Source organism: Talpa europaea, assembly GCF_964194135.1.
Source record: "Talpa europaea genome assembly, chromosome: 4".
Classification (NCBI taxonomy): domain Eukaryota; kingdom Metazoa; phylum Chordata; class Mammalia; order Eulipotyphla; family Talpidae; genus Talpa; species Talpa europaea.
The window spans coordinates 2,166,195-2,304,117 of record NC_140070.1 but is presented as its reverse complement, the minus strand read 5'-3'; the positions used below and the strand labels follow the sequence as shown (position 1 = coordinate 2,304,117).

Sequence of the window (137,923 nt, the reverse complement as noted above, 5' to 3'; positions counted from 1 at the left end):
CGCCACAGCCGGCAATGGCAGACCCGGGACTCCCGGGTCCTCTGAGGCCAGCGTGACTCAGGGACTCAGGCGCCTGGGATACCACCTCCGTCTCGAAACGTCCACCCTCTTCTCGCCCCCTCTCCTTCCTCCATGTCAGTGAGCCCTGATGCCCCCAGTTTCTCCACAGCTGGCCCCACGAGCATTTTCCTTAACAAACTCTTTGCAGCTTGAATCCCTGTTTGCGTCCACTCGCCCGGGGGAGGCAACCCAGGCTGTGCCGGCTGGTCCCTCCCCTCACGGCTTCACAAGGACCTCCCCGTGTCCCCAACACGCATCTCTGAGATGCCCACACCCCCAGGTATGGGAGGAGGGGTGGGGTGGGTGCCATAAGGCTCGGAGGAAGATATTTGAACACCAGAGAATAAAGGGTAGAAATCCGGGGATACAGTCGGGACTGGGGCGTGAGGGGAAGCATGCACCCCAGGAGCGTGCCAGGCCGCTGACTGGCAGTCCAGTAGTTCCTACCCACTGAGATGGCGATCATTTTTGTCCTATTGAGTGACTATGTCTTTAAATGTTTTGTTAGATAATTTCTGAAGACAATTCATAAGGCAAAGCATCATCCTTCCCTCCCTGTCCTCAAAAGAAAAGGAGAAACTTCCAGATGAATAAACCTCGGATCTAGGACTTGCCCCGCGCAGTGCTCACACGGCTGGAACTGACTGACGAGGACGTCACTCACCCACCCTCACCCTGAAACCCCTCAGAAACCCAGCGGGACAACACCACTCCCGCGTGGAACAGGTGAGAAGAGGAAAGATCAGCCCACCCGGGTGACTTGCCCACGGTCACCCGTGGCCAGAACTGAGACCCGGTCTTCTGAGGCCCCTTCCATCCCGCTTCTCCCACCCTGCACCGGGGTGCTGGTGACGAGACGGGGGAAGCCTCCGTGTCTGGGGACTCCCAGCCCCCTCTGTCCCTCCGATGTGGAGTCGCCCCTGGTTCCCCTCTCTGACTGCGCCGGGAGTGTCCTGCAGTGGGAGATGCTCTAGGAGCCGTCGGGCCACCAGCTCACCTGCAGGGCTCCGGCAACATCACCCTCAGAGGCGCGGCGGCAGCAGGAAACAGACGGGAAAGCTCCAGCGCGCGCAAGCCAGCCCGGGCGCTCTCACGCCACTGAGGCCCGAGTGCTCTGCAGAGCCCTCCAAGAAGCTTGACCGAAAGGCCTCATGTGCTGGGGTTACTGTTTTTATTAATTGATTGCGTTTTCCGCTTCTTGAGAATGCTGTATACCACTGGCCTGCGCCCCGTCCCCTCGGAACACCCCCCAGCCGGCGCCATCCATCAAGGCGGCCTCATCGGGGCTGCCTCCCGGCCATCCATCAAGCAGGCCGCTGTCTGCAGGCGCTCCGGGATTTGTTGTATTTGGGATTAAACCCAGGGTGGGGGGTAAAATTAACGGGGGTTCTAAAAATATAACTTTTCTGGCTCTCGTTAAAGCTCTGGGGGTCACGGGAAATCTCTGGTTTCAAACAACTCTATGTGGAGTGATCCTGTTTACTTGAACTGTCTCGCCGAGATCTAACGTTGCCCCATTAATCCTAAATAAATAATTTCCCCAGAAGCTATTTTTTTGGTCATCTTTGCCAAAATTTTTGAGAAAAGGGGCCAGCACAGAAGCCCGACACGCACGGATCATGTAAAAGCCACGGCATCGATGGGAACTCGGGTTTTTTTAAGCTGTCTCGTGACAGATAAGACAGCTGGAGAACCGACCCACCCGGCATGCCCCATCGGGGAGAGGGCATGGCGTCAGGGGAAAACCTCAGGCCGCTGGTGACAGCCGGCCCGGCAGACTCCATCCAAGGCCAGCAGGGTGGTGTCGAGATGGGGTTTGACTGCCGGGGAGCAGCGGGGCTGCACTCTGATCACAGCCAGGCGAGAGCGACGCACACAAGGAGCAGGGAGCCACAGATGCCACAGGAGCAGACCCAGGGGCGAGGGGCACCAAGCTGAACCCACCTAACGGGATACTCTGAAGACCGGCCAGGGTGAAGGGACTTCCCTGGGGGTGGGGAACAAAGGGTGAGGTTGATGTTCAAGGGTTATCAGACGTGAGGGCGGGGGCTCTGGGTACAGCAGCTTCGTGGGGTTCTTGCTAAAGGTTTGTTTGACCAGGAGGTCACAGGCAGCCGAGGCACAGGCCCAGCCGTCTGATGGAAAGCTGGCCCAGCACAGCGTCTGCTTCCCTGGCTGCCACCCCAGGGGAGGACGCGCAAGCTCCTGCTCGCCTCTCCAGACCGGATCCTCAGAAAGGCCCAACAGCCCATGTGCCCGAGGTGGCGGTAGCAGCCGAGCAGGCTGCCCATGAGCATGGGAAGAGGCGGACTCCAGTTAGATTTTAACCTCAGCTGGATGGAGAATTAATTTAGCACAGCCATGTCCTTGCGGTGCTGGGAACGTGCTTGCATAAAAGCCTTCTGCTGCGTCGCTGACGTTCCAGTTTCCTTTCAGAGTTGCAAGATGATATCCAGGTGAGGCCTAGGGTGCACCCTCTCTGGGGAACCTGATATGTAATGGGGAGTGAGGGCAGACAGGACGTGAGTAGATGGGGGGTTCGTGGACTGGTGTTAGTTTGTCTGGTGAGGGACTTTCCTCACCCACGAATTCGCTTCCCGTGGAGAAAGGGCAGCTGATCTGGCTAGCTCCTTCCTCGTCACCAGACAGGAAAGCTCTGTCTATAAGATTCTTAGAGCTGGTGCTAGTTAGTGTTTACCTCTTCACACTCAAGATAATATGTAGAGGGCCTCCCAGGTGGCGCAGCGGTTGAGAGCTGGGTTGCGAAGCTGCCCGCAGCCTCTGCAGCGCCAGTTCGATCCCCGGCGGCTCCCCGGCCACCGGAGGAGGGTCCCACATGGCGCACAGACCTCTCCTGCCGCCCGCTGCTCCCCTCAGCAGTGTCCTTCGGTCCTTCTGCCTGCTCTGCTCCCCGCTCTGGCTCTGGTGAGTTCTCTCACCCTCCCACACTTCTCACTGTACCCAGTGCTTGTATAAATAAATAAATCTTTAAAAAAAAAAAGATAATACGTAGATTTGGGGTACCTATTGTGACCCCATTTTTGCAAAAGAGGAAACAGAGTGTAGGGAGATTAGACAATGTGTCCCAGTTCAGCCCCAAAGAAAGAGGCTACCAGAGCAGGTGGGCCCAGCTCGGGTGGAGGGGGCGGCTCTTCCTCACCTCTGGGCCAGGAGAGGTGGAGACGGACGCCAAGCAGGGGAGAGGCCCCAGGGGCTCTGTGGATAAAGCCGGGATGAGGCGGGGTGCACCGAGCGGCTCCGAGGGCACAGGGCTTGCTGAGGGAGAGTCAGGCCCAGAGTGATTTGGGAGAAAATTGGGCAGGACAAGAGGGGTTGAATTTGGATGGAGGCCCGCGTACCTGGCCGCTTTCTAGACACTAACCTCGACGTCATCGCCCCTCAGCCCGGTGAGCAGAGAGCAGCCTCCCCGTTGTCACAGGAGACGGAGGCTACGCTTCCGAGCCTCGTGACCCGGGCAGGGCCCTGCCTATGGCTCAGCTCAGGATGAGGCCTCCCAAGTGGCTGTGTAGCTCCAGTTCGCGCTGAGTCAGCATGGGCATCCTTTCCGCGGCCTCATGGCGGGCCTCGCCTGGGGCGGTTTTGCCCCCCACCCCAGCAGGGTGGAGAGATCTCGGGGGTTATTACCCCTTGGCGATGGGGGTGCTCCTGCCTCCTGGGGGTGAGGCAGGGGGGCATCTCCTTCCAAGTAGGTGCAGCGCCAGCTTCCTGCATCACCCGCCCAGTCGCCTCACTTTAACCCAATCGCCTCTTTACAGACCCCTCTCCACGGCAGTCACAAGCGCAGGTACTGGAGGGCTACGAGCCCCACACAGGAGTTGCGGGTGCAAATCCACCCAGAACAGCAAGGGTCCCAGCTGTTTTCCAGCCACCCCTGAGGACCACCAGGTTATCCTTGCTCCGTGCACACCGCCTGGACAGCAGGAGAAAGGGCCACCCCATAGGCCAGCAGCCTGCGGGTCCTCCAGATGCAGAGACAAGGGAGACACCATCGGCTAAGTAAGGACGAGGGGTCGGGCACGGGAGGTGCTGGTGTGTTTCAGCCCCAGCGCCCTGCGGGCAGCTGCTGCCACCCTTCTCATCCCGGTTCGAACGAGACTGAGGTTCAGAGAGCTTAAAGCAAATCCTCCCAGCTCCGCTGAGCCTCCCGTGCCTGCCACAGGCCCTGGTCCCCGTGAACCTGCTCCTGGGTCTCTCGGGGCGCCTCGCCCCAGGGCTGCCCGTCTCCCGGCTGGCAGAGCCCACGCCAGACAGAGGCGCCCCCGCCGGACCTGAGAGCACCCGTGGAAATAACAGGTAGCTCCAGGGCCACTAGGGCCGCGGGTCAATATTTACCCAGTAATTCAAGCAGGCCATAAACAGCTTACAGACAGCTCCCCGCGCAGCAACGGCTCCCCAGCCCTTGGACCGGGCCCAGGCCCGGCGGGTCCAAGCTGGCGCCTCCTCCCGGGCCCCGCAGCACAGCTCCTGACCCGGCGGCTCCAACAGCCCCCGACTGCGCCACTGCCAGGCCCATGAACTCAGAGCTTCAGGGGGCAGAGAAGGGGATCCAGTTTCAGGGTTTGCATGGGGCTCGCCAGTACGAGCCACACCGAGAAGCGCTGTGTCCGTGTCCCTGATTCTCTCAGCACAGCACCCCTCCCCGTCCCCACCTACAGGGCCCCCCCCCACATATCACAGATGGATGTGCACAGACCACTGGCACACGCGTGTGCACGTGCACACAGGACACTGACCTATGCCGTAGGGAAAAGTCCATCACGCGCCAGCTCCAGGCTCGCCGGGCGGGCCACGGCTCACCCCGGTTTACCCCACATGGCCCGGCCTCGTTCACCTCAGCCCTGCTGCCCCCAGAACAAGGCGCTTGGTCCTCCCGGAATCCAGGGGCGATTCCGATGTGCCCCTGCACGGGAAGCGCTGTCAGGGAGCAAAGGGCCCCTCCCTCTGGGTGTGGAGCCCGAAGCCCCCCAGGGAAGGACAGCCCCTCCCCGACTGCAGGGACAGGCCCTCGCAGCACCCGCCGCAGCTCGGCCATCGCCACCCGGGGTCCGGGTGCTGCCCACGGCTGGGGTCCTGAGGCCTCTTCCCCGTTTTGTACGCACGGAAACTGACGTCTAGGACACCCCGCGCTCTCTTCAAAATTGTGGTGAAAGACACAGAACGTCCAATGCATGTTTTCAGCCCTTTTCAGGGTAAGTTCAGCAGCGCCGAGCCCGTTCACAAGGCTGCGCAGCTCCCCACCTCCAGAACCTTCCCTCTTCCCGGGAACCCCGGAGCCAGGAGCGCTGCCCCCCGCCCCTCCGTCTCCAGGGCAGGCCCCAGCCGTCTGAAGGGGCTCCTCCAGCGGACCCCGGAGACGGGGCCCTGCAGGGGTGAGCGCGTCCTTCCGTCCCAAGCGACCCTCGCCCGCCCCGTGGGGCCGCAGGCGCCCGCCTCTCGCGGGGGGTGGACGCTGGGCGGCCGGCGCCTGGGCGGGCGAGGGACCCGCCGCCGCTAGAGGCGCGGGGGCCACGGGGGCCGCGGCGGCTGCACCCCACGCGGCGCAGGGGCCCGACCCGCCTCGCCGCCCAGCGCCGGGCTCCGGCTCCAGCGGGGTCTCCCTGCGGCCGGGCCGGGCGGGCCCCGGGGAGAGGCGGGCAGCGTCTCTCGCGGTCACTGGCGCTCGCAGGTCCACCCTTCGGCCGCTCCCCGAGACTGAGCAGCCCGCGCCCCGGAGCGGCGTCGCACCCCCAGCCAGCGCAGGGCCCCGCGCAGCCCCGGGCGCTCCCCAACAGGGCCGGAGGCTCGCGGCCGTGCTCGGTGCTGCCCACGCCGGCCCGGCTGCCGTCCTTGCTGCGCCCAGCCCCGCCGCGCTGCCCTGCCGCCCCGCTCCTCTGCCAGCGGCGGCTGCCGTCACCACCGCGGCCGTGAGCGCATCGCCGCCGTGAGCGCATGGCTATGACCGCATCCCTGCTGTGACCGCATCCCTATGACCGCATCCCTGCTGTGACCGCATCCCTGCTGTGACCGCATCCCTGCTGTGACCGCATCCCTGCTGTGACCGCATCACTGCTGTGACCAAATCGCTGCTGTGACCACATCACTGCTGTGACCACATCACTGCTGTGACCACATCACTGCTATGACCATATCAGTATCGCCACATCACTATGACCGCATCGCCACTATGACTGCATCACTGCTATGACCACATCCCTGCTATGATCACATCTCTATGACCACATCGCTGCTTTAACTGCATCACTGCTGTGATCACATCACCACTATGACCGCATCACTGCTATGACCACATCGCTGCTATGACCGCATCGCTGCTGTGACAACATCACTGCTATCACTGCCATCACTGCTATCACTGCTATCACTGCCATTTCTGCTGCTGCTACTACCATTACTGCCACTATCACGACCATTATCACGGCTTTACCACCATTACTGCTACTTCTACTACTACTGCTGCTATTACTCCCATTACTGCAGCTGATGCTACCATTATCATTACTACTACTATCACTACCATTATTGTTACGACTGTGGCTGCTGCCATTGCTGTTGCAGATCACTCCAAAATTAGAACTGGCCATTCTTTTTTTTTTTAAATTTATTTATGCATACAAGAGCTGGGGGGCAGGCCAGAGGTACGGGTTGTGAGAAGATTCACCAGAGACAGAGCAGGGAACAGAACAGGCAGATCTATTGACATCCACTGCTGAGGGGAGCAGTGGGGAGACGGGAGAGGTCTGCTGCGTCATGTGGGTAGCTCCCTGGCCAGGGATGGAACTCGTGCTGCAGCGGCCGCAGATCACTGCATAGTGCTGACGTTTAACCCCTTGCACCACCAGGGCAGCCCTGGGGCTGGCCAGTCTGTCTCAGCGCACAGCCACGACCCCAGTGGCGTACCCAGGAATCAGCAGGTTGGGTCAAAGGAGACCAGGCCAAGGGCCACCGGGGCTTTGTGATTCGTCCTGTCTCACATTCCCCAAAAGTGGCCCGTAGTCCGCCTGGGCGGGGGCGAGGTGGGAAGCTGGCTTCACATCCAGATGTCGGGCTCCTCTGCACGCACCCGACTGTACTCTGGGGTTGACGCGCAGAAGAGGAATTGCTGGATCCAGTGAAGATTCTTGAACGTTTTGAGGCGCTCAGACTCTCCCGTTTCCCTTCCCGCCAGCACCACACAGAGGGTTCCGGTTCCTCCACCCTTCCCCAACTCGCTGTTTTCTGTTTCTTTGGCTCTTTTTACCTCATGCTGCTCCCAACCTCGCTCTACTTACACAGTGAAAGTGGAAGAGGGAAAAGGTCCACTTTGCTGTGGATTTTTTTCAAAATGCCCCATTCCCGTCTGGCTCCCGGCGCTTCCACCATGTGGTGTGAAGCCCAGATGACTTAACACTGCCTTACCTCGCTTGGCGTCTGGTCCAGAGCAGGTTGGAGGCGCCCCACGTGCTGGGGGCCAGGGTGCCCGTCCAGACGCCACCGATGCAGCCCCTGCTGCAGGGGAGGCGGGGCCTGCGGGGCAGGTCAGGTCTCCCCCCACAGCCGGCTGCTAGAAAGCTGGTGGTACACAGCGGTGTGCACGCACTGAGAGGAAGACAATCCCAAGAAGCTCCACAGGACAAGGCCGGCCCTGGTGGGGGGGCTAAAGGGCCTTCAGGATATGCCCAGGCATGTCCAAACTGCCCTCCACAGAGGACAGAAGGACGTCTGCCCTCTTCTTAGACATCTCTGGGGGAAGGAAAGGAGCTTTCTGTGTATTTCTTAAAATTATACCGCTATGGTCTGAATGCTTGCCGTCCCCCCAATTTATATGTGGCACTCCTACCCCCCGAAGTGGTGGTGTTTGGAGTGGAGCCTCTGAGGTGAAGAATGAGATTGGCCCTCTATGAAGGACACCCCCAGAGTTCCTAAGCCCCACCACCGTGCAAGGACACAGAGGACTCTGGTCACCCCCGGGGGTCGGATCTGCTGGCCCCCAGTTGTTTAAGTCCCTGGCCTGTGTCATTTTGTTACAGGACAAAGACATATGGGGGGGCAGGGACAGATGGGAGGGGAGCTAGAGACAAAGATGGTGGAGAAACAGCTCCATGCCTTGCTCCATGCACGTTATTGTCTAGAACTCGCAATCTTGACGAGCGAGTGATTTGAGCTCATTTTACAGAGAAGGGAGCTAAGTCTCACAGGGGTTTGCAGCTTGCCCGGATGATGGGGATGCACCAGGAGGGGGCCAGCACCCCCAAACCTGCTTCCTCCAGAACTGCGGGCCCTGTCTCTGCACCGCAGGGCTGCTGAGGGCAGGGGAAGGGCCACGTTCGGGGGCTTCAATGCGCCTCTGCTTTGCAGGCTCCCAGCTGGGCCTTCCCTCCCTGCCTCAGAGGAGCCGCGCTTGGAATCGGGGTGTCGTTTCTCCATCCATCACGACCACACAGGGCCAGGACACCTGGTCCCCCCTCGGCTACCACCTCAGGAAGCCGCACCAAGGGGAGCATCACTTTGCACCACAGGGAGTCCAGCCAAGTTGTTAGGATTTTTTCCTGCATTTTTTATGTTTATTTCACTTTTTATTTAAGTGACATTGCGTCCCAGCATCACACCCGCTTCAGGTGCTCGCCGCCGAGATCCATGCGTGCCTTCGCTACTCTGAGTTCACCTCTGAAAATCCCAAAAGGTCACCATATGTCGATGCGCTTGTTTGGTGCTAAAATACTCGTGAGGTAAGACACGCAACCCGGCGCTGAGCGGGAGCCGGCGCCCTCGGGTGGTGGCGCACCCGCCCGGGTGCCTTGGGCTCGGCTCCGCAGGTGGACACCCTGCCCTGGTGGCCCTGCCCCTCCTTCCGCCCCGGCTCCCTGCTGGGGCGCCTGGGGAGAGCCCCGAGGTCCTCCTGTGCCTGCCTCCTCGCCCAGGGCCGCGGCTGCGGGCTGCATTAGGGGCTTCCAGAATCTGCACCCACGGCGCGCCTGGCCTGCAGAGTCACCCTCTGGGCTGAGGGCCCTGACCCCGCGGTGCAGGCGGCCTCCTCTGCACTCCAGGACCCCCGGCGCGGGCAGCGGCGGCCAGTCACCCCCGGCTGGCACCCGCCACCCCGGCGGCCCCGCTGCGCCCCGCCCTCCCGGGAGCGCAGGCCGGTTGCGTCATGCACACCTTTAGACCGCGGGTGCCACATGGGCAAGGACTCTGCTGTTTGCCTTGGCTGCGCCTCCCCATTAACTCCCTGTGCCCTTGTTTACGGTCCCATAAAACTACAGGATTAGAAAGAAACAACCCACTGGCCGTTGGCGCTCCCTTTTCAGCACAGAAGATGGGAGGAGTCCGGCTCCCCAAGTTCAGAAGTGAGAATATCACCTTTCACCTAATTGAGGAGCCAGCCGGGGAGGCCTCTGGGGCTCGACAGGGCCCCCTCCCAAGACCCCACTGGTCTGTTTCCAGAAGGATGTCCCGGAGCAAGCATAGTGGACACCTCCCCATCTGCCTTGCCCTGTCTCCACCCTCACCCCTCATCCCACCAGTCCCAACCCCGACCTCTGACTTCAGCTGCCGGAGCCACACCCCCTTCGCTTTCCAGAATCCTAGCTGGAGACGTCCTCCTGCATTAACACCCTGTTCCGATGGTCCCAAGAAAAGCCATGTGCCAGGCCTCTCACACCAAGGACACTACCACAGGGCCTTCCAGAACCCTCCCCCTCTCCTCCTGAGCACATCCCTGGGGGCCCATCCCACCACCCTGGTCCACCTCTGAAGAAAGCATCCGGCCCTGCTCCAGTCTCCCCAGCCAGAGGGAGCTTCCCAGCCAGCAGCTTGGTGTCCACCCACCTTTTCATCTTCCTGCTGTTGAAAGTAAGAGAAAACCCCATTTTCACAGGCGTTTGCTGCTCCACTGCTGGATGCCTGCCCACTCCCTCCCTTGACCCCTATTTCCAGCTTATCCCCATGACTTAACACTTCATGCCACCCCAGATCTCCTGCAGTGCGTTTCCTGCCCATCCCGCAGCCACCTCCCTGGCTGGGGACGGTCCCCTCCTGCCGGGCTGGACATCCCCGCTCTTCAGCTGCTCTCAGAGTGATGGGGCAAGGCAGCAACACACTCTCCAAATCCCCTCCGCTCAGAGGCCCTGAATGAGAATAAGGCATGCAAGCCCTGTGCTCACAGACCCCAACCTCTCCTTCCAAAACCTTCTCCCGCAGCCCCGACCAAGCACCTGCTCTGCAGCCCCCGGCACTGCTCACCTTTCCTGGGTGAGCACAGCTCTCTTCCTTCCTTGGGGGAAATGTGGAAACAAGTCACAGAGAATTTCATTTTTAAAGGTAAGAGTTCTGCTGTGTCTGGTGGTGGTGGGAATGATCCCGAAGGGGAGAAGGGGAGAAAGATTGGGTGAGCCAAAGGAGAGAGGCAGGAAGGGGAGCCCAGCCACCAGGAGGCGGCGGGTGGCTTTGCCCAGAAGCAGGGACGTGCAGGGGTGCACAGTGAGACGAAGGGACAGTGGGACAGGAGGGAGGGCGGAGGTCGGAGCAGGGTGGAGTAGGAGGGGGCTTCTGCGTTCTCAGGGCACTGAGGGGCTGAGAGCAAAGAGGAAGGGGCAGTGGGAATCAGGGGCGAGAGGACGGAGCCCGGGATGATATCAACTATGCAAAGCCACAGCATCCCGCGGGAGAGCTGACCTCGTCCGTCTTGTCCACACACCAAAACCCAGGAAGAGGCACCTCAGCTGCTGAGGGGCGGCCACACCTCAGCAAAGCGTTTGCAGGTGGCAGCGGTCTTTGTGTGCATTTTGTTTACAAATTGCAAAATGTGTTTGGTAAATGTGGATTAATTTCATGGTTAAAATAGAATGTTTTTGAAATGAAGCAAAATGGTCACTTTAGGAGAAAGGTTGGGAGAGTCTCAAACCGGAGTCAGCCTCGGAAGGGACAGGCTAGTTCTGACCCAAATGTGAGTAGAAGCTTCTGCCTCCCGCCTGGAGAAGGCACTGAACAGCGACAGCTCCCGTTCCCGCCCCCAACACACACACACACACACACACACACACAGAGGCAATGTTGGGCCAGGCGTTACTGCTCTGCCCTTCCCACCATCTGGGGTCCTGTGTTCATGGAAATCCACATCCCTGGCTATCGAAGACCAGCCCAGCTATCACCACGAGGACCCCGAAGTTAGCCTTTGTCTCAGGAAGACAAGTGGTCACACCACCCAGAAAACCATGGCCTTGGGGAGAAGGACACAGCACATGGACGAGGTGAGCAGGGGAGTGGCCATGGGCTGTGTGGGGCTGGCTGTGCCAGGGCCGCTGGGGGAGGGCAGTGGGACATCAGCTCGTCACCACCTGCCCCCTCAAGTTCACAGCAGTAAAAGTCACCTAAGGGAGGGCCTCTCCGTGGAGCCCTGGCTGCCGCCAGTCCAAAAGAATGATCAAAGGGGGCCTCCCTGATGGTGCAAGGGATTAAGATGCAACCTATGAAGCTGTCCAGCCACTGCAGCACGAGTTCCATCCCCAGCCTGGTTGCTACCACATGGCGCAGCAGACCTCTCCTGTCCCCCGCTGCTCCCCTCAGCAGTGTACTTTGGTCAATCTGCCTGATCTGCTCCCCACTCTGTCGCTGGGGAATCCTCTCACCCTCCCCCCACCTCTGGCCTGTACCCCAGCTCTTGTATGCATGAATAAATACATCTTTAAAAAAAAAAAAAAGAATGATCAAAGGAAGACAAGATGGCGCCCAAGGCACAGGCCGCAGCAGGGCAAATAGGCACGATGGGCTGAGCAGACGCAGAAGCACGTTTGCGCCCAACGAGAAAGAGAGGAAGAGGCGCCCTGCGGACTGGGGGCAAAGTCCACAAGCCCTGCATCTGGTCAGGGTGAGTAGCCAAACCCCGTCAGGAGCTCCTCCCGCTCAGCCAATGGGCATCCCATGGAAACCCGGCCAGGGACCTGACTGGACGTCTGTGAAGGGAGGCGTGCGGAGGACCACGGCGTGCGTGAGAACACACTCGGGCGGCCCAGGTGAGGCGAGTCACACACCAGAGGGAAACACGTTGGGAAGAGATGGCGGGAGGCAGACGTGGCCGGGGGGCAATTCTGAGCTGGTTTTACCCAGGCGGAGTGAGGCGTCTGCTTCACTGGGGGTTTACGGCTCCGGATGGGACGCTCTAGGGGCGGTTGGGGACGATCCGCTGTTGGGCGTGAGGACGCTGAACCTGGGGCTCCGAGCTTCCTCCAGGATTTGTGCTCTGACCAGCTGGTGACTTAGAAACACACGCAAACCTGGAGCAAGAGACGAGGCGGCGCAAGCGCGATGGACACACCGTCACCATCACCGCCTGCTCTCCCTGAGGCCCCAACACGCCCCCGGTGGGCACCCGCCACCCTCCTGCCCTCTGGGCACCGGGCATCTGGAGCCGCTTGAAAAATTAAGGCCAGCTCTGGAACCCTGAGAGGGAGAGGGTCATGCCCGAGGTCCCTAGCAGGCTGCGGGCAGGGCCAGCCCCAGGACGTGAAGCCCCGGGCCCAGCGTCCACTCACCCCCGGGCGCACTCGCTGCAGAGGCTGCCCTCCACCTGACCCCGGCTATTCCCACTTGTCCATCCAAACAGCGACCTCACCAGCGTCCCCAAAGGCACCCTCCCTCCTGGGCCTCCTCCCTTCTCTGTGTCAGCCCCTTCACCACAACCTTCTGGCAGCCGCGCCCCCTCATCCCTGGCTGTGGCGTCCCCCACGCCCTTGAACCTCACGGGGCAGGCAGATCCGAGCTCTTAAATCTCCAAATCTTAAAGACTTCCCCCATCAAGCGACCCAGTACCTGTTCTCCCTCCAGCCCCGGGTAGTCTAAACACGCATCTTAAGAAAAAGACATTTATTGCAAGACGATGGGAGATAAGGAGAGGTCATCCGTCTGCCCAGGGCCGGGCTGGGCGAGGTGCAGCGTCGTCAGAGTGATTCTCGCGCAGCCCCCAGAGACATTAGACTCTCACACACTCGAGATAAGGCCGCGTTTTTATAGGGCTTGGAGGAGTGGAGGGGAGACGGGCCCGCAGGCTCGCTGCTGCTCTAGATAAGGAGAATATATATTTTGTTTAACCAAACCTGTCCTCTGGCTAGAAGCTCCCCTGAAGTAGCATCCATCAAATCCTTTTCTGATTTACACGAATACCTGATTCCCCGATAAGGAAAAGTGTAAGTCAACACTGGGCTGTTGTAATTGGGTGTTACCTGCCCAGATACTGGACTGTTATCTGGAGATCCTTTTGCAGGCTCCCTTCAGCTTTATCTGCCCCGTAGGTGTGACCAAATTGTCGTGTGTGTGCGTGTGTGTGTGTGTGCGTGTACGTGTGTGTGTTCCAAGGGTCCATGCATGAATAGGTCCCAAAGAAATGCAGAGAAGTAGTGGCTTGGAATCCAGAAAGGGGGAAAGGGAGGTGGCAGGAAGATGATGGATCTGTGGAATAATCACCCCGCCCTGCCCCACGCTGTCTACTCTGCGGAGACCTCGCTGCCATCCATCACCCAGAGCCCGGGGAAGCTGAAACCCAGGCACCCTGATAAGAGCCAACGCTGCGGTAAATCACCCCACACCTCGGGACTCAGTTTCTCCATCTGGGAAGGGGAACAGCCTAGCTGCCCCCCTCCGTATCCACCCTGAGGATAAATGAGCCGTGGGCCCCGAGTGACCCGAGAACGGGAAGGCTGTGGATTAAATAAAGATTTACAAAGAATTATGTCCAAATGCTCGTTATTGATGATGTGCTTCATGAAGTAACAGACGGCCCTGGAAGGGACCCCGAGAGAAACTACTTGCAGTGCCTCATTTTCCAGATGACAGAAATGAGGAGCCCCCCGCCCCGCGCCCCGCCACCAGCTCCTCGGCTGCGCCGCGGGGCGCGGGGGAGACAAGGCCCCGGAGAGTCCCAGGGACCGTCACGGGCCCCTGTGCTCCGAGGGCGACGCTCCGCATTCGGGGCGCTGCTGGGGCCACGGCGCCCCTCGGCGGGCGGCACCCCTGGAGGTCCGCCGGGGGCGCCCAGCGCTGCGCCTGGGCTGGGCTTCCGCTCAGCACCCGGCCCGGCGCCACCGACTCCTCCCTAGTCCACCGCCAAGCGAGGCAGCGCGCCCGGGGCGGAAGAAGTAAGGGTGCAGCCCCCGCCCCGGCCCGGCCCCCGGGTCGAGCCGGACGTCCCGCGCCCCGGCTCTTCACGGCGGGAGGCCGGGGGCCCCGAGGCGCCTCCACAGCCGGGAACAAGCTGCTCCGCGACACAGCCGGGCCACTTGGCCCGGGAAACCCCTCATTTCTCCTGCGACGCGCCGGAGCCCCAGGCCGAAGGCCCTTGACCCTCCGTCCCTCCGTGCCCAGCACGGCCCCCCGCCGGCCCCTCGGCCCCCCACCCCCCAGCTCCGCGCCCCACCCCACCCCGCCAGGCGACTATTCTCGCGAGACAGGGCGGGCGGCGGTCTCGCGAGATCTGCGAGGCCCGCACCTCGTGAGCTCGCTCTCCCCGACGCGTGTGGGCCGCGGCGCGCGGGGCCGACGTCACCTCCCGTGGCCCGCGGCGCCGTCCCTCGCCGCCGACCTGGCCGCCGCCACGTGGGTCCTGCGAGGCCCCAGCCGCTGGCCTCCTGCCCCCTGGTGTCCCCGGCCCCAGGCCGCCGCCGCTGCGTAAGTGTAGCCGGGCCACGCGGCGGAGGGGCGAGGCGGGGGGGGGGGGGGGCTCCATCCCCCACCCCCCTCCACCCCCCCTTCCACACACCCCCCTCGGGCCCCGAGGAGTCACCAACTGGGGCGTCGCGCCCTCGGGTAGGGCCCCCGCCGCGCCCTCCTTGTGGAAGCACATGGAGTCCCTCATGGGCCCGCGGCTCCCGTCCAGCCCCTTCCGGCGCAGCAGAGGCGAACCCCGAGATGCCGCGTCTGTGACGTCGTGCACCCCTCCGCGGGCGCCTACCCCCCCCACCCCCCCCCCGCCGCTCCGGGCCAGCGCCGCTCATTTGACAGGCGATGGGCCTGGCGGTGGGAGGCGCTGCGCCCACCGCCGTCCAGGCACCTGCCATGGCGCCTCCGCACTTCGCGCACGTGTTCCACAGAGATTTGAGGGTAAATTTGTGGAATTATAAGAAGTGTCAGTGTCTCTCCACCGCTGACTCTCCCCATGGAAGCGAACAGCAGTTCTTGGTGGCTCCTCCTTTTTCCTCCCTCAATGGAATTACCCCTTCCCCGCACTCAGACGCTGTCATTCTTGCAGGGTGTGCACTTTTAGCTGCAGATAAGGGTTTCTTCCTAAAGAATCTTTTTCCCCTCATGCTTCTTAACTAGTTGTTGGTGTAAGTGCTGCTTTGTTAAAGGTACATACTTATTTTGTAACCAGCTACCATCGAGTTTGTGTTCCCATCAAGGACCAGCGAGAGGGCAGAGGTAATTAAATAAAAGGAACTGTTAACCTGGTGCTGGACAAGAACAACTCTTCTTTGTCATGAGGTATGAGGATAGAAACTGAAGAAAGGAAAAAGCAGGTACTGTGCCTAGAATTCGGGACTCAAAAGGAAAAGGCTGAAAGAATTAACATTTAGATGCTGGGAGAGATGGTGGGGCTGGACCCATGGGGCTGGGCAAGTGGCAACGGACAGCTGACACAAGTGCCTCTGACAGGGGGTGTTGAGGGCCTTTCTGCAGGAACAAGCAAAACTGAAAACTGGATTCAGCTACTATGAGAAGAAACTTCCAGGAAGAGGATTAGAGTGAGACAGCAACAACCAGGAAGAAGCAAGGAGCACGCCCTGCCCCTCACACCTGCAGGTCTCTCCTGTACCCCTGGCAGGAAGGCTGACCAGTGCACGGAGCGGCAAGGCAGAATTTATCCAGGTGTGGTAAAATCTGAGCATGACCTAATAATTGTGGTTTCGCAGGTAAAAATAATTTTGCTTCTTCCCTTCCAATTTTCCCCTCATATTTTCTTGTGTTATTATGTGGCTAGCATTTTCAGAATAGTGATAATGGGCATCTTTTTTTTACAACAAGCATTTTAACTGCATCTGGGTTTTCACCATTAAATAATGCCCTCAATGATAGTTTTCTTGAGTCAGATGTTCTTTTTTTTTTTTTAAAGATTTATTTTTATTTATTTATACAAGCACTGGGTACAGTCAGAAGCGCCGGAGAGTGAGAGAATTCACCAGAGCCAGAGCGGGGAGCAGAGCAGGCAGAAGGACCGGAAGTGCACTGCTGAGGGGAGCAGCGGGCGGCAGGAGAGGTCTGCGCGCCATGTGGGACCCTCCTCCGGTGGCCGGGGAGCAGCCGGGGATCAAACCGGCGCTGCAGAGGCTGCGGGCGGCTTCGCAACCCAGCGCTCAACCGCTGCTCCACTGGGGAGGCCCCTGAGTCAGATGTTCTTATGTTTAAAAAGTATTTGCCTGTTTCTAATTAAGATTGTTTTCTAAATCCAGAAAGGATCCTGAATGTTAAGTACCTTTGAGCTTCAGTTGGTATAATTGCATGGTTTTTCCTCCTTTGAGTACTGTAATACAGTTTTTAAATTTATTAATATTGAATCATCTGATTTTCTCTGAGTAAATTTTATTTGGCATTAAGAGCTTATTCTTTTAATATACTGCCGGATTCTTTGTAATATATTTACTTAGGATTGTTGCATTTATATTTCTTATGATTGCTTTATAAATTGTTCCTAGCTCTTCCTTCCCTATTAGCTATCAATTCTAGATAACAGTCCAGTCACCTGCCTGTGCAGGAACCATCGTCACCCCCAGCCCTAAGAACAACAAAAGCTTGTTCTCTTTAGCTGAAGGACCAGGAAAGGAGCAAGTTTGCAAGATAGAAAGCTCTTAGATGAGAGTTGCTTTAGCCTAGTCAAATAGCACAGAGAAAAATGCGGCCTTACCCCCACCTACCAGCAAAGGCTGATTGAGAACCTTAGACTTCACCCTCACAAGGCAGCAGTGGGGGCCCACCTACCTAGGTAGGGTAGTATCAGAAAACTTTTTTTTAAAGATTTATTTATTTATGCATACAAGAGCTGGGGTACAGGCCAGAGGTGTGAGGGGTGAGAGGATTCACCAGAGACAGAGTGGGGAACAGAACAGGCAGGCTGAAATACAGTGCTGAGGGGAGCAGCGGGCGAGTCTGGAGAGGTCTGCTGCGCCATGTGGGTAGCTCCCTGACCGGCTGGGGAATTGAACTTGTGCTGCAGAGGCTGCGGACAGCTTCATAGGTTGCGTCTTAACCCACTGCACCACCAGGGAGGCCCCTGGTGTCAGAAAATATTAATGAAGGAAATGGAACTTTTATCTCACCGGCTTGTAATAACTCCTCCCTGCCCCCCCTCCCAGCATCATCAATGAAAAACACATAGCAAGCCTGGACTCACAACCTTACCTGTAATAAGGCAACCACACTCTGCAGGAGTCGTGTCAGAGGAAGCCTAATGAAGAGTCAAGACCACATTGGCAACAAGGCCCCGCTTTTTGTGTTGATAGTGGAAGACAGCAATTTAAAAAAAAAAAGTGTTGATGATCCCAGACAGACAGTGGAATCAGTAGAGGTTTAATAGGCAACCTGAACAGCCAGTCCTGCCCAGCGGTAAGAAAGCACTTTCCACTCTGCCTTCCCTTCCAGGTATCAACAGAGACCAAGTGTAGAATCTGGACTGGCACCCGAACCTGGAATAATGAGACAGAGCATCTTCCATACTGGAGTAGTGCCAGAGACCTACTATAGCAGAAGAGTTAAATAAAACCCAGTTATGTGCAAAATGTCCAAGTTTTGATTGAAAAATCACTTATCCTAAGAACCAGAAAAGAGTCAATAAGAGGAGACAATCATAGGAGATGTCACAGATGTACGCGTTAGTTGACAATGATTTTACACAGCTGTTAGAAATGTTTGAAAAGTAATGGTAAACACACTTGAAACAAATGAAAATGTAGAAGCTCTCAACATGAAATAGAAGATATAAAGAGTCAAATGGAAATTTTAGAACAAAAATACAGTAGCCAGAATTTAAAAAATTCAGTAGATAGTCATGGTATGGAGGATCAGGGAAAGAACGAGTGTACTTGACTATAAAATAGAAATTACCCAATGTGAGCAACAGAGAAAATAGCCTTTTATTTAAAAAAACCTCAGGGATGATGGAACTGTAACAAAATATTTAACATTCATTAGAGTCTCAGAAAAGGGCAAGGCTAAAAGACAAAAGTATTTTTTAAGTGACTGAAAATTTCTAAACTTGGCAAAAGATACAAACTTATAGACTCAAAAGCTGGATGATTCAAACAGGATAGATCCAAAGACATTCCTTCCCAGCTCATCATAGTCAACCTTTGGAAAAAGAAAAAGAAAATTTTGAAAGCAGTGAGAAAAATGACACCTAATTCAATGGGGAAACCCTTGAGTGACAGCAGATTTCTCAGCAGAAACCATGGGAGCCAAAAAGAAGTGGCAGAATATTTTCTAAGTGCTCAACAAAAGGAACTTTAGTCAGAATTCTATATCCAGCGGAAATATCCATCAGGAATAGGGTAAGTCAAGACATCGTCAAATGTAGGAAAAGGTTAAGACTTTATTGCCAAAGACCTACATTTAAAAAAAAAAATGGCTAAAGGAAATGATAAAAGAAGGAATCTTGGGACATAAGGAGGAAGAAAGAAGAACAACATCAATGGGAAAATATGAGTAAATACAATAGATTTTCCTTCTCGAGTTTTTTAAATTTGTATTTGGCAGTTAAAGTGACCAAACACCGATGAATTCCTCAGTGTGGTAGAGGAAATATTTAAGATATTATAAATGGAAGAGAGGAAAGGAGGCAGAGGAAAGTAAGGCTTCTACTACAGCAGAAGCCTTACTTCACTTACACTGGTTACATGTTGACAACAGTGACTAGTAATGAGTTCTATACATAGAATGTAATACCAATGAGTTCACTAAAAAAGCTGTAGACACTCAAGATCATTATAAGAATACCACCAACTGGTGAAATAGCAACATTTATGTAATACTCCACCCAATAGCGAAATACACAATTTTTCAAATGTCCATGAAATCAATATATACCACAGTCTGGGTCATAAGACAAACTTCAACACATTTCACAGAATTGAAATAGAGAGTGTTCTTTGACTATAATTAAGTTAAATAAGAAATCAACAGCAAAAGTAAAACCTGGAAAATCTCTGTACACTTGGAAACTAAACAATATCTCTCTAATCCATGGTTCAAAAAGGAAGTCTCAAGTAAAATCACAAAATACATTAAACTGAATGAAAATGAAAATGCAGGGCCTCCCTGGTGGCGCACGGGGTTAACATGCAACCTATGAAGCTATTCACAGCTACTGCAGCATGAGTTAGATCCCCGAGCCAGGGAGCTACCCACATGGCACAGCAGACCTCTCCTGACTCACCGCCGCTCCCCTCAGCAGTGTACTTTGGTCAGTCTGCCTGTCTCTGGGGAATCCTCTCATGCCCTGCACCTCTGGCCTGTACTCCAGCTCTTGTGTGCATAAAAAATGTACTCCAAATTATATAAATATGTAAAAACCTGACAAAAATTTAGTGGGCAGAAGACATGAAAAGACATTTGTCCAAAGAGGATGTCCATGTGACAGATACAAATGCCAAACAATTTTCAACATCACCAGCCATCGGGAAAATGCAATTTAAAACTGTGCACCTACCAAAACAGCTCACATGACATATGACAATACCAAATGCTGGTGACGCTGCAGAAACTCTGGATCTCTTCCACATTGCTAGTGGACTAGAAAATGGCATCACCACAATGGAAGACACTTTGGCAGTTTATTAACAAATTAAACGTGCTCACCAGGGGAGTCGGCCCTCAGACTGCTCGTCATTTGTCCCAGAGAAATGAAAACACAACCGCACCAAAGCCTGCACACGTGTACTCCTAGGAGATGTGTTTGTACTAGCCAAGCACCGGAGTCAACAAAAATGTCCCTCGATGCTGAGCGGCTGCATAAGCTGGTGCACCCATCCCAGGGGCTTCCACACAACCGCGACAAGGAATAAGCTCCTGATCCCCACGGCAGCCTGCGTGGGTCTCAAGGACCTTGGGCTGAGGTGAAAAGGTCGGACTAGCAAAGTCACATACTGTATGTCTCTATTTATATTCCATTCTCAAAATAACCACATTACAGAGGTGGAGGAAACTGGTGGCTGCCAGGGCTGAGGAATGTTGGGGAGGAGGGGCACGGGCATGGCGCCCTTGTGTGGACTCGCGCCATACCTTGGTGGTGGTGGCTGCACGAAGGTGTAGGTAATAAAATGACAGAACTCACACACGCGCTGCCCCGTCAGTGTCCTGCTGTGCATGTTGGACAGTCATCAGGTAAGAGGCAGTCGTTGGGGGAAGCCGGGGAGGAGTCCATGGACTGGCTCTGTCTATACTCGCGCACCTTCCTGCATATACACACTAGCCCCGGCCAGTCGTCAGCCCCAGAACGCCCCTGTGAGTAAAAGCCGCAGAAGGAGGGGTATTGGGGCTGTAGCGAGAGTCTTTTCCTCACGTCTTTTCATGACTGTGGATGAGCACGGATGGGAAGAATGATTGCACCTTCTTCCTTTCGAACAATGTCTAAGGAGGTCCTGGTCACTTAGAATTTGACTTAAATTCTTTGTCAAACAGGAAAAAAGATGCAAATGTTTCAGCTGCACAGTCTCCTTTGCGAGAGCCATCCCGCGCCAGCATCGGGGTGACTGGGGTGAGCGCTCTTCCACTCTTTGCTGCAAGTGTTGTTTTGCAGATTTTACCATAATACATTTTTAAATTCCATGAGGAGAAGCGTGAGAAGGGGGGGGGGTGGTCTGGCGAGAGCGACACACCCCTCCCCAAGCGTCTGCCTCTGCATTTCGGCCTGACGGGGCTGGCCCGGGGTTTTACACTAAGATCTTGAGGCGGCTGTTGCTGCACGCCCTGGGCAGGGAAGTGTCCTAGGTCAATAGCAGGCGCCTCGTTTGTTCATCAGTTACAAAAATACTCCTAACTCAAAATTCTTGGCGGAAAAATTTCTCCCTTATATTTTCCCTTTCCCCCAAGTCTTCAGAGTTCCTTTTCCACCATACATTTGCTCTCTAATTTCCGGTAATGCACTGACCTCTCCAATTTCAGGCTCCTGGGCCCCATGGGGAAATAAATAAATGTAGTAGTTCCCTCCTTACCTTCAGAGATTGTTGTAAGGGGGGTGGGGGTGGGGGGTGGGGAGTGGGAGCTGGGGGAGAAGGCGAAGGCGTTGTGCTGATTATTAAGAGCTGTCCCTGGGGACTGACGCCACAGGGGAGAGCAGGAGTTGGGCAGCAGACCTGTCAAGAGTGCGTTTTGCTTGGTTTCGCAAATCATACCACAGCTGCCATTTCCTGCTTCTGTGTACCTGGTGCCACCCCCTCAGTCCTGGGCCCATCGGGGGGCAGCAAAGCATGTAGAGTAGGAGAGCTGCACACCCATGCAATGTAGAGTAGTGAGCTCCCCATCGCCAAGGGTGTGCAAGTAGAGTTCCATACTTACCTTGCAGGGGGTTCCTGCTTTGGACAGGAGATTGGAATTCCCCGGTCTATGCCAATTCTAAGGATCTAATTTACAATTCCAAGGATCTCTTTTCCTGGATTAAAAATCATTTGATCTGGAATCCAGCATGGGCTCCAGTTCTTGCTGGCTGTGTGATCTTCCTCACCACTCTGAGCTAGTTCTCCCGTTACCTCCGCATTTGCCTGCCTATTCCTGTCACGGGGAGCCTAGGAAATAAAATACCAGCGAGCGACTTGAGATCAGACTTTTTGTTTTCTTGTTTGCAATGGACGAAGAGCAGTACTTCTGCCTCTATGTCTGCTCTGGGGAGGACACGACTGCTCCTTTGCTGTAAAGCAGATACCCTTCATCTGAAAGGATTGTGGGAGACTTGGGAGAAGAAGCCACCGGCTGTGGCGTCAGGAATGGTGCCTCCTCGGCGGCTTCCTGTGTACCTCTGGGGTCCTCCTGAGCAGTGACCCTTCGGAAGCATCTCTGGAAGCTTGTGAACATGGCTTTTTAAGAATGTCCAGCCAGAGCTTCATTCCTGAGCAGGCTTTCCTTCCACTTGTACACATACCAAAAAAAGGGGGGGGGGGAGCCTTGCTGAATTAATGAACCACTTATCTATTTCCCTGTTATCTAATTCCGAGGGGAAAGCTGGGAGCTCGGAGGGAGCTGGGAGACGACGACGCAGCTGGCAACTCCTCCTTCCCACCCGCCCAGAACAGTCTGGAATCCCAGCAGCGCTGAGGGACTGAGGCTGTCCCCAGGATTCTGCCTCCGCCAGCCCGGAGAGTGGCAGGACACCTACGCTACCCCCCCAGGTGAGTCCCCGCCAGACCTCCTGGTGGGCCTCTGGGGGGAGTGGGCCTGAGGGGAGATGCCCTGAAGGAGAGCAGGAGAGCGCGGGGAGGTCCAGGAAGGAAGCCAGAGCATCGGGGCTGGCGGAGAGAAGACTGGGGTGCTGGGCTGAAGGTCAGGCTCCGGAGAGGGGAGGAGGAGCAGAGGGAGGGAGACCCTGGGGAGGGAGACCCCGGGGAGCTGCCCGAGGGGAGAGCACTTGGGCCAGGGGGCTGAAGAACGTGGGATTGTGCCCTGGCCTAGCACAGAGTCAGGCCTGCTTTCCCCCGTTTTCTCTCCGCTTCATTTTCTCTTTCTCTTCTGATATTTGGGTGGCATTTTAGTTTGTCTGTTTCCGGGTTCGGCTTCCCACCCCAAAAGTCAGAAATGGGCAGGACCTGGTCTCTCCAGAAAAATAAATGTGAGCACAGGACAAGGGGACTGTCTGGCCTGCTTGCCTGCGCCCCTCCAGCACGCCCTGACCGCTGGGGATTTCCCTGGGGCCCCTGCCGCCTGCGCTTGGTCCCCAAAACCCTCTTGCAAAGCTCAGGGCCCCTTCCCGCCCCGCGTCTCCCCCAGGCAGGAGGGGACTCGGCCTGCCTCCGGCTGGCTTCCCCGCGAGCAGGCCGCACGGCCTTCAGGAGCTGAGATTTGCTCTGCGTGTCCACAGGCCAAGGGTCAGCCAGGCTGGGTGCCGGCTCTCCAGGAGGGGCGGGGGGGGGGGGGGGGGGCACGGGGCCGGGGCCGTGTTTCTCCGGAGCCCACCGTGCCCCGCGCTGCTGTCTGCGGACCCCAGGACCGCTGCACCCATGGAGCCCAGGGTCTGGGCAAACGGGCAGCTTGAGGGGGGGAGAGGGGGGGCGGCGGGTGGCCCCCAGGTGAGGAGGGAAGCTCCGCTTGCCCTCCCGGGCTGGGGAGCCGGGCGCCCCCTGCCCTGGGGCTGGAGAGCCGACCCCGCAGGCTTCACTCCGCGGCCCCTGCAGCTCGGCCAGCCTCGAGGCTCCTGCGCCTTCGGACCGGCCCGCGGAGCCGGGGACCAGGCTGTCCTCTGCTGGCGGCCCCAGGCCCCCTCCCCGGGGCGGTCCCGCCCGCGCCTCTCCCGCCCCGGTGCCCCCCGCCCGCGCCTCTCCCGCCGCGTCTCCTCGGCGCGTCCCGGGGACCGGAAAGCGCTGGCTGGGAAGATGGGGCGCGCAGGCCTGCGCGGAGGGAGAGCGGGGGGGGGGGGGGGGGCAGCCGGGGTCCGCAGGGGCGCTGGGCGCGTCCCCTCTGCGGCGGCCCGTCGGCGGGCCCGGCTGGGGCGCCTGGAGGCGCGGCGGTGCGAGCCCGCTGGGGGCGCCTGCGGGGTCCCCGAGCGCGTCTCGGCCCCCGCGGGCCCCCGACCACGTCTCGGCGGGGCCCCCGAGAGCGGGGCCGCGGGCGGCGTCCCGGCGAGTTGCGGGGCTGCGCGAGAAGCTCCGAGCTGCCCGGCCCGCGCCCCGCCAGACCCGCGGGCACCGGCCCCGGGGCTCCGCCGCGCCGTGTGCGCCAGCGGCTCGTGGCGCGAAGGCTCCGTGGGCGTCGGGCGGGTCGGCGAAGAGGAGGGATGGGGGCGCCGCGGGGAGCGGCCGGGGGAGCCCCGCGATCCATCTCCGTTGCCTAACACTGCGCCACGCGGAGATTCGAGGCCACGATCCGGATGGTGGGGGGAGCCCCTTCCCGGGTCCTGCAGACACGGGGGCGACTAGGGGACCCGGGGCCTCGGCGCTCTCCGCGGCCGCGGGGGTCCAGGCGATTTCCCCGCATTTCCGCGGGCTCGGCGCACGGGGAGGGAGCAGGGGGGGGGGCGCCTAAAAAGCTTAAACGCGGCTCGGTGGCGCCACCGGGGTAGGAGGGTGCGCCCCACCGACGCCCCGCGCGCCCATAAACCCCGAGCAGGTCTAAGGTCAACGAACCCGCGGCGTCAGGCCGGGGAGGGCGAAGGGACGCGGCCGGGAGGCCAGGGGAGCCCAGCCGGGCGGGCGGGGCGGCGCCCCGGGGCCGCGGTGCCCGGCTGAGGGGCTGGGAGGCCGGGGTCCCTAGTGCGAGGCCCCCCGGGAGCATCTTTACCTCCGGGAGTCGGGAGGTCCCGGGTCACTTCCTAACCCTGCGGGGAGTTGGGGGAAGCAAATGAAAAGTAACATTCTTTAAACTTCAGTGGAAGACTCCTAAATAATGGGGACACTCAGCGCGCCCAGGGGCCCTTCAAACAAGCGAATAATGGCCCCAAAGTGAGGGAAATTGGGGGTTGGATTCGTAATCCGTTTGAGTCTTTTGGTTTTTCTAGTTTTAAAGATTTATTTATTTTTGCATGCAAGAGCTGGGGGCGGGGGAGGACTCACCAGAGACAGACTGGGGAACAGAACAGGCGGATCCCCTGAAATCCACTGCTGGGGGAGCAGCGGGAGACAGGAGAGGTCTGCTGCACCCCGTGGGTAGCTCCCTGCGCCCCGTGGGTAGCTCCCTGACTCGTGCTGCAGATGGCTTCACAGTGTAGCGCTGCATCTACCCCTTGTGCCACCAGGGAGACCCCCACTCCCATTTGAGTCTTTTGTAGGAGCCTCTTATGTAAAGGTTTTGCTTCTGCTACTTCTCGAGTGTCAGCCCCAAGTGACATTGTGGGCGCTCTGGAATCCTTGCTAAGGGACTCCAGGGCAGAAATCACCCCAGGAGGGAGCCCCCGGAGTACCAACCTGCCCTTGCCAACAACTGGCAAGCGAAGCCAGAAAAGAACGCTGCCCTGGCGAGGGCTGCTTCAGGGTCCTGTAGGGTAGGGGCCCGGGGAGCCATCAGGGCACAGCGGAGCGGCCATGTGGGGGACCAGTGGTGGCGACGGCGCCCTTGGCAACCAGTCTCAAGCCAAGGCAGGCGACTCCTCCCTAGAGTCAGGCATCTTTGCTAATAATAAAGGGTCCCTTGCCACCTTCCTGCCCTCTGACCGTGAGGCTCCTGGCTCCCTCTAGGCCCCTCTGCTCGCAGGCGCAGGCTCAGTTGACTTGAAGGTTTTCCTCGTTATGGTGCCTGGTGGGCCAGGTCACCTTGGGAAGGCGGGCCGGCCTTCTTCAGAGCCGCATCCCCAGCCTCCGGATCCCGACAGGACACAGGCTCAGGGCTGGGGTGACGGGGGTGGAGGGGGGGGACCTCGGGCTACTGGCATTGAGGCTGAGGCCTGGGTCAGTTGTCTGACCTGGAGCCAGAGCCGGATGTTGCTCTGACTCTATTTGGGTGCCCTTCGGAGAACTCAGAGGCGCGGGCTGCTGCGGGCCCCACCGTCCTCACAGTCCTCATGGCCGAGCAGTCTGCACGGGGGAGCAGAAGGCATGCTCCAGGCATCCTGCGAGTCTCTCAGTGGCTAGCTGTACCTTCAACCTGCTTGCCCCGAACTGAAGGCCCCCATAACTAGGACAGCGGAAGCAAAGCAGTGTGCCAGGGTCTCTTCTTCCTGGTCACAGCCACCCACGTAGGGTCCCTGAACAGGCGAGGATTGGGTGTCACTGGGGGATTGTTCTTACTCCCCCCCACCACCAGGTTAGGCTGTTCTGTACCTCCATATCCTCCTGCACCCCAGAGTCAAGAAAGGGTCGTGTGAACCCCGGACTCCAGCGAGCAAGGCACCTTTCGGAGGCTGCATTTGGAAGGTTCCGGAGGGGCATGGATGGCACCAGGGCTCCTGGGCTTAGTGGCCACAGACATAGGACCCAGGAGTCTTCGCATTTCTGGAGCGTCCCCCATGGTGCGGGCTGGAAATAGGGGTTTGTTTGGCACAGCTGCAGCTACTTCCGGAGGAGCCGAGTCCCAGACTGTAGACGGAGTATGAGAAGGACACTGGCTTTAAGTCCTCTCCCAGGCCCCCGAGCTCATTCCCAGCACCCCACTCCACCTTAGAAAAACTCCTGGCAGACTCCCCCCCTCCCCATGCCACTTGTCGCAGCTGCAGTCCCAGGGCTGATGCCCACGCCTGGGGGCCGCTGTCCCCGAGGCCACGCCACGCTGGCAATGGCGGCTGCTTTTTCTTTCGATACTAAGGTGCTTCTTGCCCGCTCACCCCCATTGCTGAGCTCGGGGCTTTGCTTTATTCGTTCGGGATCGTCCTTGCCACTTCCCTCGCTCCCCCCTTTCCTCTGCGCCTCCTTCTCTCTTTTTCTCCACGTTTCTCGTTTCCCTCCCTCTGTGTCAGGTCGGGGGATCCTTCCCTGGCGTCACGAAAACCCCTCGCCGCTTACTTTGTTCCTATCTCTACGCCATGTCCCTGCCCGCCGTGCAGCTCTGGGCTGCGGCGCCGGTTGGCAGAGCTGCGGCTGGGCGCTCCTGGCAGTGTCCGCACTTCGCTTCTTCTGCGCCACCCCCTCCTCTGCCCTCCCCAGCCCGAGGCCGGTGCCGCGCAGAGTCGTAGTCCATTCCCATATGCTGCCAGCGCGCCGACGTGCCCGCCTGGAGATGTCTTGTTGGATGAGCCAGAAACCTCCCTGTGGGCACCTTTATTTCAAACGTTGAATGTTAAGCTACAGTGGTTGTTTGATGACCCTTAAGGTATTTCTTAAATTTCTATCTAAGCAAATAGCGCGCAACAGAGATTCCAACGGCTACAGGGATGTATAGGGAGACAGAGTCACACAGAAATAGGGCGCAGAGTTTTTGATGCTGTGAAAATGTTTAATACTAGTTGGATGGTTTGGCTTTCCAGTTAGCAAAGATTAAAACAGGAAATGAACTTGGTAGAAACAGATAGCTTTTTCGTTGTTCACCGCTACGATTGTGTTTGCTCTGCGGGATGGCAGGAGCTGTGTCATCGGGGTTCAAGAACACGTAGTCTGTCCTTGGAGAGAAGTCGTTGTTTTGGGCATCTGCTACTTGTTTTACTAGAATGTGGTGGTGGAGCTACAGGAGTGCTTCATTTTCTGTCATGGTGCTGGCAGATCTAGAGCCCTTTTGCTTCCAGAAAATGACTGGAGACAAAAAATAACTCCTAAGGGGGGCGGGGAACCCACGTTTCTTAAGAAACTTAAGGAAAACTTTAAAGAAAACTTTGAGAAACAAGGTCATTTGCAGGTAAAAACCTGACCGCGGGGCATTCAGGGCGTTCAGACAGGCAAGGACACTCCTCTGCGGTGACGTAAGAACAACAAAATTAGGAACGTCTCTAGCCTGGGGGGGACGTGGCAGTCCTCTCTCGGGTACGGGGGCGGAGTCCCTCGCTTCCCCAAGGCCGCGGCGGAGTCTGGGAGCGACTGTCCCTGAACCCCGCCCGGAGCTCGCCGCCGCAGCCCACTCCCCACCTGGCGGGCAGTGCCAGGGGTCGAGGCCGCGGGGCCGGGGCTCGCGCTGCCAGGGCCCGGGTGGAGCGGGCTGCGGCGCCCGGGTCTCCAGATTCCGCAGGCCTCGCCCGGGCGCCCTCGGGCGTGCTCCAGGCGCGACAGCGAGGGGCCGGCTATCTAATCTGGACAGCAGCTAGAACAATCCCTTAGACCTCGGCATTTCTCGGGGCGGGGAGCGGGAGGGAGCGGGAGGGAGGGCCCGGCGTGCCCCGCCCGCCCTCGCCCTCGCCCTCGCGCCCGGGGCTGCCCCTGGGCGGCAGGGGGTTGACGGGCGGGTTCGGGGTGCGCGAGCCCCGCCGCTGCTGGCCGGCCCCCCAAGCCTCCCTGGCCCTCCGCCCGGCCCGCGGACAGACAGACAGCGCGAAGCCTCTGGGCTGGGGGAGGGGAGGGGAGGGGAGGGGAGGGAGGGGCGCCAAGTTTTCTCTTAAGTTCAACCTAGTTTTCCATTGTCTCCCGCAAACCCCGGTGACAAAGGCGCTGTAAGATTCCCGTTTTCTCCCGTATTCCCTGGTACGTGGGAGACTTAAATCCACCCGTCCATGCCCGTCATTCATTCCTTCACTCCGCAAACATTTACAGAGCTTTACTCCGCACCAAGCATTGTGCCTTGCACTGACAGGTTAAATTATTTGCCCAAGATGAGGACTACGCTGGCGACTGGGGCGGGACCCTAAACCAATATCCCAGTCCCGTGACTACTCCCTCCTTTCTCCCAAGACATACAAATCTGGGAGTTGGAAGGGCCCAGAGGTTATCTGGTCCAGCCTTCCATTCAGTGCAGGGATCCCTCCCCAGAAGGTCGGCGCCCGAGCCCTTTCTCTCCAGCCCACTCGCCCCAGCAACCAGAGCTGCCTGTGGGTTCCCATGCTTAAGTGGCTCCTGGAACTGGAGGTCTGTCAGTGCTTCCCCGTGTGCTGCTGTGGCACTGCCACCCTCCACTGCCCCGCCGGCTCCCCACCTCTTCACCGGCTGGGCCGCCTCCCCTCAGCCTTCCCTTTGGCCCCAGGGGCGTTTGCCGCCAGATGGGAGCCAAAGAGCTGCCAGAGCCTGGATGCTAGCCCCACCACAGCCACTTACCAGCTGGGCGACCTCCAGCGAGTTACTCCACTTCTATTTCTGGCATGTTCTAGAAATAAAATGTGTAAGTGTGCTTCCCGAGAGTTGAGGCGGCCACCTTTTTCAAAGATGCATTTTCCCCTCGTAAATAATCTGAGACTATTCTCATTCGTCAATTAAAAACTTAAAAGTTACAGAAGTCAATTTCTGGAAGGAACATTCCGGGAACTTGAGGTTTGAAGTTATACTGAGTGTCGTGGTCCCTGGGTCAGTGTAAGAGTTCAGACTCCACTGTTAGGATAACGTGATCTCACTCCCATCTTCACTGCTTGCGAGCTGTGTTATCTCCGGCACATTGCTTAACATTTCCGTGCTTTCCTATCCTCTATATGGAAATCCTCACACACCCTAGAGGACAGCCCGGCCCCTCCCCAGTCCCGGGAGTGACTCCAGGGGGGTGATTCTTCAACTGGGCACCAACACCCCCTTTGGTTGCCTTTGTTCTGTTTCCTAACCTGTGACTTCAAAACAATTCAGACATTAATTTGTCTAATAAGACGTGGAAATTTACCCAATGGATACATGTGGCTTGTAATTATCTTACCAAAAACTGAGTGGGAATTTCAGAAGCAACTTTTCCTGAAGGCGGTTCAGCAACGTGTATCCAAAACCTTCCAAGTGTCCATATTCTTTGACCTACTTTTTTCCAGTAATAGACATTTATCCTAAGTTTATGTGGATTTGCCAAGGCTCTGACATTTATGTATAAATACGTGAAAAGTAGAAAATAACCTAAACTCTGAACAGCAAGGGCTTCCGTGCATAAACTGTGCGACATCCACAGCGTAGCTTGCTGTTGGGCTGTTTTTCTTACAATATTTAATGGCATGGAAGTGCCTCATAAGATTTTTTTTTAATAAAAGTAGGTTGCAAAACACGATAGAGTGAGAGAGAGAGAAGCAGTCAGTCCTCGGTGGTTCTTTTGGGTTTTGATTAAGGATGGATTTTGTTTTACTTTCCCATATTTTTCAAATGAACGAAAATGAGTTCCTGTTTCTTTGCAAAAAAAAAAAAAAAAAAAAAGAGGAAACAAAAACCAAAAATTCTTAGGAGAGGGAGGATTGCCAGACCAGGACTTGTCTCGATTCCTGAGATTTTACAACTGTTGAGTTTATGACCAGGCAGCTTGTCCACTCAGAGAATTCAGCTTTGGAACCCCCCAAAACAGACTCCAGGAGCAGGCCAAGGGCTCTTGACTCCTGGCTCCAGAGGATCCAGCTAGGGAGAGCTGGCAGGAGTGATTTTTCCACATGAGACCCCCCCCCCCCGCCCCCGCACATGCTCTAGGAACCCTCCACCCAGATTGTCTCAGAATCTTACTGGCAACCTTGAGTGTTTCTGAGACTGAAAACAATAGTCTATGTTCTTGTAACTTTTTCTTCTCAAAACTCCCTTTGCTGGCAGAAGGATGCGATGGACTGGAAGGCCAGGTGCTGGTCCAGCTGCAAAAAAAAAAAAAAAAATTCTGATGATTCAGACCCAGGAGAAGAGCAGGGGAACTTGGGGGTGGCGTGGGAGACATCCCTTTAGCCGGGGTCAGAAAGCTGCGGAGAAGATTCAGAAGACAAGACCTTTGTGAACGCAAGAAAGTCAACTCCTAGGAAACAGCTGAAGAGTCACTCACAAGCACAGATGGAAGTCACGTGCTTTTTTGGAACCTGAAATGGTTTTCACTGGTAGAGAAACAAGTAGCACTTTCCGAAGACCAAGGCTGCGTGCCTCCCGCCTCACAGCCAGTGTGGGATGGAGTTGGCAGGCGAGTAACAAAAGAAATAGACACAAAATCCCAGTAAATTTAGGGAACCTGTGAAAGGTCTATACTGAGACTTTTTATTTAATGCCACACATTCCGGTCAGTAGGTCAGTAGAAGTTAAAAGGAACCTGCAGCTAAGGCGGCTTGCGTTGTTGTTCATTAGCAGATAGGAAGCTGTCTCCTGTGCCTAGGCTCCGTGGACTTGGAGGGCCGCCCTGCCCGGTTTTCTGGGCTCTTGTACTCTCTTTTTTGTAACTCTGAGGTTGACTTTTATTTCTCTTTAGTTGGTGGGTTGTGGGTAAAAGACTATGAGTTGAATTTCAGCAGAATTGCAGCACTTTGGTTCATATGGCCTGCACTCACTTCTTCTCTGCCAGCCCCCTTCAGCGCCTCCCTGCTGCGTGCTGCAACCACTCAGCTCTGGAGGGAATGACACCACAGCCTTGGGCAGATCATGTGTACCCCTGAAACGGGGCACACCCCGAAGCAAAGGGTACAGGAGGACAGGAACCCGAGCTGGGGAGGACGCATATGTGCAGTGCCCCAGACTCCTGTCTGCTGGTCACCAGGAGCTCCCCGGGCCTGACTGTCCTATCACTGCACCACTAGCAGGCCCAGAGCCAGCGCATGCATTCCACACAGGTTCTTCTCCAGCACCCAGAGTCCCCAGAGAAGCACCCTGACGACTTTGATCTGACTTTGATCTTTATGTCCTGCTGCCCTCCAGAGAAGTCACACAGCCCTTCCCTGGCCCTGCTGCAAACTGATCAGCCCAACATTGAGGCTCCCCCACCCATGAAGGGGGGGTAGTGAGTAACAGGACACCCATTGAGTTCTCACACTTGATTACCCCTTCGGGTAAACTGGGAAATATTTTAGAATATTACACCTGTTTTATAGATGAGGAAACTGAGACTTCCAGGTGTTGCCAAAGGTCACCCCACTAATAATTAAACTCAAAAGTCCTGTCTCACTGCCCCCCCCATGCTGCCCCCCACCCTGGGGCTGCCCCAAGGACTCAGGACATAGTCTCTCCAGCACGACTGTCTGCTCCCGTGGGAATTGTTGGGCAACCCTAATGACTCCTCTGAAGAGTCAGGCAAGACAGAGCCCCAAGGCTGCGCAGCCCGCTCCCCTGCATTTTGCAAGTGAGGCCCAGGAAGGTTAAGTGGTCTGCCAAAGGTCACCCCATGAGTGAGTGGAAATGACCAATGCCATTTTTTAAAATTAGTTAAAAGAACTGCCTACCAAGCCCATTTTTATGGCTTATTTTAAGCAGGTTAATAAGTATACCAGGCGCAGCTTTAACCCCACTGAGTAAATGCTGACACTAGTTTATAGATTTTCCAGATAAGTAGCAATAAGGAATTATTCATCTCTCATTTATCATCCAGCCTCGGCAAGGTGCAAGTTATAAAGGGAAGCAAATAGCAGCTTAAGAGCCCACACGTGTGAGAAAAGACAGGGAAAATAAAGTGGTTTACAAAGCGCCACACTTTCCCAGGCAGCCGTGCGGGGCACCGGAAACTCGAGAAAAGGAAGGTATTTGGGGAAATCGTTGGCATCGCGCCAATAGGCACACTTCTTTTTTTAATAGATATTTTTTATCTCGGAGGTGACATCGGCTGCAGTGCTGTGGATGAAGTTGGGGGATGGCCCCCAGATACGCAGGCACGCCTCCTACATGGAGCTCGGGTGCCTGACTCCAGACACGCAGTCCTTACAGGTGCGCACCTACTAAGCCGGCGTGAAGGACACGGTGACAAAGTGGAGTCTGCAGCCCAGCCCAGGCAGGGAGAGCTCAGGGCGGCTCACCTCAGCCCATCCCCACACAGCTGCGTTCTCCAAGATGGAAAGGGCCAATATCTGGGGGGAGGGGGCGGGGGGACTGCCTTGGTGGCTCCAATTAAGAACAAAATCCCCAAGTCCCTTTTCCTCAGAGACCAACAGCAGAGCCCCTGTTCGGGACGTACGGGGAACATACATGACATGCCCACAGGGTTTGCTTGTCTGGGAGGCAAATGCTGATGGAGTCACGTGTGTTGTTCAGGGGGCTGTTCTACTTCATTATTTTTTAAAGATTTATTTTATTTATTTATGTGTACAAGCATATGTCTAGGGGGCCTCCCCGGTGGCGCAGCGGTTGAACGCTGGGCTGCAAAGCTGCCTGCAGCATTTGCAGCGCCTGTTGGATCTCTGGCCCCAGGCTAGGGTCCCACATGGCGCGCAGACCTCTCCTGCCGCCCGCTGCTCCCCTCAGCAGTGTCCTTCGGTCCTTCTGCCTGCTCTGCTCCCCGCTCTGGCTCTGGTGGATACTCTCACCCTCCCGCGCTTCTGACTGTACCCAGTGCTTGTATAAATAAATAAATAAATCTTTAAAAAAAAAAAAAAAGAATGGGTCTAGGCCAGGGGTGAGAGGCTGGGGTGGGGGGAGGGAGATGGTGAGAGGCGCCACCAGAGACAGGGTGGTGTCTGGAAGGCTGGAATATTGTACATGCACAATATTATGGCTTAGAAGCTGGTGTAGAAATGGCCCTTTGTCTTGGTTTAGCCTCAGCTTCTGAGGGGCCTGGGCCGGCCCTGGTTCGCTGTCTGTGGTGCCCGAGACCCGTGCTGTCCACCTTGTGTTCCCACTGCCCAGCCCCCACCTTGGGCTCAGTCAGGGTCCCTCGTCCACCTCTAGCAAAAGGAGGTGGGGGGGGCAGCTGCCAACATGTTCCCAGGCTCCTCCTGGCTCCTCCTGGCCTTATCCCTTATCTCTCATCCTCTCCCCACAACGACTGCATCAGCTGAGGAAAGCTTGGCCTTGGGGTTCAGATTTATGGCGGGAACTAGAAGTCTGAGGCAGCCTAGTGAAATGGCAGAGCGGGAATGACCAGGGCTTAGGAGCCTGCCCAGGTCCTGCCACTAAAGAGCCGCAGGAGTGGCTCTAGGCAAGTGTGTAGCCCTCCCAGCCCTGCCTGCCTCTTCCTGGGTTCCCTTGAGGGGGACCTCCGGCACTCCACACATGTCAGCGTCACAGAGAGGGTGCCCTGTGAGCGCTAAGTGGGCCAGAGTCACCAGGGCATTAAGGTGCTAGTAAGACAACATGCGGCGCCCGGTGCGCCGGAGTCTCTCCATGTCTGCACCCATGGAAGGGCCATGACAGTGGGTCTGGGCCACATCCCAGACGGTACCCCTTGGGTCACAGAGGACAGGGACTTACACTGTGTAAGGACAAGTTGGAAATGCCAATTTTCTGAATTCGAGTCACCAAACTTTTAAAAACATCTGCTACATGTTATAAGCTACTAGGAAATACAAAGATGTTAAATATAGAACTTCTGTCCTCAAGAACACTGAAATGGGGGTGCGTAGATAGATGTGTGGAAGATTAAATGAAATACAACACGTTAAAGCTGGTAGACCCCAGGGGAGCGGGGTTTGACTCTGGAACATGAGTGGAAGTTTAGAAAGCTGTTTTAATTTTTTTTTGTTTTAGATTGATTTATTTATGCACACAAGAACTGGGGTACAGGCCAGAGGTGTGGGGGGGTGAGAACATCCACCAGAGACACAGTGGGGAACAGAACAGGCAGATTGACCAAAGCACACTGCTGAGGGGAGCAGCAGGGAGACAGGAGGGGTCTGCCGCGCCATGTGGGTAGCTCCCTGGCCGGCTGGGGGACCCAACTCGTGCTGCAGAGGCTGCAGACATCCTCATAGGTTGCGTCGTAACCCCTTGTGCCACAAGGAGGCCCCTGTTTTAATTTTTTTTAAAGGTTTATTTATGCATACAAGAACTGGGGTACAGGCCAGAGATGTGGGGGGTGAGAGGACTCACCAGAGACAGAGTGGGGAGCAGAACAGGCAGACTGACTGAAATCCACTGCTGAGGGGAGCAGCGGGGAGACAGGAGAGGTCTGCCGCGCCATGCGGGTAGCTCCCTGGCTGGGGATGGAACTCGTGCGCCAGTAGCTGCGGACAGCTTCATAGGTTGCATCTAAACCCCTTGCGCCACCAGGGAGGCCCTGTTTTAAAATTTTTAAAAGAGGACATGTCTGAAGAAAGCCTTGTCACCCCCCCCCATCTCCAGGGTCCCCCTCAGAGTGCAGTGTTTGCAGTTGGGGTTCTGGAGTCCTATGGCTTTATGTAGAGCTCGGCTCTGCCACCTGGGAACCTGGGCAAGCTATTTGAAAGCTCAGTGCCTTAGTTTCTTCGTCTGTAAAATGGGCACGTTGTGTGCCCGCGAGGACGAGGTAACCCCACAGCATTCTTGGCACGAGGCCTGGCAAATACAGGCGCCCAGGATAATCTGTTGCCCAATAAACGCTCCTGCCCGGTGCGTGGCTGCACGTTCGCCCTGCAGCCCAGCCTTCCTCACGCCGCCAGGAGCCTGGCTCTGGGGGCCCCGCGGGCGCTCGGGGCTGTCTGCGCTCGCAGGGCCTCGGGCTGAGAGGCCGGGCATCGCCCTTCCCCTGTGCCCCCCCAGGGAGCCCTGGAAGAAAACTGTTGAGAGGTGCGGGATGACCAGCTGGCCACGCGCGCTGGGGCCCCTTCACGTCACAAAAATGTCGACGTAGAAGGGGTCGTCCTGTCCCGGGCCGAGGCGGCTGTGGGGAGCCCGGGGGCCGCCTCTGGTCGACCCGCGGCTGGGGCTCCGGGTCCACGCAGCGAGGCCGCGCGCCCCGCTCCGCCCCGCCCCGGCGCGCCCCGAGGGGTGTCGCCGCGAGAACGGACGCCCGGGTTCCCCCGCGTGGGGCCGAGGGCCTCTCCCCGGCTCCCCCCGGCGCTGGGCCCCCCCACCCCGCTCCTCCCGCGCCGGCCCCCCGCCCCGGCTGCGCGCCCCGCGCTGCCGGCGCCGCAGAGGCCTCGGGCCGCGAGGAAGGGGGGGCGCCCTGCGGGCTGCCCGGCCGGGCCCCTCCTGCCCGCCCGAAGGCCGGCGCGGGACGGCGCGACCCCGACTCTCCGGCCCGGGTGCGCCCCGCGGGCGTGAGCGCTTCTCCGCCACCGGCGGACGCGGGGCCGCGGGAGGGCCGCGCCGAGGCCCCGGGCTCCGTGCCCAGCCGCTTCTCTCCCGCCGGCCGGCGCCCTCGCCCGGCCCACGCCCGCCTCCTGCCGTCGGGCGCGCGCCGGCGGGCGGGCGGGCGACGAGGCCCGAGGGCCCGGGGACCGGAGCCCCCTCGCCCCCTCGCCCCCGCGCCCCCGGCCCCAGACGCCCCCGCGCGGCCAGCGCCGCCTCCAGGGCGGGGCACCCCCGCCCCCGCGGGCTCGCCGGGGGCGCGCAGGGGCCGGGGGCCGGGGGGCCGGGGGCCGGGGAGCCGGCCACGCGGGAAGCCGGGCGGCCGCCGAGGAAGCCGGGCCGGCGCGCGGGGCGCCAGGCGGGGGAGGCGCTTCCGCGGCCGCCGCCCCCTCGGGGCGCCGGGCGGGGGCGGCCGGGCGGGGGCTGACCCCCAGCGCCGCGGAGTCTGCGCCCGCCCGCCGCCCCGCGCCCGCCTCCCGCGGCCCGCCCCGGGCGGCCGTCAGCGCGCACCTCATCAATAAGCCTGACAGCGGCCGCGCCCATCCATCACCCCGCGGGCGCGGGCACCCCGCCGGGGCGGGCGCGCCGGGGGAGCCGCCGCGGCGGGGAGGCGGCCCGAGGGCGGCAGCCCCGAGTGCCGGGCGACGCTCGACGGGAGGTTTGCAGGGGATCGACGCCTCCTCGACTGGACCGCGCCGCTTCGAGGACGGCCCGGTTCCGAGAGCTGTCGGGGAGCACATGCCGCGGGCGGGGAAGCTGGGGGCAGAGTGGGCCCCGGGCGCGTGACCCGCATCGCCACCCACGTTGCCACCACGTTGCCACCCACGTTGCCACCCACCTCCCGGCCCCTGCTGCCAGCTGGGCGCCCGCCGCCCGCGAGCGCTGTGCCCGGGCGCACGTCGCAGGAGGGTGAAATGGCATCGAATGTGTGAAGCGGGGAAGTCGCGCGTGTGGTAGGTTGGGGTGTGCCTGGCAGTGCCTGCCGGGGCCAGGCCCGCCCCGCCCCAGGGGGGTGTGGGGGGGGGTGGAGGTCAGGAAAGAACAGTATAGGAGGCCGGAGTATGTGGGGAAACACCTATACATAAAATCAACCCCCTTCCTTGGATTCCCGCTTCCAAACCCGTCTCCCCAGGAGCTAACAGGTGCGGTCCCCGAGCGCCATGCACTTGCCTGTTCCCGCTCTGCTGCTGCCGGCTGGCCGCGGCTCTTCCTCGCGCGTCCTTTCTGTGGCCGGTGTCTGCGTCGCGCCTGCATGCAGCGGGCATCCAATCGGTGTTCACCGTGTGCTTTGCAGCCTTGTGAGGGAAGCAAAGAACCCGGTTCAGAGCACAGGGAGGCTGACAATCCTCCACGACCATGGTGTCACACCTCACAGGAGGCTCTGTGCCCACAGATTTACCCAGGGTCCCCAAGGGGGCAGGACCCCCAAGCCCCCCAGGGCTCCTGTCCAGTGCCACGGAGCTGTCCTAGCTGTAGGTTCCTGCGCCCCTTTTACTTCTTCCCGCCCCTGCCTCCCCCCCTTGGGCTCTTCCGTGCCACAGGGACATCAGCAGAGCTGCCCTCGCTCTGTGTCCAATAGGAAAGTGTCCGGTGGGTTTTGTCCTGGTTGTGCTGACAGTGGTGTTTCCTAGCGTAGGGTTTTTCATCAAGTGAAAAGGATGAGATGAAACCCACGACCGATGGTGTCTCAACCTCAGCGTTCGTCTTTCCCCATCATCACCGCGGGGGTTTGGCTGGAATTAGAGACCAGAGCGTGGTCATCCGCTTAGGTAAGGGAGCGAATGCACACGCGCACACGCGCACACGCGCACACTCCTTTCATGGAGGGGGCGGATGGCAAAGCCCTGTAGGGCCCAAGTAGTCCGTGGCTCTGGGATACCCCATGGCGCCCGCCAGACTCTGGTTGCGGTAAGGCTGGTGCAGGGTGGGCTTCTAGCTAGGAGCGGGCACTCGCTGCCACCCAGACCCGCGGTAGCCTCTCCCAAGCCCAGTTCCGCGAAGGCTGTTGTTAGGATCAGGGTCAGACGCTCCCCCTGCAGAACTGTCACGAGGGTGGGCTCCTGAACAAATGTGAGGTTTCCGAGGTCACGGGGAGCGAGGGGAAAGGGGCTTGCCAGGATGGGCGGGGGGAGGGGCAGGGAGTAGCCTGAGGGCTGCCTGCTCACGGCCAAGGCACACCCGGCTTCACCCAAGCATCCCCTGAGTCCAGTGCGCAGGGGCCGAGTCACCCTCCTACAGGGCCAGACGTGGCACGGGCTGGCCTCCTGGGGCCAACTGGGCACAACCAGCCTCCCTCTGCCACCCCTGCGGCAGTGGCTCGCTGCAAGTGGCTTGGCGAGTCCGGGTTCCTGCTGCCTGGGCGGGACAGAGCAGCCCGCCTGGCTCCCTGCAGAGGCACCAGAGCTTCGGCCATTTTTGCGGCCACAGGGGTGGGGGGATGCGGGCGTGGGGGGAGCCTGTAGGGAGGACCAACCTTGGAAACTGGATCCTTTCCCAAGAGAGGCAAAGCTTCCTTGTGTCGATAAATCACTCCCTGACGTCTCCTAGGTGGGAGTCAAACATGTACCAGGGATGGGAGTCTCGCTCAGGCCGGCATGGGGGGGCGTGTGAGAGGGAAAGAGGGAACAGGAGACTCTTCTACCCCCAGAATACTCTCACCCCTACTGTTCAAAAAGTCTGAATTTTTGAGGTTACCTTTACATAGTGTGCAGAAAGGTCACCCTCTCGTGCACTTCTGTGAGTTTGGATTCCTACCAGCCCAGGAGGATTCCAACATGCCCCAAAAGTCCTGCTCCGCTCTGGGGTTACCCCTCCCCCCACCCCTGGCACCCCGGGCTGGGCTGCTCGCTGTCCCCTCTGCCATCAGGACGCCCGCTCGCTCTCCTGCTCCCCACGCACTCCCCACTCCCTGCTGTTGGGGTGTTTGTAGAGGGCGCCTTCTTGTTGCTCAGCAGCACCCCCCTGTACGGCTGTACCTCGCTTAGCCTTGCCCAGATGAGGTGCTACGGCGGCGCCGGTGCCCTCTTCAGTTGGGGCAAGGATGAGTAGGCCTGCGGGGTGTCCCAGCAACCCCGGCGCTGAGTGAGGCTCGGCTCACGGCAGCTGTTCCCTCCTGGTGCGGACAGCAGAGACCCATCTGCTGAGGAGCCGTGGCCAAAGAGTTTGGGGTGAAGATGTCCTGTACCCACGGAACTACGGGCCTGGGGGGGGGGAGTAGGACAGAGGGAGGGAGGGAATGAATCAGGGCCTTTGAAGTGGAGCAGAGACTGATTCCCGCCCAGCGAGGAGACTTGAGTCTCCGCCTCCCCCGCCCACCCCGGCAGGCAGCGTGTGGGCCTCGACACCAGACTCCCCCTGGCAGGGGGTCCTGCCCTTTCCAGGGGAAAGGCCCCTCCCTGTGGAGGTGGGCGAGGTCGGCAGGCTGCTGGGGTTCGCCCTGCACCCCTGTGAGCGCCTTCCTGCTCCCCTGACCTGGTGCTGGTGGTTCTTTTTCATTCAGCCCCTGGTTTCCCTCAGCCCCGAGCCCCCCCCACCCCCAGGGCCTGCAAGGAGGCAGACTTTAAAGGCCCTTCTGATCAAACAGACAGAGGTGACCGGTGACCGTGAGGGCCGGCGCTGAATGCTGGGAACTGGCAGTCTTTGCTCCCTGGGGTCGGGGCGCAGTGAACGCCCTGGGACAGAAATCGGTGGGCTTGACCCCTGGATGCTCGGCCCCCCTTTTCCTCTGACTGCCGTTTCGAGAACCAGTGATCCCCAACATTAACACTGTCTCCCACTAACAAGGGGTGAGAGGAGCGCCCCTCGCTGCCGGGCGGCTGCTGGGAGGTGCCCCGGCTCTCCGAGGACAAGGAGGAAGGGCCTTGGCAGGAGAAGGACCGCAGGGGCCACCCGGCGCTTCCCCTTTCGCTCCTGGCTTCTGGCTTCCTCCACACTTTCCTGTCTCCGGCTGGGCCACACCGGGGCTCGGCGCCTGCCTGGGCGTCTTCTCCAGCTTGAGGTCACCTCGGGCTCACTCTTGTTGGGGGGGCCTGGCCGCTGCCAGCACTGCAGCCCTGGGGCGCCTCATCACCTCAGCCCTCCCGGGCGGGCCCGGCGGCCTCCCCGCCACGTTGACCTTGTCCCCGTCCTCGGGCTGGCCCAGCCCTGCCCTCCAGATCTCCTGTCCGCTTTCTCCTCCCCTCGTCCTGGCCACCTGACTTCGCACTCCCCTTCCGGCTCTGGGCCTGCATCCCTCTGCTGCCCGGCTCCCTCTCCGCCCTCCGCCCTCCGCCCTCCTGCCTCTCCCTTCCCCACGCCCTGGAGAGCTACAGATCTGCCCCCTCCCTGCCCGCACCCCTTTTGGACGGCGTGAGCTTCCCCGCCATGTTCTCTCCTCGTCCCACGCTGACCCCCAGAGGCCCGGCTGTTGCTGGGCACTCCAGGGGAGCAAGGGAGCAAGGGAGGACCCCCTTCACCCCCTTCTCAGCCTGCTCTCACCCCCCTTCCTCTCCAGTCTGCTCTCCGGCCTGTCTGCCGGCCTGTTTCCCGCCGTTCCCCTCCCTTCTCTGGTTTCTGTCTCTTCCCCTGGGCCCCCACCCAACTTTTTCCTCTCTCTGGGCTCCGACAGGGTCCTTCTGTCCTTCCTGGATGGATGGGTCTGGGCTCTCCCTGCTGGGGAGACCAGGAAGCCCCAGGCCTTGCCCACTGAGCGTTACTGCCTCAGCGCCTGGCTGAGTTCAGCTTCCAAAGTCCTGACTTTGCGCCTGGAAATCCTTCTTCCTGCGGCCTCCAGGGCCAGCGGCTCGCGCTTTCCTCTGGCCGCCTGGATTTGCAGTTGGTGCGGGTGGGACTGAGCGTGCAGATAAACGCTCCATTTGACCCAGACTGGGCCCCTTTCTTGACTTCTGGCCTGGGCATCAGTGTCTGAGAAGCGGTGGGACTCTGGGCACCTACTGCATGCCCCGGGGACATGTTCCCCTTCGAGTGTCCCAGGCTCTGTCTCCCAGCTGCCCTGCTATCAACAGCCCTTTTTGTAATTTTAATCATTCACCGTTTATTGAGCATCTGCTGGGAGCCAGCCTTGCTCACGGCCCTCCTTAGTCATCCTCTGCCCGGTGTGTGCAGGGAGGGTGTGGAGAGCCAGTCACAGGTAAAGGGATTTCAAACTCCAGGGAGCATAGGCAGCGCCAGTGAATTAGCAAGTGGACCTTGTCTCTGTTCCTAGACTCCCTGCTTGGGGAGGGAGAGGACCTGGGGCAGCTTCCGGAGGAGAAGGGCAGGGAGTGGTGGTGGGGGACGCTCAGAGTCTGCCAGCCTCCAGGGCGGGCGCCTGGGCAGAGGGCACCCCAAGGCCCAGAAGTCCTGCTGGTTGTCATTTTCAGGACCCAGGATGAGGCGCAGGCAGGGGGCCGGGCTGGAGGGGAGAGGGCACAGCGGGGTGGAGCTGGCAGGGGTGGTGGCTGCCGCATGGCCCTGCCGGCACCGGCTTCAGTCCTGGCCTGGCGGCTGGGCCGGGGAGCACCTCTCCACGCAGACAGCCTGGGCATCGCTGCTGGCCCCAGGAGAGTCTCGGGTCCTCTTTGCTGTCCTTCCCCTTCACACCGGCTCTTAGATGATAAGATTCAAGTTGTTTAATTTTAAATTGGTTTCATTTTTCAATGTCAGATGTGCACATTAGAGGAAATGCAGAAATATTTGGAATATCTGAAAAGCAGAACGGCGGTTTTCAAGGGTTTGGTTGTAGACACTTGACACTGCGGGGGGGGGGGGCACAGCGATCTGCAGTCGGGGCTGGGTCCTCGGCCTGGTGTCTGCGAGGAGCGGGCGTCAGACGCCCCTCGGCTCTCGCGTCCCCGTTGGCGCCCCTCGCGCCTGCCGCCCGCTTGGCGACGCGGTCCTTTCCTCGAGAGAAAACTGGACCTTGCGCGTAGGGCGATCCCGAAGTAACTGGATGGGCGGGCGGGCGCCGCATCCCCGCCCCGGGGAGAGCCGGGCCGCGCGGAGGTCTGGGCGGCGGGGGGCCTGGGGCGACACCCGCGTATTTGTAAAAAGCAGGCCCGAGGCGGCGCGCCCGGCCCCGCGGTCGGCCGGGGAGGCTGGGGGAGGCTGGGGGCGCTCTCCCGGGCGAGCTCGGTTCCTGGCGGAGGGGCGGTCGGCGGGGAGACCCCCCACCCCAGGAGTGCCCGGCGTTGCAGCCCTCGGGCCCGGCGCGGGCGTCCTCGGGTCTGCGCGGTCTGCAGCCGGATTCGTTCCCGGCGCCCCGAGCCGGCGCCCTCGCAGCGGCGGGGCCCTGCGCGCTGCGGCCGGGGGGTGGAGGGGGGTCCCGGCGCTGCCTGGCGTCGCCGAGGGGGAGACGCGGTGCGGGGCCGGCCCGCGCGGGGGGGGGGACGTCGGGGCTGCGGGGAGGCGGCCGGGGTTCGCTGCGCGCGGGCCGGGGAAGCCGTCCCCAGCGCGGGCCGCGAGCCGGCCGGGCAGCCTCCGCCGCAGCAAGCGGTGCGCGGGGCCGGCGGGGCTCCTGCGGGCCCTCTGGCGCGCGGGGGCGCCGGGGGGCCTTGCTGCCGATTAGACGTTGGGGATCCAGGTTTTTCTTTCAGATGCCATTCTTTCCCGGGCACCCCGCAATGCCCAAGGGTCTCCGCAGCCCCAACTGGAGACGGTGGCTTTCGAGGTTGCACCTGGTTTAAAGGAAGCGGCGCCGGGGTACACGCGGAAATCCTGGGGAGCCAGTGGCGAGACTGAATTTCATCGTTTATTATCCACCCCCCAATTGTGCAGCTTACAGTTGTGTCTCGTGTCTGGACCGCGCGGGCCCTGGTCCCTAAAGAGGCGAGGAAACGCAGTGTGTCTGGGCCCCGGGGAGCGCTTTCCCGAGGACAGGGGCCCCTCCAGTGATTCTCACTCGTCTAGAATCTCCGCCCGATTCGCCACTAGATCCGGGCCTCAGGAAAACGAGGCTCGCGCAGCGGTAAAACGCCCGGTGACTCCGGGAGAGAAAAGCCAAGAGGCTGCGCAGGGCGGGCCCACCCCCAGGCCGGCGGGGGACAGCTCCTTAAGGAGCGGGGAGCCCAGACCTCGAGACCCCCGCCCCCCACCTTCCCTGCGCCTCGGGGCGAGGGAGAGGCCTGGGAACCCGGCGGCCCGATAAACCTCCATCGGCTGCCCAGCGAGGCCTTGAAATGCTCCGGGTTCCTGGCAACCGCGATTGCCCCGGCAGGGAGGGGGCGAGCTATGGAGGGGAAAAGGGGCACCCCCCAAAGAGGCAGACCGCTTGCCAATCGCCCTCCGCGCCGAGAGCCCACGGGGAGAAGGTTGGGGCGCTGAGTCCTGAAAAAAAGCCACAGGAAACAGACACAAAAGTCTCGGCCCTCAGAGCCTTTCTAGAAGTAAGGAGCTTCCACCGGCTCCCAGGCCTGAGCCCCCCAGGAGAGTCAGCGCCCCAGGAAGTCAGCCCCCCAAGAGAGTCAGCGCCCCAGGAGGGTCAGCGCCCCAGGAGAGTCAGCGCCCCAGGAAGTCAGCCCCCCAAGAGAGTCAGCGCCCCAGGAGAGTCAGCACCCCAGGAAGTCAGCCCCCCAAGAGAGTCAGCCCCCCAGGAGAGTCAGCGCCCCAGGAGAGTCAGCGCCCCAGGAGAGTCACCGCCCCAGGAGGGTCAGCGCCCCAGGAGAGTGCCGGCAGAGCCGCGGGGAGAGGAGCTGGGTTGCTGGCCTGGCTAGGAATAGCCTCCCCCGCAAGGCCCGGGCTTCCTCGCCGCCCGGGCAGAAGCAGGCCCCGCGCGCCCCCGAACGCCCAGAGCCGACCTGTTGCTGCCTCACCTCGGGGCAGAGGAGGAGACGGAAGTTCCCCGAGGCCCGGGGTGGGGAGGGGGAGGGAGTGCGGGGTGCGGGGGGTGGGGTGCGGGGGGCGGGCGGGCACCTCCAAGGCCCGGCTACTGGGAACCCAGCACGCGCTCTGACGCTGCCGCCCACCCGCGCTGCTGGAAGAACCGGGGGCGGGGGTGGGGTGGGGTGGGGGGAAGCGGCCTGTGTCCTTGGCCTTCGAGGACGCTCCGAGAGCCGCCCCTCCAAGCGCTGAGCCTCAGGCCTCGGGCTTCTTTCTAAAATAACCCACTGCCCGGCCCTCCGGCTCAGCCCCTGGACTCCCCGAGGGGCGCGCGCCGGGGGGCGCAGCTCTGAGGCTTCGGGCGTGGCTGGAGCCACGACCGTCCGCGCGCGAGCGGCAGCTCCTGCTCGTCCCGGCCCGGGTCGCCAGCCCTGCAGGAGGCCGAGGCGGGCCCTCGCTCACCCTAACGGGACTCAGGACGCTTCAGGCCGCAGGGAGGTCGCGCCTTCGCCGCGCGTTACGGAGCGCGCAGGCCCGCGTGGCCACCCGACCCGGCCGGCGCCCAGGCCCAGTCCCCGGCACCCCAGGACCCCTCGCTCTTAAATTCCCACGACTCAGATTTGCGGTGCCAAATTCCACACTGGCCCGGCGCGAGCTGGGGGAGCCTCGCCGCGCAGCCTCCCCGGGGCGCGTCCCGGAGTCGGGGCGGCCTCGGGCCCCGCGCCCCGCACCTCCAGCTCGGGGGCGAGGATCCCCGCGCAGCCGCGCTCGGCCCTTCCTCCGGGATTTTCCTGAGAATCCCCACGAGTTGGCCGCGATCCCTTTGGGGGTTTCCTTTCGCTCAGCGCCCGCGTCGCCCTCGCTGTAACCGGGAACCCGCGACCCATTTCCAGCGGCGGAAGCGGGTGTCGGCGCGGCCCCTTCTCCGGAGCCGCACGGGTTTCGTGCAGGGAGGCATCTCCCCCCCCCACCCGCACCCCGCTAATCTGGAGTGACCAGCCTGAGCGAGCGAGCGAGCGAGCGAGCGAGAGAGAGAGAGAGAGAGAGAGAGACTCTGAGACTTAAAAAAAACCGTCTCCACGAGAGCCGAGCGCGGCCGCCGGCTGTTATCTGCGCCGAGGCTGCAGGAATCGATGGGCTATTTTTGCGCGGTAATCGGGCCCTGCGATTGCTCTATTAACCTTTAGACCTGTCTGGGGGACTCGGGCTGGGCTCGCAGCCCGCTGCCTTGGGGCCCGGGCCCCGACGCCTTCTCCGAGCGGGGCCGCCGCCCCTGCACCCCCAGGCCGGAGGGGGCCGAGGCCTGGGGAAAGCCCCCCCTGCGGGGAGCCCCGCCGGCCGCGCGGCCGGGGCCGCAGCTCCGCGGGCTGCAGGGCGAGGTGGTGGCGGAGCGGGCGGGGCGCGGCAGGTGGGGGGTCTGCTGGGGGGCACGTTTTGTATAAACATGAAAAACTGGGGGCCGGAGCCGCCGCGTGGCCTTCTTCCCCGGCGGCTTGGAGGGAGGGGTCGGTCTCCGAGCGCAGATTTGAGGGGTCCAGTCCGGGGCTTCCTTCGGCCGCACCGTCGCGGGGTCCGAGGCCAGGAGGATCCCCACGATTACCGGCCGGGCACCCCGGGGACCCAGCGCCCCACACGCGATCGGGGGTCGCGCCCGAGGTCCCTTCCTTCCTGTCAGCCCCGCCCCTCGCCCCCCGGCGGGGCCGGACCGGGACCGGAGTTGGGGGCGGGGAATCGGGGGGCGGGGGGCGGCCCTCCGCCGGGGGGCGGGGGGGCGGGGGGCCTGGGCAGCGCCGCGGCCCGCCGCGCGCCGGGCGGTGGCCGAGCCCGCGGCCGGCGGAGCAGCCCGGCTTTTTCCGCGGAGATCCCGGCGCCTGGACTTTGGCTGCTGGGAGGTTCTGAACAGCCCCGCAGCCGGCGCCCCGCGGAGGTGCAGCCCCGGCGGCGCACCCCCGCCCCCCGCCGGCACGTGACTCCCGCAGCCAGTCAGCGCGGCCGGGGCGCGGGGCGAGGGGCCGGCGCCGCGGCCAGGCTGGACGCGGCGGGCGCGGAGGCTGGAGAGGCGCCGCCGCAGCTGGGGGCGGCCGGGAGGCTCGAGGCCGGGAGGTCCGGTTCGGTTCCTCCTTCCCGCGCGGCCCCGCGGCCCCGCTCTGCGCCTGCGGCGAGGAGACGCAGCCGGTGAGTGGGGAGCGGACGCGGTCACCCCACGTCCCCAGATGGGCAGAGCCCGCTCCGCTCGCGGCTCAGCCCCGGCAGCGCCTTCCCACCCGCGGGGAGCGGCGCGGAGCAGGGTTCCCGGCGCGCGGGGCGGCTTTTGTGCGAGCCCGGCCGATCCCGCCCTCTCCCCGGTGCGCTCTCCGCCCCGGGTTTGCGCCTCGCAGGCCTGGCCTGCCGGGGCGTGTGGCCGGGTGGAATCGCCCCAGCCGGCTGCCCGGGACAGGCCCCAGGGCCGCTCGCACTCGGAGGGACGCGGCCGGAGCAGAGACCCCTTTGGCGGCTCCCGGGGCGCCGAGTGCCCGCGGGGGGCAGCGCGGCAGGGCTGGGCCCCGGGGAGGCTCGGAAGTCGGGACAGTGGCCGAGCGGCCCGATTTCCCAGCCAGCCCCTCGCCCTGTGAACAGGGGTTCGGGCAGCGACAGCCCCTGGCGAAGCTAGCGAAGCCACCCGCCCACCCTGCTTCGGGGTCCAGCGGGCTGACCCCGGAACGCAGGCGGAGGGCAGCGGCCACCGCGGTCGGGTCGGCCTGCGGGCGCGATACTTTGTCTCGGCTTTGCACCCGGGGTCCCCCAGGGGAGAGCGAGGTGCCGGGCTGGGGAACTGCTACCCCGCCGGGGAGTGGGGATCCTTCGGGTGGGAAGGGGTGGCCTTTGGGCGACCCGGGCCGGCGCCCCAGCCCGGCCGCCGCAGGGTCGGGAGGGCCTCGGTCGGGAGAGCATTTCCTGTGCCGCGGGAAAGAGCCGGCGGCCTAGCGCGGGTTTCGGCTCTTCAGGGGAGAAAGGCTGCCCTGAGGGGCCGGGGGTGCGCCCACCGGTGGTGCTCCCACTCTTGTGGGCCTCCGTGTCCCCGACAGCGGCCGGCTGCTTTTTTGCCACCCGTGTGAGCGGCGCGTGCGCCCCTTTTTTGCGCTGCAGGCGGAGATCGCAGGCCGCGGCCCGGCGCGCAGCCAGAGCAAGGATCGGTGCATGGACGGGAGCTGCGGGGCTCTGGGCTTCCCTGCCCGCAGAGGGTTTCGCAAAGGGCCGTAGGCTTAGTCCTGAAGAAAGAAAACACCTCCTGTCCTGAATTTGGGGTGAACTGGGGTGAGCGAGCGGGAGGAAAGGGAAGACCGTGTCTCAGACCTGGGCCCCGAGGCCTGCCCCAGCCTCAGTCACAGAAATAACACGACTCGTTTTAAGGGTCTTCCCAGAAAGGTGTAGCGGGAAAGCATCTCTTTGTTCAGTAATCCAGCTCCCAGATAATGTATCAGCCACTGGAAAAGGCAGAGCACGTAAGAAAGACGAATGTCAGCTTTACAGGATTTTTAGCGTTCATTTTAAAGCTTGTGAGTTAGCGTCTGTATCTATACTGGACGTTGAATTACAGAATTGTAAGTTCTCGTTATAATTACAGTTACATTTTTAGAATGGTAGGTGCTGAGTATTACCAAAAAATACAATAAAATCGGTCAACTATACATTTCATGTAAAAATTAAATACTGCACATCTTAGCAAAGTAATACCCATGGAATTACTTATTGAAGCCCAGAGAGTCCTATGTGTTAATTTTTGGTCTTGATTTTCAAAGAGGAAAGCTGGTGATAACAGATCTTTTTTTTTTTGGGGGGGGGGTTGGCTAAGAGAGACGGAATCCAACCTCTCACCAAACTTCCTACTGGAAGTGTCCACAAAACCAGTAATATACTGTATATTTTTTTAAAGCAAATAATAAACCACTTAGAAGTTACCGTGTGACTATCACAGGGCTATGAATCCCATTTTATTAGTGATGTTGCAAAAATAGTTGAAAGCATTAGTGTGTATTAGAGATTTCATTTCTAGAATTTTTTTACAATAATAAAGATGACCATTTATTATAGTACATGTTACATCGGAGGAACTTTCTTATGGCACATTAGAAATCTGTAGTAATGACAATAATAATAGCAAACAGTCTTGTGGAACCTTTTTTGTGCCCATTCTGAGTTGTTGGGGTTTTTTTAATGCATACAAGAACAGGGGTGTAGGCCAGAGGTGTGGAGTGGGAAAAGATTCACCAGAGACAGTGGGGAGCAGAACAGACGGATCTACTGAAATACGCTGCTGAGGGGAGCAGCGGGTGAGACTGGGGAGTTCTGCTGCGCCATGTGGGTCACCTCCCTGGCCAGGAATCTAACTCTTGCTTGCTTCGGTGGCTGTGGATAGCTTCCTAGTACTGAGACTTAACCCCTTGTGCCACCAGGGGGGCCCCCCCTTCTTAGTTTTTGAAGACCCCGTTATAAGTGCTTTCCATACATTAATTTAGAATCCTCACAATGACTACAAGGTAAATATCTTGAAAATTTGCATTATTGCAAACAAGGAAACTGAGGCACAGAAGTTAAGTGATTTATCTGAAGTCATTAGTCAGGAAGTGGCCAAGCCTGGATTTGGTGCATAGTTCAGTTAACATTTGTGTAACCGTAGGATTGCAGTGAAGCCACTGTTAGGTATAGGTGCCTCCTTTTAAGGAGAAAAGGGGGGGGGGGCCTCCAGACCCCATCCCCCATGCCCTCTCACTGTACTTTGATCTGAGACAAGTTTCAAAACAGTCTAGTGCTTCAGTCCCCTCTTTTGTGAAACCAGGAGAGACACTTGTACTTAGCGGAGCTGTGGGGAAGGATCTGGAACAGAGCAGGTGCTTCAGAACAGCAGCTCTTGTTTCAGCAGAAATATTGAGCCTGAAAATCAAAACACAGGCTACAAGTTTGAAGTCAAGTCCTACCAACGACCCTCCCCCCCCAAGTGGTCTGGCTCCTGTTCTCATTCCCAAACTGGGAGGACTAATAATGGTTCCGTGAATTAGACTCAGAATCGGTAATTTTGTCAAGTGACCTTTGTACATTCCCCGCACTTTCCTGGTCTCGCTATCCAATCTGCAAAATCTCTAAAATATATTTGCTTGCAAGAAACAAGATTTGATTTGATGACCATCCAGTGCTGTGGTTAAGGAATTTCATAGCTCTTTTTGGGAGACTTAGCAGACACTGTTGCTCATTTATAAACATTTGGATTCTGCCCCTGGTCAAAAAAAATTTTTTTTTTTCAAACAAAAGTCTCTGAGGTTGCTGGTTTTTATGAAGTCTGCCCTTGCCATCCACGGGCCATCTGAAGTTCCTCCTTGGGCAGGAACTGGGCATAGCTGTGGGAACGGAGGAGACGGAGGGAGAGTTCTTAGACCCCAGGCGTTCTGCAGCAACCCTTGAACTTCATAAAATCCTGTGACAAGAGGGTGCTTTAAAAATAAGGTAAAATTAAAGTCCTATACGGATTAGAAATACCAAAATAATTGACCCGGATCACAACCAAGAATTCCAGCCCGGGAACCGGAAAGCCATTTCTCCAAGCGCCCCCGGGGGCGACTCCCTTGGGCGCGCAACCGCCTGGCCCGAGGCTAGGCCGTCGCGGCGCTTTCGCTTGCGGCTCGGAAGCCGCAGCCGAGTCGAGGAAAAGCGGGTTCTGCACCCCCGGGCTCAGCTTCTCTCCCCTTTTGTCCTTCCTGCAGGGCTCCGGCTGCAGCGAGGAGGGCGCGAGCCTGCCTACGCCCTGCGCTCCCGGCCTCGGGGGCCCCACACCCCGCCGACGCCTCGCCCGTCTCCACCGGCGCCGGCCGCGAGCGCTGACCTCCGGGTTTCGGTGGACACGGCCCCTGCTCCAGCAGCTCCGGCGGCGGCCGGAGTCCCGGCCGGGGAGTCTCCTGGGAGCCGGCCCCGAGGCTCGCCGCGTCCGGACCGCGCACGCACACAGCTCGGCGGGACCTGCCGTCCGTGACCCCTGGATTTGGGTGTCCGCTGCCGCGACAGCCCTTCGCCCGCGCGCGCTGCTGTCGCCGCCAGGGCCGCCCCCGGCGTCGCCGCTGCGCCTCGCGGGAGCGCCCGGCCCGCGCGCGCGGCGATGTACCAGAGCCTGGCCATGGCCGCCAGCCACGGCCCGCCGCCCGGGGCCTACGAGGCGGGCGGCGCGGGCGCCTTCATGCCCGGCGCGGGCGCCGCGTCCCCGCCGGTCTACGTGCCCACCCCGCGCGTGCCGCCCGCCGTGCTCGGCCTGCCCTACCTGCCCGGCGGCGCGGGCGCGGCGGCGGGCGCGGGGGCCGGCGCGGGGGCCGCCCCGTCGGGCGCGGGGCCGGGGCCGCAGCAGGGCAGCCCGGGCTGGAGCCAGGCGGGGGCCGAGGGCGCCGCCTACACGCCGCCGCCCGTGTCGCCCCGCTTCTCCTTCCCGGGGCCCGGCGGCTCCCTGGCCGCGGCCGCAGCTGCTGCCGCCCGGGAGGCCGCGGCCTACGGCGGGGGCGGCGCGGCGGCGGGCGCGGGCCTGGGCGGCCGCGAGCAGTACGGCCGCGCCGGCTTCGCGGGCTCCTACTCCGGCCCCTACCCCGCCTACATGGCCGACGTGGGCGCCACCTGGGCCGCGGCCGCCGCGTCCGCGGGCCCCTTCGACGGCCCCGTGCTGCACAGCCTGCCCGGCCGCGCCAACCCCGCCGCGCGGCACCCCAACCTCGGTGAGTCCTGCGGGGCGGGCGTGGGGCGCGGCCGTGGGGCGCGGGGCGGGCTGTGGGGCGGGCGGTGAGGCGCGGGGCGGTCGTGGGGCGCGGGGGCGGCGTTGGAGACGCCCGGGAGGGAGCCCGAGGGGCGGGGCCGCGCTGCGGGCCTCCCGGGCAGGACAAGAGCCGCCGGGCCTGGCCCGGGGCGGCTGTTGCCGCGGCCGCCCGCAGGGGCCCCGCAGGGCGCCGATTACTTGGAGCTCGGCCGTTTGGCCGCCCAGTTGGGGGCCTCCCCCGGGCGTGGATGAAGCCCTTCGGGGGTGCCGTCGGGCCCAGAGAAGGGCCGAAGCCCAGAGACGGTCGAACCGCGGCTGGGCCGGGCCGCGGGGTCGCTTCGTGCGGGTCGGCGGGAAGCCGGGGTGTCCAGGGGCGCTGCCGAGCCCAGGCCTGTCGGTGTCGGGGCCCCGCGCCCCGAGGGTGCCGCCTGCCCGGCCCTCGGGTGCTGAGCTCCAGTCTGAGCCCGGCCCGGCCCCGGCCGGGAAAGGAAAGTGCGGATCAATAGTCCAAAATGTGGGGAGCCTGGGCGGGGGCGAGAAGAAGGGCCGCTTGGCTGGGAGGGAGCAGGCCCTGGGGGGGAGGGGAGCAGGCTGGAGAAGCAAAGTTAACATTTACTGACCACCTACTAAGTGCTAAATCCTTTCGTTTGTTCTCGCTTTGAAGAGTAAAGCCCAGCCCCCAGGTGTCCAGTCGGGGGCTGGCCTCTAGGAGGGACCCGCCTTTGAAGAGCTTTAAATTATCCTCAGGCCCTGGGTGGCCGAGGTGCCGGGGTCCAGCCAAATACACATCCCAGGTAAACTGATTAACCGTGGAAGTGGCGCCGGGCTGGGTCTGCGGCCCCTGGGCCCCCCTCCTCCTCGCGGGGGAGCCAGACGGCACCCCCCGGGACGGGGCGGGTCGCTGGCTCCGGAGGCTCTGGGGCCGGCCGGGGCGAGATAGCGCTGCGCCCCACACAATGGCGGCTCCAGGTGGGTGTGCTGGGGGAGGGGCGCTTGGCTCTGCCTGCTCAGAACTGTCTTGAGTTCTCTCTGGACCTCCCTAGAACGTGTGATTTGAAACCGTGAAGCATGGTGCCCAGGGTTCCACTTTAGCGGGGCGATAGGGTGAGAGGCTGCTTCCCCAGCCCCCATAAGCCCGCAGTGAGAATTTGGTGCTGGGGGATGGGTAGTTCAGAACCCCAAGATGGAGAGGGTCGGGTCATCAGCGTCAGGAACACAACCGTGTTTTTAGAAATGCTGTGTGCGACCGCCCAGCAGGTGGTTAGGTCTAAAGTGTCACCCGCATCCAGAGGGAGGGTGCTGAAGTAAGCAGTGCGCCCAGATTCCAGAGTCGAGAGGGCAAGTGCAGCCTGTCTTGGGGCGCCCAGTTGAAGACAGCCTGGCACCAGGTCAGGTGGGTCAGGTGGCTGCATGGCGGTGTCAGGGAAAAGGCTGTGACCTCTCTGCAGGGTGTGAACTCAGGCCCGTGGGACTTGTTGGCAGCCCCATTCTCAGCCCGGTCTGCAGTGGTGCTCACGTGAGCGTGAGGAGAGTGAGTTCACAGTGCACACAAACGCGCCCCCCACGTGCCCCCGGCCCTGGGCCCTTGGGTCCCTGCGGAGGACCAGCGCCCGCCTGTCTGCTCACTCGGGCGGTAGAAACGTGATGATGCAGTTGCTGATCCCCGGTCTGTGAGAGCGTGTTGCGTGAAGTTGCCCCCGGCCAGAGAGGACGGTGTGGGCAAACCTGGCTTCGGTTCCAGGTGCCCTGTGACCCTGGGCAATCATTACCACTCTCGGTCTCCCCCCGTTTTGTGTAAATGGGATAATCATAACCACTTTCAACGTTGCCTTAAGTTAGAAGAGTTTGTGAAGACTTGATCTTTGGTCCCTCATCAGTGGGGGCTATTTTATTAGTCACTCACCATCTGTAACAGAGGGACAAGTTCTTCTGGCCTGCTCCAGGCAGGGCGGTTTCCCAGGACTCGAGCATTTTGGTGCTAAGCCTGAAACAATTCTCAGCAGACCAGCTGTTAGGCTGGTCACCCTAAGAGGCTTGAAGGGGTGCGCAAGCCACTCGGTGTGGCAAGACAGTGAGCACAAAGAAGAGTGACAGGTGGGCTTCCTCCCTCTCTGAAAATCTGGAAGTCTCGCTGTGAGGGGGCCACCTGCGTTTGGCCTTGAAGGGTGGGTAGGAGTTTGCCAGAACATGCACCTGCAGTTTAAAAAAAGAAAGGAACAGAGAAAACATGCCTCATTTATGGGCTTGCTCTGCAGTCCCGTGAAGCATATGATACAGCCTGGCCTGTGTAAATGACAGATCCATCGCCCCGGGCAAGAGCAGTCCCCATTCACTCAGAAACTTTTTAAGCCCAAACAGAATCTTTTTTTTTTTTAAACAGAGGCATGTTTTATTTATTTATTTATTTATTTATTTATTTTTTGCTTGTTTGTTTATACAAGCACTGGGTACAGTCAGAAGCGCGGGAGGGTGAGAATTCACCAGAGCCAGAGCGGGGAGCAGAGCAGGCAGAAGGACCGAAGTACACTGCTGAGGGGAGCAGCGGGCGGCAGGAGAGGTCTGCGCGCCATGTGGGACCCTCCTCCGGTGGCCGGGGAGCAGGCAGGGATCGAACCAGCAGAGGCCGCGGGCAGCTTCGCAACCCAGTGCTCAACAGCTGTGCCACCGGGGAGGCCCCCAAATAGAATCTTAATTACTAGAAAACCTGAGGGAGAAGAAAAGAGATTTTAACAATAGCATGTTGAGCCACCATTTACATGGAGTGAAAATGTATAAACCTCGTGTGTAATGCTTGAGAACTAACATTTATATCTACCGACATATGATCACTGCGAGGTAAAGATAAAACGGCAATCTCACCACCCCACAAAGCTCCCCTTGTGCCAGCTGTCACAGTCCCAGGGCAAGAGGCTTGAAGACTGAATCCTGGGTTTCCAGTCTCAATCCAGACAGCCCAGAGTCATAAAGGAAGAGACCCTGACACCAGAGTTTCATTTGTTCATTCATTCATTTGCATATAGAAACCCAGATGAAGGGTCCCCAGTGGCGGTGGCGCAGGGGTTAAAGACAGCACTGTCAAGCTGTCTCCAGCCACTGCAGCGCAAGTTCTATCCCCGGCCAGAGAGCTACCCATAGGGCGCAGCAGACCTCTCTTGTCTCCCCGCTGCTCCCCTCAGCAGTGGATCTCAGCCAGTTTGCCTGTTCTGCTCCCCGCTCTGTCTCTGGTGAATCCTCTCACTCTCAGCCTCTCTGGCCTACACCCCAGTTCTTGTGTGCATAAGTAAGTGACTCTTAAAAAAAAAAAAAAAACACTCAGATGACGCCTACCTCGAGAACTGGAAATCTTCCATTTCAGCGAGAAGGAAGCGCACACCTTGTGTTTCTATGGGCTATTACCAGTGGTTAGTGTCCTGCCAGAGTTCTTAATACTGCTTGTTGGAATAAAGCAGGAATCAAAGAAACCGAGTGAATAGGGGCCGCTGCACGACGCACGCCGAGGTGAAAGGACTGATTCTTGCGTGACTGCGTGGACGTGAACTTTAAGTCATTCCAAGTTCAATATGTGCCATGACCCTGGAACCGCTGTTGAAATCGTCAATTAGGCACATTAATGGAATTCTGTGACCTTACTGAGGGTAGCATGGCGTCTTACTCATATTTAAGTGCCTGGCACATGCCAGGCACTTAGCAAATATTTGAGTAGAGATCGAGGAGGCAATTGCCACAGTACTCCGCCCGGCCACACCAGAGGCCAGCGGAAGAGCCCAGGCAAGAGAGTGCACTCTGGGAGAGGGTTCTGAAACCTTGGGGAGCTCTGGGGATATTCTGGCTGGAGGTGTCTCAGGACAGGGCAGACGAAAGGGAGAGGGTGAGACGGTGTGCCAATAGCTGAGGCAAAGTCTGGCCCTTTCGCTTTGCGTTGCTGGGGCGAGCAGTGCCGGGCTGGGGGAGAAAACTTCCTGCCTGGGGTGGAGGCTGTGGAGTGGGCTGTGGCGCGTCTTGTCTTCCCAGAGCCCTGGGCGCCGGGACATCTCCCGGGCAGTCGAGTCAGAGGGAGAGCTGCCGGCCTCTGCGGCTGTCAGTGCTTGGATGCGTCCTCTTAAAATGGCAGCCTCCCTCCACCTGTACATGATACCACAGTAAAGTTGCTTCTTGCATCGATTAATGCGCGTCATTACGTGAGGCCAAAAGGGAGACTGAAGGGGAGATGCCGTGTACGTGGGCCGGGAAGGAACTAGCGTGGGGGACGGAGCAATGGAAACACGTTTTGTCAAGGAATAGCAGGGCTTTAATGGAGAGAAGTAAGTGATTATGCTATTTATAAAGGACGGATTAAAAAATAACAGCGCAGTGGCATATGTCTCAGTCCCTCAGTGTCACCCAGATGGCGCCCAGAGCGCGTGTAGGTCAGGGAAAGCACTGAGGTGTTCTCTGGGCCTTGGGGGACTGCTTATCAATTAAGTCAGTGGCTTTCAGCGCCAGTCCATTTGTACAGGGGACTCTGGGAGGTCAGCTCTTAAGAAGCTTGTTTGGCCAGAGAACAATTTGTCGGTCATTGAGAAAAGCAGAGTTGTTTAACTTTCCGGTTACACCCTGAGCGGGGCGGTCAGAGCCAGGGCTGGTCTTGGGTGCTGGCTTAAGAACCAATTAAATGGGGATGTTGGGGGTTAGCCAGGGCGTGTCACCATTTCTGGTGGGGGCTGTGTCACCTGCAACCGTGGGCCACCAGCCGCTCGGGGCACGTTTGCCAGTGTCATATGAGCTCCCAGGTAGAGACGAGCCTCAGGAGAGAGATGTGGAGATACTGTCTTCTGTCTCCCCCCCCCCCTTTTTTTTTTTTTACTCAAATGAGCTAAGAAAACAAACATACTCAGAGGTGTGGGGAAACAGGAACTCTGATACCTGTGGGTGGGAGTGTAAATTGGGACAGGCTTCAGAGGGGGCCCTTGATGCTGATACCTGTCAAGTTGCAAAGTTAGAAACCTTTGACCCAGAAATCCAGTTTCTAGGAATTTATTTTACAAATACACTGGCACAGGTTCCTTGCAGCCCTGTTTGTAATAACGAAAACTAGAAACAACCTAAAGGCACATCCTTAAGGACATTGGAACTTGGACAGACCACGACCCGTGGGTCTAAATGGGAGCATGTAGGGCAGGCGGAGGGAGTCAGGACTCGCCCCCCAGCACACCTTGTGTGCAGGTGTATGTCTGTGTCAGAAAGAGGGAGCAGAGGAGAGGTTGTGCGCGCTGGGAGATGCGCGATTCATCTCTGGAAATCGTCAGGGAGGAGGCTTGGCTGGGAGGATGCCTGCGCCGCGGGGTCGGAGGTTGGGGAAAGGACTGTCACCGTCTATGCCTTGGACCATTTTGAACTTTTTAACCACTTAACCACCTTATAATCGTTTCTGTGCTTTTTAAATTAATCCATTAAATAATAAGAAAATGTCTTTACAATAGGAGGATAAATTTTTAAAAGCAATCTTAACCTTTGTAAGTGTCATGGAGAATCCACACTGTTGTGAAACAGTTTCAGAACCTTCTCAGTCTGCAAAACTCAACCTGTAAAACCTTTAAAAACTCCTGATTTCCCCCCACGGTTCTACTTCCGGTGGCAGAGAAGCTGGCCTGGAGGGCCCATGGAAGGGGACGCCGCAGTGTTGCCCCTGTGGCCTGCTCCTTTCCCCCACGTCCATCCTCCAGGCCTGTGCAGGCTGTCGAGGGCAGCAGTGTCCTTCCTCCCCAAGGCTGAATGTTGCCTCTCACGGGGGGACGCGTCCCTGTTCCCACTGCTTCTTGACTTGGCAACATGGGGCTGCCAGTGGGGCCTTGGCACCGTATTCATGAATGACTTCCAGAAAGTCTCCCCCTCTTTATTTGGTTTAAAGGATTCTGTAGGTAGAATTTGTGGATATACAGCAAAGCACTAAAAACATAGATTGTTGTTTATGGGAGTTGGCTTTTGATTTTTCTTACCCAACGGGAGATTGCTTTTCTGAAGGGGCAGAAAACCCTCCCCCAGGAGTATGTCCGTGGTCAGCAGGTCATGGTCAGCAAATGTGTGGGGCCCCACCCCAGGCCCAGGTGGGCACACTCACAGACGAGCCTTCCTGGCGTGTGCTGGTCGCCCTCAGTGTACCTGGGGCTAGAGCGGAAAACCCTACGGAAGACGGAAAACCCTACGGAAGACGGTGGTGGCTATGTGTTGGAAAAACTAATTACCTTCCTCCAGGGCAAGGCTGATCTTCATGAATTCTTTTCACCCTGTCCTTTTAAGACAATCAAGTTGCACAGAATTAAGGGCTGAAGCCAGTTGCAAATGTTGCTGCTTCTGTTTGCATACGAAAGGGGAAGGGCCACAGGTTTTTCCGCTGCCGGCTTCCAAGAGAGGGCTTGTCCTGCAGGCCTGGGGCTGCTGCAGCTTTGAGACCTTGAAGGAGCCTTTTTTCACGTGGGCCAGCTTGGGCCCATTGGACTCCTTTGGCCTTGCATCCTGCTGAAGGGGCGGGTGAGAGACGCTCTTCTGGGTGTGGATGGGTGTCACTGCCAGGTAACTTGTGTGCTCCGTGACACGTTTCCTGTCACACACTCCAGGGATTATTTGAACATTTTATTGGCTGTCTGTAGAGCCACTGCTTTGTGTCCTTCTAAAGATGGTAGAGAAGTTGATAGGAGAATAACCTCTGATCTGTTTTAATTTGTACAAAATAATATGTACAGGTTTGTATACATTAGGGTTTGGAAACCAGCTAACGGCTTTGGAGGCGCAGTCGCCCAGCCCGCCCCTGCCCGAGCCTCTGTCTCGCACCAGGTGACCCTTCTCAGGGGTCACTGAGGAAGTCTCAGAGGATAGGGACTTTTTTTTTTTTAAAGATTTATTTATGCATACAAGAACTGGGGTGCAGGGCAGAGATGAGGCAGGGTGAGAGGATTCACCAGAGACAGTGGGTGGCAGAACAGGCGGATCTACTGAAATACACAGCTGAGGGGAACAGCAGGGAGACAGGATGGAGCTCAGGCTGCAGTGGCTGTCGATAGCTTGATCGTGCTGTCTTTGACACCCTGCACCACCAGGGAGGCCCGACAAGAGACTCTTTAAGTCCTTCTCATGGGGGAGATGCTCTCTCCAGTCTGCAGGAGAGGAAACTGCCGTCACCTGTCCCGGCCCCATCCCCGGTGGCAGTGAGCGCCCTGGCCTGGCCCTGCTCAGGCCAGCTCCCAGGACCCTGCCTTCCCAGCCACCACACTCTGCGGTTGGCCAGTCAGCCCTCAGGAGGCCATGGCCTAAGGACTCCCTTAAACCTCAGGACCTCCCCCAGCCTGTCTCTGCTCGTGCCCAACTGAGGTCTTCCTGTCCTCTCTGCAACCTCGGGGCCTCCCCAGGCTCATTTTCCCAGCAGCTCTGTGCTTCTGTCCAGGCTGCACAGCCCAAGGGGTGCAGAAGTCGCCACCCCTGCCTGGCACACACTCGCCTTCCTGCCTGCTTCTGATTCTGGTGTGCAGTTAGAGAGATTCCCAAACCAGAGGCTTCTCCTGGGGTGGTGGAGGGGGCTGTTGGCTGCATTATAAGAGTAAAACCATAAGACTCAAAAAATCCCTGCCCTTATGGGCCCTGAGAGCCGTCTTCTCTAAAGATGCACCCTCTTCCTCTGAAGACCTGACTGTGCTTGTTTCCGCAGCGGGGATGGGTGTGGGGACAAGGCTCATGGGGGCTGTCCTAATCAAGATAGGACTAGGGGCCTGGGCACGACTGTAAAGAAACCACCAGACTGAGAGACCAGAGACGTGGTTAGGGCTGAGCTTAGAGGCCAGGGAAGCCTCCCTGACTGGCAGGTGGCCGACTCGTTATCTGTTGCTGCTCTGTAATCAGAATCGAGCTGGGATATTCAAGCCTCTTATCTGAATGAAGGGGATTTGATTTTCTGACCTTCAGCATTTTGCAGGAGTCCAAAAATTGACTTCACATTTTAAAATACCTTTTTCTCCCCAAGGAGGAGCATCACGTGGCAGGAGATCTTTCCATGGTGCTCTGAAGAGCCCCTGCAGGTGCAGCACGTGCCCACCCGGTGCCGCAGCCACTGAGGCGCTTTGCCTTGGGGACGAGGAGTCACGTTACTGCTGAAATTTGGTGGGACTTTTGAGGATTATTAAGTCATAAGCTTTGGGGTCCCCCAGCTGCAGGTCCAGTTGTGGGTCTTAAAACTGAAGTTGGTCCTTAAAATAGTTTTTTAATCTTCCTTGTCCCTTTCCAGTTTAAATCTCCATTTCTACTTCTAGAAACCCAGTCAAACTTTATCACCTCCATTCAGAACTGATCGATAGCCGCTGGTGAGCAGGTTAATTATAATCGCAGAATAAACGCTGAAGTCCAAAGTTCACCCCTCTCGGGCTGTTTCCAAACCCCTCAGGGACCATGCCAGGAGGCTCTCGGGCAGGTGTGGGAGTTTGAACCGGGCAGACAATCGGATCTGATCCACGGCTACTCAGTTTGGCCTCTTATCTGCGAATTTTCCTATCTTATGATGTCTGTCATTGCAGATAAAAACAAGTTCAGTCAATTGAGTTGGGAAATGGCGAGCTGCATTTCTCCTGATAAAAGTTTTCTGGTTGTTGCGTTATCAGATGGGGTTGAAATTGTATGTGTTTCTGTCAAGGTCTGCAGTGACCTTTCCAGATATTTTATCGGGTATTAGGTTGGGGGAAACCTCTTTTTTTCTTTCGCTCTTTCTTCGACCCAGCAAAGAATGACCTTACTTCCAAGATCATAAATCAAACCAGGTAAAGAGAGGCAATAATACAAGTTACCCCTCAAAATTGAGTAGGCGGGGAAGACAAACAACAAATAAAACCTTTCCCTGGCTTATGGGGAGAACTTCACTTGACCCTAGGTGAAGAATGTGGTTCTCATGGGGTGCACACTTAATAGCAAAATGCTGCTGATTTGAAAAAAGAAAATGTTTCCCAGGTCAAAGATGGCTTCAGAAAAAAACAAACTTTTTTCCCTAAATAGTATCCATAAAACTTAATTACCCTACTCTACTAAACTCAGTGTATGTTTAATATGGGAAAATGAAAGTCACATAAACCAGTGCACACAGAGTTGGGGATCTTAGCACCCCAAGATCACCGCTGCTGGGCCCGGATCCTTGACCTGTCAGTTACCACACACGTGCACGCACGGGCATCTAGTGTTTAAACAGTCGTAAAAGTTACTGCTTGGTTATTTCAGCACGGAAGAAAGTTTTTCTAAGATTAGAGACCTAGGCTGGCTCCTGAAGATGGATGCCTTACCTAGGGCAGAAATGGGAAGTTCACAGAAAAGAAAGGGCCGGTATTAAGAGGGGAGACTTGTGTTTGCTCAGCCGTGCAGTGTGTTCTGTGGAGCCAGTTGGCAGCTAGAGCATTTTTCTGTTGTCACCCCTTTGAGGTGAGGTGACCATTTGCAGGAAGAGTTGACCTGTGAGGCTGAACTCTGGGGAATGTGAGCAGCAGCCCTCAACCCTCTTTCTAGAAGGGAGGAGGGCGGAGCGGCAGAAGCCCCTCATTGCCTGCGGCGCGGCTGTGGACAGCTTCCTGTGCCCTCAGCCCGAGGGCCTGCCCTGCTCGGCCTCCCGAGTGGGCTGGCGCGGAGAAGGTGCGAGGGGCCGCTGGGCCCTTTGGAGATGTTCCACATCCAGGGCTTAGGGCAACCCCCGGGTCACAGCTAGGGCCGGCCTCGTCTCTGCTCGTACCAGAGCCGCCGTAGTAACCCGCCACCTCCGTGCACTCCGGCCTTGCCAGAGCCCCGCGCCCGTGTGAGGGAGCTGCCCGGCGCCACCTGCCTCGCTTGAAGCACTGCTGCCCGGGAAGCCTGGGCTTGGTATTTCTAGCCCGTGAAAAAATACCTGCCGGCTGAGACGTGCGCAGCATTGGGAGCCCGTAGGTTACGCGACCTCAGGGGTGGCCTCCCTTTCCCGAGCCTTTGGTTCCACTACTCTGCTCCGGCTCAGCCGTGCAGGGCCTGGGAGGGTCGGGGGGTTGGGGACTCCCCACAAGCACTGGCGCCTCACACCCCCATGCTCCATCAGCCAGCCGGGAGAGGTTTGCCGGACCCTCCTGAGCTGCCCCTGGTTAGACTTTGAAGGTTAAAAAATGAGCGAGAGGGTCTTCGCATCCCCACAGCTGACGCTCTGGAAGGGGAGAGAAAGTTAAGGTGGGATCTGTCTGGACGAGAGCCAGGGTGGTCGGGGCTGCAGCAGAGCCCTCAGATGCCCCCCTCACCATCCTCCACCTATACCATGTCCAAACCGAGGATTCAAGTTTGCTGAGTGGGGGGTGGGTGTGGGCCCCAGAGTCTGGCTAGCCTGCCACGGAGACAGGGATGAGGCTGGAAGCCAGCAGCACCTGCAGGGACTAAGTGGAGAGGGCGGGGGGGGGGGCCCTCGGGGACGCCTGCGGAGGCACCCCTTTGGTTGTGCGTGTTCTTTCTCTGTATAGAAGCTTTTCAGTGCGTGGTCACCCCAGCTGCTTACCTCTGGCTTTATTCCCCTTGCCATAAAGGCCAAGCCCCAACAACACCTTCCTCACTGACAGCACAGCAAGCGTCCCCAGTGTTTCCTCTGCAGGTCTTGTGTGTCTAAGCCTTTAGTCCACTTGGAATCACTTTGCTTTTTAATGTTAGACTAATGAATGAAGTCCCTGGTGTCCTTCAGAGGTGGTTTCCGTGAGATGAGATCTTTTTTAGTATGGCTGAGAACTCATGCGCTTTAACATACGTGATCCATGACGTTTGTATCCTAACTGATGATGATCTGGTGGCCGCTCTCTGCAGCAGGAACTTGCTGACCGGCTCCTGGGCTGGCAGAGTGTGACTCCAATGCTCGGCTCTCCGGCTCTCCAGGGCTCTCCAGGGATGAGCCCACCTGCATTTTCTCCTCCACAGCTGGTTTGCGCCATTTCTCCGGAAAGACCTGGGGGGATGGCCCATTTCTCCGGAAAGACCTGGGGGGATGGCCTGGGGGGATGGTGTGTGTGGGGAGGCTGCTGAGAGCTCCTCATTCAATGCAGAGTGTTAGGGGGTATCCCCCTCACCCAGAGATAAGATAAAATCCTCTTGTGTTGTTACCAGTACTTTGTATTCTAATTGAGGGCTAAAAGTTTTTGCTGCTCTTTATGCATTTTCTCAATTGTGGTAAAATATTCCTGACATAGAATTGAGCACTGTAACATCTTCAAGTTGAGCGACAGACACTGAGCTTATCCATGGGTCACAGGTCACGGGTCACAGGTCACGAGCAACTGAAACTCCCCATTCCCTCTGCCACAGCCCCCGCAACCCCATTCTGCTTCCTCTTCTGCCACCCGGTTACCTGGTGGAAGTGGTTGTGCCCGGTGTTCTTGGTCTGGCTAATTTTGCCCAGTGGGCTGTGGTCGGGCTCGGCCCTGTGGTGGCGGGATGCGCCCCTGCCCTCGGCTGTCATAACACTGGGTGGGGGGGAGGATGCGGATGCATTCGAGTCCCCGCTTCCAGATGGGGGGGTGAAGTGATGTGCCGATCACCCAGTGACACCGTGGCTTAGAGAAATGTCCGTCCTGCTTTCCCAGCAGCTGTGCCCTTTTCTGTCCTCCACGAATCTTACATCTGTGTGTCTTTCCTCCACGGGGAAGACCCACCTGGCTGCGCTGAGCGGGGCCGTGGGCTCTCCATGGGGCATTGCGGGTCCCAGAGGGCAGCTGGCGGAGGTGGCTGCTGACGCTGTCTCGGCTACTCCTGGCCTTTATTATTTTTTTTAAAGATTTATTTTTATTCATACAAGCACTGGGTACAGTCAGAAGCGCGGGAGGGTGAGAGAATTCACCAGAGCCAGAGCGGGGAGCAGAGCAGGCAGAAGGACCGAAGGACACTGCTGAGGGGAGCAGCGGGCGGCAGGAGAGGTCTGCGCGCCATGGGGGACCCTCTTCCGGTGGCCGGGGAGCAGCCGGGGATCGAACGGGCGCTGCAGAGGCTGCGGTCAGCTTCGCAGCCCAGCACTCAACCGCTGCGCCACAGGGAGGCCCTATTCCTGGCCTTTAAATGCTGGGTCCGCCTCTGGGTTTTCTGGCTCTTGACTTGGGGCTCCTCTTCAACTACCTGAGCCCGATGGCCTACAACCCACCCACCCTTCCTCCTGCCTCCGATGCAGTGCTGTGCCCCAGGTGGCCACCCTCCACATCTCAGACCTTTCCGCAGCGCCCCAGCAGCCTGGCCTCCCTTTAGGGATGGGCAGCTCTGATCAGGGGCCCCTACGAGGACCGGGCGTCAGGCGGAGCAAACAGAAATGAATCAGTGTGTGTGTGCAGTGGGGTGGGGGTGGGGGGCAGGCGCTGGCTGTTCTGGAGACTGAAGGTGACTCTGGGAGGGGCTGCCAGGGATGGCCTCTGGCTTAGAGAATGGGTGAGTGCAGAGCAGAGGAAGGCAAGGCAAGGGGAGTCACCCAGTTACAGGCCGGTCCTGAATAACAGCTGTTACCTGGATGGAGTGTGTTCTAGAGCGATTCACAGGGTCCTGCCTGCCTTCTGCCCTGCTGAGACCTGGGCACAGGGGAGGGTCCCTCCTGACAGGGAACCTGAGTGCAGTGCACGGGGAGCATGTCCCACCCATGGCCCATGTCCAGGCCGCGGGGGCTTGGAGGGGTTGAGAAGCTGCAAGACTTGCCAAGGCTGCCAAGGCAGCCCTGAGCTAGAAAGCCAGGAGAGGAGAGAGGAGCATCAAAATCCCCAGGGGGTGCTCGAAGGTAACCCCAGAAGCCCAGCCCCGTAGGGGTGGACACTGTGGGCCTGAGCACAGGGAGTGACTGCGGGGGGGGCATCCAGAAGGCAGGTGGCACAACTGGAGTCTGTGGTGCCACCACCTCATTTTGAAGCACAGGCAAAGGCAGGGGTGGGGGGGGCGCAGGAGCGGGAGCCCACTGTCCTCTGGGGAGCTGGCCGAGACCCTCCCACGGGAGCCAGGGTTCAGCTCCATCAAATGGAACAGAAGCTGCCTCACAGCTCGTTCACAAGCGCGGTCCTCTATGTGCAGCGTCTTTAAACGGATCCTTGAGCCACCCACTAATACGTGTGTGCTGCTGTCATTGAAAGCAGGTCTTCTTGGTTCCACTCATGGAGTTGGGGCTCTCCGAGGCTGCCAGGTTGAATTAAACAAGGGGTCTGCATCCCTCTTGTGTTCATCTGCCTTTAGGGACATGTTGCCATCGCCAGCTGAGTCTTCTACCTGGAGCACATTGTCATAAGCAGAAGTGGGGGTGTGGGCCTAGGGGTGCTACTGCCCCAGCTCTGGGTGGTGTAAATGGCTCCCTAGAGCGGGGAGCCAACCACCTACCTCTGGCAAGACTGAACAAAAGGGGAAGCAAGGATTCCACTGGGCTTTCCCGACTGTGGGGTTCTGAGAAGGCCCAAAGGATGTCCTGGGGTCTCGGAACAACCTCATGACCCTGACGCCTTCACCTGCTTCAGTCTTCCCCAGGGTCCTGGTGGAGCTCAGGCGCCGCCAGGGAGCGCTGTCCTGGGGCCGCAGGTGTGCTGACCAGCAGGCCACGCCCAGGTCGAGCAGCTGGTTCTGCGGGAGGGCTCTGGGAGGGCTCTGGCGCCTGGATTCTGCGCTTTGGAGAAGGCTCTGACAACGGGGAGGGGCTGCTTATTGTTGTGGGGTTTGGTTTTTGCTTTGATAACCCAATACATGCGCCTCCCTGGGCAGTTACACCTCTGCTGGTTTTGGGGACCGTCTATAGGCCAGGGGTGTCATGGCTCAGTGTCTGTGCTCTAGGAAGCCGTGGCTGCCTCCTCTGTGTGGAGCGGGGCTCCCCTGGCTCCTTTATGAAAATGAATGAACTGAAACCAGGAGCCTCTTCTAGCCAGCAGCCCTTCCCGCTCTGCCCGTCATGAGCCCGTGGGGCTGGACACTCGTAGGGACATACTGGTGGCGCTACTGGAAGTAGGAACAGGATGCGCCGAATTGGCAGAGGGTGGTGTCATTTGTGCTCACCTGTCAGGAGCGGGGCGCGGCCTCCGCAGGGCCGGGCAGCACCCAGCGCACGTGGCCAGCGCTGCTGAACTGTGCACTTCACCACCGCGAGGTGGTCACTTTGCTGTAGGTGCATTTCACTTCTGTTCCAGCTTAGAAACAGACAGACTGTTTCTGTTCGCAGGAGAGCGAGCAGAGAGCACCCTTACAGCCCAGCCTGACACCCAGGCCCTCCCTCCGCGGCCCGGCGGGCTCTCGCGGGAGCTGGCGGCACGGGCCCCTGGCTGGCCTGGGAGGTGGCTCTTCTGGCGCGGCTGTCCGTCTTCCCTGAGATGTCAGTCAAGCGAGTGCAAGATTTTACAAAAGGAGGCTCGGGCCCCACCCGCATCCAGGGAGCTCCTGGATCCCGCTGCCTGCCTGCTGGGGATGGGAGGAGCAGCGGCTGCCGCGCTTCTATCTGCGTGAGCTCTACGTGCTCGCTTGGCCACGGCGTTCTGATGCTAGAGGGCAAAGGAGAAGGGAAAGAAAAGAAACCCAATAAACAGGGTCCAGACTACACGCTGTTCTCTGTGTGCTTATAGTGTGACTTGGGAGTAACAAGATTGGGAGAAAAGAATGAAATAACACCCAAAGAGCACCCCAGGACAAGGATAAAATAGGTCATTAAAGCTGGATGTGAGAGATTGCCAAGGACACTGGGGGATCGCGTTGCTTAGTCTGGGAGAGGCCTGCTGAGAGCAGGTGGCGGGGCTTGAAGGGGGTGCATCGTGAAGGGGGGAGCGTCCTGCGAAAGGTAGCAGAGTAAAGGGATGCTTTCTCCCCTTCCTCCCTGCACACCCCCAAATCAGATGAAAAGAACCCCCAAAATAAAGTGAAATTTTCATCTCCCAAGATACTAAGCAACCGCGCACATGCACAATTACAGAAATGCCGCAAATGCGGGGAAATTCGGCCCACTTTAGGGGAGAGACTTTTGAGGGCTGGTCTCCAGCTACATGTAAATTTCCCAGGGGGTAAAATACCAGAGGCTGGAAAGGCCTGGGTGATGTGATCATTATTTGCAGATGAAGGATAGTCAATTTCAGGAAACAAACAAGTAGGCGCGTGTGGGGAAAGCTGTAAACCACTGCAGGACGCAAGGGAAGACAGGAGTAAGTGGAAATGGATACTACGCTCTGTTCTTGATCGGAGACATTAGCCCTCTTCTAATCTGTGAAATTCTCAGCAACAAATTTGTAAGCATTTTGTTTGTTTTTTAAGATCTCTTCCTCGATGTATTTATTTACTGTTGTTATTGTTTTGGAGGTGATTTTATTTATTACTGTGATTATTTTGGAGGTGCCTTCAGCTCACAGCACCGTAGGTGAGGTAAGGGACTGGGACTTGCTTCCTCAGGTGCTTGTCACCACCCCACCCCACCCCACCCTCAAAGCCTGTGGCATTGGGCTCCCCACCCCACTTTGTTTCTGCCCCCTCTAGTAGCCTCAATTCTGCAGTGAGAGTTCTAGGATTTGTTTTGGTTTAGTTTTGTCTGTTCCTTTGCGTGTGTGTTTTCCTCTGTTCTACCTAAGACTGAAATCCTCGGCATTTGTCTTTCTCCTTCTGACTTGTGGCACTTAGCACCGTCCTCCGCGCCCCTGCCCTGCTTCATCCGCGTTGCCTCACGTGTCAAGAGTTCATCTTTGTCAACAGTTGAGCAGGGTTCCCTTGTGTATTTCGGCCACGTCTTCTGGTGTACGCCTCTGTTGTTGGCACTGAGGTCGTTGCCATAACTTGGCTATTGTAAACAGTGCTACAATGAACATAGGGGTGCAGACACCCTGAATTACTGTTTTGGCATTCTCTAGGTACCTAAAAGTAGGATTGCTGGATCACATGGTAGATTTTTTTTTTTTAATATTTTGAGGAACCTCCCTACTGTTTTCTGTAAGGGCTGGAGCTGTCTGCGTTCCCACCAACAGTGTATGAGGTTCCTTTTTCTTAACACCTTGCCAGCATCAAATCTATAAACTCAATGTAGTCCCAGCAAATATCAGGATTTCTTAAGTGCAGCGTGTCAAGCCAATTATAAAATATATGTGGCAATATTTTTGTATAAAATAGCAAAGATTTTTTTAAAAGAAGACTAGAAAGAGCAATTTGCCCCATCCAAATCAAAACAAATGAAAATGAACAGGTGTTGGCCCAGAAATGCAGTGACGTTCCTTACAGCCCTGTCGCGTGTAGTATGCACAGCTGCTCGCTGAAATGCAGCCTCGGCCTTAGGAACAGGGAGGCCGGGGTCTGAAAAGATTGGCCTGCTCTGCAGCGTCGGAGCCTTTCAAACATCCAAGTTCACCTGCAGAGCTGTGGGAGTTACGGGAGAGAATACAGGCGTGTGTCCCTTCGCAGTGTACCCCTAAGTCCCGCTGGGAGAGTCCCGACACCGGAAGTGCCCGTGTAGACAGGCTTCTGTGACGAACGGAAGCTGCAGGAGCGTCTGTAGGGGTGAGCCCCCTCGGATCCGGGCACACAGCACCCACTGCTCCTTGGGCACCTCTTCCTGGGGCAGGACCCCATCCCCCACGCTGATGACACCTGCTTGCCTCTGAGATGTGCTTCGACCGACGACATGGGACTAGAGGCCACTTGTGCACGACCAGCAGAGGACTTAGGAGCCATTATGCGCTTCTGACATCGTTTTTTTGGCCCTTGCCACAAAACTGACGTGACCCAGATAGAGGCTGCACCTTGAGCCTGGATCCCAGACTGAACACAGAACTTCAGCCAACTCACGGCTGAGTGTCATGTGAGCAGCGGACAGCACCTCTTTAGCGCGGTAACCACGCGGGGCCTCTGCGGGACGGACCGCTGCGTCCACCGAAGCCAGACACACGTGCTCCATGGATGTGTTCACTGACGTGGGGGTGACTTGCCTCAGGTATCCTGGAGAGACTTTCCCACACAGGCAAGCAGATATGTGCTGCATGCCGCCTGCAGCATGTAATTCAGCGAGACTGAGAACAGCCCGGCTGCACATCAGCAAGACGGTGAACTGTTCAGTGATGTGTCACTGTGATGGAAACTACATCCTGGGAAACTCAAAGTAGATCAGCACGTGTCAACATGATGAAAGCCCAAACGGGGAAAATAGAAACCCCCAGAAGGAGACATGTAACATGTTATTTCTGTGAAGTTTAAAACATGCAGAAGCACCATGCCTGGCCTTGTGACACACGCACGCGCGCACACGGACCGCAGGAGGAAAGATGGTCCCCCGAGTCCTGAGCATCGCACTGAGAACAGAGGTCGCTTCCCCAGGAAAGGGGGCGGCTGGGAGAATGGGATGCACAAGAGAAGCCGCTGGGTCTGCGTGTTTCGTTTCTTTAAAAATATCTCAAGCAAATACAGTGAAATGGTAAGATTTGGCAGAGTGAGGTGGTGGGTTCAGGAGGGTTTTATATTCATTTCTCCCCCTCAATTACTGAAATATTGTATATTTTTTAACAAAGGAAACTTGTAAATGGGACATACCGTCTGGAGGATTTTGTGTAAATTAGAAAACACAGAACAAAGCTTAGGATGTCCACTGGCGCGCGTGTGTATGTAAAATATGAAAATGAACTAGAGGGACATACATGAAATTCAAAATAGTGGCTGCACAGGAGACAGTGAAGGGAACAAAGGGGCTTGTTATATTACTCCCGGTACTTTCCTATGCTTTCTAAAAACACACATAATTAATAAAATAGGAAATGTCTGAAAAAATAGCCACATTGTCCCTGGGATTGGGAGAATGGTGATGGTGGAGACTTATTTTTCATGTGACATCCTTCTGTACTGAGTATTTCTACCAATTATGAATTTATTTTTTAAAAAGCTTTATTTATTTATGCATACAAGAACCAGAGGCCAGAGGAACAGGAGGTGAGAGGACTCACCAGAGACAGAGCGGGGAACAGAACAGGCCGACTGACCGAAGTACACTGCTGAGGGGAGCAGCAGGGAGACAGGAGAGGTCTGCTGCGCCATGTGGGTATCTCCCTGGCCGTGGATCGAACTCGTGCTGCAGTGGCGATAGCTGAGACTTAACCCCTGTGCCGCCAGGGAGGCCCCCAGTTATGAAATTGAACATAAATTAGGGCCAACAGAGATAGCCAGAGCATCGACGGATATGTAAATGGAGAGGCCACAGTGCCAAGAGCGATAATCCAAAAGTAGGGAGCTAGAGATCGTCTTTTGCAAGTCCTTTCAAGTGGGGGAGATCAGAACACAAGAGAGGCAGCGTTACTGTTGGTGAACATCTACCGCCTGCCTGCAGAGGTGGACCCCAGCCCCCTTCAGGTCGCTGCAATGTCGCTCTGCTACTGAGCAGCGCTGGGCCACGGTCACTTCATGGTGAGTCCTGGGGGCAGTGTGCGTGCGCCCCCTGGCGGGGGGAGGACCGGCCCAAGGCCCTGCGGTGTGGGCGTGGGTGTGCTGGGCGGGGGTTTGGGATAGGCATCTCTTCACCCCATCGGCTGCTCTTCTCTGTCTTTATGTCAAGCCTCCTCAGATGAGGTTTTCGTTGAAGGGTTTTCCAGCTGGAAAAAAAAGACAAGTGACAGAAAATCACTTACACATTTGATCTGATAGGAGTCTGGATCATTTCCGAGCTAGGGAAGATCTAGCTACAGAGATCTGCAGAGGTGCTGGGCTGAGGAGGTGAAATGTGCTAGAGGGACCAGTCTCCCGGCCCAGCTGCAGCATCCTCTGCCTTGTTTTTGCCCTTCTGAGGTAGCTGAACTCAAAGCCACTCAGAGCACTGTGGGGATCCAAGTCGCTGCGGGGTGATGGGGGTGGATTAGCAGGAGCAGGAGACCTAAGGTGCAGTGATTGAGCTTAAGCCTGGCCTGACTGAGTAATCCCCTAGGAACCCCCAAAGGGGCCCCTGGTCTGTTTGAGTTCCTACACCCGGCTCCCCTCCTGTCTAAAAGGTGTAAATCTCCCCTGAAATACTTCCCTAGCATCAGGGCAGGAGAGAGGTCACATTATATCTCCATAAATCTCCAGCCCCTGCCCTCCTGGAGGTGAAAGGGAAGTCGTTTCCTCCCGCCTGCCCTTCGGCAGCAGGGCTGGAAGGAAAAGCTTTTCCCTCCAGACTCATTGTCTTGGTCCCTCGGGGAGCTGGTCTGGCAATTTGTTCAATGTTTCCTTTCCCTCCTGCCAGCCTGTAACAGGCGGCCAGTGGCCGGGTGGAATTCTCCATTCTCCGAGCTGGGAGAGCCCGGCCGCTGCCCTGCTCAGCCTCGGGGGAGGAAGGAGGGAAGCCCGAGGGCCCTGTGCAGGGCTGCGCTCTGGAAGCCCTCGGCACCCCAGCCCCGGGCGGGCCTGAGCCGGAGCGGGGAGCTGGGACTGGAACCAGGATCCTGGGAGTAGTGACGGGGGTGAGAGGGGAATTAGCTCAGAAAACGAGGGAGATAAGCGGTTTCATGGGAAACCAGAACATGGAGCTGCAGGCTCTGGAGTAACAGTACTTCGTGAAAGCGCGGCGGTGCCAGCCTCGGCATCCGTGTTGATGTCCGCAACCCCGTGAAACCATCACTGCAAACAGGAAAGTCACATGGTGCTCGATTCGAGAGGGCCGGCGAGCACACGGGCGAGGAGTCGTCCTGCGCCGGCGGCCGGGCCAGGGAGGCGCCAGCGCCTTGTGGTCTCCCTGGAGGCACCTCTTGCAGGGGCCGGCCGGCCGTGAGTGGCTCCCGTCCTGCTGCCCCGGCCTTGCCCTTGCTGTTCTCAGCGCATTCACGAGTTAGCCAGATCTGGGGCTGGGCGGACATGTAATTGTTTTTACCCAATCCGTTGCTGTCGAAACAAAGCCCTGGTGAGCATCCTTGTCTGTGAACCGTTTTACACAAGTGCAGTGTCGGGTCAATTCTTGGATGGGGAATTCTGGGCTGGAACAGGCGGGTGGCTGTGCTTTTGCTAAGGTACTAACCGATCGCCCTCTGGGGCTGTGCCGGTCACACCATCTCCAGGCCCGGCTGCCTGTTGCCGCTCAGGGCCCACGGAGATGACGGGCCAGGCCGGGCGGAGGCTGGAGAGGGAGGCCTTGTGACCCCATGACTCACCCCCAGTGAGTCATTTGCCTGGTCCACGTCGAGCCTGGCAGCGGCTTCCAGGGGCTCCTGGGCGCGTCCCTGTGGGAAGGTCAGTGGGCTCCTCGTGAGTCCTGAGCAGGGAGACCTGCCGGGGGGGGGGGGCGGGCCAAGGGCACCTGGGCCCGAGGCCAGAGCCCTGTGCTTGTTTGGGGGACGAAGTGGACCCAGGAAGTGGAAGGAAAGAGGTGGCGCCTCCAGTGCCCGAACTCCCGTCAGAGATGCGTGTTTTCTTTTTTTGTTTGTTTGTCTTCATGATTCGGCACCACCTTTATTAGTGTCTCATGGACATCCTGGCAGATTCACTCCCCAAGCATGTAATTCGGTGAGTGTGAGTCTGTTCTCAGAGCCGCACATCCCTCACCCTCAGCTTCAGAGCAGTTCATGCCCCAGGAAGGAGCCGTCCCGCCGGCAGTGACGCCGTGTCCCCCAGCCCCCGCCAGCCCCGCCACGGGTGAGCCATTTTCTGTCTGTGGCTGGGCCCGTTCTGGACCCTCCATGTCACTGGACCGGGGCGCTCCGGGTTGCAAGTAGCGCACGATGTCGCCCACGCCCCCCACCCAGGCCTTTGCACTGCTGCCGCGAATGCGCTTCCTAGATACAGAGGACAAACCTGAACATAATCCTTACAGTTGCTGTTTTAACAATCAACTCAAATTTTCATATCAACTCTTTTTATTGCTGGTTTTCCTACCCAGGCCCTACCCACTGGGCGTTGCGGTTGTTTCTAGTATTTTGCTTTGAATGTTTTTAAAATAGTCATTTCCCTTTGGCGGGGAGAGGAGGCCCTTTTGATGTGTTCCAGGGAATCACTGGGGCAGCCGCAGACGCTGGCTTCCAGGGCGTCCGGGCACGCTTCTCCGCAGCCGTCCGCCTGCCCCTGCTGCATGTCGGCACACGTTATTGTGTGTGCATCACACGCCATGTACACACGCGCAAGTCACACACATAACACACGCACCCCTCTGACTCGCACGGACAACTCTCAGCCAGACTATTACGTGTGTCCGGGCCCTGCCTCCTGGCCCGCAGCCGGGCAGGCCAGAAGCAGAGTCCTCGCAGACCCGCGTGTGCCGCTGCCTGGCGGGCCGGCGGGCGCTGGGTCCGCCTGAGAGCTGGTGGGCCTGCGTGCGCCGTTTCTGTCGTGTGCAGGCCGAGAGCGGCGGGTGCCTGGGGGGTGGGCCCAGGGGGCGTTCTGGGAACTTAGGTGGGTCACTCCCTGTGGACCTTGCTTTCTCCACCGGCCTTTCAGAGGGTCGCCCTTTTAGGTTGTGGGGCCTGTGCCGGCCGCCGTGGGGCCGGCACTGAGACCAGCCGCGCTCGGATGGTGACGGGCGTCAGAGCTGGCGCTGCCCAGGGCCCCACACCACCCAGGGCACAGAGGGGGCGCGGGGCAGACCGGATGCTCCCCGCTCCGGGACGGCGTCTGGGCCCAGGCTGCAGCCTGCCCCGGGGCTGGTGAGGTGTCAGCGACGCTCCGGGTCCTGGGCTCGTGCCGTTTTGTGCGCCCTTCCCTGGCATTCTGCTGCCCGCTGCAAGTCGGGGTGACACTGGAGAGCGGTGAGAGCTGGGGGACACCTGGGGCCTGTGTGGAAGGGGGGTCTCACTTGGTCTGCCGAGGCGGCTACACATCCTGGCTCCGAGCCCGCTGTCCCGGGATATCAGCAATAAGGCCCCTCAGCGCGGAGGGCGGCCGCAGCGGGGAGCCTGCGGTGCGGCTCGAGGGCCGGGCCTCCGCGCTCAGGACAGCGTCCCTGGGTGCAGCGGCCCGCGGAGGCCCAGCGCAGTGCTGCCCACCTGTCCACAGCACGGGGAGGCCGGGAGGGGACAGAGACAGCTGGGCAGGCGGTCAGCGACAGGGCTGCAGTTCAGAGCTCAAAACGTCCACATTGGGAAAAAATTTTTGAAAAGAATTTTTTTTAAGATTATTTACTTATTTATTTAAAGTAACACAACTTTTGAGTCTTTCTTGCTTTTGTCTGCTTTAATGACGGCGTCCCTGCCCCCTCTAGGGAGGGCGCTGCCCGAGCTTTCCTGCTGGGGGCCGCGTCCTCGTCTGGGTTTCCTCATGGAACTTTCCGAGCCTGCAGAGCCTCTGCAGGGCACACGCGGCCGGGCAGATGCATCCTGAGGCCCCGCTTTAATTTGTAAAGCACCCAGACGTTTCTCTTGGAGCCAGGAGGCGGCCTGTATTTCAGGGGAAAGTCTCTGCCGTAGTTCTGTCCCTTCACGGGGGCTTGTCGTGGCGTCAGATCGCACCTTCACGAAGGCCCGGGACAGAGCCGCTTCCCAGACGGTGTACCGAGGTGCGCCTCGCGCCCCGGACCCCAGGCTCTTTCCGGACTCCCAGCTGTAGGTGTGGGCACGTTCCCTGAAGGCAGCAGCAGGGACCCCGGGCCCAGCTCCAGTGTGCTGTGTCATGTGAGCAGGGCACGCCACGCCACCTCGCTTTTCTAGAACTGGGCATTTTCCCTGTCTCTGGCACTCCTGGCCCCCCTAACCCCCGCAGGAAGGGCAGCCCGAGTCCCCAGCTTGTAGATCCTCCCAAAGGAGAGAGGACGCTGGACTCTGCACAGAGGCCTTAGCACCGGCCGCCGCCCCAGCCCAGCCCAGCCCAGCCCCCTTCCCTGCGTGACCGTGGCCCCCGGGTGAGCACAGCCTGGCTCTGGGCCCTTGCTTGCCTCCCCGCTGTCTTGCTTGGACTGCCTCTTGTCCCTTCTCTGTCTTCTCCTCCCTCAGCCCCCATCTTATTCTTCATGTTCCCCTCCCTTTCAGAACGTCCTTACTTGTTTGTGTTTTTTTTTTTTTTTTAAACCTGAGCCTCGCTCTTTACCCAAAGCCAGAGAGTGGCGCGCCAGCGGGCGTTTGCTCCCAGTGTGATTACAGGCACCTGGAGGAGAGCAGGTACCCCCCCCCACCCCCACCCCGCGAGGGCTGGGAAGAGCCGCAGGGTGCTGTTTCATGCAGTTTATCCTCAGCTTCCTAAAAACGCCTTCCTGAAAGGGCCGGCCCAGGCCTCCGCTTGCTTCTTCAGGGCCCGAGCAGGGCCTGGCTCGAGCGCCAGCTCCTGCTGAACTCCCTCTGCTTTGCGGCTGCAGGAGTTTCCAAAATAGGCGCTCTGATCCCCGCCAGCCCCGGGAGCGTCTGTCACGGCCAAGCCTGACGAAGCCCAGAAGACCCGGGCTCGGGGGCTGCCAGAAAACCTCAGGATTTGTTTGCTCCTCATGCCCCAGGCCGAGGCGCCAACCCCGGCCGGATTCGGGCCTGTCAGGAAATCCACGCACAATCTCGGTGAACTTTGGATGGGACTCCGGCTGGAGTTCAGCGAGGGACAGGCGGGTGGGGCTGGGGACTTTGTTCTAAGCCCCTTTGCTGGGTGCTGGGGGAGATCTCTGCCCAGGCCTGGGCTGGTCTGCGCCCCGGAAAGTTGCTCGGCCCGTGAGCAGTTTCTGGGACTGGGGAGCCTTCCCCCTCCGCAGGCTGTGCAGCTGGGGAGGGGGACGCTTGAGAAAGCCCAGGCGCCACTGCGCTTTGTCACATGAATGTCATTATTTGTTCTGAGTGGTCTCTGCCGCGAAACCAAAACAGTGTTAGACCGGAATTGGCCCAGTTCTGTCTAACTGGCCTCTGTGTCCAGCACTTGCTGCCAGGCCAGTCCAGCCTCTCCAGCAGGCTCTCAGGGGGCTTCCCCGGGTGGCAGAAGCCCCCCAGAGGCACCCCAGCTCTGTGGCCTGGCCCGGCACACGCAGCCCCCCAGAGGCACCCTAGCTCTGTGGCCTGGCCCGGCACACGCGTGGTCACAAGCACCAGCCTGAGCTCGCTCCGGCTTCCGGTTCGTCCAGGGAGACAAACACAGCTTTGGGGCAGTGCCCAGCACCATCCTGGCCTGTGGGTCCTCCCGCCTCTGTGGTCTCCTTTCCCCTCTCGCTTTCTCTCTCTGGCCTCCTCCCACCCCTGACTCCTCACCTGGCCTGTGGGTGGGTCCTCCAAGATGGATGGACAGGTCAGGGCGAGGTCACGTCTCTGCCTTGCACCGTGCCAGGTCACCAGGGGGTGGCGCGGGGCCCCCCACCTCCTGGCCCACAGCATTGGTCCAGGCGCTCAGGGGCACGTCTGCCTTCATTCTTGGACTGGCTGCGTGAGCGTGCCTGTGAAGTCAGGCCGAGTTTGTCTCCCTCCTTCAGAAGACTGTCGATGGGGCATGGATGGAAACGAGTCAGGTGCCCACTCTTGGGGGAGGGCTGCAGTTCTGTTTCTTGCTCTTCGTTGCTGAAATCATCACCCATCTGGGCTTCCCCTGAGCAGCAGCTCTGAGCCTCGCCCATGCTGCCAGCTTGTCCCTGCCTGCACCACTCATCCTGGCTGTCCCGAGAGACGTGTGGGAGGAAAGGCCAGGTGCCCGACTGCTCCAGGCGCCTGCCCCAGCAGCCGCTGGTCTGTCCCGGGCCCTCTCCTCCACCATCACAATAATCCATCACTGTTATCGGGCGCCCTGTTTGCAGAGCACTTCACAGCCATTGTTGGGAGTTTTTCCTTTTATTTGCGAAGTACTTTACAGCTATTATCACAAGTCTTTCCTCTGAATGTGGGGTGAGCTGACCCCCCCCCCCCCCCCCCAGTGCTGGGTTCCCACTGCCTGAGAAGTGGCCGCACCAGCTCTGGAGGCCCAGGAGGCCCAGCTTGCCAGGGCTGTTTCCTCAGTCCAGGCCCAGCCCGCCCTTCCGCAGCACCAGACCTTTCTGGCCTTTCGCCCCAGCCTTTCGCCGTCGCTGGAGCCGGAAGTCCCACCCAGGGCATTTCCAATGAAGGAGAAAGGTCGTCCTTCCCTGTATGGGCCAAAAGTGGGTGCTGCTCCAGGGCTCCCCGCCTGTGGCCTCGCCTTTCCCCAGTATGAGTGCTGAGTAGCCTGGCGTGAACTTTGTTCTCTCCTTTCTTCAGTCCAAGGGGAGAAACTGTCAAGTGTCAGAGGAGAAGGCTCCCCCCCCTTAGGTGGGGCCATCAGAGTGGTTTTGTTTTTATATAGTTTGTGTCAGAATTTTCTAAATAGGCAATGATGACATTACAGAATGGTGTTTTCTAGAAGAGAGAAGTCTGTGTGCCGGCGTCAGCGCCCTCCCGGTCCTGGCCTTCCGGGGGTGCAAGCGCTTGCCCACTGCATCCCCCAAAATAGCCCTTTCTGAAGAGCGTCTCCCCCACCCGCCTGCTCCTCCTCCTTTAAAACGGTGATAACCACTGAATAGGTTGGATGGCAGGATTTTTTTCGTAGAAAGGGTGCAGACTGGTGCAGACTTGGGGTGTGGGGGCTGTGGGGCACACGGTGTCTGCCTGGGCACCTGCAGGGAGCGTGGCCTTGACCTCCATCCAGAACTCCCAGCTGCTTCCCACCTGATCCTCCCCTGGGGTCTTCCCTGCCTCCTGCTCTAGAGCCCTGCTGTCGGCACCCTGAGTCCCCACCTGGCTCAGGTGCTCCCTTCCGGCCCACTATGCCCAGTTCGGTCTTTGGTGCCCTGCACGCCAGCTTCCCCCGGCTGCCGCGGCCTCCAGAGCAGGTGCCTGCGAGCGTCTGTCGTGATCGCGTCTGCCACCCCGAGCCTTTCTTCCTCACGAGTGAAATCCGCCGCATGAGTGTGTGGCCCCTCTCTCCAAGACAGCAGAGGTGCTTCTGGGGCACTGGCTGGGGTCTCCAGGCTGAGGCTGGGGGCCGGGATGACACTTCATGGAAGAGGGAGCCTAGCCGAGTCGGCCACTCCGGAGAGGAGTCCAGTCCCCTTGAAAGGGGGAGAGTGTGGGTCTTCATGCGTGCGAGCTGTGCGCTGGGGTGTTTGTGAGCAACAAAAAGCCTGTCTGCAGGGGAGGCGGCCTCCAAACCAGGCCGCTAGGTGGCGGCCGACGATTGCTAGGTTCTGTCCTTTGGGTGCGCTCACCTGTCTCCAGAGTGAAGAGGCGCTGGGAGGAGGATCCCAGGGTCTCCCCACCCGTCTGCCAGCGCCGGGCAGCTTCCATTTTGAGGCTGCAGTGCCACCTAGTGTCCGTGCAACATGCAACAAGGGCACGACCCAGCCAGCACGCCGCCCCCAGCCCCCCCAGTTAGGGATGGCCTAAGGCTGACCCCAGAGGGCCATGGGGGTGGCCACGGTGGGGTCCGGGTTATGATCACGCTGTACCTCCCCCTACCTCCTCCGGGGGAACTGAGTGGACATTGTCGCCATTTCCTTGCGGCTCTGAGGGCAGGTGACCTTGCTGCAGGGCGCCCAGTGTGACCCAGTTGCAAAAATAGCCTATGACGTGTGTGCTCAGCTCCCTGGTCTGCGCAAACAGCCCCTCACACCTGTGTGTGTTGACTCACAGCTACTTGTTTGCAGGTGCAAATGACTGTTTGTGTACCCAGAGTTGGGGGCGGGCCCCCCACCATCCTTGTCTCCAGCTCACAGCCTGATTGCAGAGGGCTGAGTCCCCATGGAAGGAATGCTCTCAATCCCACCCCAAATATCTGCCCCCTCTACTTGAGAAGAATCCACGGTGGCTCTGGCAGTGGAATAAGAGCCATCTGGACACTGGGACAGAAAGTTAGGGACAGAAAACTTGGAAGGGCTAGAAGCGTTTTTTCAAAAGAGGAGGCAGCCACTGGAAGTTCTGAGCCAAGCTTCTGTAGCTCGCGGTAGGAACAGGCCAAGGGTCCCAGCCTCTCTCACGGGACCGCCCAAGGGACTGAGTGGAGCTTGTGACTGTAAAGGTGGGGGAGGCTGAGTGAGAGAAGGGGGCCGGCGCCGGAGGCTTCTGAGGTGTGCTCGTCGGCACGCAGCCAGGACTCCCAACATGCACTTTTCTTTTATGTCCCAAAAAGCCAAAAAAAGCCAGACCGTCACTCAGCACCTCCTGCAGGTGTATGCAAAAGAGACATGAGTTACCCCCTTTTCTTGCAAAGCAGCTTGAACAGTGCATTTTCTTTTAATGTAGTCCTTTGACTCAGTGATTCTGCTGCCAGGGGGTAGCCCAAGGACTATGCAGACATGCCAGCATGTGGGTACGCGGCAGCAGTGTTTCAGACACAGCTCAGACCCTGGGTGAAGACCGAGTAAAAGCTGAATGACGTAGTTGGAAGGGTGGCGCGTTACGAGATGAGATGCTGCGCTTCGCTAAGATAGTTTCTCATGCTGGAAAGTGCTTTGTTATTAAGTGGGGGGAAAAAAAGACTCAAAATTACAGAGTTTGACCCCAACAAGGCAAAAATATGTGTCAGTATAGTGTTGTGAAGGATGTCATGGAACAGAGCGTTCACACTGGATCACGTTGGCCGATTTTATTTGCACCTTTCAGTATCCTGACTTTCCTGAAGTAAACACTCATTCTGTTTTCATTCCAAGAGGCAAAGAATTTCAGTTTTGAAATGGGAAGAAGAGGTCACAGTGTTGCGGGGAACGTAGCGTCGGGGCGCCTCGGGCTCAGGCTCCGGGGCAGGTGGGGTTGGCGGCTGGTCGCTGCCCCACCTCGTCCTTTGCTGGTGCCCCTGCGGAGCCCACGCGTCAGGGTGCCCAGCCCCGACGGCCCGCTGACCCAACCCGTCCTCATGCCCGGGAGGGTCCGATTTCCATGGTTTCCAGATTCCTTGACAAACGCAGAATAACCCTCTGTTCTCCCCCAGTAGATATGTTCGATGACTTCTCGGAAGGCAGAGAGTGCGTCAACTGCGGGGCCATGTCCACTCCGCTCTGGAGGCGGGACGGGACGGGGCACTACCTGTGCAACGCCTGCGGCCTCTACCACAAGATGAACGGCATCAACCGGCCCCTCATCAAGCCCCAGCGCCGGCTGGTAAGCGGGGCCTCGTCCGTGAGAGCCCGGCCTGCCCCCCGGGCCTGCTCTGGTGTTGGATGTTGCAGTCAGGCCACCGTTGAAAGAGGGTCCAGGTTGAGGGGGTGGGGACGGGTTAGCTTCAGCTGCAGGAGGGCCTGGCCCTTTTGGTTCAGCCTGTTACTTGCACAGAAGGGAACTGAACCCAGAAAAGCTAAGGGCCATGCCAGGGTCCCACAGGCACCGAGTCCCCACACCCAGCCAGAGTCCAGACTTCCCTGACTCAGCTCTGAGCGGCACGGGGCCAGGGTGGGGGGGGCCGGGGGGGCCAGCACCTCAGGAGAATGGGGAGGAGTCGCCGGCTCTGGACTTGGGCTCCTTCCTACCACCCTCTGATTGGGATCAACGCCAACCAGTGGTCACATCCTCAGCAGGGGGGCGAGAGAGTGGTCGGTGCCTCCCTCTTGTGAGGCCCCAGGGCCCGTCCAGTGCCTGAGGGCCTGTGCCCATCCACCCGGGTGGCACTGGGTACCCTTCTGCCTCGGTGCCCAGTGTCACCAGCGTCCACTGCAGGACGAGAATTCTCGCTCCCCCGGGGCAGCACAGGTCCTGCTCCTCCTCACCCTGGTGGCTTAGGTACCAGGTGTGGGGCCGGGGCCGCTGAGAGACACCCCAGCGGGGCTCGGCCCCGCCACCCCGGAAGCGGTGGGGCCCCCACTCACTGAAGCTTGTCTTGTGTTGCAGTCTGCCTCCCGCCGCGTGGGCCTGTCCTGTGCCAACTGCCAGACCACCACCACGACGCTGTGGCGCCGCAACGCCGAGGGCGAGCCCGTGTGCAATGCCTGCGGCCTCTACATGAAGCTCCACGGGGTAAGCGGCCACGCCCCACACAGCCCTTGCCCGTGTCCTCCATGGAGACCACAGGTGGTTCTTCTCCACATAGAGGTCCATCGGGAAGGGACCGTGGAGGCTGCACTGGTCTGCAGAGAACACAGCCTGGCAGCTTCAGCCAAGGGAACGTTCCCGCCCACGGGGCGCAAGTCCAGGGCCGGAGCCAGCAGGGCGGGAGCCAGCACGCCCGGGCCGCAGACCCCCCTGTGTGTCCTCACGCAGGAACCAGGGAGGGGACTCGGGGGCTTGTTCTTGAATCGCCTCATCACCCCACTGACCTACTCACCCCCAAAGGCCCACCTAGTCACAGCCCCATGGGCATCGGCTTCCACCTCCTGAGCGGGGGACACTGACACTCAGGCGACCACAGAGACGCGCCGCTCGCTTCCGCCTGGGCCGCGCGGAAGGCTGGCCCGTCTCACAGATGAGGCGGCTCAGAGACAGTCTGTGTAAGGGGGCGTGGGCCCGCGGAGGTGACATTTCCGTTCAGCTGATAAAGGAAAACGTGTTTAGGAATAATTGTATGGACAGTCTGGAAAACCGAAGCAAAGCCTGACTTCCACCTCCTGCCCCAAATAGAAATAAGTGTGGGCAAACAAAAGATACTCAGTGTAGATGTCAGACGTTTTAAAATAGGGATAAGGAAAGTACTAAAAAAATATGGGCTGGGGAAGCATTTCTATAAGCTCAGAGATGGAAGGAGAACTTTTTTTTTTTTTTTAAGATTTATTTATTTACACATACAAGAGCCGGGGTGCAGGCCAGAGGTGTGGGGTGAGAGGATTCACCAGAGACAGAGTGGGGAGCAGAACAAGTGGATCTACTGAAATACACAGTAGGTGAGACAGGAGAGGTCTGCTGCGCCATGTGGGCCGCTCCCTAGCCGGGGATTGAACTCGTGCTGCAGAGGCTGCTGACAGCTTCCCAGAAGCACGGGAGGGTGAGAGAATTCACCAGAGCCAGAGCGGGGAGCAGAGCAGGCAGAGGGACCGAATACACTGCTGAGGGCAGCAGCGGGCGGCAGGAGAGGTCTGTGCACCATGTGGGACCCTCCTCCGGTGGCCGGGTAGCAGCCGGGGATCGAACCGGCGCTGCAGAGGCTGCGGGCAGCTTCGCAACCCAGCGCTCAACCGCTGCGCCACCGGGGAGGCCCAAGGAGGATTCTTAAGCAAGTCTGCAAAACTCTTAAGCCATGAAAGGCAAGTTAGAGCTACTTAGTGTATAACACTGTGTCCTGGCTTATGGGAAAAGACACCTCGGGGCAGGACAGGCTGAGCTGCGCGTCAGGACTCAGGGCTTCTCAGAGCGCTCTGTGCTCCAGTCCGGAGCCTCCTCCGCTGAGGAGTGGAGATGGGTGGAAGGAACTCCCGGGAGGACAAGGGTCAAAGGAAACACTGCTCTTCAGCAGGAGTGGACCGAGAAACTGATGGAGCAGTGTTATGCAGATGTTAAAAGGATTATGTCCTCAGAAACTAAAAATAGGATTGCCGCGTGATCCAGCAGCCCCGCTTCTGGGACTGTATCCAGAGAGTCGAAAGCAGGCCTCTGAGACCCACGCGGATACCCGTGTCCAGGGCCGCTTTCCTCTCGATAGCCAAAGTGGACGCCCTCGCAGTGCCCGCTGATGCGTGGCTAAGCAGCGTGCGTCTTACTGGACCAGCGGGAGAGGGACACTGCCAGCTGCCGTGACGTGGCCGAGCCGGAGGACGGTATCCAGGGGACGGGCCTCCTCTGCACGGCGCTGGAGTGTCGGGGTCATAGACAGAGAGTAGGAGGGGGGTGGCTGGGGCTGCGGGCAGTGTTTCCTGGGGACAGAGTTGCAGTTTGGGATGATGGGAAGTTCTGGAGATGGATGGTGGAGATGATGGCACAACAGTGTGATAGGTCAACCCCACGAGCTGCGTGTCACGAGGGCTAAATTGGCAGTTCGTTGTGTGTGTTTCACCCCTTTCACACGCACGGTGTTTTGGGGGGGGGGTGATAAATCAAAGGCCTTGCGTGCACTCTCCCTGCAGCCTGGCGTGCCCGTGCCTCTGCCCGACACCCCTGCCTGCGCGCCGCAGAGAGCCCCCAGGCTCGGGCCCGCCCTCTCCCGACACTGGACAGCTCAGGGTCGCTTCTCCCGCCTCCTGCGTCGTGGACCCGTCCGGTCTTGCTCCACGATGTGTCTTCCCCACGACACTGTGGCCTCCGGGAAGGAGCTGTGTCTCCAGCCCCCGCGCACGGCGCATCTTCTAGCGCATCTTCTAGTAGAAGGATTTCTCAGCACGTGCTCCGGGGCTGATTCCCTCGTCCCGGCAGTCTGCAGCTGAGCAGCTTAGGTGTTGCTTTTCCGGGGTGTTATCTGTGTGTTGTAATGCCAAGGCAGATCGTGTGCAAGTGGACAACCACATGTACTGACCCCCAGGTCCCCAGGCCTCTGGCGATGCGGAAAGAGGGGATTCAGACGAGAAAACGGAAGCCCAAGAATCTTAACAAATCCAAGACGCCAGCAGGTAGGAATCGACCCGTGTGCCTTGTGTGGACAACAGCCGCCCGGGAGGTGGGGACCGTGTTTCCTGGCTGGGCCACCCAGCTGGGTGTGCAGGTGGGACGTAGCGTTGGAGTCCCGGCTGCTCAGTGCGCAAGGGACACCCCGAGGGAAGTGAAGGGTGGACTTGGCTTACAGGCTGAGCTCAGGTTGGGGCCTGTTATTGCCACTTGTAAGGGCCATGGGCACCAGCGGGGCCAGCAGAGGCCTGGCCGAGAGGACAACACACGTTGCTCCGTCACTTGCCTTGGGCACTGCGACCCCTTGAGAACTCGGTTCCCTTCACGTCTCTGGGCTAACTGGAGTGTGGGAGCCCAGGGTTCCCCCCTCCGTCACGTTCACAGCGGAGTCATTGGTAGTCAAGGTGGCCTGTGGCCCCTCCCCAAATACTAGCTCGGCCATCCTTAACCCCATGGCACCCCATTTATTATCCTGATCTTACTCATGAGCAAGCGAGGCTTGGAGAGGCCAGCGACCTCACCAGAGTCAGACAGGGCTGCCGGCAGGCCTTGCGCCTCAGGGCCCCACTCTGTCAGCTCTGGGCTCTGCCGCCTTGATTTCCAGAAACAGTGAGGGGCCCTTGTGACCCGGCAGGAGCAGCCGTCCGGCACAAGGCCGAAGGAGATTCCCCCAGAACTGGCCCGCAGGGAAACAGCCCTCAGCTCCCAGGGCAGACCGGGCTGCAGTCGCCCCTTCCCCACCTAGAACACTACCAGAGCTCTGCTCCCCAGCCCCAGCCCCGCGCCTGCCAGCAGTGGCTCCCTGGGGCTTCCCTGCCCAACACGGTGCCCTCAGCCTCTTCTAGGCTGCTTGTCAGCCCAGCTCGGCGCGGCCCATGTCCCCCGTGTCCCGGTCATGGGGCCTCCGGGCACCGGTGCCCCAGCACAGCCCCCTCTGGGGTTCCCAATCGAGGAGCTGAGATCCGCAGCAGAACCGGACCCGAACTGGCACGAGGCTGCTTAGGGTGCTTGCCCGTCCCGGGGGCTCCAGCCACTGCACGGGTGGCTCACGGAGAGCCTGATTCGCCGCCCTCCCTGCCGCCATCCCCCCCTCACACCCCGCGCTTGGGCGCTGAGTGTGGCCTCAGAGTTTGGGGTGAAGAGGGGTGGGCCTGTCCTCTCAAAAACGCAGTTTGACACGTGTGCTCCGCATGGAGGGAGCCCGCGGCTCCCACGGCCGCCCCACCCTGACGCTCCTGCTGTTCCAGGTCCCTCGGGCGGCGAGAGCCTTCCCCCCACCAGCAGCGCCTCCAGCAGCTCCAGCAGCGCGGCCGCCAGCAGCGGGGAAGAGATGCGCCCCATCAAGACGGAGCCGGGGCTGTCGGCCCACTACGGGCACAGCAGCTCCCTGTCACAGGTGGGCTGGGCGCAGGGCCCAGGCGCGGCTGGGGAGGCTCCCAACCCTCTGCTGGCGGGCGGAGGGCGGCTGGCCCGAGGCAGGGGTCCGCACTCACGTGGAGAGCAGCTCCTCCATGTCTGGAGCCAAGGCATGGGGTGCCAGGGCTGGCTCATGGCGGGGCACTGCCTGCCCACCCTGGAGGAGGGGGGATGGGGCACTGGAGGCCGAGCAGTTCTTCACAGGTGAGGCCCCAAGTGAGGCTGCTTTGGCTGGCCTTGGTCTAGAATTAGCGGCGGGGTGGTGGCTTGGGAACAGTGTGGAAACCACGGAGGACCGTGGGGTGGGGGGGCGTCACAGGCAGGATGCCATTTTTCCTGTGAGTCCACAGAATGACCCTCTGTGCTCCCGCCCCCACTCCCTGCTCCTCCACCCGCTTCCCCAGCGGTGGCCCCCACGTGAGATTAGGATGCGCCCAAGCTTGGTCAGGGTGTCCCTCTAACTCCCACGTGTTTTCCACGTGTTCCGGGGGATGCCTTGTCTAGTGAGCTTTACTGTTGGGGTACAGAGAGGCCGAACCTGTAGAACCAGGAGGGTGGTTCTCATCTCTGGAGGACACCCTCTGCTGCAGAAGGGTCGCCTGTAATGGTGGCATCTTCCAGAAGGCACGTGCTCAGACCTGCTGAGCCCCTGCCGAGCGTGGGTTGTGCCACAGGCAGCCTCCGAGTCGCATAGCACAGGTGCTGTGTGGCCAGCCTGCCTTCATGCCAAGGCCTCTCCTGGCTCCCTTTGCCTGGGGTGGTGGCAGCCCGGGGTGGGACATCCCTCCAACCCAGGCCTCTCCCTGAGCCCTTGGAGTGACCGGCGCCTCGTGCTTGTCTTTCAGACGTTCTCGGTCAGTGCCATGTCGGGCCACGGGCCCTCCATCCACCCGGTGCTCTCGGCCCTGAAGCTCTCCCCACAGGGCTACGCGTCTTCCGTCAGCCAGTCGCCACAGGCCAGCTCCAAGCAGGACCCTTGGAACAGCCTGGCCTTGGCTGACAGTCACGGGGACATAATCACTGCATAATGCCACTGCCTGCCCTCCTTGGATTCCTGCGCGACTTGGGACTTGGAGGACAGCAGAGCCGAGGTGCTGGCTCCCGCGGCTGGCCTGCTCTGTCTGGGAATGACTCCAGAACAACTGGGAAGAAACTTGAAGTCACAGATTGGGTCGGGGACGTGGGTGCGGGGCTTTATCGGCTACTCCTCAAGGTGGGGGCTGGGAAGGGGTCGGACTCCCATGGGGAGAGCCTGCCCTTCACCGTGGCCCAGGCGCCTTCCGTGGAGACTTCTTTCTCATTTCTGCACCCAGCAAGATGTCCTCCTCCGTGACCTTCCCGCCGCTGAGGCCCAAGATGGTGGTTTCTCCATGGCGTTCAGCGCCAGGAATCTGAGGGGCTGGGACCCAGCTCCAGCCCGGGCCAGGGCCAGGGCCAAGGCATCTGTTTGACGAGCATTTGGGTGCCACAGGCCCCTTGGAAACCCAGCACTCCCCTTGGGACTCGGTGCTCCCCTGCGGCCTCCATCCCAACCCCGACTCCACAAACACTGGGCATAGCCCGTGAACTGACCGCTCGGTGGGGGCAGCGGCCCACTCCGCCCACCTCACAGCCCGGCCCGGGCAGCCTGGCTCGGCGAGTTCCTCCCCTGCTAACGGCCTCATGCCCACGCTCCCCCCTTCACTCCTGAGGCCTCGGAGATAAAACGCCTCCGCTGTTCTGAGTGACCCGCCCCCCCCTCAGCAAAACAAGTTCAACTTCCAGCCAAAAAGCACCCCCCAATCCTCCCTCTTCCTGCCCCCCTCATGCACAGGGATTCCAGTGAGAGCCCGAATGAAGAGTCCATCGCTAAAGCGAGCGTGACCCTGGGCCGGTGCTATGTGGGCTCAGGTCCGCCGACCCTGGCTCTGCACTCGGACCTCGTGGGTTCCCAGGCCCTGGAGCTGTGCCTGGCCGGACAGCACCTGCACCGCGGCCTTCTGCGGCAGAAGTCTTTTGTCCTGGAGGCAAAAAGCTCCGGATTTTGCAACATGAATTCAAAGCAGACAAACCCAACAAAACTCAAGGAAAGAAAGACAGGACCTGATAAGACACTGAGCGTGGGCCTTGAGGACTCTCCAGCTCTGCGCTATTCTGGAATGTTCTGGAATTGGCTTTTTCTCCATGTTGCTGTTTCTGCCTGTGATGCTGAGGCCTCACAAAGACAACCCCCTCCTTCGTGTCCTGTCATCGGCAGAGCCTTGGCAGACGATGGCCTTACTGAGTCCTGCCCCGAACACCCACCCCCACCCAGAAGCCCTCCTGGCTGTAGCAGAGAATATCCTTCAACCCAGATTCTGTTTTAATCACCGTGTACATTGTTCTCTTCCATGAAGGCCACCCTCATGTACCGCCCCTAACCCACAAACCTGTTAACATTGTCTTAAGGTGAAATGGTTGTAAAATCAGTATTTAACTAATAAATTTATCTGTACTCCTTTCGCCCGCCCCTCCCCGAGGTCTTTACTCCGCCTCTCGTGCTCCCCCTGCAGGCCCCCGAGGCCCCGGCCCACCCGGGCAGGCTGCGTCCTGTCTTTTCCTCTGTTCAGTTTTGGCGGCTGCTCCTGACGGGTCGAGACTGGAGCAGCTCACCAGGGCCCTCGTGGCCAGGCACGAGCAGGGACCCTGGGTTCCTGCCATTTCTCCTTCCAGATTCCATCCAAGCAAGCCCCGAAGGGGCAAGTCAAGCCTCAGCAACGGAAGAGGCGCGTCTTCCCGTGTATCCAGTTTATCTTCACCTTCTCGGGCGAGTCTCGCTCACCCGCCTCAGCGCAGCAGTGGGGCGACGGCACACACTGGCCCCCAGGCCCCCTGGCCCCGAGCCTGTGGAATGGACTAGGAAGCAGGTCGGCCCCCTTCGGAGCGGTTCCTCTGGCTTTTGGCCTCCCAGCTGGCCCCTGCGAGGGGTCTCTGGCCCTCACAAAAGCCCTGTTATTTTTGAGCAGGTAAGAAAAAAACCCCAAGCACCATTCTTTCCTGGAAAAAAAGCACAGCAGCTTTTCACCCACTGAGGACTTGCCCAGCCGCACCGGGTCGCTGCCCGCCAGAGGCCGAGGCCCAGAGGCCTCCAGCTGCCAACAGCAGCCAGCGGGGTTTATGGCAGCCTCAGCAAGGGCACATTCTCAAGATTGGCTCTTTCCTGACGTGACGTCGTGACTTGTGCTCCCCCTTCCTTTGCGCCCCCCATCTTCATGCTCCCCCAAATCTAGCTTCAGGTGGCGGCCGCTTGGGATAGGATATGGTAAAAGAGGCCAGTCCCAGAGGGTCGGGCAGTGGTCGGGTGGGGAGCAGGTAGTGTTGCCTGGCCCTTAGAACAAAGGTCTGGCCGCTAAGGGGCCAGTCGCATGTGTCCCGGAGGGGGCTCCCGCAGCCCCTCACAGTCTCCCCTCGCCTGTGACGAGCAAGGGGAGTCCAGCTGTTGGGCGTTGGAAGGCCAGCGCGGGTTTGCTGCGGTTGCAACTGGCTTGGGTTGACAGGAAGTAGGTTCTCCTAACAGGCACCGAAGGGAACTGGGGTGAATATTATTTGGGTGAGATCTGCCCCCCAGAACCAGACATGCCGACTGGGATACTGAGTGTGTGAGAGACCGCTGTCTGGAAAGCTGCTTTTGAAGTGGAGGGGGTTGGTGTGGGGTTTTTGTTGTTTTTTTTAAACATTTTCTGATACTGGAAAATAGACTCTTCCAAGTCTCTTTTTTTCATTTATAAAATAGCTTATTAAAGTAACATTAGTTTACAACACTATGATTTTGGGGTGCAGGTTCACACCTCTTCAGATGAACATTATCCCACCACACCCGCCACCGAAGGTCCCCACAATCCTTCACCCGGGACCCTTGGGTCTCCTCTCTCCTTTGCTCACATCCACCCCCTTCTGGTAGCTTCAATTCTGTAGTCAGATTTCTTGGGTTTGTTTTGGTTTAGTTTACTTGTCTTTCTGGAAGAGGAAGCAAACTGAACCCCACTAGGGAAAAGGACACTGGGATGGTGAGACCATGCTGGATGGACACTTACAGGTCACGAGGGGTCCCTGAGACCCTCTGCTCCCAGCCCTCCTGCCCACCTTCATCCAGGGACCCGCCCCTGCCTGCACCACCCTGCTGGGGAGGCCAGAGGTGCTGCCCTCGCCGTTGGGCTGCTCACTGTGTGGGGGCGCCCGTGCTCCTGCCTCCCCGCCTGCAGCCAGGTTTTCAAGCGAGCGGAGACCAGCCCGGAAACTGCGGGCGGAAAGTACCAGGGATCCAGGTCGCCGCGCGGCAGGCCTGCTCGTGGCTCTGTGTGTCCACAGGAAACTTCCCCAGCATGCCACTGCTGTGCTGGGTAACACCGCACTTGTTATGGGACCTTCCAGAGCAGAAAGGTTCTGGCTCAGCCCAGGCTCAGGTGAGGGCTGGCATTTTTCAGGTGGCATTTTTTGCATAGTGCACAATATTGTGTTTTAGACATGCTACTGCTACAGTGGCGTTCATAGGCCACGATACAGTGTAAACACAGCTGTGTAAGTGCTGGGAGCGCAAAAACGCCATGACTTTATTGCAATATTGGCCGCCTGTCTGATCCTCCCAACCAGAGGGAGGCCCATGGATGGCGTGTGACTCGCTGCAGGTCTCAGAGTATAGTGCAGGGGCAGGATTCAAACCCTGTCCCTTTGCCCCCAGAATATGGACTTGCACCTCCTCCCTTCCCCCCTCCACCGTAAAGCGTAGAAAATCCACACAGCCCAAGCCCGGTCTCCATCTCAGGTGAAGACTTTGGACTTCTTCCCGGGCCGGCGACTCCTGGGTTCCATATTCTCCCCATTTTCAGACACCTTAAGGAAGGACGTGGACACACTGGAGAGCGCTGTCCACTTGCTACAGACCCCAGAGCCTCTCTCAGGGCTGCTGGAGACAGGACCCCAGCCCGCGTGGCTCAGAGTCCCCCAGCTTTCCCTGGCCACTGGACTCCTCACTCGGCCCTTCACTCCTTTGCCCGCTGTCTGGGGGAGGCTGTGTTTTAACCCATCTCCGCGTGCACTATAATCTCAATCCTGCCGGGGCCATCGGGGCACGACGAAGAGGCAGGAATTGGCCGCAAGGAGCACAGAAAGTGGGTCGGCGGCGCGCTGCGGAGCTGACCCCAGGCGCCTGCGGACCCTGGGTGGCCCCATCCATGGGGAGGCGAACAGTAACAACTGAGTAACAATTGACGTGTGCCAGGCCCTCTGCATCAGCTCCACAAATCCCACAGCCGCCGGCAAGGTGGCACTTTGCTGCCTTTTATGAATAAAGACCCAGGTTGCAAAAAGTTCAGTCACTCGCCCAAGCTCTGCTTGCTGAGTGTTGAGAAGGGACCCAGGTCGTCTGAGGCGGGACTAGATCTTCCCTGCTGTTCTCCAGAGTCACTCTTCCAGGAGCTGGCCCTGTTCCAGCAGAGCCCCATGTCTCGAGAGAGCAAGGATAGCATGCGCTGGCGCAGCACTCCACAGGTTGTGTTCCACAGCTGATATTTAATCCTTCATTCAACGATACATACCGAGTGTCCCTGCTGCCAAGCACGGTGTACCGGGTCCCTGCCCCCAGGCAAGTCCCTTCCAGCATGGGGCTGCTGGAAGGGCAGAGCCAGGCATGGCCACTGCATGTAAACAAGACTTGCCAGCCTTGCCAGGTGATTCAAATGCCTGCTTTGTAACATTTCCATAACACCGTGGAAAGATGCCCCATGCCAACGCTGTGGCTTGTCTTCCCGCAGGTAATGCTCAGGCCACATCTCTGTGGGGCCAGCAAGTCTTGCACACAGCTGTTATAGGAGACACCGGTGCCCCCTGCAACCCACCTGCCTTCTCAACTAGCGCGTTGGCTCAGCAGAGGCCTCATTCCAGTAGGTGAGGCCAGGGTTGGGGCTAAGCCTGCCCCCCCCCCCAACTAGTTACAGAACAGGCTCAGGGGCCCTGTGAAGGTTTCCGTGGGGCCCTGCCCCATCCTATAATGGGAGGCATCCAGGGGTGGGGATGTGGTTCTGGCGTGTGTGGGGGAGGCAGGAATGCGAAGATCCTCTGCCTGGATCCCTCCATAGACTCCATGTGTCAAAACTCAAACCTCGTCCCCTCGTTTTCCTCCCCGCCCCTGTGCTGAAGACCCCTACCCAAGGCCTCCGGTGCTTCCCTCGCCTCACTTCCAGCCCAGCCCCTTCTGTGCACCGCACTGCTCCCTGTCAATCCCAAGCACAAACGCCCACAGCCCGTAGCCCCACCCCAGGACGCGTGGCTCTGGCCCATGCTCCTGTCCTGCCGGGAGCTTCTGGAATACTCCCCAAATTTCCCAGCTGACTTCTTATAGGAATTGGCTCTCCATCGTTTTTTGAGAACAGCAGAAAATACTTATTTTTAAATCGTCTTATATTTTTTATTCCTTGAAATAAAAATTTAATATACAAATACTACTTTTAACACAAAACTTCCAATAACAATATTGAAATAATATAAGGTCAAAAAAGCACCCTTTGAAAGCTTCCTGAGAATTTCTTGAAAACCTGCTGGCTTTTCAGCGGCCTCGCTGGGTCGGCTGTGAGGCCGAGCAAAACCAGCTGAAAGGCTGGCCCGGGCCTGGGCTGCCCAAAGTCTCGGGTTATGCACTGACCGCCCTTTCTGTGGACTGCCCTCAGGAGGAGGACAGCCGGCGGCCAGGGGAGCTGCCTTTTCTCCCGGCCGGCCCTCTGCTCCGCCCAGCTCAGGGCTGCGGCCCGACCCGGCTACACCCAAGAACCGGCCCGGCGCCCCTCCCAGGACAGAGGGCCCCGCCCACAGCAGGGGCCCCGCCTCCAGCCCCACCCCCGGGAACTTAGCCCCGCCTCCAGCCCCACCCCGGGAGCCTAGCCCCGCCTCCAGCCCCACCCCGGGAGCCTAACCCCGCCTCCAGCCCCACCCCTGGGAGCATAGCCCCGCCTCCAGCCCCACCCCCGGGAGCCTAGCCCCGCCTCCAGTCCCCTCTCCCGGAGCAAAGCCCCGCCCCACTCCCACCCCCGGGCGGAGCCCCGCCCCCGTGCGGAGCCCAGTGCGGACGCCGAGGCCTCCCGGCGCAGGCGCGTGCGCAGGCGCGGCGGGCGCGGCCGCGGCGGGCGCGGGTGAGCGGCCGGCGGTCCCGACGAGGCTCGCGGGCGCGGGGGGCAGCTGCGCGCCGGGGGGTGCCGGGAGCCCCAGAAGCTCGTCGCGGAGGCCGGGCTCTCCCCGCCCTGCGCGCCCCCTCATCGCCCCCTCGCGCGCCGGCGTGGGAGCGCGCGAGAACCTTCTGGAAGCGTCTCGTAGACGCCGCACCCCTTTGTGCACTTCTGTGGCGCCCCCCCCCCCGCGGCCCGTGACCCCCGCGCCGACCCTGCGGCCCCCGCCCGCCCCGGGGCCCCCTCCGCTGCTCCTGCAGGCCCCGGGGCACCGGCGGCCCCAGAAACACCGGGGGGGGGGGGGGACCGGGCCTGTGCTGAGGATTGGGCGCCCTTCGGGGAGGGCTTCCCAGCAGCCCCGGCCTGGGCGATGGTCCGGCCGTGAGCGCGGGGGTCACGCCAAGGTCAGCGGCAAGGTCAGGCCTCGAGCGCCTGAAGTCCGGCTGGGGCCGAGCACCCCGCGCAGGGGTGAGGCGCCCGCCCGGACACGCGCTGTGGGCGGCGGGAGGAGCCCAGTCCAGGGGTTCTCAGCGCTGGTGCCCTGGGGTGGGCGGGCAGTGCCCGGTGCGGTGGGGAAGCCCCGGGGCAGACATCGGAATGCCCCCCCAGGCTCTCAGCGGGCTTGATGATTTGGGCGGGGAGAAATGGGGGGTCGCAGACAACCCTGCCTCCGTGCCCAGGCGTGATCCCGGCGGCCGTCAGTTACCAGGGAGAGCTGGCGGCCGAAGCCACATGCGCCTCTGCCTGCTCCCACCCGGGAGGCCTGCGCGTGGGCGCCTCCACTCGGGGCCTGCCCGCAGAGCGGGAGGGGCCTCTGTCTTTGTGCCCTGCAGCCTGCTCGGTCGCCAGGTCTCCCCCGAAAGGGAGCTAAGCGGGCAGTGGCTGTGGGCGCCAGTGGCTTTGGGCACCTGGAGATGAGTCAGGGCCACGGTCCGGGTGCGCAGTGACAAGTCCCGGGTGGGAGCAGGCAGAGGCGCATGTGGCTTCCCGCCGCCAGCTCTCCCTGGTAACTGACAGCCGTGGGGATCACGCCTGGGCACGGAGGCAGGGTTGTCTGTGACCCCCCCATTTCTCCCTGCCCAAATCATCAAGCCTGTAGAGAGCCTGGGGAGGGGGGCATTCAGATGTCTGCTCCAGGGTTTCCCCACCGTCCCAGGGGCACTACTTAACCACCTGTTTCCCCGCCTGTGCAAGACGTGCCTGTCAAGTCCCCAGCGAGGCGGGCGTGGCAGTCCCGCACTGGCAGTTCCAAGGTAAACATCGAAAAACTCTGGTTTGCGCCGCCACGGGCTTGAAGCTCAGGGCAGCAGGCTCTGAGGCCAGGTGCACTGTGGTGCTTACTAAGTGTGTGCTCGTGGAGAAAGGTGGGAGGGGCTGGACAGGGTGTCCCCCGGCAGGCTGCCTCTGACCAGGCTGCCTCTGACCCCCACCTTGGGCCACGTAGGCTGGAGCCGTCAGTGCCTTTCTCTCTCCTGCCGCAGGAATGCCCGAGGGCCCGTCTGTGCGGAGGTATCATGGTTTGGTGTCCCCCTTTGTGGGGCAGCAGGTGGTCAGGACAGGAGGGAGCAGTAAGAAGCTTGACCCTGCCAGCTTTCAGTCCCTGTGGCTCCAGGACACCCAGGTGAGTGCGCCATCCCCCAAGGACTCACTCTCAGAACCAGCCTGCCCCTGAGACACGGGACTGTCCCAATAACAGGGAGTACTAGTCAGGAAGGGTCTTCCTCGTCTTGATGGGAAGTCCCAGGAGCCCCCCGGGGTGGTTTGGAGCACTGGAGCTCAGTGGCCGGCGACCTTCCTCTGCTCACCCCTCCCGGGGGTGTGGCCTTCACCCAGGTGATCACTGTCGCCACAGGATTCTGTCAGAGATCCAGGCAGCACTCAGAGAGGAGGAGGGAAGTTCTTTATTTACGCAGGTGGGGGGGGCCCAGAGGAGAGCTCTCTCCAAAGTCTGAGCCCCAAGCAATTAGACAACTAAATACTGATTTTTGTGATGTCTGAAGTAGGGGTCCCGTCAGCTGGGATGCATGAACCAGGCGGGTGGCCTTGAGGGCTCTTGTCTGCTGTTCCCTGAAACTTTCAGTCTGCAGGCCGTGTCCCAGCTTCAGCTCATCAACAGGTCAGCCTGACGTTTTCCGCTTCAGCAGGGCAGCTGGGATTCCAGCCATCACATCTGCATTCTCAGCAGGGAGAGAGAAAAGGCAGAAGGGACCTGGAGGCTCATTCACCCTTTTAAAGAACTTTTCTGGAATGCACATTTGACCACGGGTGCAGACATCTCACTGGCCGCCCCATCCTTGAGGGAAACTGCGAGATGCAGATTTGTGGCTGAGTGTATTGAGGTCCCCAGAAATCAGAGGGTTGAAGAGGGGAGGCAGCAGCAGTCACACCCCTGGCCCGGGTGCGCTCTCATTGTCTGGGCGGGGTGCGGGGTAGAGAACGCCTGAGTTCTTGCTCGGCTGAGAGCTGACCTCCAGCCCTACTTTGGGAGGAGCTAGGGACGCAGCCCCTCTCCATATTTAGACTTTTAATCAATCCCCCAATTTAAAAAGATCTCTAGCTGCTGACTCACTGGCTTTTCGTGCCTTCACCCAAAGTTGTACTTTGCATTTAGAGCTTTTGATCTCCCAGAAAGAAGCGACAGGCCCATGAGCAGGTGCTCCCCACGCCCCACCCCCAGCCTGGCCGCCCTGGTCCCCTGCTCTGTGCAGGGCCCTCCGCTTTGTTCCAGGCAGGGGCAGGCGTGAGTCGTGCCCCCCGTGTCCCCTGGCGTCTGGCTCTCCACGGCTCACCTCCGAGCATGTCCAAACCCCCGCCTCTGAAATGCTGAGTTCCTGGGGGGAGGGGAGCAGCCTGTCATCTCTGAGCCGCGCTCTGTACCCGCCCAGCGAGGGACCCCTCGAGGTAGGACGTGTCCAGGGTCGAGGGACCACGGGGCACAGTGAACGCAGCAAGGACAGTGGGTTCTGCTCTGGCAGGTGTTTCTCCGGGGGCATCTGACAGGTAGTGTCCTCAGCCGACCGGTCACCCTGGAATTACCCTCTTGGGGAGAGGATCTCACCTGCTGCTGCAGTGTAATATTTATACAGATTGGTTGGATTGGAGATCCAAACTGTGATCTCAGTGGCTGGTGGTCAGGCACTTGCGGTGGTGCTGCCAGATGTCTGGGGTTCACTCTCTGAAAGACCCCCTGAACATCAGGTCCTGCAGAACAAGATTAGTGGCAGGAAGGGCACAGGGCAGGTTTTCTGTGATTGGAGTAAAGGAGAGTCTTGGAGCCCTCGGTGGCTTTTTCAGGGTTTTATTGGGATTTATCAGGTACACGGCAGGCAGGGGTGGGTGCATGGGGGCCGGGTGGCTGGCAGGCTTGCCAGCCCCCAGCGTAGCTTCACTCTTCCTGGGCTCTCCAGCCTTCTTTCGTGGCCTCTGCTGCTCTGCTCCTTTGGCTCTGCTGGCGTCCTCATGGCGCCGCCCTCTTAAGCCCAGTCTCAGCCCAGGTGTACCCACCTAAGCATGCCCACACCTCACTCCAGGTGCCTGCCATCGGGCATGCATTTAATCTAATGGCAGGAGGGCGGAAAAGCCTGATACTTTACTTACCCTGCAACAAGCCCCCCGGGAATCTGGCCACAGGACCTTGACGCACCCGGTGCTCGCAGCATGGAAATAGGATCTGCAGCAGCCAGGACACCCTTCTCGTATACGTGTTGTGTGTTTGGAAGTAACGCGGGTCACCACACTGCATGTGACTTACGGGCAGGCTCACAGCTCTGGAGGTGGAGGCGGCCACGGCCACCAGAACTGTTTCCACCACAGCCCGCTGGGCCCCCCTCCTCCGCTCCCCTCCCGTAGCCTCAGTCCTGCAGCCTGACTTCCGGGTGGTTCTGGAGGCTGCAAGTCCAGGGGGAAGGCAGTCGGGGGTGTCTGGTGACAGCTGTCTCTCTAGTTCCCAGAGGCCGCTTCCTGCGGTGTCCTCCCTTGATGGAGAGAGCGAAGGCGAGCCCCACTCGTGACCTCCGTCCTCGCGACCTCATCACCCCGCACGGTTCCACCTCCTCATGGCATCCAATTGGGTTAATTTTGACATAGGCATTGGGGGGGGGGCAGTCCAGAGCAGAGGGCCAGATCCGTGTTCATTTTTTTCCAGGTCCACGGGAAGAAATTATTCCTTAGATTTGATCCAGATGAAGAAACAGGGTCCTCCGGGGGCAGCCCCCCGCCAGTGCCGCCCCACAAGAGGGCAAGGAAGGACGAGGCCGGGGACCAGAAGCCAGCCCTGGGAGCCGATGGCCAGCAAGTCTCTGCCCAGCCCTCCCCGACCCCGCCGCCGCCTGGTCCCCTGGGAAGCGCCGGAGCAGGGGACACCGAGCTGTGGCTGCGGGTTGCCTTCGGCCTGTTCGGCAGCGTCTGGGTGAGCGAGTTCTCCAGGGCCAAGAAAGCCAACAAGAGGGGCGACTGGAAGGACCCCATCCCCAGGTAGGAGGGTCGCCTGGCCTTGCTCTGGGGAGCTGGGCCTGGGCCTGGGCCTGGGCTCGGACACATCCCCTGTCTGGGCCAGGAGCCTCCGGAGAGGAGGGGCCTTCCCCCTCAGGCGAGCAGTGCCCCCCCAGACCTGGCCCCAGAGAACACCTGGGACTTGACTAGAGTTTAGGGTCAGAACTAGAGTGCGCCGTTGTCCGCCTGCTGGTGTCCAAAGAGGATCTTGGCCCGACTGTCTGCGGGCACGGTGACCCCCTCGTGGGCTGTGAGGGACGGATGTCTCCAGCCTTGCGAGGGCCACGCTTGCACCGGCTGGGCTGGGCGTTGTTTGCTGCTTCCTTCTCTCTCATGGGGCCTGTGGGCGTCGCGGGTTCCCCTTGTGTCCTGGGGTTCCTGTGACTCAAGTCTGTGTCCTTTTTCCTCTCAAATTCTGTCAGTTCGCCGCTCGCCACATAAACGTGACCCCACCCGGGGCGCTGCTCTCTGGCCGGGACTGTCTGTCTCCCTTCTCGGTGGCCGTGTCTGCCTTTGAGCCCCGCGGTGCTCCTGTGTCTGGTTCCGTGCTGATGCTTGGAGGCCCAGCCCGGGCGTAGCTGGCCTGCCTGACGGCCGCTCCACCTTGGCTGAGGACGGAGCCGTCGCGACCCGGGCCACGTGTGCGCCTCCCTGGCCTTCAGCGGTGAGGCCGCCGTCCGGTCTGCGCAGGCGGGCTCGGTGCCCCGCCGTGGAGCTGCCATCCCTTCAGCTCCCCCATGGGAATCAGAACTCCAGCCCCGCCTGGTTCTCTCTCTGCAGCCGCCCGGGCCCCTCTCGAGGTCGCTGCTGTCCTGGGCACCTTCTCCCCGCAGAGCGTGTTGCCCAGACTCCCTGCGTCCTGCCGCTCGCGGGGTGTCCTGGCCGCAGCAGCAGACCCCCACTGGGGCGTGTGACCCCGAGGGCCTGTTCTCCCTCAGGGAGGAGTCCGGCTCCTCGGGCGTGTCCTGACAACGTGCCCATTGCTGCTCATTGGGGTTGGCAACGTCCTGCCTGGTCTTGGTAACGCTTGCCCGGGGCCTGGGCGGGGCCCTGCCTGGCCATTCCGGACTCGTTCCAGCAGGCCCTGTTTGTGCTCCGCCCCCACACCCACCCCTCCTGCGCGTCCCCTCTGACCCCGTGTCCCCTCTGGCTGCCAGGAAGGGGCAGAAGCTGCTGTCGTCTCGTCATGACCGCTTAGCCCCGAGATCACAAAGGTGTGACCTTGGCCTCCCCTTTGTCTTTGTTTTGATTTTTGCCCCAACAATTTTTTTGTGCTTTCTCTGCTGTTTTAATGAATTTGTGGCTTATGCCTGTCTCAGCGCGCCGCAACGCCCCAACCCTCCTCCTCATGTCCCCTGGCTCCTGGACCCTGACCTGGAGACTGAGGTTCCCACGCCCCACCCCACCCCAGCCCAGCCTCAGGCGCTGTCGCAGCCCAGATGGCCAGCTGTGCCCTGACCAGGCCGTGAATCAGAGCTCCCCTTGGCCCAGGCACGGCTGCTCCCGGGCGAAGGTCGCCGCGCAGGCCGCGCTGGGGCGGCCGGGGGAGGCCAGCACGGGCATGCTGTGGAGCGTTGCTGAGCGCTGCGGAGCCAAGCCTCTGCGGGTGCCCTGCTCCCGGGTCTCCACAGGATCCCCCACCTGGAAGCTCACCAGAGGCCCCTCATGCCCTTCTGGAGGCTCCTTTCTCCATGTGGCCGATGAGCCCCGGGGCCATTGAGCTCCGCCTCCAGCCCATGCCCCGCTGGGGTCGGGACATTCCAGCCCTCCTGGTACCCGGCCCATCCTTAGCTGCTGTCCCCAAAGCGTCTCATTCACATAGCAAGAGGCCCGTTGTCACTCTCAGCACTTGGGGAATGCCCAGGCGTGGGGGCTGGGAGCCAGGGACTGCGGGTGAAGACCAGGCTCGCGCAGGCTTTGGTCTTCTGAGTGACCGGGTGTATTTATTTCTTAAATCCTCCTCGGACACAGGCTCCTCTCATTGGACAGGCCTGGGCTCCTCAGCTGACCGGGGGTGGGGGCTCTTGTGTTCTCAGCATCTTCTCTGTCTCCCCAGGCTGGTCCTGCATTTCGGGGGCGGTGGCTTCCTGGCATTTTACAACTGTCAGATGTCGTGGTGTTCCTCCCCGGTGGTCAGCCCCACCTCCGACATCCTAGCCCCCGAGTTCCATCGCGGGCGTGCCCTGGTGGCGCTGGGCCAGGCGCAGCCCGTCTGCTACACGCTGTTGGACCAGAGGCACTTCTCAGGCTCAGGTAGGTGCGGGGGGCTTGCTGTGTTTCAGGCACCCACTGGCCAGGCGCAGACAGGGCCACGAGGACACAGACATTGGAGGAAGTGGGCCTCCAGGTGTGTGGGTGGTGGTGCCCCCCAAGGCCCCTCACCTGCAGGCCCTCGAGTCCCAGAAAAGGGAAGCAAGGCCACGGGCCTGGCGTTCGTCACCTACACGCACACCTGTCTTCCCGGCCTTTCTGAGTGGGGCTATGGAGGCTCTTGTTGACCGGAGAACCCCACTGATCTGGGAGGCCCCAGACTCAGACCCTCCTGAGGGGCCACTGTTTAAACTGAGGAAGAGAAGACAATCTCTACCTTCTCTGCCCATTCAGAATTCCACCCCGTTCCATTACCAGCCACATTGGCGTGTGGCCTCCCATGGGGCTGGGGTCGTGGGGTTCTCTCCTGAGCCCCAAAAGCCTGCACACAGACACTCTGACTCAGCCTCTACCAGGAGCCCAGTGGGGGCCACTCAGGCTGAGGAGCCACCTGCTTGCTGCCCGGTCCTGGCCCCTCAGCCCACATCACGGACTGAGGAGACACGAGGCAGAAGCAGGCTCAAGTCATGAGCCACAGGTGGCCTGTTGAGGTGGGGAGACCAGTCAGCTGACCAGCAAGCTGGGAGAGCATCCCCCGACTGGTGACCCGGTCAGGTGTGGCGGCAGTGGAGGTCACCCCATTCCCAGGGGAATGTTGCCTCCAGCTGGCAGGCAAGGCTGACCTTGTGGGAGGAGGCCGTGGCTCAGACAACAGCCTTGAACCTTCACCATCGCACCTGGGGCGTCTACCCTGAAGCCCAGAGGCTTCTGGAGGTGGCTCCAGGTACACATGGTCAGAGCCTACGCCCTGGCTTCCTCGCACTGCCTACCCGGGTGATGGCCAGGGGCTCTGCGGGCTCCGGCGGGCTTCTTCCGGCTGCTCGGGCTTGGTGTTCTCCCTTTGCCAGAGGGTGTCCTGGCAGGGGGTGCAGGTCGCACCTCCAGAGAGCAGGGGTGTGAGCAGGGGCCTCTCCCTCTGCTCCCCCACGGTGCTGCGTGCCTGCCGCCTCTCCCCTGGCTTCAGTGCTCGTCCGGTGGCCAGCACTCCCGGGCTCAGCTGCAGCTCGGATGGGCCGTGAGAAAGGCCTGGAAGAGGTTCCAGACAGCGTGGTTGGAGAGAGTCGTGGGTTCCGGAAGAAGGGGTCCAGGCTGGCCTCCCAGAGAATGAGGCGGGAAGATGGCCGCACCCTCCCTGAGCCCTGCCTCCTCCAGGCCTATTTTAGTCAGACCAGCCGGGCCGTGTGCCATTCTAACTTCCCGTCCGGGGGCTGGGCGTGTGTGAGTTCTCATTCACTGCTCACAAAAACCAGGTCCCTGACCCCACTTGACAGCTGAGGAGAGTGAGCCTGAATGAGCTCAGGGCCTGCAGTGAGCATCTAGGTGACCTGGAGCTCGGGGCTGACTCAGCTGTCAGAGTCCATTTGGCTGACCTCTGCGTGCTAAATGCCAGCCCTGAATATCATTCCATTTTGTCTTGACATCCCTGAAGATGCGTGTTACCAAACCACTGCAGGTGGCCACGCCCATGCCAAGCTGGGCCCAGCTGCCTCTGCCCTGCTGCCCTCAGGCTTGTGCTTCTGCTCTGTGATGTCTGCAGTGTCTCAGTGTACGCCTGACCCCTCCGCCTCCTTGCTTTCTTCCAGGGAACATCATTAAGAACGAGGCCCTGTACAGGGCTGGCATCCACCCACTTTCTCTGGGCTCACTCCTCCAACCTCCTCAGCTCCAGGCCCTGCTGGACCACGTGCTGGGCTTCAGCGCTGACTGGCTGCAGGGCAAGTGCCAGGGCCGGCAGCAGCACATGCAGATCTACCAGAAAGAGCAGTGTCCTGAGGGGCACCAGGTCTGCAAGGAGGCCTTTGGACCTCCCGGTGGTTTCCAGAGACTGACCTGGTGGTGCCCACAGTGCCAGCCCCGTGTGCCCGCCGAGCAGCCGGAGCAGCAGCGCAGACCCGAGACCCTCGGGCCCTCTGTGTCACCCCTGGCCCTGGAAGGTCCACGATGCCCAGGTGGCCAGGAGGGGGTGTGAGCAGGGGTGTAAGAAGTGGGGGTAGGGTCAGGGTTCAGGGTGTCAGTCTTGCTGATGGTCACCGCCCGGGACTCACATCAAAAACAGAGATTCTTCGGATTGTTTTCTGGTTTGGTTAATTATCTTCTACCTCGTGGAAGGTGAGAGGAGTCGGAACGGTACAGGGAGGATCCTCCCAGATGACGGGGCAGAGAAAGGAGCCCCGCGTGGCCCAGCCTTGCCCAGGGTTGCTTTGAAGCATGTGGTGTTGAAATGGGCGGGTTTGCGGCCACTGCGCTTGCCGCGACGCGAAGACCGACCAGTGTGCCTTCTCTGAGGATGCGGTGCTGGCGGGACTGCAGGAATGCTGCCTCCTGTTCCCGGGCACTCCTGTGGGTTGGGCATCCCCAGGAAAGGAGGGGCCCGGAGCAGACCACCTACCTGGGGGCTGGGGCTTCAGAAGAGCTCTTTCCCCCTCTGGGCGATGGACTTGACATGCTGGCAGGAGTTGGGTGTGGAGACAGCTCACTGGGGCCTTAGCACAATGAGACTCCAGGTGGTGACGTGGGAATAAAGCCCGTGTTTTCTATTGGTGTCTAAAGGGTCTTTGTGGGGTGCCCACCTGCTCTCCACCTGCTCGGCCTAAAGCAGGTGCTGCAACAGCAGGTACAAGAGGGGGGTATGTGCGCTTTCCTCTCCCCCCAGATCTCAGCAGCCCACGGCGGAAGCTGCTCCGTGGCCACCTGGACCCCGGGGCTGGTCAGTGTGTGTCCCATGGTCAGTGTGTGTCCCAAGCTGAGCCAATTACCTGAGTCCCAGGTACGCGCTGCAGGGCTGCAGTGTGCGCTCACTGCAGACGAGAAACGAGTCTACGAGGCCAGGGCGCTGGGATCCCAAGGTGACGGGCCAAGGTCAGTCGCGCCCCCCCACCCAAGGCAGCCCCCCTACATGGGCCAAGTCCTGGCCAATGTTAGGGGTCAAAGTAGCCAGGATTCCTTTGGCCCACCACTTCTGAAAACGGTATCTAGGGAGGAAGCATCTCCAGGAGGTCTCCCAGTGAAGGGTTCTGGGAACAGGTAAGTTTGAGAAGCGCTGCAGAGCTGCATCTACTCGGCTTCTTGGCGCTCAGCCTCCAGGGACCCCAGTAAAGTAGTTTCACTGCGCTGTACCCCGTGTGCTGAGCCGTGTTGTGCCACAAAATCCATTTTCACCTTTATTCCTGGGAAGAGGAGGAGGTGCTGTGGGGCCCAGACTCCCGGGGTTCTGCATTCCTCCCTGTAGCGGGCCGTGTCCCTCTGCGTGCTTCACTTGGCTGACCCAAAGCATCTGAGCTTTGGACTTAGAGCGTGTGCTGCGGGCTGGGGCTCACAGGCACCCAGACTGGGGAGCTTGACGGCCAGAGGCTCTCCGCTCCTGAGGGGGAGGTCCAAAGTGGAGGTGTCAGCTGCCTGCTTCTCCTGACGCCCCTCTACAGGCAGCAGTGACCTCGTGCCCTGCTGTCTCTTCTTAGGAAGCTGCGGCTCCTGTGGGACTAGGCCCACCCTTGTGACGTCACTGAACCTTGGTTATCTGGGAAAAGGTCCTATTTCCAAATGGGGTCCCATTTTTTCAGCCACCATGTGGGTTAAGGCTTCAACATGAATTTGGGGGTGGGGGACAAAAGGGAGGACGGGTTTCAAGCCGGAGCTGAGGAGAGGTTACGAAGAGACGTGGGTTTCCTGAGCTCCATAGGATGGGGATTTGGGGGCCCGGTAGGATTTGATGAATGATTTTGATGAATGATTTTGAATGGGTGTAGGGATCTGTGAAGCTGCACCAGGGAACTGGTGACTCATGAACTGGTAAAGCCTCCGAACCGGGTGGAAAGTTTTGAGAAACCATGGAGGAGGGGTGACGTCTGGATTTGACAGTTGAGCAATGGGAGGCTGTCGCTGCTGACCAGAGAAGCAGGTTCAGCAGGAGTGGCTCAGTCAGGGTCAGCTGGCACTGGGCCCTCAGGAGGCATCCCTGAGGCTGCTGAGGTGAGAATGTTGTGCCCCTTGGATGTCCTGTGACTGCTCTGGTGCTTGGTGTGTCAGTGAGCGCAGCACAGTCTGTCACCCTCGAGCAGCAGCGTGGCCGGGGGAGCAGTGTTCTGTGACATGATGAACACTGGGAGCAAGCAGAGCAGGGTGGGGGGCGGGGCACAAGCTGCAGTATGAAATGGGCGATCAGGGTGGACCCAGGTGAGGAAGTGGATCTCAGCAAAGACGCGAAGGAGGTGAGGGAGTTCGTTGCTCTCCCGGGTGGGCTGGGATGTTGCAGGAATAAGAAGTGAACAGCCAGGCAGAGAGGCCTGTGGAAAGCTGACGTTTGTGGGACCATTTTTAAAATGAAGCCAGGCAGCCATCATGGAGAAGCCGCATTCGTGACTGGTGAATGGGTCAAACCTTTTCTTATAGGGCAGCCCCGATATTGAACGGGTTCCTGGCTGTGGGTCCTCACCCGCGCGCTTACAAGGGACTTATTAATGCCCCACTCCAGGCACACACAGAAGGTTCATAAAAGGTTTATTTACAAGGGAAGGGGAAATGAGGAAAATGTACAACTCAGGGAGAAAATAGGGAAATAAAGTCTTTCATGCGTCCTACCCGATCCACCGACCTGGAAACCCAAAGGCACTCTCAGAGCTGGCCGGACTCTGCGAGCTGGCGGAGAGCCCAAATGGGGAACCCCCCAAAGCCCACGTGTCTGGTTTTATACCAACCCGGCTGCTGAACCCCCCCCCTCAGGTCCCAGCCACCTTCCCTTGGGTGGTGATGGGATTTGGGGTTCCCAGTGTCTTTGGCTTTGGCCTGGGGTGGGGGTGGCGTCCACAAAGCCTGTGTGGGATTATTTTGTTCAAAGGAACCCGGAGGTCTTGCCTGAGCACCGCGGGGACGCGGGAGGGCAGCATCAGCACCTTGTTGCCCAAGAACAGCCTCAGCTTGTTAACACGCATCCTCTCTTCCTCCATCAAACCCCCAACTTACATCCGTCCGTGAGGCGCAGTTCTGGTTTTTACCCAAATTCGTGTGCCCTCAATTGCAATTTTTAAAAAAGAGTTACTGACTTATGCATACAAGTGCTGGGGTACAGGCCAGCGGGGCGGGCGTGGGGGGCCTGAGAGGAGTCACCCGAGTGGGGGCAGGACAGGTGGCGGGACTGAAATCCAGCGCTGCGGGAGCAGCGGGAGGGAGGCAGGCGGGCGGCGGCGCCCCGGCCGCTCCTGGCCGGGCGGGGACGAGCCGCTGCGCGGCTGCTGCACCCTCTGTTCTACGCAAACGCGGCCCCTGGATGTGCAGGTGGTCGGGCGGCGGGAGGGGGCGGGGCCCGCGCAGACGGGGGGCGGGGGGGGCGGGGGGGGCAGGGGCTCCGGCTGGCCCGGCCGGGGCGGGCCTGGGAAGGGCCCGGGGGGGGGGGGTGCGGGCCCTGCGCGCCCACGGCGGCAGCCGCGCTCCAAGCCGCGGGGGCCTCTGGCGTCTGCGGCTGAGAGGGCGGCGGGGCCGGGGCGCCGGCGGCGCGGGGCGGGGGTGCTGGGGTGCTGGGGGCCGCCGGCCCCCGCGCCCGACCCCCGGGAGGCCCCGGCGCCGGCGGGGAGACCCGCCCAGATGCCGGGCGGCCGGCCCAGCGCGGACCCGCCCCGCCCCGCCCGCGGCTGCCCCGGCAACCGCGCACGCGCGAGCGCCCCAGCCCCGCCCCCCGGGGGCCGCAGGCCGCCGCCCGCCTCGCTCTCAGCCTCCAGTGGCTCCGGGCGCCGCGTCGTCACGCCAGGCGCGCCCCGCCGGCGATTGGCCGGCGTCGTCCTGGGGCGAGGGCCCGGCCAATCAGCGGCCGCCAGCCCACCCCGGCGCGCGCTGGCGCCGCGAGAGCCGGCCCGTGGGGGGCGGGGCGGGGCGGGGCCGCGCGCGAGCCGCCCGGACGCCCCGCCCCCCGCGCCGGGCTCTAGAGCGTCCCGCGGCCGCGGCAGGTACCGCAGGTGCCCGGCCAGGTGCCCGGCCCAGGTGCCCCCCGCCGCCGCCATGGAGTTCGTCAAGTGCCTGGGCCACCCCGAGGAGTTCTACAACCTGCTGCGCTTCAAGATGGGCGGCCTGCAGCGCGTGATGCCGAGGATGAGCCAGGTAGGCCGCGCAGCCTGGCGGCGGCGGCGGGTGGGCGGCCCTGCCCCGGCCCCGGCCTCTGCCCCGCGGCCCCGGCCTCTGCCCCGGCCTCTGCCCCGGCGGCCCCGGCGGCCGCGGCCCTGGTCCCGACGCTCGGGCGGCCGAGCCGAGGCGGCTGGAGGTGCCGGCCGCTGCGCATCCCTCACGCGAGCCGCGCCGCATCCTTGCGGAGTGAGCGGCCGCCCGGGCCCGCGCCGCCCCGCACCCCGCCCGGCCCCGCACCCCCGCCCGGCCCGCACCCCCGCAGCGGGCTCGTAGGCGCTTCCACGGCGGCGCGGGAAGGCCCGGGCCCGCGACCCCCGCACCCCGGGGTGACGGTGCTGATGCGTTCTCAGGTGCAGCCTCGCCCGGCTGCAGCACAAGCTCTCGTCTTCCCCGGTGGAAATACCAGTGAAGCACAGCCCTGTGTAGATGCACCCTTTTTTTTAGGGTTCATTTATTTATGCACACAAGAGCTGGGGTGCAGGCCAGAGGTGTGGGGATGAGAGGATTCACCCCCCACAGAGTGGGGAGCAGAACAGGCAGAAGGACCGAAGTCCACTGCTGAGGGGAGCAGCGGGGAGCCAGGAGAGGTCTGCTGCGCCCTGTGGGTAGCTCCCTGGCCTGCCGGGGATCGAACTCCTTCTGGAGCAGGAGGGCTGCCACTCAGCGACTCACTGGACACCTCTGTGGACCAGAGGTTGGGCACAGCCAGCAGGATGGGTGGTAGGGCAGTAAGACACTCAGAGCTCACCTTCTTGTCAGGCCAATAAAGCATTGTCAATTTATAGGTAAAGTCAGTCAAGAAACTCTCAGGAAGGCCCCACCTGGAGAGGCTGTTCCCGGACCTGTGAACCTCCCTCAAGCCTTAAGCCTAGAATGAGGTCACCTGCCGCCATCAGTCAGTCCCAGGCCTACCGCTGGTGTGTAGGGCTTATGCTCCCAAGTCCCGTTCGGATTTAAGATTATTATTATTATTTTTAAAGATTTATTTATTTGTGCACACAAGACCTGGGGTACAGGCCAGAGGTATGAGGGTGAGAGGATTCACCAGAGACAGAGTGGGGAGCAGAACAGGCAGGCTGACTGAAGTACACTGCTGAGGGGAGCAGCGGGCACGAGAGGAGAGGTCTGCGGCGCCATGTGGGACCCTCGCTGGCAGGTTGTGATCTAACCGGCGCTGCAGAGGCTGTGGACAGCTTCATAGGTTGCGTCTTAACCCCTTGCACCACCAGGGTTGACTCCAATTTGATTCTGGATTTTTAACTATTTGAAATTGGAATCTTGTTGCTGTAGCTGTAGTCAGCTAATGGACAAAAGGTGGGTGCCCTGTCCACAGGCATGTTTAGCTTTTTAAACAAGGCGAACCCAGGGACCTGGCAGAATATAGGAATTGCCACCGGGAAGTCACAGGAGAAAGTCCTTGCTGCCTGGCATAGCAGATGTAGCCCGAGGGCTGCCCACAGGAGATGCATCTAGACTGCCTTTAGGATTCTGTGTGAGAGTTCGGGCTCGGTGCTTTCCTGGAGTTACTTATGCTGCTGTACGTTTGTTTTGCGGAGAGGAAAATGGTGTCCACTCTGAGCAGATTCTTCCAGGCTTTGTGACCTAAGGCAGATAGAGGCCCGACCCTGGTGCCTGTGACAGCCATTTACTGCCCTGAGACCGCCCTCCATCTCCAGATGGTTCTGGTCTCCGGGGGCGCACACAGCCCTTGCGTCCCCTCTGGCGCAGCGGAGAGCTTGCTCCGGGCTCTGGGATACAGCATTTCAGGTGTCTCGAGCGCTTGCAGGTTCTCTTGACGAACACGACCTCAAGCTTGCGTGCTGTGTCCTTCCCCGAGCTACGCCTGGTGTGCTGCTCTTTCCAGACACTCACCTGGTGTCCCTCCCTGGATCTTTCAAAACTGAACAGCGCCGTAGGTGCGCTGCGGTGGCCGCGGAACTTGGAGCTCCTGTCCCCGGGTGGCTCTATGTCCCGGTCACTTAAGGTTAAAATGTAGTTTAGTTGTAAAATAGTTCAGGCAAATAGAAAAGCACTGAAAACACAAACCATTTGGGTTCGTCTCCAAGCTGCGGTGCACTGCCCCGCCTGCTCCAGATGGCGTGTCTCTGAAGGAACAAACAGGTGACTGGAGTCCCCCGTGCGCGGCACTGCGGCTGGCGTGCGGGTGTGGTCAGTCTCGGGAGGGCCAGTGGTGCTGCTTCTGAGTGGGAATCCTCTCGATGCTGGAAGGCCTCCCGCCTACTTCCTGACCTCTTAGATAAGGTATCACACCTCGAATACCTGTCAGGCCATACCTGTCAGGCCATCCGAATACCTGTCAGGCCATCCGAATGCCGGGCACTACTGTAAACACCTCCTTTCATCTGGGATTTAAACCTCCCACTCACCTGATCGGGAACTACTGTCACTTACAGCTTGTAGGTGAAGAAACAGACACAGGGGTGGATTCATTGCCCAAGTCCAGCAGCTTCCTGTGGCGGGGCCTGGCGTGAAGCCGACTGCAGGCCTCGCTCCTCCCCCCATTGGGCTGCTCACTTTTAAGTTGCCAGGCCACGGAGATGCTGTGGGCAGGGGGTGTCCAGGGTCAGCTGAAAGCCAAACACATTTGTGTGGTGGCCACAGAGTGGAAGGTGGTACCCTGGAGAGGGTCACCATGTCCGGGGGTCTGGGGGGTCTGGGTACCGTGTAAGGTAGGCTGGACGGCGCATGTCACCTTAATACAAGTTGGTTTCTGGAAACTTCAGTTATAGGGAGGTGTTTTCAGGGGAACTGTCCTCAGAAAGCACAGGAAGCGTGCCTGGTCAGGTGTGGGGCCTTGAGGTTAGGTTCAGTGAGCGGGGAGAGCTGGCCCAGGCTGCCAGGTCACGCCGGAGGAGGCAGACGAGCTGCCGAAAGGGAGTGTCAGAGAGGCAAGTCCGCGAGCAGGGGTGAAGTCTACGAGCTGAGTGCAGTCGGTGAAGTGGGGAATGGTCAGAAGCAGAACCGGGTCTGATGAGAGCAATGCAGGACGGCCGGGGGAGGGGGGGGGGCGGGCGGGAGGGGGGCGAGGTCAGAGTATTCAGGTTGGCGGTGGCGCTCGTAGGGGCTCACTTGCCCCGCACTGTGCCTCTGGCATCTCAGTGTGGTGGTGGCTTTTGATGAGCCACAGACCACCCCGACCCTGAGCGCTTGAAGTCAGGGGCTGGGCGCAGGCGGTGTGGACGCAGCACTTAACAGAACTGCACGTCCTCTTAGCAGTGCTTACTGTGGTCAATTTTGTTATATACATTTTAATTGAAAGAAAAAAACCTGCACAACAGAGCAGCGTGAACAGCATGACTTAGAGTAACTTCTGTAGCTCAGGTTACAACTTTCTGAGAGAGCTGAGCCTCTGGTCTGGGTTGGGTTCTTGGGGCTCGCTCCCGGCCAGAGGACCAGGGTCAGGCGGTCGGCCCCGAGCTGGCGTGTCTCGTTACGGGGCGGGCAGCCGGGTCCTTCCACAGCCACTGGAGGCGCCCGCCCCAGCGTGCCCCTGCTTTCCATGCCCTGCTTGAGGCGCACCTGCCACTGTCTTTCTCAGCGTAAAAAAAGGCACAGGGGAGCCCAGATTCCAGGATGGGGGAGATGCCCCGTCTCCTGATGGAAAGAGCACCCAGTTTTGAGGCCATTTTGTAACTCCCCGCACTTGGTCACTCTTGACTGCAGCCCAGGAGCGGCGCTCAGCTCTGCCGTTCTGGAAGACTGTGACGTCACGTGACGTCACAGTCGCGCGGCTCCCAGCTGGTGGGTCAGGATGCCCACCCGGGCCCGTCTGAAGACACCCCCCACCCCGCTTCTCTGTGGAGGCTGTCGGGCTGTGATGCCCAGAGAGCTCATGAGATCCTGCCGCCTCTCGTGTGCCCGGGTGGCTGCTGTGCCCAGCCCCCGCCCCCCGCCGGCCATGCTGCTGTGTGTCAGCTTCACGCGTGGGTTCGCTGATTCATTCAACAAAGACGGGACCGCCAGTTGCCCGCACCTGCTGCATCTCAGTGCTGGAGATGTCAAATGAGCAGGACAGGACGGTGGACACCGCTTCGTGAGCCTGCTATATTCTGGTGCAGAAGAGACTCTTCAAAAGTAGCCGCGGCCTATTTTAGGCCAAGATAATTGCCATTAAGAAAGATCATCACCCGGCTATCGTGACACCGTAGCGTGTTCACACGTCGTTGTCTGGGATAGCTTACGTACGGTGTGTGTTATTGATGTACCGCATGATATTCATATATATATATAACATAAACAACAGCAGGAGGGATGTGAGTGTCTGCCGTCTGGGACCACATTTATAGGGCTGTGACCTGAGCCCAGAGACTAGACTCCCCGTGTCTCATTGTCTGTCAGAGGAGGCGGCTGGAGAAGGCGGCAGCGGTGAGCCCTCTAGGGAGGCCGGGGCTGGCCTGGTGAGGGTGAGGCCAAGATGTCGCGTGGACTCTTGCACTGTATTCAAAGTGGGGCTTGGGCTGTTCCCTCCGCGATGAGGTTCGCTGGCCACACGGTAGTGTTGTTGGGTGTTTGCAGTTTTTCGCACCTTGGGGGGCTGAGCTCTTTTTATTTTTGCTGTGGTAACAGCAGTTTATAGCACAGCCTATGACTCAGGAAACAGATGGACGCCTCCTCAGATGTATGTCCCCACACTCACCCATCCGAGCCCTTTTGGACCCCTTGAGCCACTGAAAAATAGTTGAGTGTCCCTCTCATCAGAGGAGACAAACTAGGGAGCACATGCGCCTTCATGTGACATTATCTGGGCATCTCCCCTCATCAGAGAGAAGCTGGGGGAGCTGCTCTTAGCAGACGGTGTGCGCGGTTGAGTTCATCACGAAGGGTCTGACCATAGCAGCTCAAGGTTTCGTGAAGCTGATTTTGCTGAAGTTTTTTGGGGCAGATGAGTAAGTGGAGGGTGAGTGCCCGGCCCGCTGTGTGGCGCTGTCCCGAGGGCGCCGGGCAGGGAGGTGGGTGCTCTGTGACTTGACTTCTCTCCCCCTGAGCCCCAGGGTGCAGGCTGGCATCTCAGGCCACAAGGCCAGTACCTTAAGTCTAGATCTGGACTCGAGTAGCAGGTAACTTTGGTGACTCAACCTCCTCGGGTCTCCTCGCCACAGAGAAGGGCAGGAGCACAGCCCTCAAGCACCAGCTCCTTCCGGCGCAGCCTGAAAGGGAAGCGCTTTGGTGTAAATTAAGTTCAAAGTCGTTTGGCCACAAGACCTGCCCGAAGCAAAGCGTTCCTGTGTTCCTGCTCGGAGGGCACGGGTCAGAGGCTCCGTGACCATCTCTGACCAAATGTTAAAATGGTGTTGGTTTCCCGATGCCCTTTGCACGGTGAGCTCAGGAAGCTGCCCGTGTGTGTCCTTTTATGGTGAGGCCCTGTCATGTTATGAGAGGGAGGAACCAGTGACCCGTTTCCAACCTTACTGAGTACTTTTAGATGCCAGAGACCGTATGACTGATCTCCTGGCGCGGGGTGCAGGGGGGCAGTGCATGCTGCTGCTCCTGATGCTTCGTTGTAACGGGCAATGAAATTGTCATGATCACGTGACTTAAAGGACTTTCCTCTTTTGACAAAAGACACGCATCCTGGTGGGAGTGTAGGGTGCCCTGGCCCGCCCTGCACCGCCCGCTGCACTTTCCTCCCAGTGGACGTGCCCCGGGTGCTTGCAACCAACTGCTCCCTGCTCTTTAACAGAGTGGGGGAGAGTGGACTGGGGAGGCGTGTGCCTCCCCGCGGTGTCCCTGTAACCCCGCAATTGCTCTAGAATAGAAAGTCTCTGCCAAACTCTCTCTGTCTCACACACACCCCCACCCCAGTCCTTGCGCGCCTGCCCGCGTGGAGTCACCCTATCTGCTCTCCCTCTGGAGCGGTGGCTGCAGAAATCTGAGCAGGACTAGCTGGCTTTTCAGAGAGCAGCGGTTGAGCAGGTGTGAAAGAAAAAGCAGCCAGAAGTGGTTAAAGGGATAAGATCAGGTTTTACGCAGAGACCCTTGCGGTCTGGGACAGCCTCGGCGTGGCGCTGGGGGCGGGGCCGGGAGCAGGGGTTAGGGTGCAGGAGCCGGGTGGGGGTGACTTACCGGACCAGAGGGAGAAATGGGCCTAAATGGGCCTGACGGATGTTGCTGGAGCCGGCCGGGGCGAGGGGAGGCCCCGTCAGAGGGCCGGGATGCGGGGTTGTCGCTGAACCCATCCGCGGGATTGTTGCCCAGATTGGGTGGCCGGGGAGGGGGAGGCGCGTGCAGGTGGCGGCGGGGCGGGGCGGGGCGGGGCGGGGCGAGTGGGCGGGGCGGCCCCCAGAGCTCCTGCTCCCCCGCCCGCCCCGGCTGGCTGGGAGTCCCGCCCGAGCCCCGGCATGTCTCTCTGGCAGGCCTGGGTGCGGGGCCCCGCCGCGGCGCTCAGGGGCGCGGGCTCCCCGCCGCGCGGCCGCCCCTGGCCCGCGGGGTGCGGGCCGTGGGGAGCGGGCGCCTGCGGGTTGCGGAGCCCCGCGGGGCGCCCCCCGCCCCGCGGCCCCGCGCGCCCCCACACGGCCCCGGCGCTCCTCTGCCCGCAGGACGCGCTCAGCCCCAGCCTGAGGACCTGCTACAAGTACCTGAACCAGACCAGCCGCAGCTTCGCCGCTGTGATCGAGGCGCTGGACGGGGAGATGCGGTGAGTGGCCCACCTGGGGGTCCCCGCAGCGGGCCCTTCCCGCGGGGCGCGGGTTTGCTGACTCGGGCCTGGCAGCTGAAGCCCATTCCCAGCTCCCTGCGGTTCCGGCCCCCTTCTCCCCGGGTGGATTCTCCTCCCGCGCCCTGCTGGGCTCACACAGAAGCTCAGACCCGCTGCTCTGGCCCAGCAGCTGCCCCGAAAGGTGGTCTTTGGACGCTTTGATCTGCAAACACCCCACTGCTGCTCAGCAGGCTTCGCGCACAGTTGCTCCGAGTTGGCTAAATGGAGCTCTGGGGCTCTGGGAGCAGCACTGGCATCCAGCTGGCCGGGCTTATTCTGTTTCTTTTTTTATGAAGCTCGAAATCCCTCGATCCCATCCAAGAAACTACTGTGTTTCACTCGGCAGCACAGGCTGTGGGTGTCCCTTCCTGCTCCCCGGCGCCCAGGCGGGAGGAGGGGGTAGAAATCCTCCCGCACATGGGATTTGAAAGTAAAGCCTGGAGGCCTGTTGCGAGCCTGCCCGCTTCCTCCCGCAGCCACGCCGTGTGCATCTTCTACCTGGTGCTGCGCGCGCTGGACACGGTGGAGGACGACATGAGCATCAGCCTGGAGAAGAAGGTGCCGCTGCTGCACAACTTCCACACGTACCTGTACGATCCCGAGTGGCGCTTCATGGAGAGCAAGGAGAAGGACCGGCACGTGCTGGAGGACTTCCCGACGGTAGCGCTGGCGGCCTTCTCCTGCCCTGCGTGCGCTGGTGGTGGCGGCGGGCGGGCCCGAGCCTGCTGGCCGCAGCGTAGTCCCGGGCTCGGGGGCTCGGCGCTGTGTCCAGCCAGCCTTGGCTGGAGTCCTGACTCTCACTCGTCCACTGGCGCTTAGTAGCCTGTGCCTCGGTTTCTCGTGTGTGCGATGGGGGTTATGGCGATAGCGCTGCCGTCAGAAACGCGAGGACACAGTGAGCAGTTACAGCGCCCGTGTGGTGAGAGCCGCGGCTGCCACCGGTGCTTTGCGCGGCTGTGCTTCCTCTCAGGGAGCGGCAGTCAGGCCAGTGTCAGTAAGGTGGGGCTCAGTCACCAGGCCCAGCACCTGGTCGGTGCCGCCAAGTAGGTGACACTGAGTTCCTGGGTCCCTGAGCCTGGGGCAGGGCTGCTGCTCCTGTTGCGCGGGCAAGGCAGGCTCTTCAGCTGGCACCAGTGAGGGCTGAGAGGCGGGATTGTCCTCGGCCCTGGCAGCTGTGTGATCCCGGGCACTGTCCGAGACTACGCGTGCGTGAGGACTGCCCGGCGAGGACCGCCCTGGTGAGTCCTCCCCGGTGAGGACCTCCCTAGTTTGTGTGTATGAAGCAGGTTATGGTGAGACTCTTGAGCTGCAGAAGGTTTGTTACATCAGTGACTAGGTCCTCCTTTTCTAGAGGACGACACGGACAGTCTTAACACAAATGAGTGATTTCAGGTTTTCTCGAGAGGAGTGATTTAGCAGTCTCAGGTTCCCTAACAATCCCAAGAAGCCCTTCTTTTTGTGCACAGTTGCAGAATTTTGGGGGAGAGTCGTTCATGTGAGCTCTTGCTACTGAAATACAGAAACATCTGTATTCCTGTGGGGCAGGGGAGCCCCACTGTCACACAGAGGGTGTTTGAGGAGGGCCCTCAGGGCCGGGCCCCATCTCCAGTACATAAAAGTTCAAACTGAAGAGACAGAGGAGCGATGAGGTGAGGAGTCGGAGCTTCGCTGGGGAGGAAGTGGCGATGTGGCCGTTGGTGCGCACAGGGCCCAGGGTCCCCAGGTGAGTCTCAGAACAGGCCTGCCCAGGGGGGCAGAAGGGAGCGAGAGGGCTGGCCAGGCACCGGCTTTGCTGCCGACCCGTTCTTCTGTCAAATAGGTGACGCGGCGTGTTCGGGGGTGTCCGCGCAGGAGTGTGAGCTTCCTTCTCCCAGAGTGGTGCGGAATTGGGGGTACAGAGGGAAGACACAGGCAAGAGCTTGGTGCCCACAGTCTCTGCCCTGCTGGGCCTGGGAACAGGCTCCATGGAACCCACCCGCGTCCTCTGTGAAGGTCTGTCCAAGAAGAACAGAGCGTCCTGGCTTGGAGGCCTCACTGGCTGGGTGGTTTCTAGCACCTGCCCTATGGTCCGTGGGCTCCAGGTGTGCTCTGTCACAGGCCCCAGGGTTTGGGGGTGCAGTTCCAGGTACAGCCTCTGCATCAAGAGGGAGCCTGGTGTTTTATGCCTAGTGGCCATTCATGGCTCTAGTAAAGTCAGGCTTTCTAGAACTCTCATTTATGTTACTAGCTAGAGTTTATCTTTCTCATCTGGCGCTCATGGACAGCAGATGCCTGAGAGGCCTGCCTCTGAACACAGCTGAGGGACTCACGGGGTTACGTTCAGACGGAGGCAGTAACAGCACATTGGGCAACTTACGGATTTGTTACGAGATCTGTTTCATGACTGATTTACTATTTGTTTTTTGCTGCAGTGTTAAGATCTGATAGATCCACACTGTGATCCCACTTAGTATAGCGGAGGGAACTCGGCAGGGCGCTCCAACACCTTGCCTGGTTTCACCTGACAAGCTCTTGTGCCCATTACCGGCACGTTTTACCTCCCCCTTACCAGGACATGGTAAAAACCACACTGGACATGAAGTCACAGGTGTTGTCTGTGCTGCCATCACAACAGACGAAGCTTTCAGTGGGGGCGGTCTTGATAGGTGGGTGCAGTGTTCCCTGCCCCCCACCACCAGGCCGTTCGCTGTCGCACCGGCAGACTCGCTACGGCAATGCCCAAGCGGGACCAGGGCCAGGAATCTGGAGTCCTGAGCAAGTCACCTCCAGGACTGAACAGCCCTCCTGGACTCCTTCATTGGTTGAGCACACTGGGGGGGTGGGGGGAGGTGCTGCCCCCCCACCATGCTTTCTGGGAAGCAGAACTTGTCATTGTCACTCTCCCATGTATTTATGTTTTCACCTCTTGGATCAGCAGGGATATGATGATACCAGAGTCACTGGGGGGTTGCCAGCCCCTTGGTGGTTTATTTCTTTGGAGGGGCACAGCCCCTCCCCACTCTGCCTGCCTCTCCTGTATAAATAGAACTGACCCAAGCGGCCAGGGAGCAAGTCACCTTTGGTAGACTTTGCTGTGGGGTTTGCCCACACGGGAATTAAGAGTTTGGCTTTGTCTTGTGGCAGCGCTGGGCAGAGCAGAGTGTGGAGGGCAACATGGGCATCTGCTCCCTGGGTCACAGCTTCCCTTGGGTACTGAATTTTGGCATTTCCCGAAGATTTCCTAACCTGTGAAGCGGCCCAAGTATTTCTCACGCTGCGGGTGCTCAGTCTGTTCACTGGGTGACTGTTCTGGAGCATTTTATTTAGGAGGTTTCGTGGTGCTTTTGCGTGGTATTTTGACGACCCATAAACGTACCTTTGGATTTAAACGAGACATTTGGGCGGTAGCAGTAATTTAAGAAGCCTCACTCCTGCTGCCCTGCATGGGGACTGGGGCTGAGGACGAAAGTGTTGGGCAGCCTCTCTGGGGTTGAGCAAAGCAGAGTTGTTCTAAGGTGTTAAAAAGAGTCCCCCCGGAGAGGGCAGCCTCTAGCTCACCAGGCGGATTTGGAGGTGGTGATGGGCAGTGGGCTGAGTGTCGGTGTTTCCGGCTGTAGGCCCTGCCTCCAGAACAACAGTCGCTGGGGGTTGTTCCGGGGTTGTCCGCTGTCTGCGGCGCGGCGTTCTCCCAAGGTCCTCACACTTGCCCAGTGCTGCGTGGAGGCATCCCACTCTCTCTGTATTTTGGCAAGAGGAGTGTATGGTGAGACTGAGTCTAGAAACTTCAATTTTAATATTGGGCCTTGGGCGCAGACGGTCGTCTGGGCGCGCTGGCCACGGGCCCGCTGCGGTAGGGTCTTCAGGGCCTGGCTGCCCCCTACGTTGACCTTCTCCTGTGTGTGTACTTCGTTTCAGATCTCCCTCGAGTTTAGGAATCTGGCTGAGAAATATCAAACCGTGATCGCTGACATTTGCAAGAAAATGGGATTTGGGATGGCAGAGTTCCTGGATAAGCACGTAACGTCTGAACAGGAGTGGGACAAGGTTGGTGTCCTGGGAGCAGCGTGGTACGTGGGAAAGAGCCGGCTCAGCCTGAGGCCCAGACGCAAGAGCGTCATCCTCCAGTGCAGGTTTTCTTCCCCCCGAAATAGTCCACACCCCAGAGCCTTCACCCTAAGTTGAACCACAGTGGACAGAACCTGTCCCGGAAGTGAGGGCGCAACTGGTGACAGTGCTGCTGGCTTACACAGGGCTGGCTATACATGGCCCCCCTCATTGTGTGATGCGGGGAGATCGGGTGCTGCAGATCGTAGTCAGTGTGTTTTTGGTCACTCAGAGTGTGTGCACACACCTCAGCATCTCAGCCACCTGCGCTTCTGCCCTGACTCAGGGTGTTTTTGAGCTCAGTGCCAGTTTGGTCCCCCATATGAGTAGAAGTGGGAATCTCAAGCTGTTCAATTATGTTTCTTTAGAAACAGAACAGTTCATGACAGTCCCTAGGCACCACCCTGGGGTCTTTCCTCCCCAGCAACCCCTTCCAGAGGTCAGTGTGTGGTTGTGGGTGTCTGCAGGGGCCGAGCTGTGGACACTGTCATGGGCGAGGCCGTCCTCAGGAGACAACAGCCCTCAGACCGGAGAGCAGGCGACGTGTGGACGTGGCCACTGGTAGCGTTGTGTTGGACCCGTGTGTCCCTGAGCTGCTCTGTGAGCAGCGGGTGGCAGTAAGGGGCAGGAGGATCCTCACTAGACAGAGTGGCATAACTGACAGTGGACTAAACTGAGCGTCAGGCTAGGCGGTGGGTCTTGCCCACTGTCCACAGAACGGCCTGCTCCTCTGGCCCGTGGGAGCCAAGGCCCGAAACGGCTCAGCTGTGGTACGTGGGGCGTGTCGTTACCCGGTTTCCGTCAGTGTCTGCACTCTAGATTCATCAAATCTGCCTAGGCTCAAGGTCTGGCCTCTTTGTTTTCCAAGCCCCAAGCTTGATGGCAGCGTCTTTGAAACTGCTGGTTTTTGCACCCCAAGTTGGCATACGTGCTGCTAGAATATTAGTCTCTGTAGTTCAAGTTAACTCCTGGCCAACAGCCAGCCCTGATTGTCTGCGTAGTGACTGGCTTCTCTGCTGTGCAGATCTCTTCTGGAGACTGAATTACGGGCTGTTGAGTGGAAACTGATCAAATAAATTGAATCCTTTTATTTATTTGTTTATTTATTTTTAAGACATTTATGCATACAAGAACTGGGGTACAGGCCAGAGGTGTCGGGGGGTGAGAGGATTCACCAGAAACAGTGGGAAACAGAACAGGCGGATTGACTGAAGTACACTGCTGAGGGGAGCAGCGGGGAGACAGGAGAGGTCCATTGTACCATGTGGGTAGCTCCCTGGCCGGGGGATCGAACTCATGCTGCAGTGGCTGCGGACAGCTTCATAGGTTGCATCTTAACCCCTTTCACACTAGGGAGGCCCCTAAATTGAATCCTTTTAAAGGCTCTTTTTCCAGTCACCTCTGGGGAGACCTGAATACTTCCATCCTAGGGGTATTTCTGCCCAAAGTGCTATTACACAGATACACTTTTCTTTGGACAGCACTATGGACGTACTATGAAGTTTAATTTTTAGTAATTCTTAAATTTTTTTGTAGCTGTCCATGGCTCAGTTCTTTGTCCCTAACTTCACTTTAACTTACTCTTTCCAGAGGATTCCTCTCTTAAAGCAGAGGTCAACTACTTTCCCGGCCGTTTCGTGGTGCCCCTTGGTCTCTGTATCGCCCTTGGCCAGAGGCGCCCTCCCTGCCTGGGAGAGATGGGATTTGCCCAGCTCTTTATTCTAACGCCCACCCCTGAGCTCCCTCGTGTAACCACTTTCCGCTGCCTCGCTGGGCCAGGGGGCATCCATTAGTTAAGTGCATTGTGTTTAGTTGATTTGGAATACTTCTTTTCACGGGGGATAACTTCGATAAACTGCTTTTATGGAAAAAAATTCTTTGACAATTAGGAATCACATTGGCTAAACTCACTTGGCAGAGAGAGGCAGTTCTGGCAAAGCCGTTAAAGCCTGACGCTTACCACAACCGCCTGGTTGTGAATCCCTGGCCTCCGAGTTCCCAGATGAGTGGCCTTGGGCAGGTTCATTCCCTCTCTGTGCTTCCGTTTCCTCACCTGTGACGTGGGGATCAGGGTAATTACTTTTCCTAAGATGTCGGTGAGGTTGAAAATGCAGAGCGCTGAGCACTTGGTGTTAAAATACAGTGTTGCTCTGGTTTCTGTTAGCACATGCTCTCTTCCTGCATTACCTTCGCCCAATTTGAATAACAGGAAGTTTACTGTAACAAAAAAGTTTACTAGTTTGTTTAGTAGCTTTATTCTCGAAGCTGTACGTTACATTTGCGTGTGCATTTCTATAATGTGTGTAGAAATACATAAAGTACAATTTAAAAAATGAAGAGCATTCACCTTCTACCAGCCAGGGATCACTGTTGTCAAATCTTTTATGCCCTTCTAGAGTGTCTGCAATCCTTACAGTGCCTGTTTGAGTTTTCTAAGGAGATCTTGCACCTTCTGTTTGGAACTTGTTTTCCTGGAGCTAGGGATCTCTGGTGTTTCCCTCTCCATAGAGGTTTCATTGCCAATGTGCCCGACCACTCTCTTCTCCAACCTCTGTCCTTCCCAGTACTGCCACTATGTTGCCGGGCTGGTGGGCATCGGCCTCTCCCGCCTCTTCTCAGCCTCGGAGTTCGAAGACCCGCTAGTTGGTGAAGACACAGTGCGCGCCAACTCCATGGGCCTGTTCCTGCAGAAAACAAACATCATCCGTGACTACCTGGAAGACCAGCGAGAAGGCAGAGAGTTCTGGCCTCAAGAGGTAGGAGAGGGGTCCTTTAGGCCTGGCTGTTGATTGGGGGAAGTGGATCTGGTCAGAGGGAGTGTTACTCTTTGGAAGCTTAGGAATTACCAAGACCAAGTTGTTTGCTTTCAAGAATCCTCTAGACAATATCATTAAAAATCATCCAGCCAGTCCCAGCCGCTGGCTTTGAGGATGTGGTTTCAAATCCAAGCCCCAAGCTCTGGGAAGGGCACCCCGACTCCCCCGACCTGCTCCCTGCCCCGCCGTGCTGCGCGCGCACCAGCATGGACAGGCCTGGCCGGACCGAGGACGCCTGGTCTTGGCCTGTGGCTCTGGTGTCCTGACGTCTGCCTGGTTGTTTCTCAGTGTAGACTAAGGGTTCCGAATGACCTGTTTGGTCTTCACTCTGTCCCAAAGGGACGCTGTCCTGAATACCTATTGTCCAGACCCTGGCTGGCCGCAGAGGCCACTGCATGGACGGGATCTGGGGAAGGAGGCGCCGGCAGCTGAGAAAGCCTGCCGTGTAGCGTCGCTCTTAGCCCAGAGCCCCGCGTGCTGCTCTCCCGTCTTCCTGGGCCTCACGCGGCCTGTTTTCAAACCCTGCCCGCTCAGGTCTGGGGCAAGTATGTTAAGAAGTTGGGCGACTTTGCTAAGCCGGAGAACATCGATGTGGCCGTGCAATGCCTGAACGAGCTCATCACCAACGCGCTGCAGCACCTCCCGGACGTCATCACCTACCTGTCGAGACTGAGAAACCAGAGCGTGTTCAACTTCTGTGCCATTCCCCAGGTATCGTGCCTGGCCGGCTGGCCCGGAGTAGCATGCTGGGCGTGGTGCCTCGCCTGTTCGGGCATCGGGTTCCTTGAAAAGAAGGCTCCGGGTGATTTTCTGTTGCCGGGGGCAGGCCGTGTCTCAGCCCCTTGCCTTTGCTCCCCGCCACCACTCAGCTCAGCCTCGAGGTTAAGACTGCTCCTTTCCTGAACTTTCTCTCTGGATTTGCTCTTTTTTTCCCCACCAGCTATACTCAACTAGCTGCTCCTCACCTCACAGGTCAGTCTAGGGCTCCGCTAGGTCTGTGAGGGGGCCCGGGGAAAACGTGGGGAGCCGTTAGGTCGCAAAGTCGGAGTTAAGCCTCCAGTTGTTGCTTTCATTTTCCTAGACTCGGGAGATCCAAACCTGATCTGAGGACCCAGCCCCTGGAGAGTCAGGAGCTTGAACCTTTAAAATGTTAGCAGTTATTTACCAATTCAAATAAGTGAAGAACGCCCGGGTGGAGCTGACCTGGCGGGCGGCTCGCGCCTGTCCTTAGGGTCTGCCTTGTGTGGCGGGACTGGAATCTGGATCCGGCTCAGGCTGCTGCCTTTGAGCCTAGAAGTGCTTTACCTTTGAGCTCTGGAAACTGTTCCCCTCTTCTACCCCCTCAATTTTTTTAAAATATCTAATGATTGTGTTCATCGTAGAGAACAAAAAAACAATTAAAATAGATGTTTCTTTGCAGACATTACTTCGAAATACACTTTTCAGATCTAATACAGCTCGTTGCTCCAGCACGGAAAATGTTGCATCTGCTTGTGTTTGTTTTTTCCAAGCCAAAGAACTAGAGGCCGCTCGATCCTGTGGGTGCTGGGCCGGGAGGCCGGGGTGGGGGTGGGGGGCGCCTGGCGTGCTTTTTCTGCCTGGGCCTTTCTTCTCAGGGGGTTACATCTTAGTCCTTTGGCTGTTTCCGGTCTGCAGGTTTTCTGACCTTTTCGTGCCTGGGATTGTAGCGCTATTCTTTGCTGCTTGCTTTGTTCGTTCGCGAATGATGTTTTTTCTCCCTCCTTGATACCCGCAGGTTATGGCCATCGCTACTCTGGCCGCCTGTTACAACAACCAGCAGGTGTTCAGAGGGGTGGTGAAGATCCGCAAAGGGCAGGCGGTGACCCTCATGCTGGACGCCACCAACATGCCGGCTGTGAAGGCCATCCTGCACCAGTACATGCAGGAGGTGGGTGGCGCTCGCCTCTGCGCGTGTCGGCGGCATCCCCGGTGAGGCCTTTCCTGTTTGGGTGTCAGGCGCTCCTAGGCTCACACTGTGTAGGGCACAGAGGGCAGGCTGGGGTGCCTTGCTAGGAACAAGCACCTGCCCAGGAGCCGTGAGAGGAGAGGGGTCAGCGGGACCCTGGGCTGGCGTGAGTGCCTGCGCGGGCCCGTTTCTGAGCTGGAGGGTGATGTGAAAGGCCGCCGGCTGCTTGTCTCCCTGGAAGGGCATGTGCGGCTCAGGCTCTTGAGTGCCGTGGAGCGCCTGCCCACATGGGTCTCAGAACCTTCCCTCACCCCACGTGCCTCACTGGAAGAGCTATAGTGTGGTGTCCTGGCAAAGGAACACCATCGAGTCGCAGTAACTTCTAAATTTTCTTCTGCAAATTCATTTCAAATGCCAAATTAAAAAAAACCTTGCTCAAGTCAGATCTGAGCGTGAGGGGCCTAATGCCCTACTGGGCCCACAAGGGCCTCCCATTGTCCGGTATGCTGACCACTGGGCCCTGAGGCGGGACACTTGGCAGTATCTGCAGATGTTTCGGTGGCCAGTACTGGGCGGAGCTGGCTACTGTCATCTGGTGGAGGCGCATAGAGCCTTGGGCCTAGTGTTGCCGAAGATTGACATCCTGCAGAGAGACCTCCGCGCCCCAGAGGGCCCTGCCGCCCAGAGTCCAGTCCTGGTGGCGCCTTTACAGAGAGGTGACCTGTGACGGCAGGACTCTGCACGCTTCTGCCTGTCCTTCCCACTTCTCTGGCACGTTTGCCCTCAGCATTTCTTCCTGAGGCACCTGCAGGTGTAAGATAAGACTGAGTTGTATAAAATACTAAAATCCTTTTAGTGACTCCACGGAAGGGTTCAGCCGTTGCTGAGGCAAGACTCGTGATGATCCAGTTGCCACGTGACTGGCATGGATTGGGGGGCGTCCTGTGTGCTGGCGTGGCCACCCAGAGGTGGGTGCTGTTAGGGTCAAGGTCACTGGCACTGACCCCAGGGCACAAGCCATCACTAGGACCCAGGGCTGGCTGGCTTCAGAGCCTGTGTCGTTTGCCATAGCTCTGAGGGGCTGACTTACAGCCTTTCTGAGTGGAAGGGGGTGGTTTAGGCGCGGCTTCTCCGTTTTATACAAATTAGAAATGGTTGCTGTGGTTTATTGTTCAGACTTTGGGTTTTGCACTTTTATACTGATTACTAATTTTAGAAAACTGTAAACATTTTGTGGTCAGCTCATTGCTCTATTAAAATTCAGGCTTTATTTTGTTTTCTTTAACTATTGGAATTACATCGAAGTTTTACCTCCGAGTCTGATTTGGGGCCGGGATGTGGGGGATGCACAAAGTGCCTCTGGCTTATCAGAACCCGACGTTTGCTTAGTGCCGTCTCGGACTTGTGCAATCCAGGGCAGAGCCAAGTAGATCCAGTGAGCCCTGCTTCTCTGGTGAAACTCAAGGTATTTTGGAAGAAATCCTATTTACTATAAATACCTATGTTGATTTAATTCAGAAAAATTGATGAAGGTTTCTGAGCCTTAAGGATTAGAGCGTGACCGTGATTTTCATGTTGGCTTCAAAGACGTGGATTTAGGCTTTCTGTGCACTGGCTGAAGTTTTGTAAATACAATTTCAGGTCAAATTTTAGGTGTGAAGTCCCTGCTAGGGCAGCGAGCCTGCCCCCTCCCACCAGGCTGTGCTTTGCAGCGAGACCAGGGCTTGCCTGCTCTGATGGCTCCTGGGCTTCCTGGCCGGGTGGTGATGCCCACTTGCAGCTCTGATGTTTGAAGGAAGCATGTCGTGACCCCCGTGTTCCCCTGGCGGGTGACTGTGCCCATCAGAGCTTTCTGATTGCGAAGCTGCCCCTGCCTAGAGCTGGCCTGGACAGTTGCTGGTGGGTGCGCTCAGCCAGCTGTTGGGGACAGAAATAAACGCTCAGGCAGCTGGCCAGCGGCTTGGATTTGTTCTGGGCCACAGAGACTCTGCCAGGGCAGCCTGTTCCCTGGCATGGCCTCCTGTCTTGCCCTGCACTGACTAGGCGCTCAGCCCCTGTGGATCCTGGGCTCAGTGTGTCCGGGCCGCCTGCGTCCCTGTCTCAGCTTCGCCCTCTGGCTCCCGACGTGACTGTCACTTGTCCTCAGGGCACAGAGGCGCTCTGATCTCCTCCCCGTGGCTCTCCAGGGTGAGCTCATCACCCGTCTTGGTCCCGCCAGCTCCCACCTGGGCCCTCAGGGACAGTGGCCTCCCCAGGGGCTCCTGAGGTGCATGGGGACTCGGCACTCCGGGCAGCATGTGCTCGGCGTCCCGCTCGCTGGGGAGGCACAGGCTCTGGGGCTTCTCGGCCTGGGGGAGGGGCTGCTCTGGGCCGTGCCCCACTATTCTCTGGCCTCAGTCTCCTCCTCCGTGAACGTGCGCAAGAGGCCGACCCCACTGGCAAGCGCGGCTGTCAGGGCCACACTGGCGATGCTCCGGGGCTGCATAAAGCACCACTTACGGGCGCGTCTCTTCCCTGGCAGATTTACCAGAAGATCCCCGCCGAAGACCCGTCCTCCAGCAGAACCACACAGATCATCTCCGCCGTGCGGACGCACAACCTGCCCAGCTGCCAGCTGGTCTCCCGCAGCCACTACACCCCCATCTACCTGTCGTTCGTCATGCTCTTGGCTGCGCTCAGCTGGCAGTGCCTGAGCACCCTGACGCAGGTCACAGAAGACTTCGTGCAGACCGGAGAGCACTGACCGGGGGGTGTGGATGCTGGCCACTGGGGGCGGATGGCCTTCCAGGGTGGACATCACCACCCACTCTGGTTTTAACCCCTGAAAGACTGTGCACTTGGACTGTGGCAGCAGCACTGCGGCTGGAAGATGGGCTGGGAGGACAGTGTCCTCTGCCAGGCCCGTGGCCGCAGGCTCCCTGGGAGAGGCTGGCTGGAGCTGTGCTAACATGTACTTACCTGGAGCGACCTTTGAGTCCCTGTGGTGGGAACACGTGAAGTAAATTCTCTTCTGTGGGCTCCTGTTTCTCTCTGGGTTTTCTTTCCTGCCCTGACTCTGGGCGTGCGCCGTGGCGGGAGCGCTGGGTGTCGCTGCTGGGTCCTCCGAAGAGTTGTGTTCTGAAACAGCAGGCGCGTGGCTACGTTGCTTAGTTGGTCTCCAGCGAAGGCTGGTGTATGTGAGAGGACTTGCATGGCAGGAGCTGAGTGGCTGCTGTCTGCTGGGAAGCCTGGGTGAGCCAGGTGTGGGCAGCTGAAGGGTGGAGGTAGCGCTGGGTCTGGCTGCCGCCCCCACACAGCCAGCCTGGGGAGTCCAAGAGTGGACTCTGCTGACCACAGGCACGCAGCCTTCTTGACTTGGGGCTAATTCTCAGCTGATTCAGAAGTTTTAAGGATTTTTTTTAAAACCAGACTTCTTCAAAAAAGTTTTTAAAAAATCTTTTTTGAAAAGTTCAAAAAAAAATTGAATAAAAAGAAAGGCAGGTGATGTTTCCAGGTGATGGTGGTAAGCCAGGTGGGGCTCCCCCGTTCCCCAGCACAGGAGGGAGCACTGCTTCCTCCACGCCCAGCACTGGACGGGGCAATCTGTGGTGTGCTCTCAGCGCCAGGGACACCCTGAAGTTCTCCGGCCAGACCAGAGGACAAGACCCCTAGAGGCATGTTTGATTAAGCCCCTCAGGCTAAGAAGCCCTGTCCCGGCCACTAGTGTCCTTTCTAGAATATGGGCGCTCCAGGGCACACAGCACACGGTGTCTGGCTGCAGCCCTTGGTGCGCATGACCTGACGCTTGAATTTGGGATTCTTCCAGCAGTAACATTGGACTTGATTGTTATGACCGCACCCACCCTGATTTTCCTGTGGCCTCTGCACCACCCAAGCAGCTGACTGAGCTTGTGTCCACGGATTTCAAGTTACAGGCTCATCTGAACCTCAGTCCTGAACCCACTGGTCAGCACTCGGGAGCCACAGGACTTGGCTGCGAGCACAGCGGCGAGCCAGGCTCTCCAGTCTTCCAAGGAACTGTAGCATCTGAACTTGGTGTGAGAGCCTGAGGTAAATTGTTGAAAATGTGTGCATGAAGGTGACCTCTGCTAATGTTCACACGGGACCTGAAGGGAGAGCCTTGCACCAAGGTGGAGGTACTAGAAGCTTCTCTCCTGGCTCAGCGAGAACCTGTGGCCTTTGTGAGCCCCCGCAGGTTGAGCTGACCTCCAGGGTCCCTCCCAGCTGCGAAGCTGTGTCATTTCTACCACTGCTGACGTGGTCAAAGGCCCTGGCTTGCACACTTGTAGCATCACAGGGCCCAGTCAGACTTGAATTTCAGACAAACTCTTTTCAGTTATAGTCATGTCCCAAATATTGCACGTGATGCATTTATGCTAAAAAAAAAAACACTTACCTGAAATTCAATTTTTTTTTTTTTGGTGGGACCCTCGCTGGTGGCCGGGGATCGAACTGGCGCTGCAGAAGCTGTGGGCAGCCTCGCAACCCAGTGCTCAACTGCTGCGCCACCAGGGGAGGCCCCAAATTATTTTTTTTAATAACTTTTTTTAAAAGATTTATGCATACAATAACTGGGGTACAGGCCAGAGACTTGGGGTGAGAGGATTCACCAGAGGCAGAGTGGGGAGCAGAACAGGCGGATCCACTGAAATACACTGCGGAGGGGAGCAGCGGGGAGACAGGCGAGGTCTGCTGCACCATGTGGGTAGCTCCCTGGCTGGCTGGCAATTGAACTCATGCTGTAGTGGCAGCGATAGCCTGATAGCACTGTCTTTAACCCCCCTATGCCACCAGGAAGGGCCTGAAATTCAAATTTAATGGGGCATCTTCTATTTTTATTTGCTAATGTGGCAACCTGACCCTCCACACTTTTTAATGTAATGAATTAGCAGCAGCACTCCCCCCCCGCCCCCATAGAGTCTTACTTGATTCCCACTTTTTCCTCCTGAAAAGCTGACTCATCTGAACCTAAGGCTTAACATGAACTCAGCTGCAATAGGGAGAAGCAGGCTGGCTGGTTACATTTTGGAACCTTCTGGAGGTCCCAGAAGTCGCACCTGCACACCGTCCTCCTTTGGAAGCCCCCTGCTATCTGTGGAGCCACGCCTGGTAGCTGGGCGGGGGTGCTGTGGGGGGGTGCTGGGCATTTGTCGGTGCCACACTCTAGGTTACCCTTCGCAGATTTGGAAGCAGCTCTAAAGCGGTGGTTCTCAAACTAGCATGCGCAGGGTCTCCTGACGCCCCAGATCGCTGGGGCCACAGGCTTCCTCGGGAGGCCAGGGCCACTTGGGGCAAAAGGTGGTATTTTTAAAGCTGCTGGCCTGGAGACCAGTTTGAGAGCCGCAGCAACAAGGCACCATGCCTCAAACTTGAGTGAATTACCTGGAGTCTCCCTGAAGTGCAAGCACCCATTCAGAGCTCGCCCCCAAATCTGCATTTCTAACACACTCCAGGTGGTGGAGGTGCCAGGCCGGGAGATGCAGGTTGAGGGCGGAGACGCAGCATTATTGCGAGTGTCAACTGCCTGCCTCTGCTCAGAGCGTGGGTCAGCTTCCCCGGGTAATGCCTGCCTTACCCTGCCTCCGCAGGCTGCAAGGCCGCCCCCCGGTGGGCAGGCCCCAGGGAGGCCACCGCTGAAGGGAGCTGCGGTGGTGAGGGGCGGCCATGGGGCAGGGTAGGGTTATTAAGAGCGTTGCCCTCCGGTGTGTTTTCTCACAAAGGCTTAGCCCACGCGGGAAGGGGCCTGGGTTCATCGCGGCCCTCGCCGGCGCGTCGCTGGGGCTCCCGGTGAGGGTGCGGCCGCAGGGGGGTCGTGCCTCGGAGCGGGGAGGAGTGTGGGAATGCAGGGACTCGGCTCAGACCGGGAGCCGTGGGCCGGCGGCCGCGTGGGGGTGTGAGTGTGTCTGGCGGACAGCGGAGGATGAAGGGGCCACGGGTTTTTCCAGCTTCAGAACTTCTACCCGCTGTGGTGAGAGCGTCCGCGGGGTTCTCACGGGCTCCGTGGGCAGCTCAGCGCGCACTTGATGCAGCTTCTGGCTGCTACGACAGCGTCGCTGTGGAAGGAGCCTCCCCTCCGCCGGGGGAGGGAAACAACTGGCGCCCAACAGCCCGGGGGGTGGGGGGGTGCGGCATGCCCCGGGCCGCGGTGCCCTGCACTGGCGCGCGGGCCTCCTTGGGCCGCTGCTGGTGTTGAGGTGGAACCGACACGTACCGCTGGTTTCTGGTCCGCCGCGCCGTGGGTGCGGGTTTGTGGACAATGTTGTGCCGTTATGTTACCCCAGGAAGGCGGCAAGAGCTATTTTTCTTGTGATGAGGGCTTTTGAGATGGACTCTTCCCCACTTTCAAATATGTAATAACCACACACACCGGCTGTTCGGCAGCCCCTGGCGCCTACTTCCTAACTGGACGCGTGAACATGTCCACGCCTTCCCGCGCTGGGCCTGCCCGCCCCGGCCTGCGGCAAGCGCGAGTCTGTTCTCGGGGGCTGCTGCTTGTGGGTTCACATCCACGTGGCGGCACGTGGCGTTTCTTTCTCTCCGACTTGGTGCACCTGGAGTAGCGCGCTCCGGGCCGGCCGTGCTGTCCCCAGGGGCGAGATGGCGGCGTTCCGTGGCCCGATAATACGCCCTTCTGGACGCACACGGCTCTCCCCTCCGTGGACTCTGGCTCCGTCCCTGCCTTGGCTGCTGTACATAATGCTGCAGTGAACAGGGGGGCGTCTCTCCTCTGAGTTAGTGTTTCTGTTTTCTTTGGGCAAATACCCAGAAGTTGAATTGCTGGATGAAGGGGAAGTTCTATTTTTAGTTTTTTAGGAAACTCTATACTGTGTTCCATAACGGCTGCACCAATTTTCATTCCCAAGAGCAGCTCACAAGACTCCCTTTTCTTCTCAGCCGCGCCAGCACACCTGTTGTTTCTTGTCATCTTTTCGACAACGGCCGGCCACGCCAACAGGTGTGGGGTGCCGGCTCGCTGCGGCTTGTGTTCCCGGATGATCAGCGATGACAGAGCACCTCTGAGGTTCCTGTGAGCCGCCCGCGTGTCGTCTTTGGAAAAATTACCTAATCAGATCTTCTTCCCCTTTTTTGAGTAGGTTATCTTTTTGCTATGGAGCTGCATGAATGGCTTATATATATATTTTTGAATATTGACCCTTTATCAGATATAATTTACAAGTATTTTCTGAAGCTATAATTATTTTCTACTTTCATCTCAACCTGCATACGAGCCCTGTGATGACTTTCTGCCTTTACACTGTCAGGTCATTATGCATTTTATGATGCCTTTTACTGGTGAGATTGATACTTTGATATTTTCTAGGTAGTATTTAGCAACCAAAGTTTAAAGATGTTTCTTTAGTATTTCTTGTAAAGCCACTTTAGTGGTTACGCGCAACTTAGCATTTGCTTGTCTGAGAAACTCTCCTATAACCTGGAGGGGTAATTGTGCCAAGCACAGTGTTATTGCTCGGGAGCTTTTCTCTTCGCAGTTTCACCACATCGTGCCACTCCCTTGTGGCCTGCAGAGCTGCTGCGATGTCGGGTAATGGAAGCCCGCGCGTGTGTGTGACAAGCTGCCTCACCAGTTATTCCTAAGAGTCTCTCCTCGCCTTGAATTTTTGGTATTTTACTTACATGAACTGGTGCTGGAGATCTTTGGGTTCATCTTTTTTTGAAATCTCTGGGCTTTTGGATCTGGGTAGGAATCTTCAGGAAGCTTCAGCCATTATTCCAAGGAACTTTCTTCTGCCCCTTGTTCTTCTTTCTCTTCTCTTCAGGGGGGCCTCCGTTCATGCACACGTTAGCCTGTCTGACGCCGTCAACCCTGTAGGCCAGCTGCACCTTCTTCTTGTGCTGCTTTGATCGTGGGTTGTCTGATGTCACTGGCCGTCTCTGCTTCATGGCGCCTGCTGTAAAACCCTGGCGTGTTTTTCAGGAACTGCGTTCTTCAGCTCCGGGGTTTCCTTCTGGTTCTCGCTTATACTTTTTTCTCTCTTTCTTGACGTCACTGTGTCCATCCATTCTTCTCTCGACGTCCGTGAGGATCTTTTTCACCATTGCTTTGGCTTCTCGAACAGGTTGTCACAGGTTACCGCTTCTGTTCCATTAAGGTTTTTTTTAAAGATTTATTTATTTATACAAGAGCTGGGGTGCAGGCCAGAGGTGTGTGTGTGTGGGGGGGATGGTGAGAAGATTCATCAGAGACAGAGCGGGGAACAGAACAGGCAGAGCTGCTGAAATCCACTGCTGAGGGGAACAGTGGGGAGACAGGCGAGGTCTGCTGTGCCATGTGGGTTGTGCCCTGGTGGGCCGGGGATGGACGCTGCAGAGGCTGCGGACAGCTTCATAGTGTGGTACTTAACCCCTTGTGCCACTGGGGAGGTCCCCATTAAGGGTTTTAATCCTCAGGTTTGGGCCTCCCCCGGTGGCGCAGGCGGGTTGAGCGCCGCGCTGTGAAGCTGTCCGCAGCCTCTGCAGCGCCGGTTCCATCCCGGCCGGCCAGCGAGGGTCCCACATGGCGCCGCAGACCTCTCCTGTCGCGCCCGCTGCTCCCCTCAGCAGTGTACTTCAGTCTGCCTGTTCTGCTCCCCGCTCTATCTCTGGTGGATCCTCTTGCCCTCCAATCTATCAATCAACCTTTAATCCTCAGGTTTGGTCATGTGCTTTGGAACACTGGTTTCCGTGCATTGGGTAAAACCGCTGCCGCTCCCAGCGTTGAGAGTCGGCCTCTTGCCGACAGGGCTTGTCCTTCAGCCCAGATGGAGCTCTTGGTGCCTCTCACCTTTGTGACCTTCCAAGAGGCCCGCTTTTACAGCTACCGTAGCTGCGGGTGTGACGAGGCCTGCCAGTGTCCCGGAGGGAGGCCCTCAGCCAGGACTTAGAGTCGGGCTCTTGGCACCCAGGCAGCTGTGCTTCATGTGTGGGCCATGTGCTGTCTTGTGGGACCACACTGGTACCAGAGACTGGCGATCTCGGGGCCCCCTGGGTGGCAACCACGAGACTGGGCTCGGACAAGCATATAGCTCCCTCCTGGGAGATGCCAGCAAGCTGTAAGGAGGCAGAGCTCAAGGTTTGTGTCCATCTGCATTTGTTCCGAGAAGCCCTCCGTAGGCCCCCAGATGTGTGTTGTGTGCTGCCCTTGGAGGCCTGCCCTCGGAGAAAGCCCCAGGACAAGCAGAGGCCTCTTTCACAGAAAGTGCTTGTGCACTGGTGGTGTCAGCCAGACCTAGGGACACAGGGTGCTCTGGGGTCAAGAGTCAAGAGCATCTCCTGGGTGCCAGCTACATCAGAGCGCCCTTGGGAGGCCCTGGCAGGCTGCAGCGGGAGTGTGGAGGTGGCGCTTGCCTGGCCCGGGAAGGACCCCGTAGGCTCCTCAGGTGTGAATCAGATGCCTGCCCGTGATGACGCGCTACTACGAGCCACTGAGCACGGCAGACCCTGGGCACGGCAGTGCTGCGCCGGGGCGTCTGGGCCCTTGAGAAGGGGCTGGTTCTCAGTTCTCTCTCGTGGGCCCCACTGGTTTTCAAAACTAATGTCTTGGGGACTTGTCTCAAGTGCAGGGCTTTAAGTTGGGGTGCACACTGTGTGTACAAAGCCTTTGTGAGACTTAGCAAGGATGGCCCAGGTCTGAGCCCCCTCCTGACTGTGGACCCCCAGGTCCGTGACCCCAGGGAGGCTCCCTGCCTCCACGTGGTATGGGGGCTGTTCAGCTTTTAGGTTTTTGCCCAGAAACTGCTCATTTGTCACTAAGGAGTCGGTCTCTGTGGGAGCCAGGGTCAAGGTGTGGACACCGGAACTCAGGTCCACCAAGGAACAGTTTCCAACTGGCCAAGTAAAAACTAAAGCCACAGCAGGAACCCAAAGCCCCGCTGCCGCCACCCCGCGGAGCGCAGTGAGCACCGGCCTGGGCCGGGCAGGGAATGGAGACGGAGGCCCTGGCTGCAGAAGTTAGAACTGGGGTTCCCTTTGAACCCCGGCTCGAGGCAAGCTGTCCCCAGGGCACCCAGACCCCCAAGGACGGGTCTTTGGGGAAGGAGGGTACTAGCCGCCGCCCCGGCACGGGCCCCTGCGATCACGCGCGGACAGAGGCGCCGCGGCGGCCGAGAAACCTTTTATTGGCACATTCTCTCCCGGGCTGAATTACAGGGCGAAGCAGTGATTCTCAGAGTTGGCTTCTCCCAGGCCAGGCCCACGGCGGTGCCGGGGGCGGGAAGCCGAGGCCTGCCGGGGGCGGTCTGGAGCGCGGCCGCGGCGGAGTCGAAGCTCAAGGACGAGGCCGGAGAGGGCTAGCGCGGGCCAGGGCGGCTCCCGCTCTGGAGCTGGAAGCTGCGTGCTGGGCGCTGCCGGAGCCGTGTGGGGCTGTCTTGCGGGGACCCCGCTCTCCTTGCCTCTGAACCCCACTGTCCAAGCCCCGTCTGCCATGCTCCCGGGGGCGGGCGGTGCGGGTCCTGGTCTAGTCTACGGGGAGGCCGGGCTCTGGGAGCAGCGGGGCTCGCGAGCCCGGGCTGGAGGCGGCTGCCTCGGCTGCGTGTCCTCGGAAGACAGCCCGAAGGGTGGACGCGAGGTCTGGCTCAGTCCTTCAGGCCGTCGCAAGCCTGTTGATCGTGTATGTGAACTCGAGGAATAGAAGCCCCCCCAAGGGCCCAGCCCCGGTGGTGAGCGAGGAAGGAGCCGGGGCTGGCGGCACAGGCGGCCCTCAGATCTGGTTCCAGTACTGGTCAGTGCACGGGATGCCGGCCACGATCTCCGACTCGATGCCGCAGTGGTCCTGGCCGCGGAGGATCTTAAAGAAGCCTGGAAAAGAGCGGGAGCCCTCAGCGCAGCCCCAAAAGCCCCGCACCGCAGTCAGGGAGGGGCTCGGGCGCTTCCGGGGACCAGGTGGCCAGCTCCGCGACACGGGGCCTGGGCGCTGCCTCCGCTGGACCCCGGTCACCTGGGGCCACAAGGAGGCGCCTCACCAGCAAGCCAAGGCCATGTCCGCCCGTGGCTGAGGAACCATCACAGCTGAGCCCCGGGAGCACCCGGTGCTGCGTGGGGAGAGCAGAGAGGCCGGGCACCCCTGCTCTGGCTTACAGCACCCCCTGCCCAGCATCAAGGTGCGGCCACTCACCGTTGTCGCCCCAGTCTGTGTTCCAGGAGTTGCCAACCAGCCAGTAGGGGGTGTTGTTCTCCACCCCCCAGCCCAGGATGCGGACGGCGTGGCCCCCCATCATCTCGCCGGTGACGTGCTGGTACACTCCTGCCAAGTGACAGCCACTCAGACGGAGCCCCGCCATGCACCCCCAGCTGCCCCACCACTAAGGGGCCAGGCTCATGTTCCAACAGGGTTCTGTGGAGCCCCAGTGTTCCAGCAGAGGCCCCAGGGGCCCCCACGTTTGGGAAGTATTTCGTGTCAGATGGCGTGAGGTACTTGGGGCCGGGGTCCATGCCGGGACCTGGCTGGAGGGGTGCACACTGGCTCAGGACATCCTGGGCAGGGGCAGGCCAGCGTGGGGGGACGCTGGCTCTGGGGCTGGCCCACCAGGCGTCCCATCACCCCATTTTCCAATGGGGGGGGGCGTTTTGTCATAATTGACTGTTTTAAGAGCCGGGGCTCTGGGCTGTCAGCGCGGCCGCCCGTTAGGAGGGGCACGGCCGGCTCTCGGGCGGGACGCACCGCGGGCGCCCTGTTCCCTCCGCCAGGGCCTGCCACGCCAGAGAACCACAGGCCCCATGGTGGGCCCGGGGGTGATGGGGGCTGCCGGGGGACAGCGGCTGGCCGGGGGGGGGGGGGTCAGGTGCCCGAGACCCTGCCCCGCCCCTGGGGTGGGCACGCACCGGACTTGTACATCAGGAAGTCCGCGTACACGGAGAAGGCCGCCTCCACCGGGCCGTTCTTGTAGATCTCGGCCATGATCTCCTTCTCGCTGCTGGGCACGCTGTAGGAGCTGCAGCCTGCGGGGGCGGGGGGTGAGGCGCGCCCTGGGCCGCGGGGGGTTCTGGGCTGGCTGCGCCCCAGGGGGGATTCTGGACTACCTCCCCCCAAGCCAGCTCTGAGGCGAGTTCAGGGCGGAGCCGTTCCCCGCCCTTCTCCATCCCGCGGCTGCCCCCCCCCCCCCACTTACCGAAGTGCTTGTCCTCTTTGTACGCGGGGCTGTAGCCAGGCTCGCAGATCTTGCTGCACTTGGGGGTGCTGCCTCCCTCCCCCGAGCAGGGGGGCCGGGAGCCGTTCACGTGGTGCTCGCATGGAGGGATGGAGTAGGGTCTGCAGCCTGGGCGAGGGGGGCTGTGAGCCGGTGCCCGGGCGCTCCTGCCCTCCACCCTCACGCGGGCCCGGGCCACGGGCAGACACTCACCTATGTGGGACTGGTAGAGGCCCCCGGACACCAGGCCTTGATTGGTCCAGAAGTTCCACGCTCCCGAGGGGAAGCCCCCGTTGCAGCTAAGGAAACAGCTGCTCACCCGCTGCCCAGCCCTCCCCGACCCCGGGCCTCCAGGCCGGAGGCTCCTCCCAGGGAACCCCTCCCACGAGGGCCCGGGCCCAGGCGGTGCTTTCCAGATTGGTCTCCCCGGGGCCCACAGGGAGGCTGGCTCTGCAAGAAGCCTCCCAGTATTCCTGACGTGCGGCCGCAGCAAGAACCGGGGACCAGGATGACAAAACCCAACCCCAGAAACGGAAGTGCGGGTCTGAGACCCTCTGGTCCACCCGCCCTAGCCTGGACCTGGTCTCAGGAGCCTCCCACAAAGCAGGGCTGGGCCAGGCCAGCTGTTGGGCCCAGGCCGCCTCTGCGGAGGCCCTCACCCCACTGGAAGCACCCCTGTGCCCGGGACTCACCCCTCCCCGCACTTCTCGCCGCAGCAGGTCAGCAAGTCCTCGGCGGACACCTCCACGTTCACGTGCCCGTTGGTGCGGATGCAGATCCGGTCAGAAATGGCTTCCACAGCCCCAAAGGCCTGCAGGGAGGAGGCCGCCCGTGAGGAGGCTGCCCAGAAGCTCCTCACTGGACCCACTGCGTGGGCCAGGGGCCCAGCCTCCGCCTGGACACGTGCTGGGCACAGGCCTCGCAGACTGGCCGCCAGTGCCGCGCACCCCACACTCAGAAGCAAGCTTGTGGGGAAACTGGGTCAGGCTGAAACCTGAGGGACTGGCCAGCAGGCCTCACAAGCCACACTCGGGCCTGTCCCTCCACTCGTCCCCACCACTCACAGCCACAGGGAGCCCAGATTGGCCGGGCCCCAGCTGTCCTGGCCCCAGGCAACCCCCCCGCCCCCAGCACAGGGCTCACCCAGCAGGACCCGCAGGATCCCTGGTCGCGGATCTCGGCGATGGTGGGGCAGTTGGGCCAGTGTACCCTGGCGTCGAAGCTCTCGGGCAGAACCACGTCCTCAGCGAGCTGCACTCTGGGGGAGCGGGGTTCATTACACACAGATCTCACCTCCCTCCAGCCAAGGCCAGCCCCTGAGAAGGCTGCTAGAAGGCGTGAGGGACACGCAGGGAGGCCCCGGGAGTTTGTAAAGCAAAACCCCGTTCTGCTGGACTAATTCCTGGGCTGCTTCAGGGTCCAGGTCGTCTGTTTCCCCACTGCAAACGCCGGCCAGGCTCCCCACGGCACTGTGGCCCTACTGTGTGCAGCCCATCCTCCCAGGCGGCCGCCCCACAGCTGCCTCCGGGGCAAGCGTGCACTGCAGGCCTTTCTGGAACAATCAGATGCTTGTCTGGGGCTCTCCCCGGAACTGGACTCCTGGGTCCCTGCCCCAACGGCGGTGGCAGCAGCAGGGCCCAGGTGGCTGCGGTGGGGCACTCACCTCTGGGGCAGCTTGGGCCCGCCCAGCAAGGTGCCACACAGCTTCCTCACATAGCTCAGGTGCGCGTTGCGGAAGTTGTGTCCTGCCTGGAAGAGACCCAGCCCCACGGTCACCCACGCAGGCCCAAGGACGCCTGGGCCCACCCGCCTCAGGGACCCAGGGGGTGGGGTGGCAGGCAGGGCCCGCGGGGGACCAGCTTGGACAGGCCGCAGTGCTCTCAGGAGACCCACTCAGGCCTGCAGTGGCTGCTCCCTCCCCGCTCCTGGCCCCACAGTCCCAGGCCAGGGCACACCCCAATCACACACACCCTCACCGCCCCCACCCCGCCCCCACAGGGAGGGGGCTGGCGCCAGGACAGACGTCCTGTGGTCACAGCTGCGGCCACTTCCCCGGGGAGCAGGGGCACAGCTGGCCCCAGGAGCGGCCCCACAGCTCACCTGCCACGTGGTGTTACGTTTGTTCACGTAGTTGACCAGTTCATCCGACAAGGGCTGGAAGTCGGACCGGCTCCGGGCGCCGGCCAGCACCAGCAGGCAGCTGAGAGCCGCCAAGAGTCGCCACATTTTGGGGTCTGGATCCTGGATTCACCTGGAAAGGTGGGGACAGATGTCAGGAGGCACCTCACTAGGCTCTCGCAGGTGCCCTGCTGGGCAGTGCCGCCTGGGGCCAGGAAACCCCTCAGGCAGGAGGCCCAGGCCCTCACCCCGGCTCGGCCAGTCTCCCTGTGCCTCAGCTTCCTCTTGCGCGAGGCCCACAACACACAGGACCACGGTGTGGCTTGAATGTGCCTCCCACAAATCCAAGCTGAAACCCTACCCGTGTGAGGATGTTGGAGGAGGGACCTTGGGGCAGGGGTAGGTCATAGTGGGTCACACCCTCATCACAGAGACCCCAGGGGGTGCCCTGGGCCCGCACAGGCCCCTCCAGATCACCCTGGCCCCACCCGGCTCCGGCCTCCCCAGCTCACGGAGGAGCCTGGCCTGTGGGGTCAGGAGAGCGCGCCCCGGCCTGCCCATGCCCGCGGCCCGGCGAAGGTGCAGCTCCACCAGAGCGGTTCGGGGAAGCAGCTGAGTCCTTCGCCTGGATCCCAGCACGAGCCGCGGGCAGCAGACCTGCCAGGGTCAGAGGCGCCATGAGGAGGATAAACGCGCGTTTAAGCAGCCGACACTGGACGCTGCAGGATGCGAGGGGCTGAGGCGATGGAAACAACCTGACACCAAAAAGCCTCTAAAACAAAAGGGCGACGAGCTGGTGACACCGGCTCAGGGGCACCTACGCCTGCTCCCCTGCGGTCCAAAGGCTCTAAAATCAGAGCAGCAGCCGCGCCGCCGGCACAAACCTGGGCTCTCTGCCGGCCCCCGCTGACCAGCAGCCGGCCCAGACGGGCTCCGGCCAGACGCGCAGGGCGGCCGAGACAAGCCGTCAGCCCCAGGCCCTGAGCACGCAGCCGGCTAAGCGGTGAACTGGGGGTGGGGGGGGGCGCCTGGTGCAGAACAAGAGTCCAGCCCCCGCTCCCCTTCTTTCAGGAAGGACACCAGCTACGCTGCCGAACACCCCAAGCCCCCAAATCCACACACAACTTGTGTAATAGCCCCAAACCCACTCCAGACTCCTCAGACACCGGGGGGGGGGGGGGGCTTCCGATGGGGGGAAAGATGTCCTGAGCAGACTCCACACAGGCTTTGTGGACGCCACCCCACGGCGCGGGGAGCTGCAACTCCCAGCAGCCCCCGAGGGAAGGCTGCGCGGACCTGGGCGGGGGAAGGCAACTAGGCTCTGGGTTTGGGCGCCGAGCGGGTCACGGGCCCGGCCACGAGGCCTGCTAGGGTTTCACCAGCTCGGCGGGTCACTGGGAGGCCGGGCCGGCGAACGGGCAGGACGCATTTACGCACCGATCCCCCTCTTTTTCTCCCTGAGTTACTCACGTCCCCGCTTTCCCTGCCCTTGTGGATAAACCTCTCAGCATCCTCGCGAGTGGCCGCCGTTTCGCATTCAGGAGTCCCTTTAAGCGCGCGGGGAGGACCCAGTCGGGCAACCCCATTTTATATTGGGGTTGGCCCTGTAACTGACTCCCCAGAGACTATCACCCCAACACTTCACCTGCCCGCCAAGACCACGTCGGGGCCCAGCTCGCCAAGACCCAGCCGTCCACCGTTAGGCAGACGCGTCCCGGGCAGGGAGGGGGCAGCGGGTTCAGCGTTGACCGACACCCCGTCTCACACTTAGCGTCTGAACGTGCTTCCGAAAGGGGAGCGGGGGCTGGCTGACCACCCCGCCCCAAGGCGCTCTCCACCCCCTGTGGCTGTCCAGGGTGACAGCTGGGGCCCCGTGTGCGCAGCAGGAGACCCAGGCGCGGGGCCCAGCCCCGCTGGGCTGGGAGGTCACAGCAAGCCCCCCCTGCCAACAAGACCTCTGGGTTCTGTGGTGGCAGAACAGAGTCCTCACCCCTCCCCGCCCCGACTCTTGGCTCCTCCCCAGAATCAGCCCCCACACGGTCCCCCAGCCTTGAGACCTCGAAGACCCCCTTCCTTGCTCCACAGGTCCCCCCACGTTTCCTACCGACCTCTTCCCCTTGTCACCCAGCGCTGGGGTGGGGTGGGCGTGGGCGGGGCCTGTACACAGTGGGGAGGGAGCAGGAGGGGCTCTCCCTGGGCAGGCTCCACCTGCAACCCCCCCTCCTGCCCTCTCCAGTAATTCCAGTTCACCCCGGCTCTGTGCACAATATCCACAGCCCAGAGAAGGGTCTGGATTAAAACAGAAGCTTTAACCTCAGCTAACCACCCGGAGGGCCCCGACACTCGAGAACCCCAAGTCAAATTTCTCCTCTGAGAGGGGACAGACCCTGACAGCAGAGGCGGGGGCGTCAGCAAGCTCGCGGCTCCTCCCTCCCCTGAGCACAGGCCGGTGCGTGGGGACACGGCCAGCAAGACAGCGGCCGGCTCCGGCTCTCACTTCCGCTCCCGCCGCCAGCACTTCCCTTTCATTTCTTAATTCTGTGTCTTCCCCTGAATCAGCAGAAGAGGCGCAGGAAGTGTTTCAGAAGCACGAATACTGGCAGCCCAGCCCCCTGAGTGCGCCGGGGTGGGGTGGGGTCACACAGCGCAGGGGGCGGGTGTCCCCCCAGGCCAGGTCCACTGGACTTCCTGCGTGGACCGGCCCCGGCCCCTGCCCCTGCCCCTCCGCCAGCACGAGGAGCCCAAGGCCCATTTCTTCCCTCCAAAACCTTAACGCAATCAGCAGAGCCTGCGGGCAGGTGGTCCTCAGAGCACCCACCAGCACCCCGCCCCCATGCCCCGCGCTCCGGAGCTGCCCGGGGGACCCAGGGCTCTGAAGGAGCTGCGTGAGCAGGGAGAGGGGCAGGCCCTCACCCCCACCCCCAGGGCACCCCGCAGGTTCCGGCCTGCGCTTTCCAGAAGCACTTTGCAGAGCATCCAGCAGCTTTGTGATGCCAGGGGGCTGCCGCTTCCATGCGTTTTTAAAACAAAAACGGTAAGAAAGAAAAAAGCTTCCCCATGGCTACAGGGCCTCCGGTCACGAGGAAGGGCGTGGCTGGCAGCCAGCACCGCGGGTGGAGAGGCTGGTGGAGAGGCAGGGCGCCCGCGGGAGCCCAGGGGCACCTCTCCTGAAAGCCTGACCAGCCTCTGGCTGTGGTCGCTGTGGGCTGCGCAGCGCAGGCCCCGACACCCCCAGCCTGGTGGGGCCGGGCCACCGCACACAGGGAGGACCTCAGTCACACTTGGACGGGCCCGAGCAGACCCGACCTCTCCAGCCTGAACCCCAGCGAGGGTCTCCTGCGTCAGCCCGCGTTCCTCGCGGACACGCTCGCCGGCCTCTGCTCCAGGCCTTGACGGTGCAGAGAACAAGGGGGGCGGGCAGCACGGGGGTCTGGGAGCCGAGACAAAGAGGGCTCCTCCAGAGCTGCTCCCCTGATGGGCACCCGAGTCTGTGGCGGGGGGCTCCCCGGGGCTGGGCCCCCAGAGGCAGCAGCATGAGTGGAAAAGGCGCCCAGCCTTGTAGGCGCCCCAGAAGCAGGGGCACGCGCCACCCACCTGCACGCACGGCACTCACAGGTGTGTCCCCCGTGCCCGCCACCTGCCGCGTCTGTCCAGACCCGTGACTCACCCCCAGAGCCAGCAGAGCCAGCCTGCCCAAGAGGCCCCAGAGCCCGGGGCCCAGCTCCCCGCCCACGGCGGGGCAGGCTGGGGCTCGGCAGCCCACATGCTGCCACAGGAGCGCCGCCTTCGGCTGGGGACCGTGGCCCCACGAGGGCCCTCGGCTGCTTACTGCTAAGACACAAGATGGGGGTGCCAGGGGCGCTACCCCAACTCAGCTTTGGAACCCGGTGTCACCCAGGCGCCGCGGGCCCTCAGGCCTCTGTGCAGCCGCTTTCGTCCTTGGAGATGCAAAGGGCACGAGTGTTTGGTGGTTGCAGGGACACCGCGGCTCCCCGAGGCCAGTCCTGGCTGGATGCCCCTCCCGCCAGCTGGGGATGGGGTGACGGGAAACCTGGGCAGCCGCAAAGCCAGCTCCGGCAAGGCCTCGCCTCTCGGGCTCGGTGCCCAGTTGTCGTGGGCCCGGAACAAGATGCTAGTCTTACCCAGGCTGCTGGAGGCTTGAGGAGAGGCTCCCTTGCGAAGTGCCCTCCGCGTGGCCTGGGGCGCAGCACCCCCCCCCCCCAGCCAGCAGGGAGGCCCCCAGGACAGCTGGGTCACCTGTTATTCACAAGGACACCCTCATTTGGGAAAAATTCTGGCCGGGGAGACAGGCCTCAGACGCCCGTCTCTTCCGCAGTCCAATCCGCAGTGCCGCTCTCTGCTTTGTCCCCAGGACACAGCCCCAGACGGCGCAGCGGCGGGACCAAGTGGACAGAGAGGCGGCCAGGCTGAGAGCACCAGCACCGCCCCCGGGTCTTACGTAAACCTGGAAGCCTCGTGACTTGTGCACACCTCCTGCCCGAGGTCAGGCCAGCAGGCCAGAGGGTTGGGGGCAGCCCGGCCTCCCCGGGACTCTCAGGCAGAAAGTCTAGTTCTCACGTGTCGGCTTGCTGTCTTGGGTGTCTGCCCCCCAGCCTGTGGGCAGCGCCCCCTTATCTTGATGATGAAGTGACTGGCCTGGTCTGGACAGATAACAGGCCAGGGCCTCTTCCCCCTCCTGGCGCAGCACTCACAAGACAGTAACCCAGGCTTGTCTGCGGCTCCGCTTCCCCAGCAGGTGAGGAGGAATCAGGCCTGAGGAGAGGCCTGAACAGCTGAGCGGAAGGGGCGTGGCAGGAGGCCTGGGGGAGGCTGGGCCAGGTGACCGAGACCACGTCACAACCCGGGGGACCCTTAGCTTTCTTGCCTGGAAGTAGAGTCGGCCAGCCAGTCCCCACCCACAGGGGTTAGGAAATAGTCCCGGGGGGGGGGGGGGGGGGAGAGGGCCAGAGACCTAGGGGGACAGCCCCAGCTGCTCGGCAAGCCCCAGCTGCTCAGACCAGACCATGTGACACCAGCAGGAGCAACAGAGAGGCCTTCCTGGGGCAGACAATTAAGTTGCAATTCCTAGTCATGAGAAAGAAAACGCAGGCGCCATCCAGACCC

At 59.7% G+C, this 137,923-nt stretch overlaps 4 protein-coding genes across 6 annotated transcripts; 3 read left to right on the top strand and 1 right to left on the bottom strand.

Moving 5' to 3' along the window:
• Window positions 1-49,551: 49,551 nt before the first annotated feature.
• GATA4 (GATA binding protein 4) lies at window positions 49,552-83,902 on the top strand (the record flags this gene model as incomplete). 3 transcript variants are annotated; one of them, XM_084231021.1, is made up of 6 exons in its annotated part: window positions 49,552-50,152; window positions 77,932-78,098; window positions 78,822-78,947; window positions 81,376-81,463; window positions 82,706-82,854; window positions 83,720-83,902. In XM_084231021.1, 6 exons carry the CDS (start codon window positions 49,552-49,554, stop codon window positions 83,900-83,902), a joined length of 1,314 nt encoding a protein of 437 aa, XP_084087147.1. The 3 variants fall into 3 exon arrangements, with proteins under 3 accessions (XP_084087147.1, XP_084087146.1, XP_084087148.1); XM_084231020.1 differs by having other exon boundaries at window positions 77,929-78,098; XM_084231022.1 differs by lacking the exons at window positions 49,552-50,152; window positions 78,822-78,947 and having other exon boundaries at window positions 77,934-78,098.
• Window positions 83,903-91,270: 7,368 nt separating this feature from the next.
• Window positions 91,271-98,937, top strand: NEIL2 (nei like DNA glycosylase 2). The gene is made up of 5 exons (XM_084232808.1): window positions 91,271-91,299; window positions 91,528-91,667; window positions 94,191-94,519; window positions 96,594-96,790; window positions 98,491-98,937. The coding sequence occupies exons 2-5, from the start codon at window positions 91,530-91,532 to the stop codon at window positions 98,874-98,876; spliced, it is 1,050 nt and encodes a 349-aa protein (XP_084088934.1). The 5' UTR covers window positions 91,271-91,299; window positions 91,528-91,529; the 3' UTR covers window positions 98,877-98,937.
• A 3,958-nt stretch (window positions 98,938-102,895) lies between these two features.
• Window positions 102,896-121,576, top strand: FDFT1 (farnesyl-diphosphate farnesyltransferase 1; the record flags this gene model as incomplete). Its single annotated transcript, XM_084232302.1, has 8 exons — window positions 102,896-102,994; window positions 109,576-109,673; window positions 110,210-110,393; window positions 113,628-113,756; window positions 116,381-116,572; window positions 117,167-117,343; window positions 118,389-118,541; window positions 121,081-121,576. The coding sequence occupies 8 exons, from the start codon at window positions 102,896-102,898 to the stop codon at window positions 121,300-121,302; spliced, it is 1,254 nt and encodes a 417-aa protein (XP_084088428.1). The 3' UTR covers window positions 121,303-121,576.
• Window positions 121,577-128,666: 7,090 nt separating this feature from the next.
• Window positions 128,667-132,907, bottom strand: CTSB (cathepsin B; the record flags this gene model as incomplete). Its single annotated transcript, XM_084232125.1, has 9 exons — window positions 128,667-129,353; window positions 129,670-129,798; window positions 130,377-130,493; window positions 130,664-130,810; window positions 130,895-130,980; window positions 131,374-131,492; window positions 131,825-131,939; window positions 132,345-132,430; window positions 132,782-132,907. The coding sequence occupies 9 exons, from the start codon at window positions 132,905-132,907 to the stop codon at window positions 129,256-129,258; spliced, it is 1,023 nt and encodes a 340-aa protein (XP_084088251.1). The 3' UTR covers window positions 128,667-129,255.
• Window positions 132,908-137,923: the final 5,016 nt, after the last annotated feature.

What these genes read in the sequence shown, in the direction of transcription:
- NEIL2 (XM_084232808.1), top strand. Translation starts at nt 91,530, where the DNA reads ATGCCCGAGGGCCCGTCTGTGCGGAGGTATCATGGTTTGGTGTCCCCC. An exon ending in TGGAAGGACCCCATCCCCAG is followed by an intron (nt 94,520 to 96,593) that starts GTAGGAGGGTCG and finishes CTGTCTCCCCAG; the next exon opens with GCTGGTCCTGCATTTCGGGG. An exon ending in GAGGCACTTCTCAGGCTCAG is followed by an intron (nt 96,791 to 98,490) that starts GTAGGTGCGGGG and finishes GCTTTCTTCCAG; the next exon opens with GGAACATCATTAAGAACGAG.